The sequence below is a fragment of the Bacillus rossius genome, chromosome 3 (genome assembly GCF_032445375.1).
Source record: "Bacillus rossius redtenbacheri isolate Brsri chromosome 3, Brsri_v3, whole genome shotgun sequence".
In the NCBI taxonomy this organism is placed as follows: Eukaryota; Metazoa; Arthropoda; class Insecta; order Phasmatodea; family Bacillidae; genus Bacillus; species Bacillus rossius.
This window is the reverse complement of record NC_086332.1, coordinates 67,883,350-68,027,528: the sequence shown is the minus strand read 5'-3', so window position 1 is coordinate 68,027,528 and position 144,179 is coordinate 67,883,350. Positions and strand designations below refer to the sequence as shown.

General features: G+C 38.2%; 1 protein-coding gene across 2 annotated transcripts; it reads right to left on the bottom strand.

Annotated features, from left to right (window-relative positions):
• Positions 1 to 33,843: 33,843 nt before the first annotated feature.
• Positions 33,844 to 139,472, bottom strand: LOC134530841 (DNA polymerase alpha subunit B). 2 transcript variants are annotated; one of them, XM_063366089.1, is made up of 9 exons: positions 138,956 to 139,472; positions 122,162 to 122,387; positions 109,068 to 109,116; positions 84,655 to 84,761; positions 82,806 to 83,091; positions 76,995 to 77,494; positions 49,428 to 49,631; positions 37,617 to 37,803; positions 33,844 to 34,030 (listed from the first exon to the last, which is right to left on the bottom strand). In XM_063366089.1, the coding sequence occupies exons 1-9, from the start codon at positions 139,038 to 139,040 to the stop codon at positions 33,899 to 33,901; spliced, it is 1,776 nt and encodes a 591-aa protein (XP_063222159.1). In that variant the 5' UTR covers positions 139,041 to 139,472; the 3' UTR covers positions 33,844 to 33,898. The 2 variants fall into 2 exon arrangements, with proteins under 2 accessions (XP_063222159.1, XP_063222160.1); XM_063366090.1 differs by having other exon boundaries at positions 139,220 to 139,471.
• Between the last annotated feature and the right edge of the window lie 4,707 nt (positions 139,473 to 144,179).

Genomic DNA, 144,179 nt, shown 5'->3' with positions numbered 1-144,179 from the left:
ATCAAGTAAATGTCGGACTCTGTATCTTCTGTCATAGTGAGCCGCCTGTTTCTCTTTTGCGAGCAATTCTCTAGCGTGTGCCAAACGAGGTTGTACCACCTCCTCCAGCACTGCTGGAAGAACCGGAAGTGTAGATTGCAGGGTACGATTCATCAGCATCTCCGCCGGGCTGAAACCACAATCAAAGGGTGTAGTTCGATTTGACAAACGGCCCAAAGAGATATTCTCGTTCTTCTTCAGTAGACTCTTAATCTTCACAGCTGCCTCCACACAGCCATTAGACTGAGGGTAATGTGGCGAAGATGTAAACACTTGGAACTTGTAGGTGCTTGCAAAGCTTTGAAAGTGTCTTGAAACAAATTGTGTACTATTATCGTACTATTTCCGGTATGCCAAAAGTGCAAAAATTTCTTTTAATCCACTTATCACTGCGACATATGTCAAACGAGACAATGGATATATTTCAAAATATCTTGAGTAATAGTCCGTAACAATAAGGTACCATGTGTCACATTTAAACAGATCTACTGCGACGATTTGTCATGGGCGAGATGGCCTTTCTGCTTGGACAAAGGGTTGCCTGGGGTTTTGTCTCTCTTGCACACAACTTGGGCAGTTCCTAATCAAGTTTTATAGTTGTGAGGATAATACAAATCACCATACAGACATTTTTGCTCTTTCTCTACATCTCACTATGCCCAGATGACCTGCATGAATACATTCCAGACAGTGTAGTTTAAGTGATGCTGGAATGACCAATCTAGTGCCTTTGAGCAAGAAAGAGTCTGCATAGGTTATGTCGTTTTTATTTTGTCAATAAGGTAGCATGTACTCTGGGACCTCATTTTTCTCGGGCCAACCTTGCATGCAATAGGACTGCAATTGTTTGCAAATATTGTCTTTGTCTTGCTCTGCCTGAATAGTAAGCAGGAACTGATCACTTATGGGACAGTTAGAGATGATCTGATGGACAAATGCTTCTACTTCTCTCTCCAGATCTACCTTTGTTACATGTTGGTTGTTCTCACCCAGAGGACCCCTCGACAAACAATCTGCCACTGCATACTGTTTGCCTGGAATGTACCGAACTGTGTAAACATATCTCATCAATCTTAGATGGAATCTCTGCAAACAAGGTGTTAACTCATCTATGTGTTTTGTCTGCAAGATTTGAACAAGTGGTTTGTGGTCAGTTTCGAGTGTTACTCGTAGTACTGCTGAAATCTGTCTGTACACCATGTGACAGCTAATGCATCTTTCTCCACTTGGGAATAACGATGATCTATATCGGAAAGTGTACGAGATGCATATCCTACAACTTCCCATTTCCCCTCTCGTTCCTGCATGAGGCACCCTCCTAAGCCTCTAGAACTAGCATCTGCATGTACAATGATCGAAGCTGTGGCATCAAAATACGCCAGTGTGGGTGCTTGACTTAACAGTCTCTTAGCTTCTGCAAACGCTTCTTGCTGTGGTGTCTCCCATGTGAATGCCACGTTCTCCTTCAGAAGGGCAAACAACGGCATAAGCAATCCAGACTTCTCAGGAAGGAATCTGGATGAAAAATTGGCAAGGCCCAGAAACCTCTGGACCTCTGTTTTGGTTGAGGGCACGGGAAATATTTGAATAGCCTGAATTCTGTCTGGGTCCACTTAAACCCCCGCCGCACTAATGAAATGACCTAGATATTTCACTTGGGTTACTCCAAAAACACACCTACTAGAGTTAAGGGAAATACCTGCAGCTGCAATTTTGTGAAGTACTTGTCTAATATCCTATCATGTTCTTACATACTTGATGCAAAAATCAAAATGTCATCTACATGGAAAGTAGTACCCTCTATACCTTCCAGCAACATAGCTATTCTGCTAGAAAAATATTCAGGTGCACAGGATATGCCAAAGGGTAGCTTCTTGAAATAAAATCTTCCAAATGTAGTTATAAATGTTGTGAGTAATTGACTATGCTTCTCCAATGGAACTTGATAAAAGCCAGAATTAGTGACTAACTTTGAACAGTACTTTGCCCCCGCTAATTGTGACAGTGTAACTTCCACGCTGTGAATGGGGAAATGTGGCCTCTGACCACACTTGTTTAGCTCAGAATAATCACCACAAATATGGACAATGTCTCCTTTAGCAATAACCACAATAGGTGCAACCCATTCTGTGGGCTCCGTGACACGCTCTATGATATTCAACTTCAGCAGGCCTTGAGTTTATGCAATAGAGGTATGGCCACAACTCTAGGAGTTGGTTGAACAAAGGGAGTGCAATTATCCTTCAGTACTATTTTAATATCCCCTGAGAATCTCCCCAACTGTTGAAAAACTTTTGTTGCGGATCTATTTGTGACTTTGAGGGAGATGTTATGTTAAAAATGTGATTATCGCTCCCTTCCACTAGACAATTGATCCCGAGTTCTTGCGTGGATGCATAATGAATACTGTTTGTGACCAAGCCTGGAATAAGTACCTGTTTTTCTTGAAAACCCACAATCTGCAACTTTACAAGCCCTGCTCGACCCAGAAGAGGAGTTTGAAGATTAGACAAAACAAATACTTTGCTGGTGTGTTTAATCCCCCTGTGCTCTAATTGTAGCTGTAAGAAGCCCAAAACCCCCAAATCCTTACCATCCGTTCCCTTCAATCTGTCTTTACAGGGGCCTACAAAGTCTCTGTACGAAACCGGTACCATGCTGCCAGGAATTCATGTAACATCTGCACCCGTATCTATAAGGAAATTAAATTTCCGCACCAAGTTTACAATCTTAATGTTCACTTTCCATGGGCTATGCTCTTGTTTAACATCAACTGAATTGCAGGTTAGTCCCCCTATGAAGTGATCCTGACTGCAAGGACAAACACTGTTACAGTCTGACTCACCTCGATTATCCTGTACACTAAATATCTTGGAAGCACTTGAAGCCTTATACACCACTGCCCAATGCCCCTGTTTGTCACAGCGAAAGCATTTAGCACTTCGTGCAGGGCACTGGGAACGATCATGCTGCCCCTTACCACAAAACCAGCAGAGTGCTTCCTTGTGTGGAACCGATGTGTTTGTGGGCTTGGTGGAACCGGAAAACTTTCCCAAGGCCGCCGGCTGCTGTATTGTAGCATTGGCCACCTTATCCCTGCTGCGAGATGGACCCCAGAGAGTTCTGTTGAGTTCCAAACACTCTGAACCACCTTGTTGCAGAAGCCGTGATTGTTGGCTTTGCATCTCCGCTTGTCTGGCTATCAGCACCGCTTCCTCCAATGACAGAGCAGGTCTCAACTGTAATTGTTCACTAATTTTCCGATCTTTCATCCCTACTACATTTCTGTCCCGAATAAGTTCATTTTTTAACGAACCATATTCACACGAGTCCGCCAAAGTATGCATTGAGGTTATGAATGCATCCACTGTTTCAGACCCTTGCACATGGGAATTAAACTTGAATCTTTCAAAGTTTATATTCTTGCATGGCTGTAAATGATTCTCAAATTCATTTAAAGCCTCTTCGTATCTGGTAGACTGAGGCGAAACATGATTCCTCAATTCTTCTGCTTTCTCGCCTAAGACATACAGAAGAATATTAATCTTCTCCCTATCTGTCCTCTCAATGAAACCAGAGACGGACATGTAACTAGAAAATCATTGTATCCACTGCTTCCACAATAATGGCGATGTAAAGTCAAAAGCTGTTGAAGGTTTAAGATTACTGATACTCTTAGGTGAGTCCCTAATGACAAAACATTAAAGAAAAAGGGGCAAACTACTTTACTTATTACTTTGGCTCCAACCGTCGGTGCTCCTCTGTCGCACAGGCCGTTATGCACCATCGATCTCCGACTGTAACCTTGTAACCTCCATAGCATAAGTTTTTAAATACTTTTGCATTAGCCCCATGATTGGCTCCATTTTAGGTGTGGTTCAATGGAACCTACCACATAACTTAATTCTTTCGTACCAAGTAATGTGTTCTCCTGTTTTACGCTTGCTACCTTCGCATTTAACTGGCCGCGTTCATGTACCTATCCTTAGGAAAGAGGTATTATTTTTGTACTTATCCAACTTAGCCTGCACTGGGCTATACACGAACTAAACATACCAACTTTCTGCGAAGCTAACTAACCATGGGAATCTGCAATAGGCCACGTTCGTCCACATGGAAAATGTGCTTGCGAAGACACTCCGCCCATGCTTAACTCCAAAAACTGACACTTTCTTGTGAAACATTGTCTCCATCTAGACGTTGCACAAACCTGAACTCAAATACTAACGAGACATGTCAAGTTGCCAACATCCGCGTTTCGTAGTTCAACGCACAGATTCTCTAACAGCTGATAGTGTAATATCAGTGTATTTGTGTAATATTTAATGTTACATGGTCTTTCGTTTGTATGGTGTTTGCCATGTTCTATGTTCTAAGTCGTTCACTGTCGAACCCCTGCTCCAGTCGTAACTGTAAAGCTTCCGACACGTTCTGGACTGAGTGATGTGCTAGCACCACGTAAAGAGTTCTCTCTTTTTGTAATAAATCAAAATATATCCAGTTACTTTCAGTAGCAACAAACCATTTCTGTCTCCAACCACGTGGTCGAAAACCCCTGAGAACTCACCGGGAACCACTATCAGTATTCTTCAACCACGAGACAGCCCGTACAACAACAACTTACAAACGAAATACATGACAATATTATAAAAAAAATTATTTATGTGAGAAACAAATAGCCGAAGTATTAACAGTGATATTGTTACTTATAACGTAAATACTTTGTTTAGACACATGAGTGAAAATGGAGACTGTTTCTTGCATAGAGTATTCCATTTAAATATTAAAAGGTTGCCTTAAAAATCAGTAAAGCATTCAGTCGTCAGTACAGATTATTTTAGGCCCTAGGCCACAAAGAGAATACAGAATGTTCACTAATTATGGTGCCCTAAGGGGACCAACACACGATTTTTGTCGCCATCTCTCTATGGTATCACTGGAGTGAGATTACTGTTTAAAAAAATTAAATGATAATTATTTCTGACCACTCCCTACAGCACTTATCTGCATTTGCACAGTTGTCCCAATGACTCAGGAGGACTGGCAGGGAGGGTGCATTCCGCCAGCGGTGACTCTGGTACTGGTGGGGTGGAGACAAGGCGTAGCTGCTGCAGGAGGTACGCTGTTAGTGTGATCTGTAGCATCACTTATAAGTTTAGCATTATATATGAAAGGTTTTGCTATGCCATGAGGATCTGATGTCCCTTTCTCTCTCCCAAACAGGAAAATTATTTTTATCAGTAGCCAAATGGTTACCTTTGAAGTTCACACAATATGGTTGATTAGGTGTGGGGCAGATTTTCTCACGGGTAGCCAGACAGCTGGGACATCGAGGAAATTTGGCCCGGCGTTTTTTTTAGCCATATGTCCGAACCTTAGGTGCTTGTAACACTTGATAATAATAATAACTTTGGTTTTAGCATGAAACATTTCCTTAAAGATTACAACATGATTAGGAAAAGTGTGACCTTCAAAGGTAAGGGAAATAAATTTGACAGGTATTCTCTAGGGTTTACCCTCTACCACTTCATGCTTGGTCAACCTCTCGACCTCTACTAATTTGTGGAGAGCTTTCTTAGCCCTGAAATATCTCCTTCTCACTAATGTCCAAGGGTATACTAGAGATAAGATTTTGTTTGTGTATAATTCCCATGGGAATACTAGGAGTAACCTTCATACGGGTAGGTATTTCTGAAGCAAGAAATTGGTTAGCTGAAAGAGCTGATGGAAAATATATATATATTTTTTTAACAAGATGGTCCTGCTCATGTAATGTGAGTAATGTCCAGGTTTGGATGCAATTTCTTCCTTATCATGAGTGGTTACAGATAACTAACATTTCCCTAATATGATTAAATCGTCACAATAAATGGACCTTAACATGAGTCGGGATATGTTGTACTCTGCTCATGCACATACAGTGTTTCTGATAGAGTTGAGACTGAGTGAAAAGATGCGCGACTTGGCATATCGACTGGTGTATTGAGAATGAGTCTTTCCTCATTCCATGATGCTTTATTCCATCTTATTTCTGTGTCAGTCATTTCACTGTCCATCTTTCTCTTGGCCACCATACATTTATATTTTTCCATAACACGAGAACTAACATGACTTGATCTATCACTAAGTTAAATGGGTTCGCCAATTTGACCGAGGTACGACTTGACACACATCTTGTTAGCCTCGTGGTCACATTTGAACTCGAGTCTCGTCACACAATACTCACCTTTCGCACCGGCGGAATCATCGCCTCCCCTCCCCAACAACAAAATCACCCGGGCAGTTGTGCAGTCAACTACCTTCTCCGGGGCACTTGATGTATTTATTTCACTCGTTAAGTTCAAAACTTCTTAAAAATTATTGTACAGTCTATTATTTAATTACATTATTAAAACTGAATATAAATTTAAACTTACCAAAATAATTATACAATAATATAGATGTCTTAAAAACTATTAGGAACTGTGACTTAAACTCTCAGAGTTCAACATTAAGGCTGTGAAAAGAAATATGATCAAACAAAACTCAATTTAAATTTCTTATTAAAAATCACAAAATACAATATTAAACTTGTCTAAAGTTTAACAGTAAAAATAAAAGGTACAACTTATTGATTGTTCACTGTCCATGACACAGTGTGCCTCATTTTTCATCTTTTTCCATTCTCCTCTCGTTAAAAACTTTCCTAGAGTTCTCCCTCCTCCTTCTAGGCTTCCCCCTCGCAACAGGTTGCTACCAAGCATGTTTTTAGTGGACTATCATATGCCAATTTTTGGCCGAGACAATCAACCGAAACGGCATGGCCCTAAATTCACCTCCCTTCCGGGATGGTGAATGCTAATTTTTTTAAGTCATCAGACCATACAGGGAAATACCAGTATTTTGATTTCAAATTGAGAGACGAGAACACTCCCAAGTTGGCCAGAGCTTCTTGAATGTTCATCAGGGGAGGGGATGCAGCCATCGTTACATGATTTATTGGCTTGAAATTAATACAGAACCGAAGCGAGCTGTCTTTTTCTGCTGTGAGAATTCCGAAGTTGCAAGGACTCTCACTCGGCTCTATGATGGTATACTTCAGCATATCGACCACCTGTGCGCATTTCTCCCCCTTCTCCCTTGGGCCAAATGCATTTTTTTTTTGTATTTGGGTTCTATGGGAATAGAAGAAATGCTATTCTCTGCCATCGTGGTATGGTGCAACAAGTCCGCCACCTGCAAACACTGGAGGTTGCTGCTGTAGCACCGACTCAATTTCCGCCTGATGTGGCTGTAGAAAATCGTGTTTGAACTGGTCTTATTCTACCCTGATGTTCAGAACTTAAATTCGTGGGTAGTCCAAACTATACACAATTCGTCTGCCATTGGGTACCAATGTGAATCTTTCTTCCCTGTACTTCAATGGTGACATCTTTCTGGGACAGCTATTGCAGTACAAGAATAATTTACTCTCTCAGCCTTTGTACAAGTGTAATGGTAGTACTCAAGTCCTCGATCTGTATCAACAACTTGGACTGACCTCTATTAATGCCGATTTTTTCAATCGTGACTAGCTGCAAATGTTAATTTTCAACACAAATTGCACATATTTTTCTGATAGAAAGCAAGAAAAATAATAGGCAATAAACAATTTTTTTCACAAACCTCATATATTGCCTTGATATATAACGAAGGTACTAGTTATTCAATTCTTTCAATCTCTCTTCTATTTTGATGCGGTGAAGCGGGACACTTGCCAAAGGGGGGGGGGGAGGTCGATCGGTCGGCTTTACGGTGGATTGTTAGTGGGCGCCACCACGTGGTACGGCACGTGGACCCGGTGAGACTCCTAACTCAGGGCGTGACGTCGCCCATGTGAGACGTGATATCCCCCCTTGAAAACATCTAGCACTAATTCCTGCCCGCTCTCAGCGTCGGGCACGCTTTTCCCTACGAAGTGGGCTCTCAGGCGTCCCACACGCCGTCACTCTCCACGTGGTCACACAGATTGAAAATAAAAGAATAATACGTGAAATTCACACACCTGATTTATTCCGCTAATTCCGCTCACACAAGTACACGGTTGAAGCTATGCAAAACGCCCGCGGCACGAATCGTTTTATAGGTGATGAGCCACCACGTGGTCACATATTGAATTACGTAGTACAAGATAAAAGACCGAGACTGGCCGTAAATTAATTAATAAAGCAGTCCCCCGACCGAGAGCTGCTCCGAGGACTAAAAGAAAGCGATTGAGATGAAATTAAAGTTAACAGAATTACTTGGCAGAGAATACAAGCGGTGAGGTCCCCGGAGTGCTGATGCGTCTGCTCTCGGTCGTTGATGGCGGAAGACTGGGCTGAGATCATGGCTCGCTCGACTAACATGGCGTCCTCCCGCCGAAACAATTACCGTTAAAAGATATTAGCGTATTCGTGCCACGGGAAATTAAATTAACATGACGAGAAAGCATTGAAAATTATGTAACAATTTTTGGATGAATTGAAAAGATTGTACAAATTATAATTATTAAGATTTAAATTTAATTATTGTCTGGCTTCAGGTTTCCTCGGGAATGTCCGGAAACGCTATGATATTTTAATATATAAGTTAAAAAATAAAAGTACATAAAACCCTCCCGGCCGATCTGCCGTCACGTTGCACTTAGGGAATATAAAAACAAATAACACAATTACATATACTTATGTTTTTAGGGGTATGGCGCACTGGCTCGACAGCGCCCTCTTGCCGGGCGAGCACACACGCACGCACACGTACGCACGGGTAGGCGGGAGGTTTGAATGGAGGGTGGATGGTGTTTGGGCGGTGGCATATCGGACTTACAGGGGGCCGTAGGCCCGGACGATGTCAATTTATTGCACCAGAGATTCAACTGGCAATTTTTTTATCTTTTGCAGTTTTTCTTAAACTATTAGACTTGCAGCACAGTGTGATTGATCTTGTAAGTTATGCTGCTTCGCTCAACTCTTGAGCTATTTGATAAGTTCATTAATGCCTGCTTCTAAATAAATCTCTTTTTTAGACTTCCAAGTCATCTTGTAATTTTCTCTTTCGCTCACAAATTACTTTTTTTTTTTTTGCATTTCCTTCTCGCTGGCAAGATGAGTAATGTACTTTAGTCTAGCACTACTTCAGACGGAGTCAATTCATTTGAAATTAAAACCTTCGACAGGCCTCCACAAAACTTTATATGGTCCTTAACAATCCTTAATGAAACATTTGAACTTGTCGCCTTCTGCCTTCTGCCGAGGTGATATTAAGGGTGTGGTGTTGCTTTTGGGCGCCAACTAGCAATATTAACTACTTGCTAGTGCGTAGCCGAGACTCTTCGCTCAGGGCGTGACGTCGCCACGTGGCCGGCAGGCAAAAGGGGTCATTCCGCCAGAGTTACCCCCGGCTGTTTTAGCCACCAGGGACGCTATGCTACGGGCGTTGTAACAGATACGCGGAGGCTCAATTTAGAGTGTTTTATTACAAGGTAAGCTATACATGCGCTGCGTCGTGCATGGCCCGCTTACTGCGAGTGGGGCTCTACAGGCCACGTTTCTGATGGACTTGTGCCGCGCTACCCTAATGTTCCATGCACACTTCACACTACAGTAACCTTAAACAGTTCCGGAATTTAAGTAACACTACATGGAAGTTACACACAGTTCAGGGATCCACGTAACACAGGGAGTTCCGGTGAGGAGCACAAATTAGGTAAGGTTATCGGTGAACTCGGGTCGACTATCCGGGCTGTCCGTGAGGCTCGGAGCTGACGGGTTTAAAAACTCACGCAATTCCGGTAGAAACGGCAAGGGCGGAGGTCGAGAGGCTCCGCGGGCGACCCGCGACTAGTCTCCTTGGAGGACGATGATCAACTGGCGATGTCTGTGGCGTCCGCACGACTCCCCAGCCTCGCTCCCGCGAAAACGTGTAGTGTGCAAAAGTAATCCCGGGCCATGCGCGCCGCCTGATCGCGCTAAAGTCCAGAATTACAAATAACATTTAACCATAGCCGTTACTCAATTAAGATTGTTTTCAAGAGAGCTGAAAGTTAATTACAAAGTCCAGATAATGAGGTCACCTCACGGTACCCCCCGTGGTCGACAATCGCGCGGGCGACTGTCGATTAGGTGGGGCAGCTTATGTTCGAGGTGTTACACCACCCTGCACCCAGGTGCGTTCACGTCGCACACGCTCGGGGCGAGGCGGCGACGTGCCATAGCGGTCTGTGCGGATTCGAGGAGCACTAATGGTTGGCGTCAAACTCTTTGAGATGCTCCACTTACACATTTTTATTAACAGAAAATCCTCTTTCTACGGTAGCCTGCCCACGAGATATCAGCAGCATTTTCACTATGTTCCAAATATCTTCATAAGGCTTTAACAAGCATCTGTAATAAAATTCATCAAGGTTACTGCTATTATTTTCAACACAAAAGTTCTGGAAAAGTGTGTCACAGTCCTCTACTTTTACAAGATTGCAATCAGCCATGTGAGAAAGTACACTCTTCATTTTTCTTAAGCAAGCACTTTTGCCAGATGTTATTTTTTTCGGAACCAAGCATGAGAGATTCCGTACAATTGAATATTTCAGTGGTGATTTCTCCAAAATTTTATTTACAAGGGCAAAAATGAAAGACATGGCTTCATACTTCAATTGAAGTAATTCATTTCTTGGATGGCTTTGGTTTACACTAATTCTTTTAAGCATTCTGTCTGCAGCGAAACCTAAACTAAATTTGGAAAGATCATTCTTGACATCATTGCCAAATTCAAATTCTGCTAACTTTACACCAGTGCTGATACAACTCATTTTTTCTTCCTCTAAGGCATTGAAAGTTGACAACATTATGAACCAATTGTCAGATCTGTAGGAATGAAAGGCACTAATGGTTCATCAGTCTGATAAAAAGTAAAAAAAAAAAAAAAAAGCTGAATGATTTTTGCAACACAAAGAAAGAAATTCAATTTCACTGGCACCAAATGGTCTTCAAGAGCAGAACACACAATTTTATATGAACTACAGTTTGGCTTTGCAATTTCTTCTCAGAAACATTCAAAGAGAACAGTTTCAAACTATCCCATAATTCTAGAGCTCTTTCAGCAGCTGGAACATTATCCAACCACCTATGATTGCAAAAATTCTTACCTACATTTATCAGTATTCGTTGTGGTTGCAAAATCTTCAAGCCTAGCAGGACAGTCCTTGAAGAGGTAATACAAATTGGTCAAAAAAGTGTCTACAATCCAACCAGATGCAGCAACTCCGTGTTTGAAAACATTGTTCAAAATATGTATGCCACATGTACCCAAATTTAAAGGTTGGTAGTTATAATCATTCTTCAATTCTTCTTGCATTATGTTCGTAGAATTTACAGTTAAATTTTGAAATTACAATAATATCAGCTTCTGTAAAGTGACCAATGAAAACAGATGTTAAGATATCTTATGCTAACTGTAGTTTTGGATGCCAAAATCTCACCCAATTATCCATTTGCTTAGAATATGTAGTAGAATTTAATGTTTCATCAAACATGACAACATAATGGCTTGTATACTTCAGACAGTCAAACATCATCTGATTAAAGTGTGGCGCAGAAACAAAACAACTGAGATAAACACATTTTTTCTCACCACATTTTGCAATCTCACTATCTGGAAACATGTTCACAAAAAAGTAGGTAGTTTGAATCAACACATTTTCTAACCCCACAATATTTCTACTTTAATGGCCCCCTCCCTTGCTTACACAAATGTAGAAGTGTGTTACTTTGAGAAGCACAACTTATTTCAAACAATACTGCTGATGTTCCTGGTAGAAGTATTTCTCCTGTTGCAACAGGCGGTGCACCATGTTCATTGTGTTTGTTAAAATCCGTCGTCAAAACATGGTTCATTGTATAGTTTTTATTAGTAACACATGATAAATGCTTCTTCCCTGAAAAATAAAAAAGTACAAATTATATAACTATATGTAGCTAGTCTGTATTTTCTTCCCCTAAATAATTTGAAGCTTAAAAGAATATTATTTTTTGGAATGATCATCAAAAATGACAATAAAAAAAAGGTATATAATACAGCTAAACTTAGTAGCCCATTTAAAAAATATCTTGCACAATTTACACTAAAATTAACTTACAACTACTACACCTAGCCTATAAGATAAGTAAATGATACGAAGGCTCAAGTTAATGTAATGTGAATTGGGTGAAGTTAGGTTAGTTGCATTAAAAAAGGTACGGCAAAATCTTTTTAAAATTTATTTCTCACAAAAGTTTGATCATAACTAAGGTGAAGGGTTGGATTGGTAAGCTACATTAAAACTACATATAATCGAAAAAAATTTCAATTCTTAAACAACAGAGTTTGGAAAACACTTTTCTACCTCAAAATTAATGAATTTTTGTATTCTGTTTTGTTTTTAATGAATTTCACTCCACACAATCCCCATACTTTGCCTTAACCAATACCGAGGGGTAGAAAACTATTTGTAATATCTCAAAATCCCACAAGAAAATAACATTAATATAGTGACGTCGTCCCAAGTGCTTCTCTGGCTCGCTGAGGCCATTATTGCCCGTTGCTGCTTCAGACTTGCGTGTGCTCCGAATGCACCCGTGCACGAAAGAGTAACAAACGGCCTTGTCGAGAGGGGAACGCCCTGCACAGGCGCCACCATAACAGTGATGTGTCTTTTCATAAGGGGTTTGTATATGTAATTATGTGAGAGTGTAAATATATATTTGTGTTGGTGTGTACCTGTAGATGTGTTTCCCGGGCGACTGAGTCCGGACATTCCCGAGGAAATCCGAAGCCAGACAATAATTAAATTTAAATCTTAATAATTATAATTTGTACAATCTTTTCAATTCATCCAAAAATTGTTACATCATTTTCAATGCTTTCTCGTCATGTTAATTTAATTTCCCGTGGCACGAATACGCTAATATCTTTTAACGGTAATTGTTTCGGCGGGAGGACGCCATGTTAGTCGAGCGAGCCATGATCTCAGCCCAGTCTTCCGCCATCAACGACCGAGAGCAGACGCATCAGCACTCCGGGGACCTCACCGCTTGTATTCTCTGCCAAGTAATTCTGTTAACTTTAATTTCATCTCAATCGCTTTCTTTTAGTCCTCGGAGCAGCTCTCGGTCGGGGGACTGCTTTATTAATTAATTTACGGCCAGTCTCGGTCTTTTATCTTGTACTACGTAATTCAATATGTGACCACGTGGTGGCTCATCACCTATAAACCGATTCGTGCCGCGGGCGTTTTGCATAGCTTCAACCGTGTACTTGTGTGAGCGGAATTAGCGGAATAAATCAGGTGTGTGAATTTCACGTATTATTCTTTTATTTTCAATCTGTGTGACCACGTGGAGAGTGACGGCGTGTGGGACGCCTGAGAGCCCACTTCGTAGGGAAAAGCGTGCCCGACGCTGAGAGCGGGCAGGAATTAGTGCTAGATGTTTTCAAGGGGGGATATCACGTCTCACATGGGCGACGTCACGCCCTGAGTTAGGAGTCTCACCGGGTCCACGTGCCGTACCACGTGGTGGCGCCCACTAACAATCCACCGTAAAGCCGACCGATCGACCCCCCTCCCCCCCCCCCCCCCCCTTTGGCAAGTGTCCCGCTTCACCGCATCAAAATAGAAGAGAGATTGAAAGAATTGAATAACTAGTACCTTCGTTATATATCAAGGCAATATATGAGGTTTGTGAAAAAAATTGTTTATTGCCTATTATTTTTCTTGCTTTCTATCAGAAAAATATGTGCAATTTGTGTTGAAAATGAACATCATAATATGATAGCTGTGTATTACTTACTATATTTTAATTTTATTTATCGGCTATCTTCCAATACAAGATGTAGTTTAAAATGCGTTTGTGTTCCTAAAATTGTAATTCGTAATTTTACTTACATATTTTTAGGTATTCATGTATATCTTAAATCCTTAATGGGGTCCTTAAATACTCCTTAATTTTTGATTGCCCAAGAAGGTACGAATCCTATAGTTAGCAGTAGGAACAGGGGTAACAGACACACATCACGTGTGACACAACAGGCTGGTGCTAGGCACAGCTGCATAATCTTAGGTTCAAGGCACAGGCAACACGAAATGTTAATGCGCGCTGAACGAAATCGAGAAAAGGAGATTTGATACGATCTCTCGTGTCGATGGTGGTGGAGATAACAGTGCAGTAACATTACTTTATATAACGTCACTTCCGGTGCATGTAGCCCCTGAGTTGCTACCACCTAGTTTTAAAGGACTGATGCCCAATAATCCAGTTTTCGTACAAGTGTGGAGTGACAGGTTGTGTTGGACGAAATTATTGGCTGAGAATTACAAATTTTACACGGAATTGCTTTGTTATACTGGGAAAGGTTAGAAGTTATGGTCATGGACTAGGAGAATTTTGCTGTATTGTCGCAAGCAGGCACACGAAACTGTTGAGTGCTTAGAACACATCAGAGCAGCCTATGTAGGTTCCGCAAGGGTTGATGACGTTGCCGGCTCTACGTCCCCTGTCGAGCCCAGATGGGATGGCAGCTGTGGAGCTTTCAGTGAGGCACCTAGGCCGAATGGGTATAAAGACATGGGGACCTCAATGCATCCCATTGCTGCTCGGAGGGAGGTCCACAAATTAGCTGGTCAAAACTGCCGCCAGTTATTCAATCCCATGTCATGGAGTACATGGTGCCAGCCAGGGTCCTGGTGCATGAGGGGCACTTGCAGCTAGTCACGATTGAAAAAATCGGCATTAATAGAGGTCAGTCCAAGTTGTTGATACAGATCGAGGACTTGAGTACTACCATTACACTTGTACAAAGGCTGAGAGAGTAAATTATTCTTGTACTGCAATAGCTGTCCCAGAAAGATGTCACCATTGAAGTACAGGGAAGAAAGATTCACATTGGTACCCAATGGCAGACGAATTGTGTATAGTTTGGACTACCCACGAATTTAAGTTCTGAACATCAGGGTAGAATAAGACCAGTTCAAACACGATTTTCTACAGCCACATCAGGCGGAAATTGAGTCGGTGCTACAGCAGCAACCTCCAGTGTTTGCAGGTGGCGGACTTGTTGCACCATACCACGATGGCAGAGCATAGCATTTCTTCTATTCCCATAGAACCCAAATACAAAAAAAAAAAATGCATTTGGCCCAAGGGAGAAGGGGGAGAAATGCGCACAGGTGGTCGATATGCTGAAGTATACCATCATAGAGCCGAGTGAGAGTCCTTGCAACTTCGGAATTCTCACAGCAGAAAAAGACAGCTCGCTTCGGTTCTGTATTAATTTCAAGCCAATAAATCATGTAACGATGGCTGCATCCCCTCCCCTGATGAACATTCAAGAAGCTCTGGCCAACTTGGGAGTGTTCTCGTCTCTCAATTTGAAATCAAAATACTGGTATTTCCATGTATGGTCTGATGACTTAAAAAAATTAGCATTCACCATCCCGGAAGGGAGGTGAATTTAGGGCCATGCCGTTTCGGTTGATTGTCTCGGCCAAAAATTGGCATATGTTAGTCCACTAAAAACATGCTTGGTAGCAACCTGTTGCGAGGGGGAAGCCTAGAAGGAGGAGGGAGAACTCTAGGAAAGTTTTTAACGAGAGGAGAATGGAAAAAGATGAAAAATGAGGCACACTGTGTCATGGACAGTGAACAATCAATAAGTTGTACCTTTTATTTTTACTGTTAAACTTTAGACAAGTTTAATATTGTATTTTGTGATTTTTAATAAGAAATTTAAATTGAGTTTTGTTTGATCATATTTCTTTTCACAGCCTTAATGTTGAACTCTGAGAGTTTAAGTCACAGTTCCTAATAGTTTTTAAGACATCTATATTATTGTATAATTATTTTGGTAAGTTTAAATTTATATTCAGTTTTAATAATGTAATTAAATAATAGACTGTACAATAATTTTTAAGAAGTTTTGAACTTAACGAGTGAAATAAATACATCAAGTGCCCCGGAGAAGGTAGTTGACTGCACAACTGCCCGGGTGATTTTGTTGTTGGGGAGGGGAGGCGATGATTCCGCCGGTGCGAAAGGTGAGTATTGTGTGACGAGACTCGAGTTCAAATGTGACCACGAGGCTAACAAGATGTGTGTCAAGTCGTACCTCGGTCAAATTGGCGAACCCATTTAACTTAGTGATAGATCAAGTCATGTTAGTTCTCGTGTTATGGAAAAATATAAATGTATGGTGGCCAAGAGAAAGATGGACAGTGAAATGACTGACACAGAAATAAGATGGAATAAAGCATCATGGAATGAGGAAAGACTCATTCTCAATACACCAGTCGATATGCCAAGTCGCGCATCTTTTCACTCAGTCTCAACTCTATCAGAAACACTGTATGTGCATGAGCAGAGTACAACATATCCCGACTCATGTTAAGGTCCATTTATTGTGACGATTTAATCATATTAGGGAAATGTTAGTTATCTGTAACCACTCATGATAAGGAAGAAATTGCATCCAAACCTGGACATTACTCACATTACATGAGCAGGACCATCTTGTTAAAAAAATATATATATATTTTCCATCAGCTCTTTCAGCTAACCAATTTCTTGCTTCAGAAATACCTACCCGTATGAAGGTTACTCCTAGTATTCCCATGGGCATTATACACAAACAAAATCTTATCTCTAGTATACCCTTGGACATTAGTGAGAAGGAGATATTTCAGGGCTAAGAAAGCTCTCCACAAATTAGTAGAGGTCGAGAGGTTGACCAAGCATGAAGTGGTAGAGGGTAAACCCTAGAGAATACCTGTCAAATTTATTTCCCTTACCTTTGAAGGTCACACTTTTCCTAATCATGTTGTAATCTTTAAGGAAATGTTTCATGCTAAAACCAAAGTTATTATTATTATCAAGTGTTACAAGCACCTAAGGTTCGGACATATGGCTAAAAAAAACGCCGGGCCAAATTTCCTCGATGTCCCAGCTGTCTGGCTACCCGTGAGAAAATCTGCCCCACACCTAATCAACCATATTGTGTGAACTTCAAAGGTAACCATTTGGCTACTGATAAAAATAATTTTCCTGTTTGGGAGAGAGAAAGGGACATCAGATCCTCATGGCATAACAAAACCTTTCATATATAATGCTAAACTTATAAGTGATGCTACAGATCACACTAACAGCGTACCTCCTGCAGCAGCTACGCCTTGTCTCCACCCCACCAGTACCAGAGTCACCGCTGGCGGAATGCACCCTCCCTGCCAGTCCTCCTGAGTCATTGGGACAACTGTGCAAATGCAGATAAGTGCTGTAGGGAGTGGTCAGAAATAATTATCATTTAATTTTTTTAACATTTTGTGATGCAAGTTTGAAAATGATAGTGTCAAGGTTGCTTTCATTACCAGTACTCCAGGGAGATTCTACTGGAAGTTAACTAATATCAGTGTATATTGTAACAAAGGTACACTCTGTTGATTTGTAGGGTACCACAAGGAACAAAGTTTTTTCTTTGATGTGATACTAAGCAAAAATGTTTCCATAATGGTAAATAATGAGAATGATTGTTGGTCTACAATGTTAATGTATGTTAAAACGATTACATAATTTCGATTACTAGAAAAAATGTGATATCATGAAAGTTTATTAATTTTTCAATTCCCGCGAGCAGTTTAAGCGTGTTATATTATTTTTTATGTATTTTACTAATTGAGGGTTTCAAAAGTTGACAAGTCTGCTGATGACGCGACACATCGGGGGGTGAAACCATTCGAGATCGATGGCTGAGTGCTATAAAAGCAGTGACACCAGCCTCGGGGTGAGTGAAGTGGGAGTGCAGTGAAGAGGGCAAATGACCCTTTGTAAGCGAATGAGTGATGGGTGTATTGGGACTGCGTGTGCGAAGAACAATTAATGGGTCCCAAATATGAAGTTGGTATTCTTTCAATTATTGTGCAGCACAGGTGAATGAAATGATTCCTGAATTTTTCAGACAATAGTTCAGGGTTTGTACGCCTCCTTAAAATCCTTAAAAAAAACTTAATTTTTCATTTATTGAGTAAGGGTCCTTAAATTTTACCAAGAGTCCTTAAGAACTCCTTAAAAAACATTGTTAAACGTAATGCATTACGTTCAACCAGTACCAATACCGTACCGTACCGTACCGTACCGTACCGTTCAATACCAGTAGCCATGGCTACTGGTATTTTCGTTTCTTTTCCGTTTACGATTTTGACATTAAACAACGCTTGACACATGCGCCGTGCATGTTTACAGCGCTGGGTGTATGATGCATGAAATAATACTGTCCAGAATTCAGTGCTGCATGTATTTGGTTATTTTGTTAATGGCGGACCATATAATGTTCAGTATGACGTAGTTTGTGATATGATTTCTTTAAAATGCCTGTAGGAAAGGGTGTTTTAAAGCTAATTGCTTTTGAAGAAAAAAAAGTACAATGAGTGGTTGCTTGAATATGAAAAGTGTAACCACAAAGCCATGTGTGTACAGTGTAATAAAGAGTTGAATGTTGATGTAATGGGTGAAAGTGCCTTGAAAGTACATACACAAGGTACCTACGTAATTTTATTTGTAGTTAGCTTGTTATTGACTTTATATTTGTTTTACGTCTGTGAAATTCTATATTTAAACTTGCATTGTGGTCGTTGTAGTTTATTCAACTAGCGTGTTTAAATGATGCTACGTTTTCCAATATCATCGTGGAGTAGTATTATTTCATTTTATTGTGGTCACACGATCACACATGATTTTTAAAATTTCTCTGGACTGGCTACATATGTATTTTCTACCAAGGTATACGACTTAGTTAAACTTGCTAGGCCCATTTATGTAGGGTAGATATTGGTCACAAAACACTCGTTTTTACTGTGCCATGTACGAAATGACTAATTTCGAGCCACGTGACCAAATTTTGTTTATAATAGCATATTTAATATTTTTCGAACTTGGTATCTTACATTTAAACTTAAATGTTTGTTTCAACATTTTAATTTTAACTGTTAAATTAGCTGTTATTAGGTATCAAATTAAATTTTAGGATTGCAAATTACATGTGGACAATATACTTAGCTATAAGATGGTGAATCGCACAACAACAAAAAATGTATTTTTGGGCATATACTATTGTCGACGTTAGGGCCGTTCCCTTGGTTCGGAGTCGCTGCCCAGCTGCTCCGGCAGAGAAGGTTCATGCCACGTGGCAAGGGAATAAAAGATAATAAAAGTGGCTCAGGTGAAATAAAAGAGTTTATGACGTTAAGTTGTGTTTACTGCACACGTCACACACTGCACATGGGCTGTCACGGCCCCCATCTGTGACAGTCCATCAGGGCGAGGCCCGGCTCCACGCACTTTGAGCGCGACACGACACTAGCAGTGACCTGACTGGCGGTGACACGACAGTGCCGCGACTGACAGTGGTGTGAATGACGGTGGCGTGATTGGCAGTGATGTGAATGACGATGACACGAAAGACTGTGACGTGACTGTCGACGCGAACGACGGTGACGTGACTGACAGTGATGTGACTGAAAAAGACACAAATGACGGTGACGTGACCGACGAAGACGCGAATGACGGGGATGTGACAACGGTGATGCGACTGACAGTGTCCGTTCTGCTCTCACTCACAACTCCGCGACAGCACTCTCTCATCCCACTCCGGCGAATGACTCGACCCGCGCTCCGCGACGTCTCAGCGGCCTCCCCCCTTGCCGCGCGCACATGAATCCCCTCCTTCCCTTCGTGGGCGAGTGTGTGGAGCCCATGTTTTAATAAACGTCTCGTACTTAAAATTCGTAAAAAATGCAGACATCCTCGTACAATCGTAAAACGGACGTGATTTTCGTACATTTTACGAAAAAATCGTAAAGGTTAGCAAGTCTGCATCAGGGCCAACCCGATGCCCTAAGCTCCCAAAACAATGGCATCCCAGCCACATCACTCCACAGAGCAGCCTCGGGAAGCCCACAGAATTCCCAGGTGACTTGAGGGATTAATAACAAGCACCTAAAGAGGGTACACGTTGAGAAAAGGGGGGTTGGGTGAGTGTTTCGTGAGGACCCATCTAATCCGAAGACGTACACATGTTGTCAATGGGCTGCGCATCACCCCACTGTAACACCAATTAGCATTTTTCGGCACAATTCTAAATTTGAATTTTGAAAAATAATTTTGCCAGTCAGTTTTTGCTGCTAAAACTTAAACTTTTTCCACTTTCTGTACACTCCCATTTAATCTTTGTCAGGCTAGTTCCCCAATCCCTTCCCAATGCTGTATCTAATTTTTGCCAACCATCTAATGACCCAGCAGGCGCGCTCGTCTTATTCTCGCTTTGATGCACATCCGTCGCCTGTAATTCTCCACCGAGCTGTGATCAAGACTGCATATCTCGGCATTCTCCTAGGGCACTGTTTTTCTAGGAGCTCTCCTGACGCAAGCAGCCGAGAGGCACACACACGAGTCATTTAACTCAAGCTACCGGCACGTCTCGGGCTTAACTTCCCATAGTAGCGCAGTATCCACCCCACCCCCTCTCTCCAGCCTTTCCAGGGAACCAGGCCCAGTTCACTGAACGGTCACCAACCCCGGCCTAACCTCAAGGACATCCATCAGTCTTTGAATGTACCACCTCTGCCCTCTCGTGGCGGAGTTGCGAGTTATTTCCCCTGGGTGTTTGAACGCCCGCTAAACGCCTGCCCCCTGGCACCTCAAGCAACAAACAGTGCCCCGTAGTGCATTTACAAGCCACCAGAGCACTGCACTAGTCCCCTCCATAAGCTCAATGCTTTAGCAGTCGCCTCGTGCGAGTCAATCTTTTCTCTTTTCAGACACCCCTCATTAGGTCATGCTGACATCGGCCAGTACCAACAACTTCGAGATATCGAAGTCACTATTTTTCGACCACCCCTTCGGAAATCTTCATAACCTTTCGGTCCAAAAGCCGAAGTCTCCCCCCTTTATTTTGATTGACTTCTCCTTTTTAATTACGAGTCGTTGCCGCCCCGAAAATACTTCGCGCCGCGAGAGCAGACTGACAACATCGCATCGTCGGCGAGTCGCACAAGACTTCAGTCCGGTCATCGTGCAAATATGTAGTCAACTAGGCAAGGGATGTTCTTCCTATAACTCATTTTTAATCATTAATTAGTCAGTCTGCGTGCCTATTAGAGGTAGTTAAACTTTGCTAAATATAATAATGATTTTAAATCCTGGAAACGCCCGTGACAACCACGCGTGTTCGAGAAGATCACACCCTGGAGGGTTACCCTGCTGACGCTAGAAGCCACCTCCCTGTACGACAGGGTCCAAGAGCCGGATGTGAACTTGACCACACCACCCTCGACTCCTTCCTCTGGGAAGATTCACGACTAAGGTACCCCGGTACCATGTAACATGTCACCTTCGTCCAGCTAACATCAAATCTCCAGTCCTCCAGATTTTAGTGATGTCTTAAGTGTGTCCAGCAGACAACTACGTTAAAGAGACTGGAACATCCAAATTATTTATTGCAGAACTTTGATAACTCTAAATACTAGGGATTATTTATGTTAACTGATGGCTTTTGATTCCGTTCTAATTATGCCAAATGTAAACTTAATGGTAATATTCTAATTCGAGCTAACCCATATGTTAAATGTTGTAATTTTAATATTTTTATTCATATAATTTAATAAGTTTAATATATTTGTCAAACAACTCATAGAATGTTAAAATTTAATATAGGTACTTTTGTCAATACATATACAGTAGAATTTCAGTACTAAGTACTTACAGGGACCTCAAGTTTTTGTACTTAGTAATAAAAGTACTTAGTACTGAAACATACATACATATCATCTTTACAAAGAAAAAAAATATATTAAAAAAATAACGATATTATAAGACACATTATTTTTTGGCCAACATCTGACTTCAGTTTAGTTATTTTTTAAAAAATCTGTTATTTCAGTTTGTTTTTTTAGCTTGAATGATGCTCTGTTGAACAAAATGTTCTATCTCATTGAAATAATTCCTGATCCCTTCTGGAACCTTTTCGTGTTTAGAGATAAATTTTTTCAGTTTTTCTAAGCTCTGAATAGCTTCTGTAGCTGTCACATGCGGCTCCTCAGAGTCAGAATCATCATCTGTATGGCCTGTCCTCTTCGTGGATCAATATTTGCCAGTACATTTGTCGTATGTCACAGGAAAAGGCCACAATGTACAGCCTGAATCTTAAAATAACCTCGCATATATAATTTTGTAACTTTGGTCCAGTAAGCAATATGTCATTCAATGACACTCCATTTGAAGATTTAGAGCTCCCATCGAAAACCACCCGTAATTTAGTAGTAGAGCTGGACATTTTTAACACTCCATGATGAGGGATGACACAACTGGAATTTCTTTGATCCTCCCGACCCTGGGTTGAATAGCGAGAAGGTTCCATATGCCCAGAAGCAATGTAATCGTCCATGAACTCTTGGTACATACTCTTAATAGCGGGTTGGGCTTCTAATTTTCTTTCTAAAGCATAGAATCTGTTTTCAGCATTAACACGAGAATTACCAAGAGGTTGTGCTTGAGGGTTTAAAGGAAGCCGGACCTTGTATCTACCAGACTCATCTCGTGAGTGTGTGGTTGCAAAGTGGGTTTCACAATAATCATCAGTTGGTTGTTTTGACGTCACACTAGATGGTTCCTCCATTTACCAGAATTGCTTCAGGGTGAGCTCAAGAGAACTGTCTAATCCTACAAACATGGATACAAGCCCCACATCCGGAGTCACATGTAGTTCAGGGTACTCACCCAGAAGCATCCATCCAAGTTTGGACTCAAGTACAACAGGCACGTGGTCACCTAAATCCACGCGCCCACTCATGCAGACCTGCGCATATAAATCGGCACCCAGTAGTATATCAACAGGACCAGACTTATCAAAATGAGGATCTGCCAATGCTAGGGAACCTAACCGAGAACGAACGCATGGATCAAACGTCGTTCGTGGTAGGTTATTTGTGATCTTGGATACAACATACAGTGAGTGGTTGAATGTACAGTTTGATTTTACTGATGACTGAAGTCAATAATTCCAGTCAATTGGACTGCTCTTTGAGATAATCCAAACACCCTTTCTTTGACCTTCTGGGTAGGCACCGACAGAATCTTAGCAGCTGGCTCAGTAATGAATGATGCTTTGGCAGCATTGTCCATAAGACAACGCATCACATGGGGACGATTATCTGAATCATAAACAATAACCAAGGCAGTGGACAGTAAAACGGAAGTGCGACCTTGAGCTGACGAGACACCGACAAATTGTTCAGAGGCCTTGTGAATACCATCTGAACTCTGGTTTTGACCTTCAACATCAGTCTGACCATCAATATGAAGCAATGTATGATGCTTCTGTTTACATCGGAAACAAGTTTGTGTTGACAAGCAAGAGGCTACCGCATGAGATGTTCCAAGACAATTAAAACAGAGTATCTTGTGTCGTGCAATCGCACGTCTGTCTGATAGTGAAGAATTGACAATATCAGAACATCGATAAATAGAATCACATGTTTGCTGGCAAACCACACAAGGCCTTGGCATTTGGGGTTCAGAACTGGCAACAAATACAGATTTAGGTGGGTGGGAAGAGTAGGATGGTTTGAACTGGTTTGTTCGATGTGTTGTTTGACAGGTACCAGGCCGGGTCCCTGCATCACCTGCACAGTCCATGGTGGAGACTCTTGCTTGAAGAAAATCTATCACTTCCGATACCTTGGGTATTGTGTCGTTACAACCTGCATGAGAAGTTTCAAACTTTGTGCGAATTTCCAAATCTAACTTTCTCATGAGGATAATAGCAAGCAGTGGATTATCTGTAGTGATGTCACAGTCAAAGCCCTTCAAGGCTCGAGCATTTTCATTGAAGGTATTTACGAAATGCCGCAACGATTTCAGATTAGCTGTGTTCATAGGAAGTCAAGGATCCTGTTTATGTATAATGTTGTTAATTTTCTGAGATTATGATACTGATTGGTCAGCAGTTCCCAAGCTACAGAATAGTTTTCTGACATAATAGGGAGATTTCTCACAACTTGCAATGCTTCTCCTTTGAGACAGCCCACCAAATACTGAAATTTCTCAACATCTGCCAATGAGTTGTTACCGTGAATGGAAGCCTGATAGAGTTGAGAAAACATGGGCCATTCCTCCCACTGTCCCGAAAATACGGGCATATCAATTTTTGGAAGTCTTACTTTCACAGGACTATCAGCTCCAGGTGGACTAGGTTCACTTTGCACAACATGTCGAGTGAGGAAGGAATTAACAAGGCAACGTGTTTCAGACAACAAGGTGAAACAACTATCATGTTTAGCAGAAAGGACGTGACGCCGCCGCCAGTGCTCCCTCTGAGAGCACAGGCCGTTATGTGTCCTCAACACCTGATAAGTGCCGCGCCCCGAACGCGCCCGCGCGCGCAACGTAGTGCAGTGCCCCGAACGGCGTGACGTCAGTCACAGCCTCCTACGTGTGCAAAGCGCCCGGCCGGGTGTGGCACTGCGCAAGGGTATTGTTTCTTAGGCATTTTATAATATAAACAAAAACTAAGAAATCTAAACCATTCAATAATTAATGTTAGTTAAATGATCATATGTTACAAGGGTATAATTCACAAAACTGGCCGAAGTCATCTTCCCGCGCTCCGCAGTTTTCCCGCGGAATTTCCCCCCTCCCTGGCCCCGGCGGCCAGGGAGGTTAGTCAGTCGCCATCCAGCACTCGCCCGGGCCGGCAGCCCACGCACGGGGAGCCTTCAATTTTCGCGCCAACACCATGTAACTGCAATAGGTAAATATAGTCCAAACGTTTTATATCAGCTCCCCGGTCGGCCCAAATCGGCCGTTAGCAACCTCGCGCGGTCTTTTAATAACATGTGTATCCCATCAGGGATTTTTATATTTTACGTAAGCAATTAGGTGACCCGTCGTGGCACCTGCGCCTCACGCTATTACGTCCCACCTCGGGACATAGGTTTTGGCCCACGCAGGGCGGCACCGCGCCAAACGCGACCACAAACATTCGGACGAGTCATCAACTGGGACTTGCCGCGGCCACGTGTACGATATCGTCCCAGATTCTCACGTGTCCGTACCCAGCTTAACGTGGCCTTCGCCACCCCGCGGACTATCCGCTCATGCATATTCTCCTGTGCGGAACTAATCGCAGTAATTCAGTGTAACGTGTTTTAATAAGTAATTATTCTCCTGTGCGGGACTAATCGCAGTAATTCAGTGTAACGTGTTTTAATAAGTAATTATTCTCCTGTGCGGGACTAATCGCAGTAATTCAGTGTAACGTGTTTTAATAAGTAATCATTCTCCTGTGCGGGACTAATCGCAATCACTCAGTGTCATATGTTTTCTTAATTAATCTGCGGGACCGATCGTCCGCACGCTTCACGCCACGTCCGTATACTCTCGCAGAGACCCTAGCAGGTTCAGGTGCGCGGAGCTTAGGTCGACGATGAAGCGGCCAGTCACGTGAAGGTGTGACCTGTAGAGTGTGCGACGTAATAAATAACCAAAAGAACTCGTGTGTTTCATTAATAAGGCGTCCTGGGAGGCCATAACAGCCCGGGGAGTCCTTTGTCGCCGCATCCCTGCCTACCGCCACGAGGCCAGGAACCCCCCCCCCCCCCCCTTTTGAGATTCAAAATTAACCTACCAGCTTAAATTTACGTAAACTCAGATTAGGCAACGGGGACGGCGTCAGACGCTTTCATCAAACTCCTCGGGAAAAGGATCTTACTGTAAGAATTTGTTGCATAGAGCATTGACGGCCGCTTCAACGGTGTCTAGTTGAAGACCCAAAGCGTTAATTATGCACAGCCTCAATAGTGACATCAGGAGATGCTTATTATTGCCCGTATCCTTTCACTTATGCGCTTTAACTGTGTTTCCTGAAGATTGAACCTGAGCACAAATGCTTTGAAACCCATTTCAAAGAGAGAAATACGAGGATGCCAAACGTAATACCGTATGCCTAACAGCCGCAACGAAACAAGGACCGAGATCGACACCAGCACAAAATTACACACAAGGTTAGGTTACATCTGCACGTCTTGGATACATAAAATATGGCACCGTTAATCTGCTTTTCACAAAAATACCTTGATGAAGACTTCAACAAAAAAAATCCAAAGTACTCACCCACGTGTCCGATATTACAATGCGTGAAATATGCACTCAACCAATTTAGCCCCAAACCAAAAAACATGTCATCTCCACATCATATTTTTGTTTTTGTTTTGAAGAAGATATTTTAGATCTTCTGGCGTACTGATCCCTCTCTTCCACTATCGGTTTTTCAGGTTAACACTGTAACATATGGGTTATCGCCTTCACCGTTCCTCGCCATTCGGACCCTACACCAGCTGGCAGCTGATGAGGGTAATAAGTTTCCTCTAGCTCAAAATGCTCTCTTGAATCACATTTTTTCGTTGTTGATATCGTCACAGGTGCTCCTTCACTGGAGGTAGCCCGCTTGTTAAAGGCTCAGTTGATTGAACTCCCAAGTTTAGGTGGTTTAGAACTCAGAAAATGGTGTAGCAACCAGCCTCATCTTTTGGATGATGTTCCTGAACTACATCGCGAAACTCCAAAATTGTTGGATTTGTCATCTGAACCAGTTGTCAACATTCTTGGTTTACAGTGGAATCCTGAAAAGGATGTTTTCTCCTATTGCCTTTCTGTTACCACTGGTGTTGCAACAAAACGATTTGTCTTATCACAGATAGCTCGGATATATGACCCTATGGGCTGGTTGTCACCTGTCGTAGTGTGGGCAAAAATCCTGTTCCAGTAGCTGTGGACCCAAGGGTTGGATTGGGATGAAGTGCTACCATCACCGAGCAAGGAGAAATGGGATCAATTTCGTGATAGTTTGTCCATATTGGAAACCCTTACTATACCTCGGTTCATAGGTCCTTGTGAGAGTACAGTCAGTTGCATGCCTTTTCAGATGCTTCAGAACGAGCATACACTGCAGCTGTCTATCTGCGGAGTAGCAATACTCAAGGGGAGGTATGTGTTCATCTTCTGTTGGCTAAATCACGCGTGGCTCCACTAAAACAAGTCTCACTTCCTCGTCTCGAATTGTGTGGTGGCCATTTTTTAGCCAAATTATTACACTATTGTCGGGCATTCCTAGTCCAACACTTAAACATTGCTGATATTTATGCTTGGACTGATTCCACCATTGTTCTTTCGTGGATAAGAACCCAACCCTATCTTTTGAAGACCTATGTTGCCAATCGAGTTGCTCAAATTCAGGAGTATGTCCCCCCTCAGTGTTGGAAACATGTGGCGTCCTGTGAAAACCCAGCCGATTGTGCTACGTGTGGGTTATTGCCTTCAGAGTTTGTGGCTCATGACTTGTGGTGGCATGGACCTGAATGGTTGGTTGACCCTCATGATCATTGGCCTGTGTCTGCTATGACCCATGATGCCAATGAAATTCCAAAACTAAAGGCATCATCATTTGTTTTGGTGAACACCAATGAACCTCCTGAAGAATTTGCAGTGTTCTGGAAACTGCAGTCTTGGCCCCAACTGGTTCGAGTTATTGCCTATGTACTTTGGTTTATCAACAACTGTCGCAAACATCATCGTAACTCAGGAAATTTAACCACAGCAGAATTGAAACTAGCAACACTTCACATATGTAAGTGTATTCAACGTGAATGTTTTCATAAAGAGTTGAGACAGCTACGGGGACAAGAAAATTGTTCCAATCGACTACAGCGTCTGGCCCCCTTTTTGGATGAACAGGGTGTTGTCAGGGCGGGCGGACGGTTGTCTAATGCAGATATTGGATTTTCAGCTAAACACCCTATTATCTTGCCTAAGGACCATCCTGCTGTTGAAGCCTTGGTGGAATATTACCATCTGAAGCATTTGCATGCCCCAACGCAACTCCTTCAGTCCCTGTTATCGCAACAGTTCTGGGTTTTGTCAGCCTGGTCTCTGATTCGATCGAGTGTTCAAATGTAATCGCTGTTTTCGATGTCGGCCTGTCAATAAATCCCCCCTGATGGCTGATTTACCTGCTGCACGTGTCACACCAGCTGGCACATTTCAGCGGGCTGGGATGGACTATGCTGGTCCACTCCATATCCGAACCAACAAGCTGCGGAAGTGTGCTGCCCAGAAGGCCTATCTCTGCATTTTCATATGTTTTATCACAAAAGCTGTGCACTTAAAGGTGGTTACCGACCTGACTTCAGAAAGTTTTGTTGCTGCTCTCACTCGATTTGTGTCAAGACGAGGTCCATGCCCTCATTTGTACTCTGATTGTGGCACTAATTTTATCGGTGCTTCGAGACAGCTGGGCCAGGTTTTTAAACAGCTTCTTAAATCCCCCTTAGTGGAAAGCTTTGCTATGTCGCATGAGATCACCTTTCATTTTTTGCCTCCTGCCTCTCCTCACCAAGGAGGACTCTAGGAAGCTGCGGTGAAATCAGCAAAATACCATCTAAGGCGAATCACTGGCAGCCAAGTGTTGACTCTTGAGGAATTGATGACGCTCACTACTCGAGTGGAGGCTGTTCTGAATTCTAGGCCTCTCACTCCCGTTTCTTCTGACCCGCATGACATGGCTGCCCTTACCCCGGGTCACTTTCTAATTGGTCGGCCTCTGGTCTCGCTGCCCGAGCCTTACGAGAAGAATAGATATAGCGATCTTTGTTTATCTCGGAGATGGAAAATGGTATGTGCACTTGCCAACCAGTTTTGGACACGGTGGTATCAAAAGTACTTACATCAGCTGCAGCCTCGGGGTAAATGGCACACGACACAGCCTGGTCTTCAGGTGAGAGAGCTAGTCCTGGTGGGAGAAGAGCGTGTCCCACCCCTGTCATGGTGTCTAGCGAGAGTCGTCAAACTCCACCCTGGGAATGATGGCATCACAAGAGTGGTAGACGTACGCACACAGAAAGGAGAACTGCGGCGTCCAGTACATAAGTTGTATCATCTCCCACAACAATAGTGTTGGTGCATCAAGTGACATACCATACTGTATATAGTGTAAATTGTGTTATGATTATGCTGGAGACCTCAGCCGGTCTCGGCGGGCGTTAATGTTCGGTAAAATAATAAAGGTGTTGTGCTTATCGTTGGATTCGGCGGATGGATACTACTCCTGCAAGTAGTCATGTGGCAACACTGTCCGTTGGTAGAGCAGTGGACTTCAAGATATAGCCGCGGTAAGCTGCTTGGTAACTTTGTCGGTGATCCGGCACAGTTTTTAAGTATATACACAACTTCACTAACGATGTCACCGTCAGTCAACACTGGTGTTGTTTCTGTTTCATTATCCACAGAGACATAGTCTGTGAATGAAACAGCATCACACTGCATGGAGGTTGACACTTCTTCAGGGTCAATGTCATTGCTTTCATATGTTTGTGCTGTAGTATGGCTTGCATCCTGGTCTGATGAAGTTGCAGTGAGCTCGTCAGTGTTACAGTTCACAATGCAAGACTTTCTCCAGCAGTTGGCAATAGTTTCTACGTCTCTAGCTGAACATTCCACCATCCACCAGTAATCATCTCAATTGCCTGACGAACATTGATGTTGGTGGGCACTTTCAACCTAATATTGATGAGCAACCTCTCAACATGACGTTTTCGAAAATGTACTTTGGCATTCTGAATAATGCCTTGGTCAAGGGGCTGTAACTGAGATGTGCAGTTCGATGGCAGAAACATCAGTTTGATGTTTTCCAGTCGAAGATCAACAGTGTGTGCTGCACAGTTGTCTACTAACAAAATAATTTTTCTTCCCTTTTTCTTCATGTCCTTATCAGTTTTCATGAGCCAGTTTGAAAACAGTTCTCTTATCATCCATGCACGGGTGTTGCTTACATAATCATCAGGAAGACAAGAAACTCCTTTGAAACACCTGGGAGACTTGTGTTTACCAATAATAAATGTTCTCAATTTTTTTTGTACCTGTGGCGTTGCAACAAAACAACACTGACAACCTTTCCTTTGCTTTTTTCCTTCCAGTGCATTTTACACCCCTACATGCCATTGTCCTGTTCGGCAAAAGCTTGTACAAAAATGCAGTTTCATCAGCATTGAAAATATTGTCTACTGAGTATGATTTATAAATACTCTCCAACTTTTCTTCTTACCTCTGGTTTGCTGCCTCTGAGTCTGCATCTTTGTCCTCCCCACAAACAACCTTCCATGATATACCATGTCGTTTCCAGAACCGGTGCAACCACCCCGAACTGGCTTGGAAGTCTTGAATGTCCATAAGCAATGCAAATTGTTTTGCTTTAGCTTGCAACATTGGGCCAGTTACTGGAACATTATTTGATCATACTTCCCTCAAAGTTTTGTTCAAGGCATCTACAAAACCTTGATAATCGCCAGAACGAAGGCTTTTGCGGTCACAACCAAGCAAAGATTCTTCATACATCTTTTCAAATTTTGCCCGGTCTTTTACAATGGTATTAACAGTCGTCGCTGCAATGCCATATGTCTTCGCAACTGCGACTTGCTTTTTCCCCTTGTCTAGTTCTCTGAGTATTTCCACTTTTTCCTTAAGCGTGAATTGCTTTCGTTTCTTTTTATCTCCAGGATCACTCATTATGTAGCACAAATACAATGCGGTGTCTAAATAACGTAACCTGAAAATAAACTCAACAATAACAATAACCAAATACGGGACAGATGTCAAACAATATTATTAGCGTAGCGTAACACTTTTGTCTAAATAATTAATACTTCTCTCAAACTTCCGTGTTTTGATGTATGGAATGGTGTGTTGCTCACGTCGCATACTACGTACGGTATAATCTATGTTAGTGCACACAACTGTTTGTAACTAGTGATGGGCAGAACAATTCTTTTTACCGTATCAATTCATTTGAATCAGTTCCGTGTAATGATTCGTTCAAAAGATTAGGTCTTTTCGTTCTTATACGGGATGTGACTTATCAAGAATCATAACTTGTTTACTATTTGTAGTACAGTAGAACCCTGTTATAATGTTCCTGCATATAATGTTTTCCTGCTTATAACGTCATATTTTTAAAGTCCCAATATTTCCCCCATAAGGACAATGCATTTATTTCCTGCATATAACGTTCATAAATAGTGTAATTTCCTGCTTATAATGTTTGCTTTCTAACATTCAATAAATGGGGAAAAAATGTTTTAAAACCAAATTATTCCAACACTTATGATAAAAAGTTTCCTTTATGTATGTTTATGTTTACAATCACTGCCATACAATACATGAAGTTTGTTAAAATACAATTTTATGCAATATACTGAAGGTACACAATGTTCATAGTTACGTGTCAGTTGGCACCCTTAGCCAACTCTTCTCTTCCTTGCCATTCCAGTGGGTATTCAGATGCACGTACATAGTCCTACGATATTTAAGTTGCCAACCATTGAGCGAGGGCATAACTAAAAGTGTTTTCTATTGCTTACAAATAATTTTTTTTTCCATTCATACATAGGAATCCCAAAATTAAACATTTTCAGGTGGCGAAGGAGTAGACGTTCTCACTCTTAATGTTGTCATCATGAATCGTGAGACAATTTTACAAAAAAATGTGGCAGTGTATCTTTAAAGACAAACAAAATTTAACCAGGGAACAAGACGAAGTTGAAAATTTGTTGGCTTGTTTCAGAAAATTTATATATCAAGAATACTATCTTTGGTTTTAACATTAAAGTTGTTTAAATAGCTTGGTGAGTCCATTGGTACAATGCTCGAACATTGTTAAGTGCTAAATTGAGATTTCCTGCTTACGTTTTTTTCTTGTGCTCCCTTGAAAAACATTATAACAGGGTTCTACTGTATTCGTTATATATCTGCAACGTCTAGCTTTATACTGACTGTTAGCTGATTTAATATTATAATTTTGTCTAAAATAAAAAGAACCTATAATTAAACTTTTTCCATGTATTATTTTTCTTTATATGATATTTACAACAACCTGGTTTTAGGACTGCTCTAAAAAGCTAGTAAACTGAAACCATTTTGCATGATGATACGATTTTTGGCGGGGACTTTAATGGTCAAATAAATATAGAGGCACTTGTATTAAGACCAAATTACCCCTCTTTTTTTTTATTGTTTTACCTTTAAAACTAAAAGATCCACCAGTCTCCCAAAGTAATTCTAAGGGGACATTTAAGTTACACTAGTGCAAAAGAGAGTACAGTCAAACCTCTATCTATTGTTTTTCTGGGGACCAAAAAAAAAATTCAGTAGATGCGGACTTCACTCGAGAATTGTTAAAAACTAATATTTGAACCTCAAAATTAGTGTCAGAAAAATATCAGTTACTTGTCATTAAAGTTAAATCATTTGAAAAATAAATAAAAATGGAAGTATTTTACTTAATTCAATTTACACTTGCAAAAAAAAAACATACGCACAATAAATCTACATGGAAATTAAAGTTATTTTCAATGTCCTGTAGTCTGAAATATGTTTACTCATGTCATCAAATGTAGAGCTGTACTGAAGAAGCCGATTTTGCCAATATTTAGTTGAATCGGCATTTCTGCCGACTTCCGATAAGCTTGTTAATTTTCGGCCGATATTACTGAAAAACGAGACTGCCATAACCTAAAAATCCACGAGTAACCTTTTTACTTTTCGTAGTAGTACTGCATTCTTTCAGATCACATTATTTCTTCGCAACATGTGCCAAACGTACATATAAAAATTTAACATCCTTTTTTTCAATAATGTTCTGTAATTTTAATATGTCATAAATAAATACATTACTGTCACGGTAAATATGCATCTCGGTTGTTACGGTAACTGTAGTGCAAATGTGGTAGCTATCGTGCTTCTGTAGTAATTATGGTATCGACAAAGAATCTGTAGTTGTTTTTATGATAATTATCTTAGGATAACAATTGGGTTTGTACTGTAGTTATGGTACATCATCCATATTTCTTCGTAAGTTGTTGTTAATTTGTCTTTTCTTCATATTTACATGCTCCATTACTTGGCTGCAGATTTAAGGTGATTTTTACTACTGTATACTATCGTTACTGTTTTTATGAAGGTTTATTTCTAAGAAATGGTTATTTCTGCAAAATCTTTATGGTTAAACGATCATCTATTATAATTTATAGTGACGGGACCACATATTTTGTACGATCAATGCGGACAAAAAGATAACGAGAACATCGGTACAAGCGGACTTTTTTTAACCTTAGTTGTATGGCAATTTTGCCGGGACCGTAGAAAGTATACGATAAACACGGACACTCGATACATGGGAGTTCGATAGATTGAGGTTTGACTGTATATGTATCAAATGCCCTATTGTGGCATATGTGTAACACCACCCCACCTGGAGGCAAACGGCCTAGGTGACTGGCTCGCTTCTGGCCTTGTCTCTAGTACATTTGTAACAATATTCCCCACTTACTTTTAGTTATGATATGAAAAGATTAAAATTAATTTAATAACATTTTTTATGTATGTAGAACAGAGAATTTTTCTTTTGCAGCTAAGAAGTTTTTTGTACACATATTCATTGAAAAATGTTTTAATAATGTTTCACGCTAGGATTAGTTTATCTACCCTCAAAACAAGTTCAAAGCAATTAAAAGTTCCTAAATGAAGACTAAATGTTGCTAATATATATAAAAAAAACTACACAATGAGAAAAATAACAATTCAGTCTCAGAAGCAAATTGGATTATGATACAGGACACAGAAATTAAAATTTTTTAAGATCATACTAAAGGTAAAAAACTGAAATAAAAATAATACCAGAATAAAGAAGACCTTTGAGTGGTAAGTTAACAGTTTATTGAACAGACTTGGGCAGGAACATGGTATTATTAGATCTTAACAATTTCACCGGAGACGCTTGTGTGATCCTCAACCACACTGACGACCAGTCGAGCGAAGCTGCCGCCCACAACGCCTTTAGCCAGGCGTTCCGGGTTTACCACAACACAGCCACTTAGCTCCTGCAATCACCATAACATGCAGTGTCAACACCACAATCACACACAGCTTATGCATAGACGTTCAGGTATTGCATCGCTTTCCCAAACAGCCTGACAAGGAGTTACTTCCTTTATTGTGCAGATTTGATTGCATAACTATACATGTCCCATGTGCCAATATTGTTTGTTTTTAAGAAACTATTACCCAGTAAAACCACTGCACCAAACACAAAAATTACAGAAGTACGAACTGAAAAATATTAACAGTTGTACAGTGAAATTCCGTTACAACGTACTTCAGAATAACGTATCTTTCAGTTCAACATATGATTTTAAATTCCCGCTCAAAACACTGATGTAAACAATGTAAAAATATTTCACTTTAACATTAAAAACGTATCCTACCTTTCATTACAACTACCATTCTTTCCAGTTATCAGGAAAATTTTACATAATTGTTACTGTGTTTGCGACGGGGTTCATTAATATAAATGTACATTATGATTAATTTTTATCGCTTTCAAGAATCGTTAACAAGTATAAAACGTAAACAAACAATGTCTCAATGATTCATAGAATCATAGTACAGTATAACGCGCAATTCTTCCTCCTCCATGGATCACACACTTTAGTGCACGAGACTATCTAAACAATCGATTGCTGTCTCGCCTCTCTTCAAAACAATTGTTTTTAGCTGCGCAGCTTTTGGTTATTTGTAGAGCACGTTCTAAAAGTTTTTATTAACGCATATACAAACGTTAAATAAAAATTATATTTTAACATATATCCAATGTTAATTTATGCAGGTTAAGTTTTGAACTGTTTGGTGTCACAACATGGCCGACAAGCTTTATTTGTGTTGCCATGAAGATAGGAATGTCGCCTGGCATAGCCATGCTCGCGACGCGCGCTACTAGTGTGGTGCTATCGTTATCTATGGATGCAAGGTTTGTTTACGTTTGACGTGGCGCGAGGCAAACAATATTTTTGATATTTTAATCAGGATGGATGGCCAAAAAGATAAAAAGAAACGCAAGCAGTTTACTTTGAAAGAAAAAGGTGGAAATTTTAAAAGAAGTTGACAAAGGCAGGATAAATGCAGATGTGGCACGGTCGTTTGGTTTGGTGCCCACTGTACTGTCAACAATAATAAAAGATCGCGAAAAAATTATTAAACTGTATGAACAGTCATCTGTATCTGCTGGTCACAAGAGACTTTGCCTATGAGATGATGAGGGAATTCTATCCCAATAAATGTACAGATCTGCAAAATAGTTTAACCCATATAAATTTTGTATATGGAGGCCTAGAATTCAGGCTACTGAATTAGGTTCAGTATTTTTTTTTTTTTTAAATTCTTGTTGTTTTACAAATATTTGCTTCCAAGCTAATGTAACATTTAATCCCCTAATACTTTATTTTTAAAAATTCAAAAATACTACGTTTTAAAGGTAACTTTCAAAATAAAGTACTTACATTACTAAGTATAAAAGTTGAGGCTTTATTGATGTACTTTATAACGAGATTCTACTGTATATATATATATATAAAAAAAAATTGGTTTTCTGTAAAGTCGGTTTACGGACGATAGTTTAACGTGACGTCATAACAAAAATTGATAAAATGATTGATCCAGACGAAAATGAAATATCCAATTCGGCCTGTGACTCAGCCGTAATAGGTTTTTGCAACCAAACTATTTAGACATTAAAATTATGTTATTCTTTGAAGAAGTAATTTTTTTTAATTTTTCTATCCTTTTTATGATAATATCTACTTCTGCATACTTTTATGAATAAAATTGAATCATTTTTATTGAATTATCACTATTTTGTATGGATACAAACAAGGAGTGAAATGAAATCTACAATTTATTTGATATATTTACTTTTATTTGCACTCATTAATTCAAATATGTTTATTACTTTTGTAGTGTCGTGCACTCCGTATTTATTTTTACAAGTACGAAAATGAAAGTATCGCGGCGGCTGGGATTCCATCCGTCAACCTTTGGATTGGTAGTCAGAGATGCTAACTGCACGGCCACGAGGCCATATTGGAAATAATAGTTTCAGATGTTGTATATATATTTATAAAAATTTTGTTTTGTGTTGTGGAAGTTTTAAAAACGTATGCAGTCGCCATGTTTATTTCTTATAGTGGTAGGCGGGAAATTAAAAATATATTGTCGGCTGCTAGTCGGCCGCCATGTTTATACCAACTTTAAGATCGTCGAGAATGTTTTACGCTTTTTCGCAATTACACATTTAACGACGAAGTTTGATCGTCGTGAAATTAAACGTAGAATTTAATAAAAATGCCCTTGCAGCTAATAAAAAAGTATTAGTAAGTTTAAGAAAGAATTTCGGCTTTAATCTCCAACCCAGAAGGTTGTGATGTGCTGGGGCCGAGATTAAAATTAATCAAGAATATTTTACGTTTGTATGTCTTCCAGTGCTCAAAATGATATACAATTGTGACCCCGGGCACAAAATTTTATTTATAATTCATTAATAATAACGCCCCTCGTGATAAACAAAGGAAAATATGTATTAATGAGTGCCTGGTTTCCGCGGAAGACAATGAGCGTAATGCGACACATCGTAGTGGGACATGTGCATAACGGGACACTTTTTTGTGTGTGCAGCCGGCGTTCATCGATTTATTAGACGTTGTTACGTCAAAAAGTTAACTCACAACTAGTGATGGGTCAATTCCTGTTTTTTCCCGGTTCTCGGTTCGGTACCGGTTCTTAAAAATCAGTTCTCGGTTCTCGGTTCTGACTTAAACAATAAAATAAATATTATTCACACATTATTTATGACATGAGGTGTTTTAAGTAATAAACTATTTATTGTTTTGGCTACAAAAAAAGCACTGAAAGCACTGTTTCAAGCTAAAGTAAACACATCAACCTATTACTAAATGTAATATGTATTAATAAAAAAATTAGTTCAAAATAATATAGAGAACACTTAATAAAACTAAAATTTACTATATCAATCTAGTAATTACCTCAAGAAATCTACATACACCCTCCTTTAAAACATAGGAATAAAAAAAAATGTTACAATAATGGAAATAAATACAATGATGGTGAACTTTCAAAGAATTAAAATATTAAATTGTCCATCAAACTTATTGCCTACATTGAATTCAGTTTGTTTGCAGTCAACAGTAAATTACTGCCACACTTCTGATGCCATTTCCTTCACAATTTGCTCTATTTGGCCAGAATAATTATACTTTAGAAGTGTCAACAAGCATATGTGTATGTATGTGTGTATACACACACACACACACACACACAGTAAAGTGGTGAATGGATGTGTAGATGTATTTTACTATTGGCTGGTCAAACGAAATGCTTGTTGACACTTCCAAAGTATAATTATTCTGGCCAGCATAACTAGCTATTGTAGCCAGCATATTTTCACAGATATAAAATTCTTTCTGCTCCGTTTTGTTAGTTTCCAGGTTTCACTTGGGCTGGAGAAACATTATTAACTTTCCACACTGGTTACCAGTTGTGTCTGTCACAATCGTACAAGATGTCATGGAATAATGTCAAACAGTAGCCGAGACAGCCTACAGAAAGTGCAGGCACCTTGATAAAGAAGCGCAGGTCTGAAGGCAGCAGCAGGAGGTGCGGAGACACAGGCAAACGTGCGTGCTGCTCCCACAACTCTGCGTCCACGCTCAGTGACTCGTCTGAAGGGTACAGGGGGTAGAAGCTTTGCTGGGCCAACACGTGGGATGCCAGACGCCCCAGGCGATCCCCGCTTTGTGCCGGCCTGCAACAACCAGCACTTGGTCATATTACCAGCCCACACATCCTAATACAATTGAAGAACATAGGATTGCAGCACCACTCACACCTCGAAGTAATATTGTTCAATCTGTGCAGTTCTGAAGTAGGTAACGACAACAATAAACTACAGCATGATTTGAAGTAGTGTAGTCATGGATTCAAAGTAACACTTGGGTAAATTTTTATTAGTTATTTTTATTTTTGCCACAATGTATGCATCTCTATCAACACCTCCCAGCCCCTCTGTCACCCATCACTGGCTCTCCAGAACATCCTAGTGCGAACCAATCCACCTCAACCAAGGAACTGCAAGCGACTTTTTCCGATCCAGTACCAGCCCGGAGACAGAAGCTCCCGCAACCCCTGCGTCGCCCTGCCAGAAGACTGCCCAGCCACAGGAGAGGGGAACCTAAGACAGACAACCACACCAAGGTGAGACTCCTCGTCCCCCTTGCCAACATACCAGCCGACTGTGAATCCTGCCGCAAGACCAGCTCGATCATCTATACCCCTGTACACCCCTGGAAACAGGAAACGGGCATCGAGCCCAAGAAGACTCGGTGCAAGATACCTAACAAAATACAGTAGAATACCGGTACAACGTACCTCACTATAACGTAAATTTCACTTTTTTTTAAGTCCCTGCCAAAAATCGTATCTTCACCATGCAAAACGGTTTCAGTTTAAAGTATCATATTTTCACTATAATGTATAAATTCTACTAGTAGCGTGGCATTACTACACCAAATTTTACTTAAACTGGTGAATAAATTTCCAGCTAAATGATTAATGTTGTAGAACAATAGGGGTGTGCGAATATTCGTAAACACGAATAGTTGTGAATAGTAACTGACGAACTATTCGCATTCGTAAGTCAAATAGCAAAATTTAAAATTGCGAATACGAAATACCGTATTGGCCCGAATATAAGGCGACCTGCATTTTCAGGAGACAAACAAATGTAAAAATTCATTAGACATACATATTATGTTGATAAATCCTGTTTGCATTTATGTATACCGCATTTAACTTTCCGTTTCACTTAAGCTATGTATTACTATTTAGTAGTGTGTTAAACGTAACAAAGCAAACAAAAACAAAGAATGCAGCTTGCCGGAACAAAACAAGTGGCTAGCTGCCATGGTAAAGCATACGGCCATGAATAACTTCGGTGACGTGACCGCGAATATTTGTCCATATTACTCTCTGACAAAGAGTCTCTGTCCTATGAATTTTAAAGAATAATCTATAATAATTATTTTGTTTGAAAGGTTTTTACATAAATAAAGAGTGGATTACTGTGAAATTATTAAAATAGCTTTTGAAGCAACGTAACAAATTCCTGTAAATATGGCATCTTCGTATGTGTTCGGCAATGTTCGTTTTACAACAAAGAAATATTGTGGAAAGACAGTTGGCAGCCCTGAATTTCCAAACATTACATCCAAAATGTTCTTTTTGTAAACGTAAACAATCGTTCTGAAAATAGCTGTGATATTTTAGTACAAATATTTCAGTTAAAAATCTGAAATTAAATTACCGTAAATGTTAACACGCGATTGTATACAAAGTTTAATATGAATCTTGTAATAAAAGGTTGCCATTTTGAGATGCTTCAACATTCACATTTTTACTCAAGAACAAATATTTTAATTTTCAACTTTAAACAATTGTGAATTACTGCAATATTGGGTTGATTTATCGTTTTCCCCGTGTGAGGTAACAAAGTTTTAGTTAATATAAAAAATCGTGATCATTTTAACAATGTTTCTACTGTAGCTTTCAGCTTGGAACTAATGTTTGCGGTGCTGACGTCTTGGGTGCGAAAATAAGGCGACATCCAATTTTTTCACCTCTTTTTTATGTAAAAATAGTCGCCTTATATTCGGGCCAATACGGTATTTACATGGCTGTGTTTTATTTCTCGTGGTGGTTCCAATAGCTTCGGTTTTCACCAGCTTCTAATGTATTTATACATTCTTACTAACATAACCGCAATGTATTTTTAAAAAGGTTCATTTCAAGAAAAAAACCAAACCAAAATCATCCTACATTAAACCAACTTGTTTCAAAAGCCAGTCGGTAAACGTAAACATGAAGCCATTTCCAAACGAATATAGTTAGCAGGAATGCCAACGACTACCGTATTTTTTATGAACGGTTGCAATTGTTTACAAAACCGTTAAAATTAACTGTTTCAAATATTTTATTCAATGATAACCTTTTTATATACTAGTTTTGAGTATTTAAGTTAATCACAGAGTTTTTCCGGTCATATATGTTTAAAGTACAATGAAATTAATTTGTAAACACATTTTTTTTTATCCAAATTTTTCCATTGTGGTAACCGAAAGGAAAAAACAATAGATAACAATTATTAAATATTATTATATATGAAATAAAAATTTATGTCCTCAATAACTCTTAAAAGTACTGTGAACTTATTTTTGTGGTTTCATTCACAGAAAATATCTTGTATAAACTAAATATATGAAAACCCGCCATTGTTCAGTGTGGTAACATATAAAAAATATATATATTACAACTATTCGATTCGAAAATATTCGACCATCAAAATCCACTATTCGCACACCCCTATAGAACAAACATACACAAATACCACAGCACCATATTATCTAACCTCTAAACCCTCAAAACAAAGTTACAAACACATTCGATACATCGAAACACGGAAGTTTGAGAGAAGTTTCAATTATTTAGACAAAAGTGTGACGCTACGCTAATATACTGTTTGACGTCTGTGCCGGAATTGTTTATTGTTATTGTTGAGTTTATTTTCAGGTTACGTTATTTAGACACCGCATTGTATTTGTGCTACAAAATGAGTGATCCTGGAGATAAAAAGTAACGAAAGCAATTCACGCTTAAGGAAAAAGTGGAAATACTCAGAGAACTAGACAAGGGGAAAAAGCAAGTTGCAGTTGCGAAAACATACGGCATTGCGGCGACGACAGTTAGTACCATTGTAAAAGACCGGGCAAAGATTGAAAAGATGTATGAAGAACCTTTGCTTGGTTGTGACCGCAAAAGGCTTCGTTCTGACGATCATCAAAGTTTGGAAGATGCCTTGAACAAATGGTTGAGGGAAGTATGATCAAATAATGTTCCAGTAACTGGCCCAAAGTTGCAAGCTAAAGCAAAACAGTTTGCATTGCTTATGAGTTATGAGCATTCAAGACTTCCAATCCAGTTTGGGGTGGTTGCAACGGTTCCGGGAACGACATGTTATATCATGGAAGGTTGTTTGTGGGGAGGACAAAGATGCAGACTAAGAGGCAGCAAACCAGTGGAAAGAAGTTAGGGATGGGTTGAGTACACATTTTTATCGATTCCGATACCAGTACCGATTCCTAAATTTCGATTCTCGATTCCGAGTCATTCCAGTTTTCGATTCCTGGTAATTCTGGTCACATAATTAAAACTACTTAAGAATTGAATGCATTACATAATGATAATAACATGTATAAAGGATAATTATAGACTTAGGATTAAATGTTGAGGTTTTTTTTTTTTCAATTACCAGTGAAGAAGCATTTTCACATAAAGTTTGTTTGCTAGTAAGTACTAGGCTGTGCACAAAGAAGTTCAACATTTAGACAAGGTTCTTTAACAGGCGATAACGCCGATAACATAACATCTTTGTTCAAAATGGGTTCAAAGGTAGCACTACTTTTTTCTGTGGTACCTTTTGACTTAGTTGGTGACAGTGCTGTAAACAAAAGTTTGTTTTTCTTCAAAGACTATTTTTTCTGGTAGTAATGTGTGCCGGGATTTCAAATGCTTCATTAAATTGGTTGTAGATTTATAAGTACCGCTCCGTGAAATTTGCGCACTACCATTATTACAAATTGCATATTTGTCATTTTCACTATTGATGCGAAAATGTTCCCAAACTTTAGACATGTTAATACAATATCAGAACATTCGCATCGTAATTTGAAACGACAGTCGGCGAACATTTTTTTACTAACAAACTAGCAAAACACTTGAAAATAGTTTTAGCAAAACAATATTTGTGCCAAATAAATAGCATAAATGCGAAACAATTCACAGTAACCTCAATAGCACGACGGTGAATTACGGCGTAATTCACCGTCGTGCTATTGAGGTTACTGTGAATTGTTTCGCATTTATGCTATTTATTTGGCACAAATATTGTTTTGCTAAAACTATTTTCAAGTGTTTTTCTAGTAATTATTACGGTTTTCCTTTGCAAGAAATAAACACGAGCCTCTGTTGGCGGTATGGCCAGAGAATTCTTTATTATCGATTGTTGCTTTCATTATACAATTTGTCCCGTACGCAACGAATCGATACGTTTCGACTTGACTTTATATTTTATGGCCACCAGAGATTTTGTGGAGGCCATCATCCTTGAATGGCTCACAACTAAACTGGTGACGACACGTGATGTGATCTCGTTTCATAACCGTCACTTTCTTCACAAAAAACAATGGACTTTTCTTAACTGCAAATAAAATTAATAACTCTTTTTACAATTTATTTACGTCTAATACATGAGTGAGGAATAATGTTCTTCGATCGTGGAGTTTTAATTAGAGGTTAAACATGCCCGGTAACATTGTTTTTATTTATTTTTATTCGTATAAAATTAATATTTAATAATAATGAGCATTATTAGGAATTTTATGCGCATACGGCAGGTAAGATATATTAAAATAAGTAAGTAAAGTTCAGACGAAAATATATTACTACTGTATTTTCTTAACTTAACCGATTCCTAACCTACCTTGCCCTTTTTTAGTACCCGATACTGAGTACCCAAATTTTTTAATAATCGGTGGTATCGAGGAATCGGAGAATCGAATCGACCCATCCCTAGAAAGAAGAAAAGTTGGAGAGTATTTATAAATCATACTCAGTAGACAATATTTTCAATGCTGATGAATAGAGACCCCGAAAAATGGTGAAGCGCAAAATTCACGAAATAACGCGAAAATTTAATACTTTAAACGAATTTTGCGACTTTCCTTTGATTTCGACGTAGTCGCGAAATTCACGAATTTCCGCACGAAATTCACGCATTTTCGCGCGAAATTCACGCTTTTTCGCACAAAATAATGCCCTTATGACTCAAGTTATAATTATTTACGCCATCATAAACATAGGCGTGAAATAAACATAGACTGAAAGACTAGTGCCGTGATATTATCTTTGTTTCGACAGGTTACTGGGTTCCACGTATTTTTATTACTCTGTTTACAAGCAGTAAATATTGCCAACGCAAATGAAAACAAAATGTAACAAATGTCAACAATCGATATTATAACGGTTCGTTATATACAAAAAATAAACAGATGTTCCGCCAATTTTAGTTTTTGTTTTATTTTTTCACAATAGAATCCACCGACGATTCCAAACACTTCAAAAAGAGGTTGCTCACTCATTCCACATACATATGCCCGTCGAAAAAATGCTCGTAGTTCGCGTGATGAGAATTAACGAAAAAAATAGCGTCCTTCAGTAATGTTTTTACTAGTACACAAAATTAGTGCGGCCTTAAACATGGCAGCACCCAGCGAAAACGAATTTCGCTACGAGCCGAATGCCGACGAAGGTGGCCGCAATTTATAATTTAGTACTGTTCGAAAGAAAATAAAACAAATTAGGTTGACTTAATACTCGGCCTGGCTCTGACCACCAACGTGAAATTATCCATTAGCAAATTACTTCATAATTTGGCGAGAAGCCACAGAACGCGACCTACTTGTGCAGCGTTCGACGGACGACTGGTGAAGTCCTGCCACACTCTCCTCCACGCAAGGAGTAGACGTCACATGACCTCACTGACCAATCACACGCACGCTTTATTCACGCTTACAGATACAAGCCAATCACAGAACAAGTTACAATACATAGAAAAACCTTGTACACACAGAACTCTGGGCTTCCCCTGATCTGTCTCTTTTCAATTTCACCTCGAAATCGGGGACTCCCATTCTCGTTCTCTCCCCCACACCGTGAGACAGCAGTTATCACTCAGTTCCCACACAGGGGGGAAATTACCGTCTTTATCTCAGTTGGCTGGGAAGCACTGTTTCTTTCTCACTCCCACTTACAGGCCTCTCATGCCTCTCTTTCTAACCATCACACCAGACACAGTCCCGTGTTCTAGAATCATTCCACACGTTAATTAACATTACAAACAGCAATTATAATACAAATTACTTTACAAAATTAAACTCATTGAGAAAAACCTGAAAAAGTAGGCCCAAAAGGCAAAAATCTAGTAGAGCGGCTCATTTGTGAATAATTACATAAAAATAGTAATGATTAAAAATGTCTAATAAAATACAAAATACCTTCTTAAAACACATAGCACGTGCAAATAACATATATTAATAGCCATAACGTCTGATTATACTGTCTCATAATATACACACCACTCAAAAAACATTGACTTATTACTGCTTACATATACAAAAAAAGAAGTTTAAAAGAAAATTATTTATTTAGGAGGGCAGGGTCTTGCAATGTTACAATATGTGCGCACTACCAACATAACAAAATTGACTGTCCACAGTTTTCGTGTTGAATAATGGTCGTTTCTGCCGCAAGGCGCACTGGTTTCGATTTTTCTAACATAATTTAATCCCATGGAGCTAAGATGGCAGTCATTTTTACGTGCACATATCTATGAGTGTTTACAAATACCGTCCACATTTTGTAAGTTTTGTGATACAATTGAATTTATGACTAAGATGCCGAAAACTTCGACGCGAAAGAGAGATGAAATCGGATGATTTTATATTTTTGATCAGCGGGACAAAATATGATGTGGAAGTTCTGCAACGTGCGGGTTTATTGGACACACAAAGACACGTGCAAAAAGCATGTGGCAAATGACACACACAAAACAAAACAAAAAAGACAATTATTTTGTCAAGCAATTTCTACCGTGTCTAAACAAATCTCGATAGGCGACAGCGTGAATAAAGCAAACAAGCTTGAAAGTGCAGAAAACAAGAATTTGTTTCTGATTTTGTTAATATGATGCTGTAAGTTAACATTCCTTTGGAAAAAGCTGATCATTGAGCTATGAGGGAATGGTTTAACACCCATGTAGAAGAAGGTTAGCCTTATTTATTTAGAAATGTTTTCCCCCTTTAATAAAAGTTCATAAGCATATGTAGGCCTACAATATTATCGATTAACTTACCTTTAGGGCCAACTTACCTTTACTTCAAATAAATATGCAAGTACCTCAGATTAACAAACACATAAATAGGATGGATTGCATTGTGAAAGGGTTAGCACACCACAAGATATGTTTGACTGATTGATTGATGATTTGACTCTGTAATCCAGCAGTAATCTTGAAAAGGTTACGTTAGGATTGGCTTAGAATTGTTTTGAGTAAATTAGCCCATTAAAATTTTCAGCGATAACCTTATAAATGCTACCCATTTATAAGTAGTGATGTGCGAGTCTCGGCATCATCGAGAACGAGTCGAGACAGAAATTTTCTCGATCTCGTCTCGAGATAATTTTTTTGGCTCAGAATTTTCGAGAATTTTATAAACAAGAAATAGGTTAGGTAATATAATATATTGAGGCAGCATTTTGCGTTGCGTGTTGAAATAATTAACATATCTTCAACGTAACGTAGATCGAATACAATAAAATATACTTGTTACGATAGTATACATGATAAATTATTAAAAAGTTAAAAACGAACAACTTCCGTTCACAAGTCACTACATGAAACGGTAAACGTAAACAATGAATTGTGCTGTGGTTATCACATTAAATTACAGAAGAAAATGATTATTTTCCGTTAATAAAACCAACATTAAAGTTAAAAATAAATCATTTTCGGTATCAATATCAAGTATCAACGTAAAACGGTACGGTAAAAAATAAAAATATAAACATGACTGCAGAATTCTTCCGCGATTGCATTTTGTTTTATGGCCTTAGGTTATACACACGGCCAGCAGTATATACCAAGCAACATGATGTTTAAATTGCGGTCCGTATCGATAGTGGTGAATGTTCAGACTTTCATGATCAAGTACCGTCCATGGCTCAAGGAAACTGTATAGACTATGGAGTCAATAACGTATGTTTACATACGACAGTAGGCAAATAAACTGTTGAGTGTAAAGGTAAAGTTGTAATTGCAATTGCAATTGTGGATACTTGATAAAATTATTGAATAATTATGTATGTTTGTCAGATTATTGAGTTTTACTTTTTTGGATCATATTATCCTGTTAACTAAAGTACAGATTTCTCGATCTCGACTCGATTCTCGAGAATTTTTAAATTGCTTTCTCGATCTCGTCTCGAATTCAAAAAAGTCTTTCTCGCACATGCCTATTTATAAGTATATTGTAAGTTATGTATACATTTTAGGTGCAGGGGATTTGCCATCTGCCAACACTCTTGGAGAAACTTATGTCCCAATAATTGGCCAGGCAAATAAGGAAGCAGTAAGGCACGCTGTAGAAGACAAACAGATTGTATTCTTGTGTGATGAAACGACAGACAAAGTGGGACGATGTAAGGCAGAGTCTGCTACTTTGTAGTGCCTATCCGCTATGAGGTTTTTTTACACCGCCAATGGCATAATTTTTTAACTATTTTTTGGGGTCTCTACCGATTGCTTATTTTTACACCGATTTTTTGCACCACTTGCTTTTTTTTACACCAATTTTTTGCACCGCTTTTGTCATTTTTTTACACCGAAATGAGCCAGTTATATTTACCATTTTCTGGGGTCCCTACTGATGAAACTGCATTTTTTACATGCTTTTGCCGAACAGGACAATGGAATATAGGGGTGAAATATGCACTGGAGGGAAAAAAGCAAAGGAAAGGTTGTCAGTGTTGTTTTGTTGCAACGCCACAGGAACAGTAAAATTGAGGCCATTTATTATTTGTAAACACAAGTCTCCCAGGTGTTTCAAGGGAGTTTCTTGTCTTCCTGCTGATTATGTAAGCAACACCCGTGCATGGATGACAAGAGAACTTTACCAAGGCACGGATCTCATATTTTGTGCATTCATTAATCTTTGAACTGAATATACCCGTTTGTTATTGTTTTCTTACGATCGGATTGTTTTGTATTTTACGTTTCTCAAGTTAAAATTTTATTGAAAATAGTTCTGTTGCATAAAGTTGTTTGTAAAATGAAACAAACAAGCAAAAATTTCTGATTTTCTATTTACAATAGCCTAATTTTTTTATTTCTAATTTAGGCTTGGTGACTTATCCCTCCCTCCAAGAAAGGACTTCAAACATTTTGTAAGGCCACTGTTTCTCATGTCAGCTTTACTTGATTATGGACTGTATTTTACATTTCTAGTGGTTTTATTATATGTATATATAATGATGAATTCATATCTTTCATTATTATAATGCAAATATTTACTAATTATGTATTTAAGTTTAATCTGACGTGCTGGTATGATAGATTGAATTTATATAGGTTAAAACTAATTTATGTTATTTGTAATAATTGTTACTTAATGGGAAAATATTTTTCCCTGGAGTATCGAAAGTATCGAACTGAAAAAACAATACAGAATCAAGTATCGAAAGTGTGGTATCGTCCCACCTCTAAATCACAGTTATCAAAAGTCGAATCAGATGATGATTCTGACTCTGAGGAGCCACCTGTGGCAGCTACAGAAGCTATTCAGAGCTTAGAAAAACTGCACATATTTATTTCTAAACACGAAAAGGTTCCAGAAGGGATCAGGAAATATTTCTATGAGATAGAACATTTTGTTCAAAAGAGCATCATTCAAGCACAAAAACAAACTGAAATAACAGATTTTTTTAAAAATATCTTAACTTAAGTTATACATACACACCAATGTTTAAACTGAAGTCAGATGTTGGCCAAAAAATAATGTATCTTATAATATTGCTATTATTTTAATTTTTTTTTCTTTGTAAAAATGATATGTATGTATGTTTCTGTACTAAGTACAAAAACTTGAGGTCCCTGTAAGTACTTAGTACTGAAATTCTACAATCTTTTGTTTTGAATTTTTTAAACTTATAGAAAGTGATCAGCTACAATAAATTGGATAAATCCTTTCATAAAATAGCCCTTGGCAGGGTTAGTATACATTTTTTTGGTCCATTTGTGTACTTTATAAAGAGAATGCACTGTATTACTTCAAGAAGTATGATATCTTAATATTGCTACACATTTATAAATTTGACGTAGGATCATCACTTGCCACCCAAGTTACTTTTAATGTACGATATCTTCTCTAGCAGACAGTACAGTGAAACCTCTATTTAACAAATCTCAAGGGACCAAAATTTGTTGTGTTTGTTGTAAAGGAGTTTGTTAAATGGAGGTTTCGCACGATATATTTCTAGTCATTATAAAGCTTCACATAAATGGCTAGAACTGTCTTTTTGACTGTTTAATACGATATGAGGAATTAAACATGAAAAAGTACATAGAATACACTTGTTTACTGGCCAACCATTTGATGCTTGGAAATGATCAATTTCCATCCCCAGTGCTTCCTGGCGTGCCTTTTCTTGTAAAAACGGCCTAGAGACGTTGATGTTAGATGCCCTAGCCTCTATTAGCCAGTCAAAAAGTATCTTGTCCAAATCATAATTTTTACATACCTTCACACGTATTTGATTTGTTCCTACCAGAGAAGCGTTGTTTTCGATCTGTTCCCGTTTGGATAATATGGTCGAAAGTGTAGACGCCGGGATATCGAAACGTTTATATCACTTTTTTTTCCACATTCATCAACTGCATTTAAAATTTCTAATTTTATTTTAACGTCTATCTGTCGCCGCTTTTTAGGATTAGAATTCATTTTACAGTAGTACCGTGCTGATTTTCCGTAACTACGTGTGGAAATAAATAAACAACAGTGAAAACTGAAAAAACGGAAATCGTACTCCACCATAGATAAAAATATTTGTGTGTGCGCATCTTTAACCATAGAAATGCAAAATATACTAGTTCGTCTTGCCAGAGCGATGGTACGAGAGGTTTCCGTCACTAGCGCTAAATGTACTCGCCATTTTGAACAGTGTGGCATGTGTACACGACGTGTGTTATCCATGATGCTTTGTTTATTTATTGTCTTCCGCGATGGTGCATATTATTTTACGGTTATACGCACGTAGTTTTTAAGCAGTGAATGTAAAAAAAATTAGTGGATGTCTTGTAGGAGATGATTATTTTTGCATGTTTTTGAAAAGCAGCAGTTCGTTGTAAAGGGAATTTCACTATTTCGTAACAAATAAAATTCAGTATTTAGAGGTTAAAACAGCATTGATTTTATGGCGGTTCGGCGGGACCAAAATTTTATTTCGTTGCATGGGTTTTTTTCGTTAAATAGAATATTCGTTAATGGAGGTTTTACTGTATTTGGAAAAATTCTGAGTGCTGCTAATAATAATAATAATAATAATAATAATAATAAAATTAATTTATCTGTACAGTAATATGCAATAATTTTCTTAGCCAGAGTGGGTAAATACAGAAATACATTAACCTAAAGATGCTATGGATGCTCACATCGAGGGCTATTATTAATGGGGATAAACCAGAAGAAAGTTGCAAGTGCTCACATGGAGATCTCCTCTTTGCCCAGATGCAGCAGCGTGTCGACGGAGGTGGCCGCCACAACAACGCCCTGCACGTCCAGCACGCACGGGTCTGACGCCAGGTGCACGCCTGCGTACTGCCGTCGCAAGGAGTATGGAGGGCAGGGGTAGACTGCGTGGTGGTGTGCGTCCCTAGGAGACGGCACCAGCACCACCTGCGTCCCACTCCTGCAAGCCAGACACTGTCGCTACAGTCTGTCTCCCACAAAATAGGAATTTAACTATTTAATACATTTAATTTTTAGAGGATTATTTAGCTGCGTATGATTTACAACTTATTCAGATAATTTAAATAAAAAGATCTTGATTAGTATATATATATTTTTTACCAGTAAATCTCTAGAAACATTTATGACCAAACTTGTTATTAGGGTGGAATTAGACCTCCTAATTAAAAAAATTAACAAATTCTATTTAAAACTACAACTAAAAACAAACCCACGTGTTTTAAACCATATTTTAAAAAAATTGATATATTTTTAAATTTACAATTTCTCATATTTTCTAAGATAGTATTATAACACTTGTATACATTCTTAATTGAAAAAATATTAATTCTAAACACCAATAATTATTTTACTAAAGAAACTATAATATATTATGTTGTAGTCTGTCACTATTAATAACAAGGGATTCCATTAATTATGACATTTATGGTCAAAGCCAAAATATTTAAATAAAAAGATAAATTTGATGACAAATATGGTTGAACCACAACAGCGATTTCAGTTACTTTTGCTTTTAAAAACCAAATCTTTTCAGATATGCTCTTGATGAAATACAAGAGAATGTATTTATAAAATTCTCATTCCAAATTTCTGTACATTGGAAAAAGAGAGTAAATACCCATTAAATCACAAATAGATTTTATTGTTCTTGTTGCTGTTGGTATGTACCAGTATTTGTTTAATTGTGTCACAATTTTGATGTTCCTGTGGTAGAAGAGTAAATAAAGCATACTACAGTAAATAACCCTACGGAAAAATTGCTGTTTTTACTAATTGTTTGCTGTAAATACCACATTTTACAAGCAAATAAAATTACCGCAGCCTGTTAAATACAGTTCAAAAATAACCAGACCGAGCTTTTAAAAGCTATGTGCTACAAGTGACCACATCTGAGTACTTAACTTAAAATATGATACGTTATTGGGGTTAAGTGTGTTTACTGAGTTTCTAAGTTGGAAAAATTACTAATTCCACGTAAGTACGGCGTAATTTTAGGTCAATGAATTGTATATCTGATAACATTTTTATGCCATAAGTGATTCTCCTTGAAATGTATGTGTTTAATTATACTATTTTGGCTAGTGCCCCATTATAGGCCGACTCTAGATTTCAAGGTTGACAAAACTGGCAAAAAAGGTCGGCCTATTTTCGGACCAATACGGTATATTTTTGAGTAGCAACATCCGTTTCGTCATACAGCAAGTAAACTGCTACTGTCTCTCATGGTGTTAGATTGATTGTGACTATTGATTTAGATGTCATTGAAACTATGACATTTACTTCTTTTGATAGCAATCACAATGGAGTATCCATGTGTTTTGTGGTGTTGTAGTCCATAGTTGTTGATTTTTTTATACATTTTTTCTTCCCACTTCTGGAAAGTGTGATGAAATGATTACAAAATATATTAGGTTTTCAAGTTAGAAAAGACAAATGTCATGTTTTGAATTGTTCACGCGATATTTCTATTACTGTTTAGTGAGACAGTAGCCTGACTTAACTTTTGTTTTTGTATAAGTCCCATTAAAACATCAATAAAGGGTATTTATATAACAGAAATGACAAAATCAATAGTGAACGGTATATGACAAACTCACGAGGTATGTTATGTCAAATATTTGTAAGGAAACAATTATTCGTTATTTCGAAGTGTTAGTATTTAAGGTTGAATTGAATATGAATAGTTTATTCTTAAAATTCAAAAATTTTAACATTTGCACAGGTCTAGTTTTTATACATTAACTAGATCTTCATTATCTCACATGGTAAAAATAATAAATAAATCCATTCTCACAGTTTTTCAAATTTGTTTTAAGTTGAACATAAAATTATTGGTTATTTGAGTAAAAGATATGAACATTGAAGCATCTCAAAATGCTCACTTTATATTACGAGACTTTCTCACAAAATTCATATTTGGTTTTTGAGTATAATCACATGTTAATATTTAATTAATTTCAAATTTTTATTGGAAATAATTCTATTAATAAACACAACTAAATTCAAAACTTTTGTTTATGTTTAGGAACAGGACAAGTTAAAAAAGTTTCTTTTGCAAGTTTGGAAATTCAGAGCTGCATTTCCAAAATATTTCTAATGAAGTAAAATGAACATTGCCAACATGCACTATGATATTTAAAGGAATTGGGTACATTGCTTTAGAACTTTTTTTAGTTAGGGCACAGTCATTCACTGTTTTTTCATATCAAAACCACATTTACAACTTTATTTTCATGCATAAGACATTCAAGTTTAAAAGGGGAGAGATTTAAAAATTAACTTAAATTTTACATTCATGTCACCAAAGTCTTGTTTCATGGTAATATGAATTACCATAGCACATGGCCATTGTTTACAATAGCAAAAGAAAGTTGCTATGAACACACGCACGTGTAATAACATAATATATTATATTAAACAATCTACACACTATTCACTTTCAACTTTTATTGTTAAATCTTAACTTTTGAGATAGTTTGTTATTAAATGCAGCACTGCTGTAACATAAATTTAGGGACATACTTTTGCATAAAGTTGGAAAGTAATGCATTATGAGGGAAAAAGAGGGAGCAAGTAAAACAAAAATGTTAATAAAGGCAGTTGTGTAACATTAAAAGCAATGCAATTAATAAACAAAGACTAATCAGAATGGGTAGCCTACCCTTTCTTTAATAGCTACCGTGATTTATCGCGTAATAGTAGCAAACTGTAAGCTAAAATCAAGTTTGAAAAGTAAGTGTGCGACTTCTATGAGAGAAAAGTATTCTTGTTTGGATTAAGTTTTTCATGACAACAAAACATGTTTAAAAAAACATAAGTTTATTTTCTTTAATATAAATAAACTTGAAACAGGCCTTCTATATTAATAACATATTATTTTGTCTAAGAAAAGCTATCATCCCCTACATAGTAAGGGATTGCCTTTAAACTTAGCATATAAAAAATTACAGTGCGCGACTTTTTTTTATGTAGTAATCCTAAGGAATAAAACCTCATTTCTCAGTTTTTCAGAAACGAATCAGGATGTTACTTCAAAGGGCAGGTGTACAATGAAATTTCACTGCAACATACCCAGGAAAACCCTGTTTTGAAACTTAATAATATTAATTGCATAATTGCATGTTACTAAATTGCAAAACATCTTGCCGGAACCTGAAAATACACAATTTTAATATACTTGTACTATCACAAAAACCAAATGGCATAAAATCAGTCAATACTAGGCCTAAAAAGTAACTGTAAATTGTGTGAACTATTAAAAACATGGCACAAATGTCATTTAAAACTTGAAAACAAAATATTATTTGTATTCACTTCGTCATACGCACCAGACATGGGCAAAAAAATTAAAAAAATCACAACCATACAACAACTCAAAAAAAATTGGTTGTCTGTAAAGTCGGTTTACGGACGATAGTTTAACGTGACAACGGCATAACAAAACATTGATGAAATGATTGATCCAGAAGAAAAGGAAATATCATATTCGGCCTGAGACTGAGCCGTAATAGGTTTTTGCAACCAAACCATTTAGGCATTAAAAATATTATATTCTTTGAGGAAGAATTTTTTTTTAATTTTTCTATCTTTTGTATGATAAAATCTACCTCTGCATACTTTTATGAATAATATTGAATCATTTTTATTGAATTATCACTATTTTGTATGGATACAAAGGAGTGAAATGAAATGTACAATTTAATTAATAAATTTACTTTTATTTGCATTCATTATTCAAATATATTTATTACTTTTGAAATGTTACGTGCGCTGTATTTAATTTTACAAGTACAAAAAAAATTTCGCACTTGCCGGGATTCGAACCGACATCCTTACAAATAGAAGATAGCGCCGCTGAACGCTCACCCACGCTGCCATATTCAATTATTTATAGTTTCAAATATTATATATACATTTATAAAAATTTTGTTCACGGTAGGGGAATAATATTATTTCGTTTTTTAACTCGATTTTATAATAAATACGCATCCCAAATACACCAAACTTATTTATAATGTGTTACAATATTTTTTAAAACATTGTGCATAAGATCCCGGTTGTAATTTGAATTATTATGTGTTACTGAAAAAAACCATTGTTGGTTCAAAACGTATTTGAATATTCAACATTACTTTTAAATAACTGTACCGATTGTGCTGAAAATCGGTGGACAATCGTTTAATTACATAATATTAATAATTCAAACGACGAAAATATAATTGAAAATTCAAATCGATGGTCGTTCCAATCGAGTGGAAGAGAGATGCCACGCATGCGTAGGCCCTACAATGAGCATGAAGAGAGATGCCACGCATGCGTACAATGAGCAAATAGGACACATCTTGAGGGCTGATCGCGCATTGCCGGTGATTTCGAGATGTTAACTATGGGCGCCACCACGTGGAAGGGCACGTGGACCCGGCGGAGTCTCTCACTCAGGGCGTGACGTAGCCCAAGTGGGGACGAGTTACCAGCCCTTTCTATCCTAGCTACCCAGACCTGGCCCGCTCTAGGCGTCGGGCACGCCACACTCCTAGACTCACTCACCACGTGATTAAATAAGTACTCACTTTATATTTATTCTCCAGATTTAATTTCACTAACACGTCTCTCTACACGCCCGTTACACGTTACACATTACACGGTTAAAAAGCCTGAGGCACGAATCGGTTTAGGTGAGGGCATGGTCCACACACGTGGCCATGCTGCAAAGTATACTTATTACACGGTGATGAAAAAAAACTCGACTGAGACAATTAATCAATTAAACAGCCCGCTGACCGAGAGCTGCCCCGAGGATGACGAACGAAAGCGATTTAAAAAGAATTAACGATACAGAAATTACTTGGTCAGTGATGAACAAAGGTTGAGGTCCCCGGGGTGCTGGCGCGTCTGCTCTCGGTCAGTGATGAAGATGGACTGGGCTGAGCTCATCGCTCGCAGGTGGCAACATGGCGCCCTTCGCGCCAACACAATTACCGTTACTGTATTCTACGACTCCGTGCCCCGGCGAAAGTTGAGTAAATTACAGATAAACATTAAAAATATATAAAAATTACTGACAATGGAAAGTTTGTTACTATTTACTTATTTAATGATAATTCATATAAAAGCATTCCTATCCTCGTCCAAGTCCGTGCCTGTTCGGGTCCGCCCGGGCAACGTCTATAGTTATTTAAGGTAACTTATTTAAATTAAAGAAACACAAGTAAACTACACAGCACTGGGGCGAAGATGGATGAAAACAACAAAAAGGCTTACAATTAATATTAACATAGCAATTTTAGGGATCGCCGCACTGCTTCTAAGCGCCCTCTTGTGGTAGTTCGTGGCGCGCAATTCAAACACACGACTACGTACATGGCGGTACAAATGCCGGGGAAGGGGAGAGGAATGTTGAGGAAACGGAGACTGACTAGGCTCATGGGGCGTAGCCCCGGCTGACGTCAATTGCCCCCCCCTCGAATAGCCGGTCATGTCGACGTTTCCGCTGGGTCGCCTGTGGGCGTGGTCGCCCCCTTATCAACAACAGCTGTGCTTCCTCGCGATCCCTCGGGGTCGTAGCGTGTATCGCGGAGCCGGAACTGGGTCTTGTGACGCCCGGTCTCCCCTCTCTTCCCGCGGTGTTTCGTCTTCCTGCGGTTCGGTTACTGTCACCCTGAACGTGGAGTCTGCCAACGAGTAATGCAGCGGCCATAATGGCTCGTCCGGCGAACCCGGCCTACTCTCTACTTCCTCCGGCCACCTTATCAGTGGTTGGGATGTCGACTGGCCCTCCGTCACTCCGGGCGTGTCCCTGAGAAATCCCCTGAAAGGCGAGACGTCACTCCCCGAGTCTTCGAACAGCCGCCTCGGCCGGACATCTGTGACTGCGAGGGGCGTCGCCTGTCCCGCCCCCAGGTCCGGGAAGCCTCTGAACCCGTCCCCGTCTGTTGGGGTGGACGTGACCAGCTGTGCGGCCGCCCTCCCGTCTGTCTCGTCCGCCGCCTCCGTCTCTCTCTGCCGCGTCCCTGCTCCGTCACGTCTCGTTCCCGTCTCTTCCGCCCCGCCCGCCGCCTCCGTCTCTTCCTGCCCCGTCTCCGCCTCGTCCGCCGCCTCCGTCTCTTCCTGCCGCGTCCCTGCTCCGTCACGTCTCGTTTCCGTCTCTTCCGCCCCGTCCGCCGCCTCCGTCTCTTCCTGCCCCGTCTCCGCCTCGTCCGCCGCCTCCGTCTCTTCCTGCCCCGTCTCCGCCTCGTCCGCCGCCTCCGTCTCTTCCTGCCCCGTCTCCGCCTCGTCCGCCGCCTCCGTCTCTTCCTGTGCCAAGCGCACATCGTCCCGGTGATATTTCGCGGCCCGGCCTGAGGGTAACTTTATCACGACCGCCGTGGGCCCCGCCTTGACCACCGCCACCGGGCCAAACCACTTTGGCGCCAGGCCGGCGCAGAAGTTGCGTCGGCCGGAGGAGAGGGGGTGGAGCCTCGCGTAAACCAGCTGGCCTGGTTTCAGTTCAGGGGGCGGGCGGGTCGTCTCGGGTGTGCGTTGTGCTTGGTAAGCTGCCTGGTTACGTCGCGCCCTATCGTGCGTCTCGGCCAATCGCCTCAGGCGTCCTTCGGGGCTCTCTACGTCCGGGTCCGTTTGTTGTTGCCGCACGTGATACTCCCCGGGGAGGGTGAGGTTCCGCCCCTGGACCATGGTGGCTGGTGTTTCGCCGGTTGCCGCGTTCACCCGTCGCCGGATGCAGTACAGAACGTCCGGGATGTGCGTGTCCCATTGGGCGTGGTCATCCGCGAGCCTCAACCGCAGTTGAACCTTCACCTCTTGGTTGCGTCGTTCCGTGGGGTTCGCGCGGGGGTGGTACACGGGGGTGGTGTGTAGGATTACCCGCCATTTTCTCCCCAGCTGCGCCCACCGGCGCCCGACAAATTGGGTGGCATTGTCCGACAACAGGACCCGGGGGTACCCCCACCTAGGAAAAAACTCCGTTTCCAGGCTGCGTGCAATGGTGCCGGCGCGGATGTTCGCCAGGGGGTAGGCCTCCACCCAACGCGTGTAGCAGTCTGTCACCACCAACAAAAATCTTTTCCCTCGGGGCGTGCGGGGATATGGTCCCATTAGGTCTATGGCGACTGTATGGAATGGCTCGGTGGGCTGCCTGGGTACCTGCTGGGCTGTCCCGTCGGTGCGGCGCGCCTTGTGCCTCTGGCAATGTTTACATCTCCTCACGCAGTCCCGTACAAACTTGTTTACCCCTGGCCAGTAGAACTGTTCCCGCAGATCGCGTCGCGTCTGGTCTGCGCCGGGGTGTCCGGCTAGCCTGTTCACGTGATACATGTCAAACACCTCCCGGCGGGTGGCGGCTGGCGCGAACGTCCGCCATTGGCCAGCTGTCCCCTTAGGTCGCGCCTGCAGTGTCCCGTCCAATACACGGTAGCCTTCACATTCTCCGCTCCCGCAACGGCGCACGATCTCCTGTGTGTCTGTGTCCGTGAGTTGGGCCGCTCGCACGTAGGCGTCTAAGTCATCAAGCTCCGCGCCTGGCGGTAATGTCGGTGTGACGTTAAGGTTTAGGGCACACAATGCGGCTTGGGTTGTCGGGGTGCGCGGGGTCCTGGGTATGCGCCCGCTGGGTGGTGGCAAAAGCTCCTCCCACTCCGCATCGTCACAGGCTGTGACGGTGACGTCCGGATCTCGCGACAGCTCGTCCGCTAGTTCGTTCTGTTTTCCCGGTACATGCTCGACTTCGAAATCTAAGGCCTGTAGAAGCATGGCCCAACGCGTCAGCTTCGAACGTCGCCCCTGCATCGTGGCCAGCCATTTGAGACATTGGCTGTCAGTTCTCAGTACGAATTTCTGCCCCTCCAGGTGTGGGCGGTAGCGTCTGAGGGCCCAAACTACGCCTAGACACTCACGCTCGTTCACGCTATACCGCTGCTCGACGTCGCCGAACTTGGCGCTTGCATATTCAATCACCCGAGGCTCGCCGTCGTCGCCGAGTTGTAACAGGATGGCCCCGATGCCCTTCTCGCTCGCGTCTGTTTGTACGATCAGGGGTCTGCCTGGGTCCAGCCGCGCGAGTAAGTGGCACTGTTGAAATCTGCGTTTTAGCTCGTCAAAAGCGTTCTGGGCTTCCACGGTCCACCTGAACGGACGTTTGGGTGACAGCTGTTCTGTCATCGGCGCCGCTACTACCGAGAACTCTGGGACGAAGGCTCGCAGCCAGTTAGCTAGCCCCAAGAACTTTTGCAGTTGCTTGCGCGTGCGTGGGGGCTCCTTGTTGATAATTACACTCAGCTGTTTTTCCGTGGGTCGGTTTCCGTCCGCGTTAACCACTAAGCCCAGGAAATCTAGTTCTGTGGTCCCCAGGTGGCATTTTTCGCGATTGCATGTCAGACCATGGCTCGCCAGGCGTTCCAAGACTAATGCTAAATGATGCGCATGTTCTTCCCACGTCTGAGACCAAACAATTATGTCGTCCAGATACGCGGCCGCAAACTTGCCCGAGTAGTTGTCTAAGACCCGTGTCATCATCCCTTGGAAGGTAGCGGGGGCGTCCTGTAGGCCGAATGGCATCGCGCAAAACTGAAATCTCCGCCCGTCTGGGGCTGTGAACGCCGTCTTGGGTCGGTCCGCCGGACGTATCGGCACCTGCCAATACCCAGATTTTAGGTCGAGGGAAGAAAATATCTTGGCGTTACCCAGGCCTGAAAGTGTGTCGGCCATGTTCAGCAGGGGGGGTGGGGCATTAATTGTCACTCTATTGATAGGTTTGAAATTGACACAGAAGCGTAGTTTCCCGTCTTTTTTTTCTGCCAACACGACCTGGAAATTATACGGACTTTCGCTAGGCTCAATTATCCCGTCATGCAACATGTCCTGAACCTGGTCTAGGATGGTCTGTTTACCAACGTGGCCGTAGCTACCGGGTGGGATAAACATTGGCTCGTGAGGATGGGTCGGGATGGCATGCTCAGCTATGGTGGTACGTTTCAGCGGGTCCGCGGACGCAAACACATTACACTGATGATCGAGGACCTGCTGGATGGTAGCACGAAACTCGGGGGGAACTCCGTGCTGGAACTCGTCGAGACTGACCTGGTTTACTGCTGGTGGAGTAGGCTTACCCAGCCCGTGGATGGTCCGCCGCCCCTGGGTGCCGACGTGGACGCAGCCGGCCCGGATGTCGATGGCTGCGTGCTGCTCGTAGAGCCAGGGTAGCCCCAGAATGACGTCATCACGTAACTGCTCCACCACCAGCGCCGTCGTGACGGACCGTTGGTCCCGCACGTCCACCTCCAGCGTCGCGACGCCCTGGGTGTAGCAGGCGTCCCCCGTGGTAGCCAGCTGGAGTTGGCCCGGGTGGTACTCGAAGTTGTCACGGCCAATCACGCGTGCCGCCACACAGTTGTGGCTGGCGGCGGTGTCAACAAGCGCGTGGACTGCGCGCCCGTTGACAACCACCGGAATGCGCAACAGGTCGGCCTCCGCCGCTCCCACGTGACCCAGGAGAGGCCCCGCCGCCGTAGGTCTGTTGTTGTTAGGTGAGGCGGGGGAGGTGGGCTGTCTTAGCGCGCCGCCCCCTGCCGTCCGTTTCCCGACGGCTGCTGCGCCGCGAAGTCAGGCCGGAACTTGTTCCTCACCGGGCAGTTCTCGTGCCAATGGAACGTGCCTGGTGGACACGTGTGGCACTGAGGTGGTGGGCTGCCGCCGGTAGTCCGTCTCCGCCATGTCAGCTGCGCGTGGCCGCTCGGTCCGGGTTCGTCGCGCCTAGCTTGGTCTCGGGTGGGCGCCGTGTAGGGCACCAGCGCCTTGGTGTCGGCGGCCGTCGTGTCTTCCTGCTTGGTGCTCAGGGTGGCGTGGATCCTGGTCGGTCTGACAGCTCGTAGGTCCTGCTCTAAGACGCGCGCCTGTTGGACGAACTCCTCTGCCGGACGCCGCGTCATCGGGCGTAAATACGGGCGAAATTCCGGGCGCATCAGCTCAACTACCCGCTCCAGCACTCCGGTAGGTTCTTCTCCGGGAAACAGCCGCTTGTACAGACGTATTTTTTTCATGATAAACGCCTCCGCCGCCTCCGTCGCGCCTTGCTCGAGACAATACAGCTCCGTCCGCACTCTCATCTCTGTCTTCACGTCCGCGAATCTGGCCTCGAACAATCTCGCGAACTCGGTCCACGGCATGTCATACTCCTGGACGATCTGCCACCACGTCTTGGCGTCGCCTTTGAGCGCGGTGCTCACCCTGTTCGCCCACTCACACTCCGGCACTCCGTAGCGATTCAGGCGTTCCCGACACGCGTGTACAAATCTCCGCGGATCGTCGCTGGTTCTGCCCGCAAATTCCGGTAGCTCCACGTGTCCTATGAGAGGTACCCTGCTCCGTGGTGTGTCGGCGGCGTCTCTCACCGGGCTGCGGCCTGAGGGGCCCGCTATTCTCACGTGGTGGCACCACTGGCACGTGTACCACCCGTCTTGAAAGGAGATTATTTCGGACTTCGCGAGACACGCCGTGTGCTTGAACGCGCGACAGTTCCGGCACCAGCCTCCCTCCCGCGTCTTGCCCTCACACTCCGCATCCGTGCACTTCCCGTGTCCCGCCTCAAACTGATCCGCCCGTTCTGCCTGCTCGTGGTTCGGCTGCGCTTCATACTGTCCTACGCACACGCACGTGTCCGTCCACGAAGAAATCGCCGTCCCGCTCACCTGGCGCGGTCGCGCGCACATAACACAATATAAGCTATTCTTTTGAAACAACTCACTTGCCTTAATCGCGCCCGGATTTTTGTCAAGTCCGTGGTTGTCCGACATGGTCGTGTGGTGGTGAGGCCGGTCGATTGCCCCTCTTCCCTTCGCTACGCGACGCGACGCGGATGGCGGTACACACACACACTGACCTGGCCCGGCTGCTGTTGTCGCGAGGAATGCGGCCACCTGGCTGCTCGCAGCGAATTCCTGGAAGCGCGCGCCCGGCTGGTCACGTGGCCGGCGCGCCAGAGTCCCGCTATGCGCTCCGCGCGAACAATAGTTCCAGCGCGAACTTTAGTTCCGCGCGCTCCGCGTAACAACCGCCTATCTCACACGCTCGTACAGGTCTGGTTTTCGCGGAAGATGTAACTCGCCCCACGCTCTTGGGCGCCATTTGAGGGCTGATCGCGCATTGCCGGTGATTTCGAGATGTTAACTATGGGCGCCACCACGTGGAAGGGCACGTGGACCCGGCGGAGTCTCTCACTCAGGGCGTGACGTAGCCCAAGTGGGGACGAGTTACCAGCCCTTTCTATCCTAGCTACCCAGACCTGGCCCGCTCTAGGCGTCGGGCACGCCACACTCCTAGACTCACTCACCACGTGATTAAATAAGTACTCACTTTATATTTATTCTCCAGATTTAATTTCACTAACACGTCTCTCTACACGCCCGTTACACGTTACACATTACACGGTTAAAAAGCCTGAGGCACGAATCGGTTTAGGTGAGGGCATGGTCCACACACGTGGCCATGCTGCAAAGTATACTTATTACACGGTGATGAAAAAAAACTCGACTGAGACAATTAATCAATTAAACAGCCCGCTGACCGAGAGCTGCCCCGAGGATGACGAACGAAAGCGATTTAAAAAGAATTAACGATACAGAAATTACTTGGTCAGTGATGAACAAAGGTTGAGGTCCCCGGGGTGCTGGCGCGTCTGCTCTCGGTCAGTGATGAAGATGGACTGGGCTGAGCTCATCGCTCGCAGGTGGCAACATGGCGCCCTTCGCGCCAACACAATTACCGTTACTGTATTCTACGACTCCGTGCCCCGGCGAAAGTTGAGTAAATTACAGATAAACATTAAAAATATATAAAAATTACTGACAATGGAAAGTTTGTTACTATTTACTTATTTAATGATAATTCATATAAAAGCATTCCTATCCTCGTCCAAGTCCGTGCCTGTTCGGGTCCGCCCGGGCAACGTCTATAGTTATTTAAGGTAACTTATTTAAATTAAAGAAACACAAGTAAACTACACAGCACTGGGGCGAAGATGGATGAAAACAACAAAAAGGCTTACAATTAATATTAACATAGCAATTTTAGGGATCGCCGCACTGCTTCTAAGCGCCCTCTTGTGGTAGTTCGTGGCGCGCAATTCAAACACACGACTACGTACATGGCGGTACAAATGCCGGGGAAGGGGAGAGGAATGTTGAGGAAACGGAGACTGACTAGGCTCATGGGGCGTAGCCCCGGCTGACGTCAATCTGTAGTGGGACACTTTTTCGTGCGTGCAGCCGGCGTTCATCGATTTATTAGACGTTGTCACGTCAAAAACATGGTAACTCCATTGAAATGGGCATTAAAAAAAGTATCGTCACAACATTTTATACTAAAATCAAGTTTGAAAAGTAGGGGTGTGACTATGCAAAAAAAAGCATCTTTTGCTATGTAAAGTTATTCATAAAAACAAAACCTTTTTATGGAAAGAATGTTTATTTAAAAAGTAGAGTATACAAATGCATGCAAAACAACTTAAATTAATGAGTTGTGCAAAAAAAAACATTTTGTTCAACTTGAAATAGAAAAATGAAAATCATGACCCAAACGTGAGCCGGATAACTATTGTCATAGTACACACACCGAAAGAGTGAGGATATCAAATGTAGTTAACTTGGCACTAGACAGAGCGCGTGTGTAGCATGCAATCGGCAAGCTATCAATATTGATACAGTAAAACCTCACTCGTACGGCCCCGGTTCGTACGTACACCTCGGTCGTACGTACAGATTTTCGAAAAATAAATAAAAAATAAAAAAAAATGAACAATTGTAAGAAATACATTAAAGTTAATTAAAATACAGTCACATCCTGCAGCGTTCAGAACAAATACGGGCTACATTACACATAGGCATTGCGCCACAGTAAAAAAATTAAAAAAAAAACAACCACAAATTGATGTAAATTTACCGTCAATAGCGCGCCGTGCGGGGAGAAAGGTCATTGTACTCGATCAGCTGTTGTTACGGCGCGGCGTAGCCGCCGGCTGGCTCTCTCTGTTCTCTGAGCTGCGTATGCGCAGTTTAACACACTCAACGCTCCGCCCAGACTCGTGACCTTCCATCAGCAGCCAGCCAATAGATGCGAGCTTAGCGAAAAAAATATATGCTCCACCTCCTGTGTACCAGTTTTGTCCAGTTCTAATACCAGTTTATTGGTATACACACCAGTTTTCTCGCTGCCGTGACATGTTCAAGTTTACGTTCATCTTGATGTCTTGATACCAATAATTAATTATTTATGATCCCCAGAAATAAATGGTTAGTTTAAAAAATATACGTCAACTGTACAATACTTCCGAAATTATAAAACACGTATAAAACAGTTACCAAGACTCCGCTCATTTTATCTTGTGAAGTTTATGTCTCGTACCAGTATTTCGGCTAAGTTGTGACATAAATACAGTATCAGAACTTACAAGCAGCCACGTAATATTCCCGACATTTCCGTTACGTTTATACATTTGTTAGTTTACGTTTTCCCCTCGTTCATTTTAGATTGTCTCCTGCTATAATTACTCAGACTTTTACATGCCCAGGCTTAAATTATTACATGATTAGAAATAAAAGCAACTTTTCATTTTATAAAATATGTATATTTTGTAATTTAAAATGTTCATTGCCATCTATAAATGTTACGTTTTTCATGATTATTTAGGCCTACTAGCTAATCTTATCTACACCTAAAGTATCCACGGTATTTTTTTATTTGAGCAAATATATTGTGTGTTAATTATTATTTTATTGATATAAATTACAAAATAATGTAAACACCGGGCTTACGACACTGCCTTCAGTGTGGAGTTTTTTTTTATTTTTACGTTTGATTAGCTCAAGTGTTGTTTCTGCATGAATAGGATATAATATCATTGAAAATACATCAGCATAATTAGAGGCACTGGAAAATAGAGTTTATAATGGCTGTTCGTAGCATTTATATTTTTCCATATAGCATTTATATAGCTTAAATTTTAATTCTTCTCCCAGTATTTTAACGGATGTTGCAAGCTTTGCACATAAGTATGTTAGTGTCACTAACATAGAAATGGTGCGACTTGTATTGCTCTGCACACTGCACGTGAATGCAAGGTGTAACAGATTTTGTCCGTCCCAAAAAAAAAAAAAAAAAAAAGTTCTAACTGCATTGCACGCGAACGCGATACAGAAAACCAACTTTAATAACCTTAATTTTATTGTGAATAGCAGCGCAATATTTTAGTTTCACAGATTACCGTTTGTTTTTCGGATTAGGAAATTAGAAAAACAATGTCACTAGGTACGTTCAACAAATGAGCGACTAAAGCAGAGAGCTACATTGCTGCCATCTTTTTTTTCTCGTTAAAGTGCTAACGAATTTTACTGAAGTAGATTTTCATAATTTTTTTTTGTAGTTGCCAAATATAAGCTGCGTGTGTTGTAAACTTAAATTATTGCATTTTTATCTTTTAGTTGTCATTTAACAGTAAATAATTTGATTGCTTGTGTTAATATCACGCACGCGTTGGCAAACATGGCTGCTTCAATGTTTTCACCTTTTGTCTATGAATGTTTTCTTCACTTTCTTTCCTGTGAAAATATTCATGCACGTAAATAAACGTCTCTTAATCGTTTAAATTTGTTTGGGTCGTACGTTACGTTTGCCGTTAACCAAGTTTCTACGCGAGCCTATGCGTATTTAAATTGTGTTTAGTGTTATTTACAAGATTCATAGATCGTGTTGATTGTTTACATGGCTGGGCATCATCACCGTTTATTAGGTAATCTTCAAACGCGGTAAGAAGATGCATAAAATAAAGCATGTTCTTAATTGTATGAGGTTAGGCCGTTATTAATAAGAAATGTTTTATTTAAAAATATTAGGTAAACCTAAAATTTACTGGAAATTTTAATATTACTTGAAATTTTAATAATTGCTTCTAAAAAGGGGATTGTAGCGTTTATTCGTTGGTAAACCATTTTGTCGCTTTTATTCGCGCCTATATGGTTTTTACGATTTTCCAGTGCCTCTAAGCTTAATATATAGACACAGTAGGTCATTTCCTGTGGCAGCAGGACACTGCAACTGCAATTCATTTCCCGTGGCAGCGGTGGGGAAAATGTTGAGGGGGGGAGGAGGGGATAGCCACAAATGGACGTAATTTAGCCTCGCTGGTTCGTACGTACAACTCGGTCGTAAGGACAAATTTTGGAGAACCATAAGTGTACGTAGAATCGAGGTTTCACTGTATTTGACTAAAAACACTCTATATGGGAATCAACATAACTAAACATGAATGCTGCCAACTACCGTATTTACCCGAATATAATGCTATGATTTTTACCAAAATTGCTGGAACTGAAAGTGAGTCTCGCAGTATAATCGCAAACGTACGTCTTGCCGCCGGAGGAATGTTTTGAAACGGAGTGGCGAGACAAGTGTCAAGGTCACAGCAGGCGCCAGCGATGCGGCTAAAACGTGAAGTAACAGCGCTGCTAGTCTCAGCTTGGGTCAGTATTAGGTAGAAGCGATTGTCGTTTGTTTGGTCGCTTGTGCTGTGTTACTGTGACATAAGTTATGTTTTGCATCGTAAGAAAGTGAGAGATTTTTTATAACATGGATACTGTAAAGAAGCATGGGAGTACACGATTAAATATGCCTAAAGGGCTGAGAAGTTACGATGCTAACTTTAAGATTATTGTAGCAAATTATGCCATACAAATGAACAACTGCCAAGCTGCTCATAAATACGACGCCAGTGAAAGTAACGTGCGTAACTGGAGGAAAGATTTGCGTTGTCTAAAGAAAGCAAGTAGTACCAGGAAAGCATTCAGAGGGCCAAAAAAAGGACGGTTCTCGGATATTGAAACCTGCGTTGTGAATTTTATCAAAGAAAAGAGACGGGATGCCTATTTCGCGAGAAGTTATAAGTTTAAAAGCTCTAGAAATTGCCCGGGAGTTTAATATTACGCGGACTAGCTTCAAGGCTAGTACTGGCTGGTGCGTGAGAATGATGCGCCGTTGCGGTTTTTGTTTGCGGCGCAGAACATCATTAGCACAAAAGCTGCAAAAAGATTTCCAAGAGAAATTGACTAGATTTCAGCGTTTCGTGATTGGTTTGCGTAAACACAACTATTTGTACGGCCAAATTGGGAACGCAGACGAAACGGCAGTTTATTTTGACATGCCCCGCAACACTACCGTTGATACTAAAGGCGTCAAGACTGTTACCGTGCGCACGACTGGTAATGAAAAGCTGCGAGTCAAGGTGATGTTATCTGTTTTGGCATACGGCAGGAAACTGCCACCGTTCGTCATATTAAAAAGAAAAACACTTCCCAAAGAAGCATTTCCACCAGACGTATTCATTCGTTGTCAAAAAAAAGGCTGGATGACGAGTGATTTGATGCAAGAATGGTTGCGATTTGTGTGAAATCGGCACTCTGGTGCACTGCTGAAGAAAAGGGGCATGTTGGTTCTTGATGTGTTTCGGAGACATCTGACACCTGAGGTTAAAGCTGCGGTATGTAATTTTAACACAGACTTGGTTGTTATTCCAGCTGGCATGACAAGCCAGCTACAAGTCCTCGATGTTGTGGTAAACAAGCCATTCAAGGACCACCTTCGCCAACAATATAGAGATTGGCTGCTTGCAGGTGACCATGCTCTCACACCGACTGGGAAAATGAAGAAACCATCAATTCTGCAGCTAGCAAGATGGATTTCCACTGCATGGAAAAGGATAACTCTAGAGTCCATCGTCCGTGGTTTTAAGAAGTGCTGCATTTCAAATGCCATGGATGGCACTGAAGATGATCTGTTGTGGCAAAATGAAGATCAAGGCAGTAGCAGTAGCAGTAGCAGCAGCAGCAGCACAGACACTGATAGTGAATGATTTTGCCTTACTAGCATCATAACAAATTCTGTTAATGTTAATTTTAATTTTGTTAGTGTTGTGACAAACTCAAATTTATTTGCCTGAGTAAGTTTATATATTTAATTTTTATTTCAAATTTAATTAAAAATTAAAAAAAAATAAGTGCTGTGTTTTTTTACTATGATTTCCTCTCTATAACTTTGTATTTGAACTGTGGTTTCCTCTCCATGAATCTATTTTTCTAGACACTCAATCAGAAAGTTTGGGGTCGCATTATATTCGGTTAAATACAGTAGCATTGACTACATTTTTATAAGCAGTACACAGCGGCGATGACGAACAGATAAAGGTTATAAAATTTGAAAAAGTTGTTAAAAGAAAATTTACAGATCACACAACCTCGTACTGCTATTAATTAAATAAGTAAATAGTAATATTGAATTAACATTAGATTCAATCTTTAAAATACATTGTTTTATATGGGAAAACTACGCTTAGAATCTAACAACTGGACTAAAAACAACACGCAATGTTTATGCAAGAATTTTTTTCCTCCAAATTTTGACGCCCTAAAATAATGGTACGACTATTATGCGTAATGGTCATAGTTTCAATGCCGTATAAATTGTTAATTTACATTCAATCTAACACCTTGTAATACAGTAGCAGCTAAGTTCATGCATATATCTATGATGAAACAGATATTGCAACTCATATATAAATATACGTAAATAATAGTTTACGATTACAGATGAAACTAGCAAAAATCATCTTTATAATATTGCTGAACTAAAATATAATTTACCTGGTGGCCATTAACAATGAAAACTCGTGAATGTCTAGGGCTTAAATATGTAAATATGAGCTCATTCAAACACTAATTTGATAATATTAAAAAATTTAACATTTTTCGTAAAATAGATTGCAATGGATTTCACAATATTTTTTGATTTGCAAAAATTTTCAGAATAAAATTATAGGTAGAGTAGCAGGTTGTGAAAAATAAGGCGAATAAAAACTGACACGAAAGTTTGGTTGTTTGGTTAGGTTAAGTAGGTTAGCTGCATAATTAAAAAAAATTATTTCATAATTTAAATATTTTAACAAACATTTTCCTTATGATTATTGTAGCTGACCTAACCAACTTTTCACTTTAGTATTTTTTGTCTAATTTTTCAGAAGGCGTTGCAAAATGTTAAAATTTTTTTCATGGGATTCTAATTGTCATTCTTACTATTCTAATTTGATATTCGTATTCAGTTCAAACTAAAAAAAAACTGATATTTGCACAGGCCTAGTCAATACTAATAAGGACTAAAAAGATACAACTGGCACTAGTCATGCGAGTATAGCTTTTTAGGTCGAGTCGAGTTCGAGCGAGTATTCAAGAAATGTTTCAAGTTCGAGTTAAATTCGAGTCGAGTAGTAAAATCCATAAATATCCATTATTTATATATAACTGTCATGTTTAAGGACCAGCAAATATCAAGGCCCTATACAAATCTCGGGTGTGAGGATTCTCATTGCTGCAAATATTTTCATGGTCTTTAATAATTTTGTTTCTTTTGAAAATGCAGAGTACAGTAGAATCCCGCCGATGCGACCCCCCTCTGATGCGTCCATTCCGTTTATACGACCGTTTGTTGAGAAACTGTGAAAAAATTAAGCAGAGAAAGTCGAAAGTTTGAGTAAAATCGGCTGAAAAACAAGTCTGTTACACTTTGTTGGGCACTATGTGTTCACGTTTATCTTGGCGGGAGCTGTACTGTAAGCAGGCAGGCATGCAAAAGACGGCTAAAAATAGATACCACCCCTCTAGACTGTCCACGCGGCAGTGTCTAGCCGAGCTCGGCGCTCCACTATCGCACGAAAAGTCGTCTCCGCTGTCATGTTATCTTACCCGCCCGCCCCACAAACCATGTAAAAACACACACACACACACCCCCTTTACCAAATAACATTTCAACACATTCCCTCCCTTATTTCAACCTTCTGCGTGAGAAACTATCAGCATCCTCCTCCCCTCCCACACCGCGTGCGGCAAAAGCCAGGTTGTATAGTCCATTCTCAGTAAAATATTTTTATGGGCTTATACGACTGTCCTTCGCCGTTAATAAATACTTTATAAGTTTAAGTTATCATGATACAATTTGTTTATTAATCACACAGCAGTTTCTGCTGAAAAATCACTAATACCTCAAATTTTATTGAATAGAAAAATTTAGGAGGGCCGTGTTTTTTTTTCTTTTCTTTTTTTTTTACGCTGTGAAGGGACGTGGAAAAGATAATTAATTGCTTGAGCTGTCGAAATAAACATCGCTGACGGCAAGGGCGGGAGCGCATCCTGTCGGTTTGTCGCTGTGATTATCTACTCCAAAAACATGTCACAGCATTTCAGGATAGCATTGTTCTTATATCTTCCATTTATAGCCGAATGTTTTCTACCTGATCCACACAAGTTCCTTCGCCACATTTTGAATGAAAATAACAACCAGCCGGCTAGCATAGCCAAACTCGCGTGACGCGAATTAATTTAGCGTGAGTATTTTATGTATGTGTGTGTGTGTGTGTGTGTGTGTGTGTGTGTGTGGGGGGGGGGGGGGGGGGGACGTAAAAATTGGCCCGAATTCCCTATTGCGACCATTCCGTTTATAAGTCCGTTTTTCCGGAAACCATGAGGGGTCGCATCAGCGGGATTCTACTGTATTATTAAAATTTACTTGTTAACCAATAAAAAAAAAAGGTATAAAGGCATGTTTGAATCACCGACACCGAACAAAATTTTATTCAAAACTAAAGCATAAGTGGAAAAGTATTTGTCAACATTCTTACCAGTCACCTAGCTGCAGGATTTCCACTGTTCCAGGAAACTTTTGTAGGCATACAATAAATATCATCAACTTTTTTTTTAGAATAGTTATACTGTATATATTTTAATATACATGCCTAAGCCTGAACATAACTCAATATTAAAAAAAAAAAAAAAAAGAAGACAGCAACATTTTACTTTAGGAATGATCATAATCAACATTTTTGTAAAAGTCTTTCATGGAGAAACACCAGCTGTTCAATGTGCTCTGGAGCAAGATTTTCTCGGCGTGTGGATACAGTGTTTCCAGAACATGAAAACAGTCTTTCACTGGCCACTTGTGAGGCAGGTATAGCCAGATAATTCTTTGCTACACCTTTCAATATATGAAATCGTTGCTGGATGCTATGTCACCATTGACAGACATTGTCAGTTCGGTCAATTACTGGTTCAGAAATAAAGTTTTTGAGCTGATGTGCTTCATCATAATGTGTCCCTGTAAAAGAAACAAAATATCAAATAAAATTTCTCTTATTTTAGTTCTTTTGGATTTATGCTGCTATACATAAAACATTTCCACTTTTTAAAGTGGTATGAAATATGGGTTAAATTTTGACAAAAGGTAATTTAAAATAAGATAATTATCTTGAGTCAGATTTTTTTGTTGGCAATTCATTGAATTTTACGTGAACAATATTTAAACTAAGATAGTGTGACGAAATGTATAGGACTTTTAATGCACATTTAGTACCTGCTGAAGCAAATGAATGTATGTGCTTCATCGTGTCAAATGCAGACCAAAGATTGTGATTGTCTTTGTCGATGGTAGATGAAGAACTAGGCTGCTGTTCACTGACGGACTGCGTTGTATGAGCAGAACTAGTATTATTCAATTCTTGAATTTCTTTGAAATCTCATGCAGTCCAAGAGTAACTTCATGGCTCTGGAGCAACACCGACTTAAACCTAGGGTCTAGCAGACCAACATTTCTAGACAGCTTACAGCATTTGTAGTCTGGAAATCTTGACATGATACTGTTTTTCAGATGTTTTGCAAACATAAGGCCTTCTCCACTTTCTCCTGCTGCAATATGCTTGTTGATTACATTCAATATTCCATGCAGGACTGGAATTCTCAGAGACATTGTAGGTTGTTTGTTGACACACATTTCATTGGTAGCATGGTTTATAGGCTGTAGTACTGTTAGGATACCAGCAACCATTTTCCACTGTTTAGCAGACAAACCATATCTTCCATGTTGTATCAAATCTGCCATTACAGGTTCTTTCTGTTCTAACAGTCTTGACAGCATTATAAACTCACTATTCCACCTTGTATCAACCATTTTAAGAAAAGTATGTCCTGGGAACCCCATTTGCCTTTGCTTGCTGTGCAATCGCTCTCTTGCAGCATTGCTGTGGTTGTAATATGACACAATACCACGAGTTGATGCTAAGAGTTCCACCACACCTAGTCCTTTCTTAGCATCTTGAATGGCCAGTTGGAGGGTATGTGCGAAACAAAAGATGTGGTTAAACTGTCAATTTGATAGAGCATTAATAATGTTTCGAGCATTGTTGGACACTACATACAGAGGAACACACAAGTTGTCGAGTCCCCATGTCTCCAGAAGTAGTGTAAGTTTCTCCTTGATTGCACTTCCTGTGTGGCTGCCTGGGAAGTGTGATATATTCAAAATATGTTTCTTCATTTCAAATGACTCTGATATATAGTGACAAGTGAGGGAAATATACCCATCACCAGCTCGAGATGACCACATGTCAGTGGTGAAAGAAACTGAATGTAAGCCACACTGTTTGTCATTAGAAAGTTCAGTTTGCAAACTGCTTATCTCCTCGTTATACAAGGCAGGTATCATCGACCTAGAAAATGTCGAGGCATGTGGTAGCTGATACTTAGGTTCCAGTATTGAGCACAGTTTCGTAAACCCTCAATCTTGGACAATTGAGTAGGGTTGGAAGTCCATAGCAATCATTTTCCCTACACATTTCGTAATTTCTTGTGCACGAGGGTGATCCTTCGGGAAAACTAATGGCTTAGAAAAGAAATCACCTAAAGTCAACTGCTTCAGTCCACTTCCTGTTTTCCTCTTAACACCTCAATTTTGTTCACTTCGTTGTTTTTCTTTTTCGTGACTCAACTTTTTGTACAAAGCTAATTCGGTTTCGTGCAAACTGAGATGACGAATTAAAGTACTGGTTGATGATGGTGTCTTCAAATCCTTTCCACAATGTTTGCATGTGGCATTTAAACTGTCCACTTTGTCATAAAAACTCCACATGACAGTCTTTAAAGACCCACCTGGCAGTGGTTCCACTGCTTGCAAACTGCTCATTAAGTAAGAAATTAAGAACCCATAAAATTAAAAAACTAACGTATTTTATGCTGTTGAACTGGGTTCCAAACTTTGTAAACTATACGTGCTATGGTCACAAACCAGCGTGACCAACATACCGTATTTACCGATGTACCAATCGGCGAGCTATCGATATTGAAATTCAACTACGTGCACGCACTCTATGCTGTCATCAACGTAACCAAACAGTAAACACGAATGGTGCCGAGTGCCAACTAGCGCTGAATACCGGGAAGATTTTGTATCGGCAAATTTATGCATAAAGTGGTTCAACAGTTTTCAAATATTTAAAAAAGTGGACGTTCCAGTTGTAGATTGAATCATTGGGTGAGTTTAAAGTGTAGTACAGTATTATGACATGATTGCATGTAACAAAATCATACTTGAAACAGAACAAACAAATCGTTACACGTTATTCTCCGTTGTGCACAAACTTCAACTAATGGGTTTCTTTTAATTACATGCGCAAACAAGGTTAGTTAACATGTAATTTTAAATATTTTTATACTTAGGCCTAACCAAAAAAGTCTGAAAAGGACTCGAACTCGACTCGTGAGTCGTGAACGGCCGTGCCGAGTCCAAGCACTAATTAAAAACTCGACTCGAAATTCGAGTACTCGCAGGTCTCTAACTGGCCCTATTGAATTTTAAAACTTGGCCCTCTCAATTATAGATAGGCAACTCAGCCGTAGACCATACATTATACAGTACAACCCGGTTATAACATTCCCGTTTTTAACATTTTCCCGCCTATAACACCATAATTTCATGGTCCCGTCATTTCTCCATTTATCACAATGCTTTAATTTCCCGCCTGTAACAATATTAAAATTTCTACATTCCCGCCTTTAACGTTCAAATTTTCTTTGAAAACTGCCACAATTTGCAGTATCCCTTCCTTCAAAGTCATAATTTAGAGCGAAACCATAGCTAGAAAATACAGCACGCATATACAAACATCAGATGTTTACATTTGAGTAGTTCACCATAGACGTGGTACACACGCACTCCACAACTTGCACCGGATCGACTATCAATATGGCGTCCTGTTCACGCTTGTTAGCCTACTTGTTCCTTTATACTTATGATGCGCATTTTGTGCACTGATACATGGTCGGAAACAGTGCTACTGTAGTCTATGGTGCTGGTTTTTGTTTCAAAGGTTTAACACCTTGAAATGGTTAACTGTTCTATGGATATATTCACGGCTTTTGTTTGTGGTTAACCTTTACCGTAGTTTTTTTTTTTTTACTTATTGTAGTCACGGTCGTATTTAATTAAAATACGCCGTATTGAAATGTTATTCAGGTTTTTGTATGGTTATGATGGCCGATAAATATAAGCGAAAATATATTCTGTAGCTGAAAAAATTCAGTTTATTAACCAAGTGGACAGGAACCCCAACAAAACGCGTGTTGTGATTGCAAAAGAGTTGAATATTTCTGTTTCGACTCTGAACTGTATCGTACAAAACATTTTTTTTTCTTTAGCATATTATTAGGTATTAGTAGAGACATGCATATTTCGCGATTGCGATAAAACGAATTTTTACGCGAATTTGAGTACATTTTTAAGAATAACGCGAATTTCTCACATTTTGGATAATAACGCGAAATCCTTGAATTTTCGGCGAACAGTCAGAACATTTTCCTCATTCGAACACGGCAATTCAATTTGTAAATACAGTAACAAACGTGAAACAACAAAAAACCAAAGATAACTACCCACACAGTGTATTTTATAACATGAAAAGTTGCTTTTATTTCTAAACATGTAACAATTTAAGCCTAGGCGTGTAAAAGTCCGAGTAATTACAGCAGGAGACAATCTAAAATGTACTAGGGAAAAACGTAAACTCACGAATATAGAAACGTAACGGAAATGTCGGAAATGTCGGAAATATTACGTGGCTGATCGTAACATTGTAAGTGCTGATACTGTATTTATGTCACAACTTAGCCGAAATACTGGTACGAGACATGAACTTCACAAGATAAAATGAGTGGAATCTTGGTAACTGTTTTATACGTATTATATAATTTCGGAAGTATTATACTGTTGACGCATATTTTTTAAACTAACCATTTATTTGTGGGGATCGTAAATTATTAATTATTGGTATCAAGACATCAAGATGAACGTAAACTTGAACATGTCACGGCAGCGAGTAAGCGGGTGCGTATACCAATAAACTGGTATTAGAACTGGACAAAACTGGTACACGGGAGGTGGAGCTTATATTTTTTTCCGCTAGGCTCGCTTCTATTGGCTGGCTGCTGATGGAAGGTCACGAGTCTGGGCGGAGCATTGAATGAGTTATACTGCGCATGCGCAGCTCAGAGAACAGACGCCGCACTGGGCCGCACTGTAACAACAGATGATCGAGTACAATGACCTTTCTCCGCGCAAGGCGCGCAATTGACGGTAAATTTTCATCAATTTGCGCCCCTTTTTTATTTATTTTTACTGTGTAATGTAGCCCGTTCTGAACGCGGCAGGATGCGACTGTATTTTAATTAACTTTAACGTATTTCTTACTTTTACCTTTATTTACACTTTCCCGCTTTTTACACTTTTTTACTTTGTCCCCATGAAAAGTGCAAATAAGGGGTTTTGCTGTATTTTGATATTCGGCTCGCCTGGACAGTCGATTATCACGGTGTTTACAGCAGGTTGTTTCTCGAAGCGTTGTTCTCTTATATAGTCTTTAGCGTTGTTTGTCCATTGCGTCCATTTTTATTAACCAAATACCAAATTTAAAATGCAAACACGGTGACGATTCGTAACATTCTGTTGTGCGCAAGTTAAAGTTTAACGGGTCGAATTTTGTTACAGATAGTTTTCAACGTCTGTGAAATAAATTAAAGGTGTACAATTTAAAGGTCGGCTAAAACATTAGGCCTATTAAAATGCCTAAAGTGCCGGTAACTGCAAAACAGCGAGCCTCTGAATTTTCTTAACACGGACTTTATGCTAGTGATTCAACCACACTTTTTTGTCGTCACTGTAATGTCACCGTCTCTTGGGATAGGAAAGACTCATGTGAAAAACATGTAGGCAGTGAAAAACACAAGAAGCGTCTCTCTTCATTGCAAGGCTCATCTAGTGCGTCTGAACGCCAGTCGTCAATATCTTCAGCGTTTCAGACAGCAAAAAATAATGTCCAAAAAGACAAAAAGTTGGAATTTATAAAGGAAACAGCAGAGACCTTTATAAAGGCAAATATACCCCTTGAAAAGCTTGATGATCCTAATATCAGGGCATGGCTGAACAAATACATCGAAGGTGCTGGAGACATGCCACTTGCGAGAACAGTCCGTGAGAAATATGTAGGGGACATAGCCAAATGCAGAATTGAAGATGCCAAAACTGCATTAAAGGACAAAAAAATTGACATACTGTGCGACGAAACAACAGATAAAATGGGTAGGTGTGTATTTGTTGTTTTATTTAGAATTCTGAATCTTCAACAGGATAAACCAGAAATATTTGTTGCAGGAGTTCACTTTCTTGAAGCTGCTAATGCCACAAACTGTGTGAGGGCAATTTTAGATTCACTCAAAATGTACAATGTACAGTATGGTGATGTGCTCTCAGTAGTAACCGATGCTGCTCGTTATATGACCAAGGCTGTTAGTACTCTCGAAGTAATCCTTGGAGACCAGTTAACGCATGTCCAGTGCTGGGCACATAAGTTAAATCTAGTTGGCAATGTCTGGGTGAAAGAGTTGCCTGAGTTGAACAATGCTATGAGCAAAATAAAAAATGTGTTCAACAACACCAGGAAAAGAAGGCACCTGTATGCTAGCTTTCTTGAAGAAAAGCATGGAGAGAAACGTCCATTGTTCCCACTTCCTGTTGTTACTAGATGGAATTCCTGGTTCAACAGCGTTTTTTATGTAGCAGACTACATACATGACATTGTTGATTTCTGCAAAACAGATGAACTAAAGGCAACACAAAATTCAGGGGTTGAGTTTCTGTGTTCACTCACAGAAAATGACATTTCTCTCATTCTTTGTCAAGCTGTCTTTGTGAAAGAGCATGCCAAGAGCCTTGTAGAGCTAATACAGAAACTTGAAGGTTCTTTGTATCCAACTGCCCATTCACTATATGGGGACTTGCAAGGTATAAAAAAAAAATTTGAAAACATCACTCGTGGCATTTATTTTGAGGCAACCAGTAGAGCTTTGTCTAACATGCCCCCCGCTAAAGCTGCTGAAGCTAAAGTGTCCATCACAAGAACAGCAACACAAGCCCTTTCCAAACTGAACTCTCTCATGACAACTGACCCAAGTAGAAAGAGATTTGAAGCAATTCAAATTTTTAGTCAGGAAAGTTTGTTGCTTGCTAAATTAAACCCAGAAATGGTGCAGAAACTGAAAACTGTCCATAGTCTCTACTCCATAAGCACTGAAGAATTAACAGCTGGTTTTGGTCAGCTTCAGGACATTGTTACAAAACAAATGGAAACAGACAATTCAGTGGACGTAGTGAAGTCATTGAATGTAGTAAAGCTGTCACAGCCATTGTTTGCTTCCAGCTGCCTTGAAGCCATCTGGATGCCTTCTGCAAACGTTGACTGTGAACGATTTTTGTCCTCATATAACACAGTCTTAACAGACCGCAGGACAAATTTAAGTGAGGCTAATTTGTGTATCATGGCTACTTTTGCTTTCGAGAGCTAAAGTTTGAGGATTTTGTTCCATGTGTTTATGTCACTATTTTAGAGACTTCATATTTATTCTTGCTGGTTTAGGTACTAAAATATTTTCAATTACTGTATGTAAAAAGTGATGTGTAAATTCGATTGTAAATTACTGCTGCTAGTGCAACTGTACAATGCAAGAATGTGTCCAAAATTTCAAGGTATGCTTAGCTTAATTTTTTTAATTTATAGTGCTAAAACTATTTAAAAAATAACACCGCTTTTGATGTATGATAACACCACTTTTAAGGGTAAATAACAACGAATTTTGCTATAAAATAAACCCCAAAACTGCATGTCTCTAGGTATTAGGTATTACCTATAAATAAAATTAACCAATTTTCCACTCTATTGCTGTACTTAGTGTAATACTCCTGTATTTTGTGTTGTTTTACCTAAACTTTTTAATTTAATCAATCCACGCGTAATTTTTACAAAGTGAAGATGATTTCCTGCTTATAACATTTTTTTATGTTGGTCCCTTGGAGAATGTTATAACAGGGTTGTACTGTAACTGTGAAGGTGAAATGATCAGCTCACTCTGCCAGGGGCTCCAGGATGCCGTCCAGCAACTTGTCGAAGAAGGATTGGAAGGTCTGTGCAAGAGAGCCGTCTGCCACAAGGCCGTGGTTGCAGTCGATGAAGGGTCCGATCAGCAGCAACACATGGGGGCGGTGCAGGCGGACGTAGGCGACCAAATCCTCCAGGGGCTGATAGCCGAGGGTGTCCATCTGCGTGAAGGGGCCGGCTGCGACCACCAGCTCCAGCTCCTCTGCGGGGCCGAGACGGGGCGGGATGGTGGGGAGGGGGAGCGTCACGTCGGTGTGGAGGGCGTGGGCTAGGAGCTGCTCCCCACTGTGGTTAGTGGCCTGCAGGGCGACCACCTGGCCCGGGAACAGCGAGTAGCGGGTCAGCAGGCGCAGGTTGCAGGGCGTGGCCACGCCGGAGCTGAGGGAGCGCAAGCCCTCCAGCATCACGGAGCAGGGGTTGAGTCGGCCGGTGCCATCACAGCACACTCGCCCCACCACCCACACTTGCTCCTGGGCACAGCCCCCGTCTCCGTCACTCTCCCCGTGCAGCAACATTCTTCATACATCAAAATTTTTTACAGCTGCTAGCTTTACGTTTCTTACTCAGTTAGTACACCACCTTTTGTAATCCCACATAATAATGGGAATCTCACCAGATAAGTATTTTTTGGGTCCCTCCCCTATGGAAACATTGTAATAAAAACGATACGTTTCTTTTTTAAATTTTAAAACTGTAACATAGTGGGGTTTTCCTCAGGGTGCTCCCATCACCAATTCATTCATTGCTGCTCCTCACCCCATCTCAACCCACCTCACTCATTCTTCAGGCTGGCCAGAACGCCTGTCTGTCCCTCGGGTCGGGCAGCTGGCACCTACGAATGTCAGCCTCATAGACCCTGCCTCAGGCAGACAACTACGTACATAGCTTTAATTTTTCAGATGTCATGTAAATTTTTTTTTTTTAAATATTTAGAATAGAATACTAATACCAAATTATTTTCAAATATGAATATTGAATTTGAAAAGAAATAATAAGTATTGGAATCTTACAAAAATCAATTTTATTACATCATGTAACAAATATGAAGAGAAAGAAAATGGTAAATATGTACAGTAGTTGCTTCCAAGAAATTATAGAAATAATAACTAGACGTGAAATGCTAGTTAAGTCGGCTAGAATATTAATACAGTGGAACCTCTGAATTACACTTTTCAAGGGGAAAACTGAAAATTATGTTATTAGGGGGAAAGTGTAATTGAGGGGAAAGTAAAATTTTACTAAAAACTTCATGAAGATATGTATAATTCTTCGAGTAACCACTTGCTTTAATAAAGTTTTACAACAATAACTATAGGTATTACTTTTGTTTGCAATTAACTTGAGTAGTTAATGGCAATCTCAAAACTTAAGTAAAATATGTTATATGCCCAACATTTAACAACTTGACCGGTCTCATCGGCATTAAATATGTCCTTAGGGTGATAACCCTTCAACACATCTGGCAAAGTGTTTTTCCAGTGTTCAACTGTTTCCAGATGAACACTTTTGATTTCACCGCAAACAGTATGGTACACAACATTATATCTCTTTTTGAACCGATCAATCCAACCATTTGAGGGGGTAAACTCAATGCCTAAGCGATCCGCAATCTGCATTGCTTTCTCGCGATTCAACCTGTCGTCCACTGGAATGTTTGCTGCCCGTGTAGCATCAAACCACTCCTTAACTAAGCCGTCCAGTTCTTGGTATTTGGACACCTTCACAGTTTTGATTTTTTTTTTTTTGCAATTGGTCCACTTTGTTCTGCGGCATTATCGATGGATGTTCGATTACGAACAATTGTGTTTAATGTAGACACTGGAATATCCAATGCCTTGGCTAAGGCCACACGTGATCTACCTTGCTTGTCAAACTGCCTCAAAATATTACATTTTTGCTCAACTGTTAAAGTGTTTCTTTCACGACCACTCGCCATTGCACGAATATTGTGAAAATTTAATCACAAACGTGAATAAATTATATGTAGAACGTGTCAATAAAGCACGAAAATTTATGTCAAGGTAAACAAAAATAAAGCCCAGAATCACTGGTACCAAACCAACACACGAACACAGCGGTTCGCAGTAGTGTTGCCTACATTTGCCAAGGAGTGAGAAACTGTACATGTATGTGCTACGCGGACGTGTTCCTTTCACTACATGGAACGATCTGAAGAACGAAAAATATTTTGTAACAATAAAAGCACCATAATTTCCATTTGCGACGTAGTGCACAACATGCATGTACGTAATGGAACGATACTCTGTTCGAGGAATCGATAGAATCAAAATGGAATATGTATTCTTACTACAGCTGCGGTTGGCAACACATAACAACAAGCGCTTTATTCGATGACAACAAAGGTGTATATCACGGAAAGGCATTTGATTTTACCGTGTGATTAGCGGGAATGTAATGTATTGTAAACATAGTACAAATGGCAGGACCAGCAAAAAATGGTTTAATTGACAGGAAAACGCTATTCGCGGGAACGTAATTGCCGGGTTCCACTGTATGTCAAATTATTAAAATTTTTTAATTATCTAAAAATGTGTTTTCATGCAGCTAATGTAACCTAACAAACTTTGTACTTCAATTATTATTTGTAATATTAGCCAGAAGCTACTACATTTTGATACGGGAAATTTTTGCAAACTGAAAATACAGTGAAAGGCGTACTGCAAAATACTGTGAAATCCAATTCCATTAAAATTATTATAAATAAATAAATCTACAAACACAAAACAGCTTTATTTGATAAATATTTACAAAAAGAACTCACATTTACATGTTAAACCCCTAGTTATTATCCTGTTTTGGTTGCTAATGGCAGCCAGATATTATGGTTTTAGTACAGAAATATCAAATATCACAAATACATTTTCTGCAAATTTCCCCTGGATCAGAATCTATTATTTACTTTAGTTTTAATCTGAGTCACAATGTCCATTTCATCATTGGTAAATACATCAAGTGAACTACTATGGTGATGGTAGAATGATGACTACTGAATTATAAACCATTGCATCTCCCGTGTTTATTCATGTTTTGTGTTGTAGTCCATGGTCATAGTGTTGAGTTTTCTTACCCCCCCCCCCCACCCCCATTTATTGATACACATCACAAAAACAATACAAATAATTATTTTTCGGTTTAATGCCAAAACTATTCTGTGTTTTCAATTGTCAAATTGTCCAGGCTATTTTGTTCTGCTACTATTTTGTGAGACAATAGTTAAATAACTCTGAATACTTGTTGAGTGTTAAAACTGCTAGATATATTTCAGGCTTTTGATAGTACGCTTCCATTGTAAAATAGATAAATAAAACACTAATTTCCAAAACATATAGGTAACACCATTTTTATTACATTGTACAGTAATGTAGATATGCTTGAGAAAAACAAATATAAATACTGGACCTTTGAACACACTTCTTTAATAGTTAAAGTTCATAAACTGGAGTGTGAAGTAGTGATAGGTGATATTAATAAAATCTGATACCAATTAAATTACTGATACCTTTACTTAACAAATTCATTAACAAAAGAAAACAGATTAAAATTTTTTTTTAAATAATCACAGTACAAGTGTCCATTAATTCAGTACCTTAATAGAATAAATTATTATAAGGATTTTTGCTAAATGCAGGGTGTCTACCAGATCTAGTAAATGAAATTCCCTGATTTTTCCAGGTTTTCCAGGTCTAAAACTGAACTTTTCCAGGTTTTCTGTAACACAATTACGACATTCCACGAAACTGAAAAAACTGCATAACAGTACATTGACGGGTTTCAAAGTATTTCAACTCACTTAAATTAGTACAAAAAAAATTCCTTCTTCCAGACGTGGCCAAAGTGATTCAATTGATGGCAAATAAAACATGCTGCTACAAATATTTCACACACTTTTGCAAAAACATAAGTAAAAGGAAGCTCCCATCAATTTCGCAGTGACTCAACTTTTGCGTCTATTGCACTTGCTTCAGAACAAGCCAAATCCAACACTCGAGCCTTCTTCAACTGCAATGCCTTGATCTCCTCTTCAACTCTTCTTTTTCTGCCTTCTTCTTGTCTGGCCTACAACTAGCAATGTGCCTTAAGAATGAGCATCCACAAGTGATCAAGGCGCCAGTCTTCTCGAGAAAAAGACGAGAACAGTGCTTCATAATCTTGCGAGGAACATACCAACTGATATGATCACTCAACGTTATCAGCTTCTTGTCCTTATAACCACTTGTTTTGAAGACAACATTCTAAACTGTAATTCACACACTGTTTCCTCACACCTGAATTTAAAGCCACAGACGGACATAAGCAGGAAATTCCCTTGGTAAGTTTGTACTTCAGGGGACTTTTGTCTTGAAGTTTTTTTACCATAACCTTTAGACAAGTCCTAACATCATTATTCAGTAACAGCACAGACTTTACTGGTACTTTCTCTTTCTTGATGGCATGGCGTACTGCATAACCCAACTTGATATTGTTAGCAGTCAATAGATTTTCCTGGTTATCTACATCCAATCGAGATACATTGCATTTCTCCCTAAAGCTCTTCAGTACCTCTGGTTTCAAAAACTTTCCTGCCAAAGCTAATAAAATGTCTACCAGTGAATCATAGAGAAAAGGTGCCATGAGTGCTTCACTTTGGAACATTGTGAGAAACAATTCCAGCTCTGATGCCAAAGAGTAGAAGAATGTCAATTTTACTTCTAGAAGATTATCTTCAAGAGCACTTTTCAATACACTGAAAGACACAGATGAAATAGAAACTTCATTAACAAATTTCTTTAGGTGGGGTAACGTTTTCATGGCACACTCAGCAACTGCAGTATTCCATCTCATTGCACAAAATTTATTGGAAAAAAGCTGTAATCCAGTTATTCTAATGTAATCTGCCCTCCTTGCAGGTACATGCATAAACAAATAGTAACTGTGCCTGAAAATACTAACAACGTCCAATTAAATAGCAGAAATTCCAGTTTTGAAAGCACCATGGACCGTATGAAGCCCACAGCTACCAATTTCTAGCAACAATGGCGAATTTTCACCAAAAGTGTCTGTGATATGTATTTTCAAAGCTAACAAAAATGCCCAGTTTACGTTGAGGGCATCCATAGATACTTAAAATTAAATGCACCTGTCGGTATAATCAGAACATGGGAAGCACATGCTGCAGTACGTACATCAGCAGGATAACAGACCAGCTTGAACCAGTTTGTATCACGTGATTTAACGCCACTTCCAAATCCGATGGTAAATAAAAGAAAATGGACGTGGGAACTGTTCGTTATTTTCCATTCAAAAATAAAAAAATGGGACGCGATACACTTGATGCTACGTCAATGCAAGCAGATCAATAAACAAAAAACGTATTGCCAACTACAACCTACCAAACTAAAATTCCCTGATTTTTCCCTGATTACAATATTCCCTGATTTTTCCAGGTTTTCCAGGTTTTCCAGGGTCAGTAGACACCCTGTAAATGGGAAAAGTATTTTACAGCATAAAATTTATGCATAGCACAACACACATTATGCCTTTGACTAATTAATGAGCACAACATTCAAATATAGCCTTCAATTACAGAAAAATTTGAAGTAAAAAATGCCTACGGGAACTATAAACAGGTAAATAGAAAATACGGAAGATCCCTGAACGGATGAAATATTGTACATTTTTGATGGGTATCGGTTCATAAATACTGGTTGGAAAGATGTCAGGAATATAGAAAATTGGGAATATCAGCCAATACAGATACTAAAAGGATTACAAAGTCCTCACCGGTGACGCGGAGTCGAGGCGGGTGGGGTGGCCCAGGTCGTGCTTGGTGACGAGTTGTGACCCCAGCCAGTCCACGGAGTAGTCCAGCACTGCGGCCCCGTCCCTCATCTGCTGGAACATGTACCGGGCGTCGGCGGGGACAGGAGGGGCGCCGGCGAGCGGCTGGATGGCCGGGCGCAGCCGGCAGTCGTCGGCCGGCCGCCAGCTTCTGCCCTTGGTGTCCCCGTGCGAGAACACCACATCCCCGGCATTCGTGCGTTGCAGGTACTTGGCAGACACATTCCCACTGCAGGAACACACAGAACACACACACACATTACCGAGACTTGTACACTCAAAAACAATCACATAAAATACAGAGATGGGCCGAACCTAAAAGTTTAAGCTCGACTCCACAGTCTAATTCTTTGTACTAGAATTTTTTTAAACTTGAAACATATTTTATGTGCAATGAGTATGAAAACAAACTACCACTATTTAGCAAGAACTTACAGTGAAACCTTGTATGTACATTTCTCCACATTGCAGTTTTCTTCAAGTATAAATATTTTAAATAATTTCACTACCCAGGAAATGTACAGCGCACTATTATCATTTCAAATCACTGGCACAAAAATATCAAAAGGAATGGGATACATCTTGCACCTTTAATCTGCAACTATCTGGTCATAATAAAGGACAGCTTTGTTTGGTTTATAAAAGATGCTACATGTATTCAAAATTAGTTTCATGCTCTTTTTTAAAAAAATGTGTGAGATAATGTTTGAAAATGCCATAGTGTCATTTTGGAAGTGGGGTAAATAGTTGTTTTTTTATTCACTACTATTATGTATATCCCACAAAACTAACATAATAATTATCACACATATCTAACCTAATCAACTTACTTATAATTTTTTTTTACAGTATATCACTGTATCCAACCTAACCTAAACAACCATTCAAACAATTGTAAATGATTTATAATGTTAAAGTAATCAAATGTCCATTTCAGTTGCCGGTAATAAATTTCAAATATTGAAATTTTGCACTTACATAATAATCACAGTAATTAGAAAAACCAAAAACCACAATTTTTAATTTTCAAATAATTTTTTTGTATAAGTTACAAAACTACAATTATTTCAGATCAACTCAATTTTTCAGGATACTACTAAATGGACTCGAAGCTATTAACATCGAACGCGCCTTGACTAGAATCAAACATTTGCTGAATTGCCCAACTCAAATAAAATACTATGCTCATACATGGAAATACATGTTTGTAAACCCTGGATATAAGCCTATTTCCACAAAAAAAATCTAGTCCAAGTAAAATAAACAAAAAAAGTTGCAATGATTTTGTTTTAACTTTGGAATGATTAAAAATAAATGGTAAGGCTGTTCACTAATAAGAGTTTTCATTACAAAATAAACTCAACCATATGTGCATAAACATGTATCAATTTGGCTATCAAATTTAAATAGTGGTGACTTGATGAATTTACGACAATTCTGCTCATGACACGTGAACGCAACAGTAATGTAGTTAAGGTATTGACAGGCACAACAGAGCACAAGTGCATTAATTTATAACATTACATTTTTTTTGGTAAACTACTAACCTATGTAGAACAGGAGGAACATAGATAAATATTATACTTTGTACGTAAATAGTTAAAAACTCTAATGAATTAAAAATGGAGGAGATGGAAAGAGAGAGAGAGAGAGAGAGAGAGAGAGAGAGAGAGAGGAATGTTTTGGGGGTAGCAGAAATAACTGAAACAAGTCATTCTCATGCTTGTTCCCTCACTAGAAACTAATTTATAGGAAAAAAAAAAAAAAAAAAAGATATTGATTATGTACTCACGCTGATGGGGAGAAACTGGCTGGAGAGAAAGTGGCCCGGGGGCTGCGAGACGTGTTAGTCACCTTCACATTGTCCGGGGTGCGAACGGTGCTTCCCGCGAACTTACCCTGTAACATCGCCTTATTCTCAGTTCACGTCCAGAAACACTTCCACATGTTCTTCCAGAGTTCTTAAGGTAGTCTCACCAACCATGTTACGGTGCTGGGTATTCTCATATAAAATACAGTACTAATGGTGGTGTAACATACCAATGGGGCCTTCCCTAGCAAAATACAGCAAAAGCTCTTTAATTAGGTGCGTTCGGGACCACAGCTGTGCGGGGTTAGCAGTTTTGCTGAGTAAGCAGTTGTGCCAGATTAGTGAATGAGGAATTTACTAATCAATTCATGATCTGAAATGGCAGAGATTAAGCTGGAACTTTTTTAAATCAGCAATGTTTGCATTCTAATAATGAATTCAAAAAATCATACCATCATGTGCTCAAGAATTATATTATACCACAATAAAAAGGAACACGTGGAAACTCCGGGTGGGTTTGGTAAATGTGGTTCGGCCAGAGACCCACTTCCGATGTTGTGGGAATCCCACCATCATCAGTGACTAGAAAAAAGGCTTCCCTTTGGTGCAACAAGCATGCAAGTCCAAAACCAACGGGAACTCCAACATGAAATCATTTCCGCAAAAACGAAAGAAAGCGCCTATGCAAGTGGGCATTCAAAATATTTCAACTCTTTTGAACGGTCGTCAAACCTGCCTTCAGGTTGTTACTCAATTTGAACCCTTGGTCCAAGAATAGGATATTGTAGACTATATCACTAAAAAACTCAATTTATTTCAAATAAAATTTGCTAAACTTAAAGCCAAATTTAAAAATTAAATTTACAAATCAGTTCTGGAAGAAGACTTTAATAGAATCAACAATATAATATTCTGGGCCAATGGGTGTTTAATTAGCCCCTTCTATGGGAAACTCCATCCCGAACAAATTGCCAGCAACATTTGTACCACTGATGATCTTGACAACGCTTGGCCAACGGTGTCGCTGAATCTATTCTAATCCAGGTGCCTGGAGAAGCATTGTAACTTAGTTCCCACGCATGCCTAATCCCAAGGAAAGGGAAATTGCATATCAAAATGTCAAGAGGATTGAAAATAAAATCTATTGAATTTTTTTGAAAATCTTGTCACCTACAACTATTTTATTATCTGTCTCATGGGAAACTTGGTTTAATGTTTGTAGTATCAATCCTCACTATTTCACAGACCAATGTTTTCTCTCTACAACTGATAGGAATGCTATATTTACAATGAAGGAAAGGGATGGTGGTGTTTTGATAGTGGTTAGTAAAAAAAAATTACTTCAGTTCAACCAACACACAACTATGAATACCTGAAAATAGAAGCTGTTTGGAAAACATTAAAACATTGCCAACCAATTTTTTTAACTCCTGGTAACATCTATTTAGCCCCACAAACAACTCGAAAATATATTTCTTATCTTGAGTTATTAGAAGAAAAACTCACCACCTGTCTAGATGATTTATTGATACTTGGCGACTTCAAAGTTCCCAATTTGATTGGTCCACTAAACATACTATTAACATCTCGTATACAAACATCAGAAGCAAGGCACAGCATCTACTTAATCTCATGTCAAGTGCTGGGACTCATATAATGCAAAAAAAATTCCATTATCTAACAATTTATATATATATATATATATATATATATTTTATTTTCGTCCATAGGAACATGAAAATTATGAAAATGGTGATTATTTTGGTGAGGGCAAACCTATAAAACTCATGTTTGGTCAAATTTTTATAAATCCTCTAAATTTATTGATCTTGTTGAACAATTAAATATTTGTATTGTAATAAAATTAATTCCTTCATCCCTATGACTTCTAACCAGGGTTCTAAATAACTACCTTGGTTTAAAAGAACTAATCCAGGCCCTGAAATCTAAAAAAAATATATTTGTATACTGTACAATTCATATTTTCAACAATACCAAAAACAAGTCTAATTCTCATTCAGCTTCACTGGAACTGAACAATTAACAATATAAAAAATAAAGCTAAAAATATTTGGTGTTATGTCAAAGTAATGAAAGATTGCTTTTATGAAAAATCGCTAAAAATCTCAAGTTTTTCCATTTAAATAGAAAATAGCTACGGTAATTCAGATTCATAAAAGTGGTACAAAATTAAATGTCTCAAATTATAAACTAACATCACTACTTAATGGCTTCTTTAAAATATTTGGAAAAAATAATTGACACAAACTGAATCTTGTTACACCAAAGATAAATATAAAATCATATTTTTATCAGAAAATATCACAAAATTATATGAATTTAAATTGGATAACACTCCATTTCAAAGATTTCTATTATAAAATTTTAGATTCTAAATTACAGTATCATTAACATGGAAATTACTTAAATCTACCTAGTTCTGTAAAAGCCTAGCCTTAATAAAATATTTAATTTCCCATGCTACGAATTCAAATGTTTACTTTATTTAGCATTAATTATATCTAGATTAGAATACTGTTCAGTTATTTGGAACAATATCAAGATATCTGATAGTTGCAAAATTAAAAGCATACAAACCGAAATAATCATACTTATTGGACATTGTCTATGCCTATACCCATTCAAAATTATGACATTTTGACCCTAATCACATGGGTGTCCTTTTCCCTATGTAAACAAAGCGAATTTCATCCAGATTGTAACAAATTATCTTTTTTTTAACGAAACCAATAAAAAAAATTTAACAATCATTTGTGTTAGCTGCAAAAGTTTTTAGCATATAAATTATTTATTGAAAAATGTAATAAAGGGATTAACTGTTTGTATAAAATAAAACACAATTTGGAGATGTTTGAATTAATTCAATATGAAATCAGAACAGTTAATATTGTTTTGATTCATAAACAATTCTACAGTAAATAACTATAAAAACAGGAATAAGTTTATTCAACACAAGTTTGTTAAGAATGATAAATGTACTAAATGTAAAACGGATATATTTCTTGAATCAAACTTATCTTTAATCATTTATATTATTTAAGTGTTTGTATGTATAAATCAGAATACCATAAATTCATCAATGTACCTAAATGCTGTATTCAGAGTAAAGGCCACATGATTAAGTAACACAAAAAATCCCACTTTACTTTTTAGTATGCACCGTTAAGTTGCATAAAACATTATCTTATATAAATCAGCTAATTCAAAAATATCCAAGACCCAAACATTACAAATGTAAAACTAGGTATCTACAAAAACATAAATTCTCTTATTAAATAATATTACAAACATAAGACGACAAAGCAAAACTATTGAATGTTAATCCTAAGCATGACTCACAAGAAGGATGGATCGCAGGCGGCGGTAGACGAGTATGGATCTAGTCACGGCTCTTATCACGCGTGCACCAGACACACACTCGCCTGCCACCAGCACGCTCAGGTCGCTCTCGCTGCCGACACAGCACCGCCGCGCGGTGTCCCTGCTCTTGTTGAGTGTGGATCTAGTCACAGCTAGTGACAGCACGTGCAAACCAGACGCCCACCCAACTAGAGCAGGGACAACCTCTTGCTGCTACCGTCAGTGATACTGCTCTGAGCTCGTGGCCCATCGTTACCTGCACTTAACGGCATGTCTACACATACACTGCTCATCAACACTTTTTTTTTGGGACCAGAAAACATTAAGAACAGTAAAATGAGATGTACATAAGTACAAGGTTGTACTACGACTGAGTCAAAAATCTAATGTATTGTCACAACACACATGCACAGTAGAAAAACATTTTACTATAAATTTTTCATAAACTAGTAGCAAAAAATTTTGCCACACTATAAAGCAAAAATCTGTTATCTTGTAACATTCTTCTTTAATTTAAAAAATATTACTGATATTTTTGATATACATATCAGGAAATAACACTATGGTTCCTGAATTTTCACTAATACTGTATAATGAAGTAGATGATGATAAAGGGCTGGACCAGCTCAAGAGCAACTCAGCATTGGACTTCACTAATTCCAGTCAAGTATATATTTTGAAATAATAATTTTTTATCAGAATGAATCCACACCATGTTTTTCACATTAAAGTACCACAGTGTTATCAAATGCTGTTAAAATTATGTAGTTTTGTCACAATTTACATACAAAATAATTACACTTACAGATACAAAATTTCTAAATATACTTTTGAATAAGGACCTCTAAAAGGCCATTTGAAACAAATATTTTATATTTTCACCCTTTTCATCCCATAAAAACAAAGGAGTAACTCAGATTAATAAATTCTACATTAAGCTATTTTTTTATAATACACGTTTGTAGGCTTGAAAGTAATTACAGTATCATTTATACATAACATTTTTACATCATTTAAGTGCAGATAGAACCTGAGGATCCATCTAATGAGAGTACAGTTTTGTAATTGATTTATGCTCTTGACATCAGATGTTTAAATGTAGGTATAATGGAGAAGTTAGTTGTTTGACAAATAAATCAATTTAATGATGTTATTTAGAAGGTGAAATAACTATGATGCAGAAGTATTAAACAGGTACACATGCCGTCGAGAGAGGGGCAGGCTGTGGAAAATGTGAAAGGGAAGGGGAGTACGGGAAAGAGGCAATAGGCAATAACAGGGGCCCGGCTCAGTTTTAATACTTTTATAATGCTTAAGTTTACCATGGTAGTAGGACTAAAATCACATGTCGGGAAACCTTCAAGTTATATGATATGCACAGATCACATTTTCAGATAAAGCCATAGTATCTTTATTACAAGCAAGTACACCGGGAGATAAGTTACCATAACAGACTGCAAGGAGAGACATGAAAATTATATCTACAAGATATTTAGTTTCACCTTAAATGAGAAGAAACAGCTTGGTTATTGCCTTGCTGCAGAATTTCAAAGGCTGATAAGCAATAAAGAAGCTGCAGTTGTGATGGGTGGTGGGATGTGAGGGTATGTCAATGCATCTTTACGATAATGGAGAAATAATTTTCAGCCAGTTAATGCCCAATTATTTACGCTTTGTGGTCTGTCTATTTCATAATTTAGTTTTAGTGTTTTACATAAACAGTTGGTAAAGATTAATTGTTTTATATATATATTTTTTTGATCCTGTAATGCTTGGAATATAAATTTACAAAGATTCAAATCTCATGCAAGATAACATTTATGTGTATAGCGCAAACATAAAGATAATGATTGAATTAGCTTAAATAATTTGATATGTGATATTAAATATACAATGAATCTAATTTTTTTGGACTTAAATATATAACAGACTAAGTTCATATCTACATGACACTTTTATTTCATTTTGTTATTAAAACATGCTAGTCAATAAGATATAATGTACTAAATTTTTTCCAGGAAATTATGTAATAGACAAAAATAAGGTGTTCAAAAGTGGAGAGGAAGTATCAACAAAAAAGACATGACTAACAAATGTCTGACGAATTTATTTAATATTGACCCTGCGTCATCTAAGAATAAATTTGGAGATATAAAAACGGAAAATATGCAAATAATTTGTTAGAATATCTGAACTGTTTTCAAGATTTGAACATATCACTACACTGTTCAAACTCAAACATTAAGTGCAGAGTTGGCTACAACTGTTATAGACTTGTCAGATAAGTCATCACCACTGTATCAAAATGACTAATTAAGGGTACTATGGCAGTTACCCACTGAAGTGGTTTAAAGGAGTGTAAACTGGCCAGTTTGACATTGAAGTTCTTACATCCATGACACTGACCAAAAAAGATGTACAACAGGCTGTGCAACCCAGTTGCATAGTTATATTTAAAATTGTTCAGTACTGAGTACATAGTTAAATTTTAAACAGAGTAATGGAAGGGGCCCCACAAATATATTTGCCCCTGGGCTCTTAATTTCTCTCCACGGCTCTGCTGGTACGTTGTACCATTTGTGCAAAACTGGTACAAAAATACTTCTACAATCCAACACACATGGAGACAACTACAGGTTCATCTTACTACCCAATGAAAATTACATATATAATTAATTCACATGTGAAAAGATATTTAGTAGTTTTAAGTAAAATTTATGGCATTGTAAACTCACTATTATATTTGTGTAAGCTGTATTGTCTACAGTTACACTGTTAAATATACTTTTACATATGCTTGCTACTAACGTGCATCTGCTGGCTCTTCATAATAGTACAATAAATATAACTTTAAAGAAAAAGTACACAAAATTAAAAATTAGTTTCAATTGGTAAAAAAACACACACAAATTTTAATCTTCTAAAACATATAAAAATTTATTTACTCATGAAAAAGTCTGATGACAAGTAACCTTCAGTATTTGTTGAATATGTATGAAGACATGTATAGGAACACCCAGATTAGCCGTGTAATCCTTGTTAACTTTAATGTATTATTTTAAAATATTACTTCAGCTGCGAACAAACAAAAATTTTGCTTATAGTTTTTAACAAAAATCTCAGTGTCAAATTCCTTAGGTATAAACATGAACCATTATTTCAAAGTTTAAATTTTTTACAAAAGTTGTATAGGACGACTTTACAAGGTAAACAGTCAAATCACAATTAAATTATTTACCAGACCTACAATAATAACAGAAACATATAAGGACAAAATGTTCATGGTATAACATTATGACTGCACTATCAATACATAAACGAAAATAATTATGATGTGGTTACGTGCTTTCAAAAATTGTCCTTAAAAAAGTTATTTATTTACTAAGTGGTGGTTGTAAATCCACCTTCGTTCATAAAGTGTGAAATCAATATTTATGCACATAACAGCAATTAAAAATCTGTGAGACCTACTACCACATTTTCAATTATATTGAAAAGCTATTGTAAACTTGATATAATATTTAACAGACCTATGACAAGTGCCTCAAGGTATACCTCTGGAGAAATTTGTATACAATCACTACACAACCTGTAGTTTACCTACATTCAATCAAAAAATAGCTTCAATTCAATTCAAATAGCCTGGGCAATGAATGATTTTCTAGGCAGAAAATCCAGCAGTAAGAATATACTATGATCATTCATGATAATGAACGATACATTAAGGACTACCTAATTTCAAAGCTTTAAAACTAAAAAAGCAGAATGTGGTAACAAAAAAAAAAAAGATTCTAATAAGGGTCTTATTGTGCTCCGTTTTCATTACTTATCTAGAACTTTTCAAACCCCGAAGTTAAAAGAAAAAAATTCTAAACACTGAACGTTACCATGGCCTTTATTGTAAACATGATTTGCACATATCGCATAACTTGTAAATTCTACCTGCAATAGATTTGCAATTTTTGTCTACTATCAGGGTAAACATAGACATAAATAAAAATCTCGGATCAGGCCCCTATGATTTTGCGTCTAGCAAATCCCGTTAGGGACGGAGTAGAAATCTTCAGCACAAAATTTAAAAAAATAAATAAATAAAAAAGACATTCCAGTTGCCTGACTCACGAATGTTTAGCACAAAAAAAAAGCCAGCCGGGCACACGTGACACGGACTGGGGCAGAATGCACTGACCTTCGAGCTAGCGACCACCTGTCGCTTTGTTTACCAGCGGAGCTACGGGCGGAGCGACGCGCACGCCAGCATTTCGGCGGACGAACGGCGCGGGAGAGGTCGACCTGGCAACAGCGCGCGCAATGACCCGCCGGCGACAATGGCTGACCCGTGACGTCGCGTCGGCACCGCGCGCCTTCTACCTGCGGCGCGCGCGGCGCGAATTCCCCAGCCGGAGCGCTGGCAGCGGAAATAATGCTGCCGCTGGCGTTCACAACGTCGTGGGGCAGTGGTACTGGATGCACAACCTCCTTTTACCGTGTGAGTGTAGCGCTTTTTGCCGCCTCCATGCAGGCGCGTAACAAGTAAACAGTATTTAAAAATCTCAACAAACATAGTGATTTTAAAATAATATTAATGCCCGGCTACGCGCGCGAAGTCCAAGAAATTATATATAACTCAAGAAGCAAAAAGTTTAATAACGACTTTTTTTTTTAAATGTCAGTTGGACGCGCAAACGCAACGGAAAACTTTCAAGTTCTTGCGTTTCAGCTTGAGTTTCCGCCTACATTACAATTTAGAGTTTAATGATAACGCGACGATAGCCTTTGCATTCACTTGCTCAATCAAGGTAAGAAAGTGTTCCGATAACTTTGAATAAAGCAGAAACCACAGTAAAGAAGGCTACGACTTTATTTTGTATAACACGCATTACGTTTTCGCGTTTTAAACCATCGCAAAGTGGAAGAAAATCCCATTAAGATAACAGCTTTCACCCGGAAGATTATAAAGCAGCTCTTATCTCGATGCTTATAAAACAGTTCTTACCCGGACGCTAATAAAACAACTCTTACCCTGACAATAAAAAACCACTTACCCAAAAGATAAAAAAAAAATATTTTACCTAAACGCTTAGAATACAGCACTTGGATGCTAATAAAACAAAATTTTATACGTTATAGTAAAACAAATAGTTGTGAACATAAGCCCGACGAAGAACATTTTCTTCAGTTTTAGGGTTGATGATTTCTTACGACTTGCGTGTGTAATAAACTAACGTAGTTTAGTTGCATGTTGCGTCCTTGCGCTCTTGCGTTTCCTGCTAAGTTTATAAACTTGGCATTGAGTTTTTTTTCTACTTTCCGAAGAAAACATGTTCAAAATGAAACTATAAAACGACGCCGCGCCGTTCAGAAATCATAAGCGGTCTGTAAATGGAGCTCCACACGCAGTCTGGCGGCCACGTTAATCGCATTACCTACTGTAATTTAAATACGTATTACGTAATGAGGAAAGACAAATATTGAAGTTTCGCAAAACAAATATTCTTTATGTAAAATTATAAATGATACATGCCAACAGTCAAACCTACAAGCACGTGCTTTTAAAACAAACAAAAAAAATATATTTACGCTAATGAAAAACAATCAGAATATTTTGTAGGTAGCTGACTCAAAATATTCGGATCATTTTTTATTTTGGTTTATTTGTGAAAGCCCATGCGAAATATCAGCACAAAGGAACGAGCAGTGGTGGATACAGGAATTAATTTCAGAAAGGGATTTGGAATATATATTCAGTACTTGCGAGAGCTGTGTAACATCTAACTTGGTTGGGTAACGAGGAAATTCGTGAGTTCTTATGTTGCAATACACTTCTAATACGAAACTCGGACACGAAAGTTAACGTAGAATTCTTTAAAATAATGCCGAGAGTGATAAACATACACAAATTGTGTTTTCAAATACATTTCTTGACGCAAATCACACACGTAGTTCCGCTAGAATTCGCTGTCGAAGCAGCTGCGTAGACTATTGAACTAATTTGATCAGCAGGCAGAAATTATAAAACTTCATAATAAACTGCTCCGATAAAGACGAAAAAGACTTGAAAAATTCTAAACCCCTGCTTTGGACCTGATTTCAACAAGGAAATGTATTACAGTACTGTCCATATTGTTAAAATCCATTACAGTTAATACTATAGTTTATTTTGCTTTGTGAACTTTGGTCTACGCCATCCGACCCAGATGGCAGCACCGTGGTTACATATTTCCGTTCCATGTGACTTCCGCTGCACTAACGAAATTACTCCTACTAAATCCCATATACCAAGAGCTAACATGTTACTCATCAAAAATATAATTTTTGTATTCAAAACACTTACGGCACCTAAGGGGGTTTCGACAGTTACATTATTATCATTATCATCATGCATCACTGCCTTTGAAGTTTATGATGCCAAAAGGGAATGAAAGACAGGGGGGTGGGGGGGGGGGGGGGGGCACGTTGGAACGAAGGTACATTACATGGAAGATGAGTTTAGCCACTATAGCATGTTTGAACGCAAGCTACGCGAGGGTGGGAATGAGAGCATACAAAATTTGATTAAAATATAATGTGTCTAAGTCTGCTACGGGTTTTGAGAAGGTATCGCAAGAGAACTAACTGAGTTAGCTACATGCTGTTTGAAGCAAATTTAAGTAAAGATCTGGATTATTTTCCTACCAACAGACGACACAAGTTGCAGATTTTGTTTGTTTCGGTGTAGTCAATTGTTTAAGAAATTGCGACTATTCAAGAACGTGCGTTGTGTGTCGTGACGTACTGAAATGAAATCAGTCATCCAGACTCAATTGCCGCAAACAGTTTAATAAGAAAGGACTTCCTAGAACCAGGTAGCGTCTATGAGGCCAAATAAGTGATAGACTGGTTGTGTGATGAATGTGTGTCGAAAGAATTCGTGAGACATTTACACAGTCCTACAAAATCCACACATAGAACTTCACAAGAACTGGCGATTCCACGTGCTACGGTCCACAAGAGTTTTGTATAACAAGTTGAGGTTATTTCCATACAAGTGAAGCCTGGTGACCACATAGCTCGCCCACAATTTGCAAAAACAAGGCTGGATCGCATTAATTTTGATGAAGAGTTCTTTGAAAAAAAATCATTTTCACAGATGAAACAAAATTTAATTTATTAGGTAAAGTCCACATTCAAGTGAATGATAGTGAATATGCGGTGTGGGGTTATTTATGACCATGTTATTGGACTTTTTTTTTTTTCAAAAGCAGACAGTGAACATGGATAACTATCTAGAAATGCTGCAACTGTATGCTATACCACCAATTTATCACTTTCAGCCTAACATCATAGTGCAACAAGATGGCAGACCTGCCAACATTCAAATTTAAAAAATCATGAGGTACTCGATAAAAACTTTCAGGCACATAAATACAGGTTAGATATAAAAAAACAACAAATGAGAATCTTTAAATTTAAGTGACATACCTGTAGGCACATATGTTTTGTTACATGGTCTCTGCTTCAAAATTTATTTCAACAAATTATAGGTTGCAGATTTAATTTAGTTGAACATAATTTAGCGCTGTCGTGTAGTGATCATGCAGGGCCGCAACTAAAAAAGATGTAAAATAACATTCTGCTCGTGTAACACTATTATCACTGTTCACAGAAAAATTAATTTTTTTTTATTGGAAGCAATACACTTCACGTGTTAGTTGTGTTTTTTTTTGTAGTGACATGTTTCACAATGTCTCCTCTTCCACTATGCGAGATAGAAAAAGCACGGCACACGCTACAAAACGCAAAATTGCTTCCTTTACGTGACTCGAGTATTGATTGAAACTCGTTACTGTAAGATTTCGTAAAACTTGTTTTGTAACTTTTACAAACAAAATCTTGGGGCCCCGAAAAATCGTGAGGAAACACTATTTTGGCGTGAGGGCGTGAGATGGACCTTAAAATCGTGAGCCTCACACCAAAATCGTGAGAGTTGGCAGGTCTGAGATGGTAAACCTCTCCCCCCCCCCCCCCAGATCTGCTGGTACGCACGTACCTAGACTGCAAAAATCCAGAATATGGATTGGCAGAGATGTTCGTTCCCATACATTGACCTCCACGTTCGCCTGACATCACACCTCTGGAATTATTCTTGTGGGATTATGTCAAGAGAAACGTGTACAAAACAACGATTAACGGACTTGATGCCCTGAAGACCCGTATTAGGGATATAAGCTCGAATATTCCAGCAGACATGGTTTGCAGAACATGGCAAGAGCTAGAATATCGACTCTCCGTGTTACCAAGGGGGCTCACATTGAGGTGTACTTCAGTGGTCGAAAAACTTCAGTTTTTTTCTTTCATCTACCAAAGACAGCAGTAACTAGCTCAATTAATATTCAAGCTACAATTATTCAAAACCCCTGGCGGACTTTAGAGCTATATTGTACTTTCGTAAATTCGCGTAACTTAGGACAATTAGCAGTAAAATGACCATGTTTTAATGTAGTAAAAATTAGGAAAACCAACCGACTAACAAAAATTAATCTTTCAGACATAAAATACGCCATTGGCTATTGACATTTATTTCCTCTTAAAGGTATTATAAACGTTCCATATGTGGTGAAAAATTATGAAATATTAATCGTCACGAACGGCAATAATAAATATCTTGTCCAATTAAATATCCAGAAATCACGAATTTTACTGATAATTATGCACCAAAAGTTCAAATTTGTAATAAAAATTCACTCCAAAAAAACTCCAAGAATTTTTATGTAGTTCTAAGCTACTTTGCCAAAATTATTTCTCATTGTTTCTATATTCCATGCAAGTATTTTTTTCATATTATTGTGTATTTAGCATAAAAAAGGAGATATCACTCAAAATTTTATGTCAATTTTCGTGAAATAAAATCTACGCATGAATATGAATTTTGTGTGTGTAAAAGCGAAATATGTTTGTGACTGGTCATGCAAATTATTATAAACTTGCAAACAAAAAACAAATTGCTGATAATAATCATCATTAACTTCTGGTTTATAATATTTAATTAAGTGCCCATGAAGTGGAGGTTTCTTTGTGGTGAAGCCTTTGCTAATTTAATTTGGTGTCTACCAAAGGTGTGCTAGGTTACAGAAAATGCCTTTAATATCTTATTAATTCGTTCTACATTTCGATGTACAGTATGGGGCAAAAAATGTGCATCGAATTTGAAAGGTTATTAAAAAAAGCAACTCATAGAAATGAGGTTTATTTTATTGGAATCAGTATATATCCCCATTAAAGTTCTAAAGATCACATCAGGAGGATGGTGGGCATCAGAGCGATACATCGATGAAGATGATTCCTCCTGAATTTGCATCTTCACTTCTTCCAAGGTGTAAGGACGATGTTTGAAAACCTTTTCCTTGAGGTTACCCCACAGGAACAAGTCACAAACGCTTAAATCCGGGGCCCGCGCTAACTGGATTTATTGTTTGTGACTTGTTCATGTGGGGTAACCTCAAGGAATAGGTTTTCAAACATCGTCTTCACACCTTGGAAGAGCTGAAGGTGCAAATTTGGGAGGAAATCGCCGCTACACTCCTCGAAATGCGCCGAAAAGCAGTCGAAGAGTTCCAAAATCGCCTTCATCGGTGCATCGCTGTTGATGGCCACCATCTTTCCTGATGTGATCGATCCTTCAGAATTTGATAGTAAAAAAAAGGGGGGGGGGATGTATACTGATTGCAATAAAATAAACCTAATTTCTGCAAGTTGCTCCATTTTTTAATAGCCTTTCAATACCGATACACATCTTTTGCCCCACCCGTCTTACCGCCCCTACACGAGTTTTTAACTCTTTTAAATGCATATTAGGTCAATTAAAAATGGATAAATCTAGCGTTTTCGCACATGATAAATCTATTAGTACGGAGGAAGTCGCAAATTATTATTTATTAATTCCAAAATATTACAAGGGCATCCATTGGAAGATACAGAGGGAAGCGTTCGAGAAAATTATGCACGCCAATTTGAAGTATTGCGTGTGCGTGTAAGCGAAGAGACTTGTGATTGCGAAGCTCAACACAGGGACTTACGGCCGAGCGTTACGGCCGAGCGCCACCGCTCCATCCTCAAGCTTGAACTCCAATGCGATGTGCAGTTCTGCCAATAGCGACCTTTCCACGCCATTTAGTGCAGTGTGTTTCTTGTTTCTTTACACGTTCATTTAAATCTATTTGAAAAATTACGAGTCTAACTTAGAATTATTTAGTCTATTACTAATTATGTACTGTAGGCTCCTTTCACTCAAAAATGTTTTAATCTTTCGTCATAAATATGAATCAATACACTTCGCGATAGAAAAATGTAGAAACCTTTTTTCTGGTGTTGAAATGTCAAAATAATTTTTTTTTTGCTACACAATTAGAACAAACTTAATGATTTAATTTAAAACATTCTTGAGGAAAATGAACCATAACCTATAGGCCATCTTCCCTAGAACTAGTCAATTGTTATCAGGGTTCATTTGTTCGAATAGTTAAGAATTTGTATGTAATTTCGATGCCAACTGTTCAAGGTCAAAACGTTATCGTTTATGTGCATGAAATGGCGACCAGTTCTCTTGCTAACTAGCAACTTGGGAGGTTTAAGTTGGCGCACATTGGGAAATAGGGCCAGAGACGTGAGAGCGCGAGACACACGAGGGACACGGGCACCAATCAGCGCTGTTTCCTCGTGGGCTAGGTCATGGACACTGCGACGCGCTCAAGGCAAACTGGTCGGGGCGAATGCAGTATGAAAATGCAGGTGCAGCATGAAACCCTGTAGTAAACGCCTGCAGCAAAATGTTCAAGAACAGTGGAAATCATCCGTCAAAACTAACTAATCGCTAGACAAAACAAGCTGCGACAATTCCCTTGAACCTTTTACTGCACTAGTCTGTTTAGAGTGATTTAATTATTAACGCACTACCATTTCCTTCCTCATAAGTGCTTGTCGTGGTTGCATTGACAGAAACAGAACTAGAAGGCTTATCGCAACTTACAAGGGAGACAGGATACGCTGCCACGTTGAATCCGTTTCTCAACGAGGACGGACACATAACTGAAGTCATTGCATGAGTAGTTTTCGGTGCGGGGGGGAGGGGGGGGGGGGGGAAACCAAACAAATGCCCTAAAATTAATTTTTTTTAGTTCGGTTCGCGTGGAATGAACGCCATCGGATCTTTTTGAAAAAGTGAAAGTACGGGTACAAGTTACGGCTAGCCTGTAGATTTTTAATCATATTATTTTCATATATAACTGTGCACGCCTATTGAGTTTTTTTTATTGCCATATGAAATAAAAAAAAATTAAATTTGCATCAATATAAAAATCTTATATAACGACAAGGCTTGGGCGAAATGAGACTAGTCAAGATTATTTCGCGGATTCATGGGGTAGCAAAGTAGACTTGACGCACATACATCTGCTTCACACTGATGCTCTTGACGATCCTGTAGCCGGTTACAAACAAGAAGTGGTTACCTAATCAAGTGTAACCCGCCAAAACACGTGATCTTGTTTTCGACCAATGAACACTCATTCCGTCTACGCAAGTAGTGTCTAGCCTGGAGTGAAATGAATCCACAATACAGTCGTGGTTCTAGTTACAACTCAAATGCAGGTTATAAAAAAATAGCCAAGTTCAGTTACCGAGTTGCGTAACCAGTTAATTAATATTAGGAGTAAGACACATCTGATAGCATAAGTAGTTTAGCAAAATGTTTGCAGAAAATTAAATTAAAACTAATTAAAACTTTATTCTTTAATTTTGACAATTAAATATTTACATCATATACGATTTATAAGACGTACTTTTAATTTTAAAATTTATCTACGTAATGGTTTTACACACCACTGTGACTTCGGAAGAAGAATTTCACATTTAATTTACCAGTCGATGTTAGTGCCTGTCACGCCGAGAAGCTCGCAGCGGCCTCGCTGCAGGCTGCACGCGGCTCGGCGTGCACCGACGTGGCAACACCGCGGCCGGCCACAAAACTGGTTTTCCCACTGCTGCGATCATGCAGCAGGGTGGCTGGCGCTGGCGGGACGGAACTAGACCGGGGGTGCGTTCACCCCGCCCCCCCTTACCATCAGCACAAATCATGAGCAGCCCTAACACTTACTCATACCTCCCCCCTCCCATGGGCATCCAGATTCTGGCCTCGAACAATTAAAATTTACCTCTCGGCACCAAGACAAGTATACTGCGGTTTCTGTTCATGCAAATATTTCACTGTCTTCATGGGATTCATTCTCACAAAAATAATACAAATTCAAAACACTATTCCAGCGAAAGACACGTCAAGACATGGCACTAAGTACGATACTTAGGTGGAAATTATATTATTTAAAAAAATTCCCGTTAATGTATGTATCTTACATCTTCCCGCCATCGTTAGTAAAATAAAATGGCTGAACCGGAATCCCAAGGTGTATTTACAAGGGGGGCATATGTGACCTACTTCAACAACGAATATTAGTATTACATAGTACTAAAAGAGAAAATTATGAACATAGCGACTTTGCTAACACAGTAACAAAAATAAGTATATATTTTCATTTATGTAATAATGCAAAGAGGTTGCTATAATTAGTTTCACCTAAGCCTAAAAAGAACTCTCACCTAAAAAAAACAACTACATACGCCCCGGTGAAATGCGAACCCGAAACCTCTACTAGTGTCCATTTTATTACCACTGGTTATACCATCTAGTTCTATTTAAAGCACTAGCGATTAACTGGTAATAGAACTGAGTTTTTTAAAATGCTCTGTGCGGCCTCATAATTAACACGCTAAATACAGAAACACAAGTGGCGTAACTCGAAATAGTATTTCGATGTCTAAGGTGTGAGGCACAGTCATGCTGGTAAAACTTATAAAAAAACGTTGTCCAGAAAAAAGTTGAGCTTAGCAGACCTAAATTCAAGCCATTAATATTGGTAACTATGAGTAGGCAACCTATAAGTTCCAATGACTTGACTTTTGAAACATCCCTGATTCTTCAGCACGCTCCACTTGAAATGCAAAAACTAGCAAGCTTCTAGTTTGTCGTGAGTGGACTGCACTGCTACAATTCGTGTTCCACGTTGCGTGCTCGCCAGTTGGCCGGCGGCTACTGCTCGGCTCAAGGGCACGGGGTTCTTAACCCGGTATAAAAAGACATGTCTGGTGCACATCCGACACACGTTGTTGAACACACAACGAGAGGTTTCTGAGAACGTTTTATTGCCTCCCTCGAACCGACTATTCACAAGACCTCGCACATTGGACATTATCGAGACGAAAACACGGAACATGAAATGGCCTGTGCCGTTAAAACGTTTAACGCCTAAAATAAAATAGCTCGTACATCTCAAGAAGACGAATCATAACTTAAAAATGGTCTGCCGTGCGCAGAAAAGGGAGCAGGGAGACCCCGGAAACCTGTTGCCACCCAACAGCGGCGCAAGCACTCATCGGCAGCAGAGTTGTCACATCCTCAGTGCATGGACCGCGTCTCAATAGTGTTCGTAATCTCACTAGTCTGCTGGAAATCCAAGGTTTGTGAATTCCAATAGCAGTAATTAGCGAAAGGGGTACTATAGTCCCTATCAAATTCGAAATTCCTTTGAAACACGGGAAACGGGAAATTTTTTGAAGTCTCGGTAATTATGGCCTTGCATCCAAATAAAAATGGGAAAGGGGGGAGGGGAGCGTTTACGACGGAACGATATGTAAGTAAATAGTCTTTTAAAATCGGCGCGCTCAGAAATCACAAGATATTTCGTGTTAGATCATTGGCTAAATCCCCTGAGAGAATTTATATGCCCAAAACCAGCAGGACAGCAAGGATATCTGCATGTGGTTGTGACAATACACGTGGCCATGACATGAGAAACGGTGAAGGACCCTTAGGAAAAAACGCGCCAAATTTTGAATGGAGGATCACAGAGCAATACACAGAAGGATACGCGGTCGTGCGACGCTGGACTGAGAGCCGTCCGCGTGAACCCGCCAGGAGGCTCACAACAACTTCCAACACACAAACACAATATACGTACACGGCACGGCGAGCGAGCGCCATCTTGCGGCGGTGACGACCATCTTACACGACACGCAGTGCGCACAGCGAGGCAAAGACGCACGGCATCGACGCGACAATATTACCGGTCGCATCGCGCGCGCAGACTGCAACTGGCGGCTCCAGATCCAGTTTCGACATTCCTCCCCCTCGCCTGCCCCAAGGTCACGCCAACTACTAGCGCGGCGCGCTGAACCCTAGAGAGGGGGGACGCGAGGAGGGAAGAGACATTCCTTTCCTGGGCAACCTGTGGCGCGCGCCCCCTCCACTGGCACTCGCGGAACTACGTGTGGCCAAGCGCGGCTCGTAAAACCCCTCCGGAGCTGTATGTTAAAACTTTTCTTTCAACAAAAGTTGTATTTAAGTTCATTATTAGTAAACAAAAATTTGTTAATAAATATTTCAAGGCCAACCTCTTAATAATTTAATGTTTTGCAACTCCACACGATAGCCCCTCTCGAAGTCTTTCTGGAGTCGCTCTTAGGAAGGGTCGTAGCCAAAATGTTGTGGGTCCATTACATAATTTAGTTTTGAGAAAAATTTCTTTATAATTGAATTTTAAAAGAAAAATTATTATTACCTTAAAATTCAGAAACTATGAGTCTTTTAGAGCCCCGAGATTTACACACGAAATTTAAGTACTAATGATTTTGCTTAACGATGGTAAACTGAACGTTTTATACATAGTTTTTATTTAATGGTTTTTAATACTTTGTTCATAAGTAAATTGTTTGATTCATTTGTTTATACAAGTCATAATATCCTACTAATATTATAAACGCGAAAGTTTGTAAGGATGGATGGAAGGATGGATGGATGGAAGGATGGATGGATGGAAGGAAGGATGGATGGATGGAAGGATGGATGGATGGAAGGATGGATGGATGGAAGGATGGATGGATGGAAGGATGGATGGATGGAAGGATGGATGGATGGATGGATGGATGGATGGATGGATGGATGGATGGAAGGATGGATGGATGGAAGGATGGAAGGATGGAAGGATGGAAGGATGGATGGATGGATGGATGGATGGATGGATGGATGGATGGATGGATGGATGGATGGATGGATGGATGGATGGATGGATGGGATGGATGGGATGGATGGGATGGATGGGATGGGATGGGATTGGATGGGATGGATGGGATGGATGGGATGGATGGGATGGATGGGATGGATGGGATGGATGGGATGGATGGGATGGATTGGATGGATTGGATGGATTGGATGGATTGGATGGATTGGATGGATTGGATGGATTGGATTGGATGGATGGATGGATGGATGGATGGATGGATGGATGGATGGATGGATGGATGTTTGTTACTCTTTCACGTAAAAACTACTGAATGGATTTGAATGAAATTTGGCCTACATCTAGCTTATAACCTGGGCCCTATTTCATAAAACTCGAAAGGCATGACATATGCGACAATTATGTCAAAATTTACAAATATGTCAATTTGTAATCACAAGTTTACGTTTCATATAAAAAGAGGTTGACAGGCAAAGAATCTTAAATAGCTACAATTAAAAACAACTAAACACGACCGTATGTGACAATTAATCATTGCAGGTCAAATTTTTTTTTGAGTGATGTGGCCAAAATCAATCGCCCGCGGCCAAGTGTATGTCAAAACATTAGTTGGCTTTCATGTGGTGCGTGCGATAATCTTGCGTTTCAAGAACAATCGATTTGTACCACAACAAAGTAAGCGACATACATAACCTTCACACATACAGTACAATGAACAGTGTGGATAAGATAAGTATTTTAAAACTCATTCCTGAGGAAAATGAGGCGTTTGGAAGATTTTCATGCAGTTTGACACATGAACAGAAAATGAACACATGGAAACGCGTAACTGAAAAAGCGAAAGCCATTGGAGCCTTTACAAGGGATTGGAAATATCTTAGGGATACTACATGCCAAATCTGGCGCAAGAGAACGATTGTAAGTACAAATATTGTATGTGTATCAGATTATTAATAGGTTAGGCATGGACACAGGCATGTTATTCATGTGAATAATTTTTAGGTATAGCTACTCATTGTATACCGACTAAACTATTGATAGTAGAAGCAAGGTGTATTAATGAAATTGCTTCTTTTGTTACGAAAAGTTGTCGCGAAAGACAAAAAAGCATGTTACAAGATGTTTATTTTTTCGATTTTCGGAGATTTTCTAAATCCCACAAGCAAAAGAAATGTATGGACTTGTAACATAACATAACCTAAACCAAACTAACGTCACATAATGTAACCTAACCAAAAGTAACCAAACCTTAGCAAACCTAACGTAAGCATACATAATCTAATGTAAATAAACCTATGTTAGGCTGGGTTAAGTTAGGTTATGTTTGGTGATGTTATGTTAGGTTAGTCTCTGTGTACAAATTACATGTAACATTTAGCTTGTTTTAATTGTGGAACAGAAAATCTATGAAAATCTGAAAAAAATAAACATGTGCCACATGCACGTTTTTACAGGCGACTCATTTTCGTAACAAAAGAGGCATTTTTCTTTAATAAATCTTGCTTATATTATCAAAAGTTTAGCCGATATTCGATGAGTAGGTAGACTTAACAATTACCTTCATGTGTTTGCAACAAGTAGCCGCTAATATAGTATGACACTTCATATTTAGCCTCAGTAGTCTAATTAATATGGTTTAAGAAATAAAAAAAATAAAAATTGAGCTTTTGTATCTGCCTGTGCTAGTAATGGGACACGTCTTAGTGATATAGGATGTATATTCTAATTCAATTACTAAAACCTACATCTTTTTCATGCCCAGGAGAACAAAGACGGGAAGTGCAGGTGGGAAGAAATATTTATGACGAGGCAGATCATATTATCATGGACATTATTGGAAAAGAATCACCTGTTCTTGAAGGAATAATGGCTCCTGAATCTTCTGGGACTGACATTGCTACAATTACATTCGCATACCACGAGGATTTAGGAAATCAGACTGCAGAAGTTATTGTAAATAATGTAGATGGTGTTGCTGAACCAACGTGTTCAAATGCATCTGACAATTTGAGCGGTACTCATCAAACACCATCTGCAAGCACAGGTGGCAACACAAGGAAAAGAAACAAACTCTGCAAAGAAGGAATATGAATTGTTAAGAACAAAAAAATTAAACTGCAAACGTTATTACTGGTACAGAAACTCGAATCAGCAAAACGAGAAACATATAAAATGGATCTAGAGTTACTGAAAATGGAGAAAGAAGCAGGCCTTCCGCCATCTGAATTTACAGCTCATTTGACAAATTCAACAATATTTCCTGTTAACACCGAAATGTTGCAATTTGGTGCTTCAAACAGTGTAATTGAAGATGCTATTGTCATTGTAAACAATACATGTTCTAAACATTAACATCTGATGTATATAATTTTGTGTAATGAAACCAAAATAATTAAACGGACATTTCAAGACAAGCTTATGTTAATTTTCAGTAGTTATGTATATTTTGTACCTAATTATTCGTTTCAGTTTTTGCAATAGTGGATAAATATTTGTTGATTTAATTATAATGGAAATGTCAGTGCATGATACAAAGCAAACTCATTGATATGTATATGGCTAGAAACAAAGAAACCACTTAATGTTCAAACACATGTATCAGTTCTTGCAATACTGCAATAGCCTCTGGATCAGCTGCGTCAACATCCTCACGAGCTTCCCCATCCTAGACTTCTACATTTTCATCGTTTTCATATGGTTCATACACCTCTGATCCTAGGCGTTTCTCAAAGTTATGCACAATTATACAAGACAAGATAATGTTACATGCTGACACTAGCTGCATTCTCAGATGATTAAGGCATGGGAACTTCTCTTTTAAAATACCAAGCACATTTTCCACCAGTCGTCAGGTAGATTTAAAGGCTCGAAGAAAACTTGTAAGAACATTTGTCCGAGGTATTTGTACTGGGATATTTGGAATAATAAGCCACTTTTTTAATCCATATCCACTGTCTCCCAGTAATATTGCATGTGGAAATGGTCTTCATCCATTTTACCACTGTTGTGACAACGATGAACATTGTAGTACTCATGCATCATGTACTGAACCGGGCCACTGAGCACTGGCATACAATAATTCTAGGTTAGGTCCACACACTACCATTATATTGATTGAATGGTTGCCATTCCTGTCTACAAATGAGACTTCATTATCATTTGGGGCATCTATCTTGATCAATGACCCATCTACAACTCCAGCAACCCTTGGAATGTTTGCTACACACATGAAAAGCTGTGGAATTGCTTGGACAGATTCAGTTGGCCAGCGAACCTCTTCTCCAAAAAAGGTGTGGACCAGTAAGTGACATAACTTATTTACACATCGGTGGATAGTGGCTTTTGATAAGCCATGTGCATCTGCATTTACATGATATTGTGCTCCTGTGCCCAGCCAATGCAATGCGCACAAAAGTTGTTCTTGAACAGTAAGAGCATGATTTATTTTTGTTTCTGTCCGCAACTGTTGCCCTAACCTATTTATAATGTATTCAGCTGTTACCTTGCTAATGCGGAATTTCTCTTTGAAGACGAAGTCACTGAAATTGAAGGTTAGGTTAATCCGTGGCCTAAAAACTCTACGAACTCTTCTTTCTCTTTCTTCATCACTCCCGCTACTGATAATGCTGCTACTACTGTCCATTATGTCCAATCACATCAAATTAACTCAATATTTTAACACACTATTGCACTGCTATTACCAATCATTAAGTGACACTAAATGGTTTACCTGTCACTTCCACTCTGACAATTCTACAAATTTGTAAAATTGTTAAATACAATTTACATATCGGTGTTTCATAAAACAGGATTACCTGTCAGATGTGACACATCTGTCACATTTTTACCTGTCAGCTTTAAACTTTTATGAAACAGCTTTATGTCAAATTGTCACACATTTATACATATTTGTCATAACATATTGTAGACTTGTCAAATTTTATGAAACGAACATATGTCAAATTTTAAATATGTCTGACAATTCATTGTCACCTGTCACCTGTAGAATTGTAACGATTATGAAATAGGGCCCTGGATTAACACATAGACCCCATATTAATATGAAATTCCATCCCTAAGGGAGTGAAAAAGTGATAATTTCATTTTATAACAAAAAAAAATTCATAGCTCATAGACATACAAATAGTGAGTGAGTGTCATTTCTCTATGTCTAACACACAATCATACACATAGTAAGGTCTGGCAAATTAATATTTTTCTCCTTGGTGAGACCAGTCCGTTTTTTAGTGGAGCTCGCAGCGGCTAGCAAAGTAAAGACGCTAATAACAGTTTTGTTCTTAACTTCGTCAATAGATAGAGTTGCTTTGAATTTTAAACGTACCATCGTTTGATGCGTTTGTCATGTCTTTAATTTTAGTTTGTTTGTGCCGTATGCGTTCCTATACCATTCATCCGATTGCGATGAAATTTTGGTGATTTGTTAGGCGCATGCCCATGAAGGTTACTGAGATGGTATAACTATTTTTCAATAGTTGGAGCACGAATCGTGTCAAAAAAAATGTGTTTATTTCATTTTATATAGCGGCACTTTGTTTTTGTTGTATAAGTGCGCACGCATGACACAATTTTTTTAAATATAAAAGAGAGACAGAGAGAGAGAGTGATATATATATATATATATATATATATATATATATATATATATATATATATATATATATATAGTGAGATAGAGACGGAGAGATAAGTTGAGATAGAGCTCAGTATAGAGAATGAAATGGGTTAGATAAAGAGATATACCTATAGATGTACAGAGCTATATAGACATATATAGAAGATATAGAGATAGTGGGAAGTATATTATGTAGATATAAAGAGATAAATAGAGATAGAGATACATAGATGTATATAGATGTAGATAGAGATAAATATATATAGAGATGGATAGATGATTTGTATATGTGGAACTACTTCAAACATATTACAAAACAAAACTGAATGAGGCATTGCAATGCAGGCCGAGCATTAGCTAGATAATGGAATCTTTTCAATATTAGTAATCTCTTATTTTTCAGCTTTTTTCTATATTGCTTTATAAAGTCTAAATTACATACAGACCAGGTAAATAACTATAAACTGGCAGAACGTCCGTCGGGATCTGAGAGTGATATAAATTAATTTTCACACTTGACATTCAAATTAAGAAGACAATTACAAACTACATCTGATTTCGAAAAAGGTCTCCCCTTCACCCTGTGTTCAGCCCGGGCAACGCCGGGTATTGCAGCCTACTAAGGATTACAATAATTCTTTGTAAACTTATGTAGCTAAGTCATTATTTTTTTCTCTCTTAGCTTGTTATTTTATTCTTTTCAATCCTGGAAGGGAGGGTCCGGACCCCATGGACATCCCCCTTGGCTACGTTCCCGTCCTAGGGGTGGCAGAGGAACAGGGTAAGAGATGTAGACTTGTCCCTAGATTTACGTACAACGAATGATTTAGTATTTAACGTCTCGGCGACATCTGGGTCATATTACATGAAAGACGAAGATCAGAGAATGGGGCATCAACGAAATGCATTGGGGTAGGTACCGAGACAAAACACACGGGGAGGCTAACGGTGTCATCTACATTTTCCAGCTGCAAAAAAAATGCAAATTCGACCAAACGTGGACCACTTTAGCGGGAGGCAAGTGATCCGGCCACTCACTCATCCACCGTGGCCCCAACAAAGCCCAAAGGTGTTTATGCTATACTTAGCGTGATGTGATCACAAAGGGTTTCAGTGCGGCAGAGTAGTAGTTATTCAAGAATACATTCTCAACATTTCACACAACTGAAAAAAATAAAAACCCACACACTACTCCGGATAAAAAAATTCAGAAATGAAATAATCTTTATATTCTAAAAAAAAAAAAAAAAAAAAAAAAAAACTTGATTGCTCACCTTTGTCTTTGGAGTGGTGTCATATGCACTTAAAATATCATCATCCATTCTGAGAAAAATTGTTAAGGTTCAACTGACACAATAAATTTAAATAAAACATATACAACAAATCATCGGAAATAATGTAAACCACACTCTTTAACCATTTATATTTCAAATGGGAAAAAATATACTCTGGCGCACACATTTTTTAATACAAGGATAAAAAGTTAAACTATCTTTACTAACAAATTCAAATACAAGACCAAATATAAACTAGTTAAATTATACACCAATTTGGTATGCCTGTAAAAACTATAATTTAATAGAAAATGATTTAACAGAAAGTGATTTTATAGTTAATGTACTATCATGGTCTCAATTTAATGGAATGTCAAGCAAAAGTCTCACTCTTAAGTTTGTAGTACAGGATAAATGTAGTGTGATTTAACACAATAGACACTGTGTTGATATTTACTTAGTTGAATGATTGGGTGCATAAGTACAGTATTATTAATACAAAAACACATTAATTCTGAGCATTATTTTAAACACTTTAAATGAATAATCACAATAATATGTGCATAAAGCTATGTGTTCTATATACTCAAGTTTTAATTTATGGATATACACATTAAAAGTAACTTAAAATAAAATTAAGTAATAAGACTTGTGAGCAATGAAATCATAAAATAAATAAGCAGTAGAAGATTTTTAATAAAATAGATGGAAAAGGGTGACACTTCTTCCATATACAAATCTGGCACAGATTAGCATCTATTCTAATATTAACAAACGACCATATACTTTTGGAAATTTTTCATTTCCATTCCACTTTTATATATCTTTTCATAGTATGTAACCTGTATTTTTGTGCCCCTTAAAAATGTTAGGATTCCAACAGATGAATATTTCAGAAGGTTCTCATGTTTCTTTAAAAATACTCCTATTGTTTTAACATTATTAATCATTCCTTTCCAGTCTATCAATACAGTTTGTTCTGCATACTTCACTTTCTGTGCTTAATTGTGATGCAATATTAAACTATACTTTTATTCCAGAAGGCCAACTGAGGAGTTGGCAGGCAAGCTTGATTAAAATGTAACTACAGTTAGGACTCTCATCCATGTTTTACCCAGAATTCAAACAGAGAAACACCTCAAACCAAAGTTGGCTGGCACTGCAACCCAACTTTGCCCAAAATTTAAAAAAAAAAAAGTCAATGTTAAAAAGTAGTAATCAAACACAAATAATATATCACTTCTGGTTTTTATCCAACACTACAGATTATCATTATATTGCTGTACAATACTGTATGCCTACATCTCCACGTTTAGGAACTATGGCAAAAAATGCTTAGTTAAATTAAAAACCTCATGTGAAGAAATTTGCCTAATTTTAAATGTTTTTATATGTCACAACTTCTAGAAGAAAAGAACTGCATATCAGCAAAGATAAACTGGCCTATTTTTTGTAATAAAAACCTTCGGCAGATTTTATGACAGCACACAGTGCACTCCGGACAAGTCGTAAATTTAATGGCCACAGACAGATGATTACATATTATCTGTTGTAAGGTGGCAGCTGAGTTTAACACTGCCCGTCAATAATTCAGTCACTGGCAGACTAATCAGTTCACATTATTATTGTGGTAGAAAATAGTTCAAATTGCATTTCATACACCTGTATGATAAAATTTGCATATTTTATACATATAACTTATTCATTGAATTCTCTGAAATATTGCAATACCCTCGGAGCATCTAGGCACTTACTTGAATTTCATTTAATTTTGCAAACATCTCTCCTGATATTTAATATGCAATGGAACACTGTATGAAAAACCGAGAGAGAATAATAAGATTATATTTATTTACCTAAAATATCACCTTAGAATTCATGGCTTGCAACAATCATGTGTTAAACACTTAAATTACTATTGGCACTAACATAATGACATATGGGCCTACACAAGTAGCTGTAGGCGATGCTGCTTCTCACACAGTTGAAATTGCAAGTGTTGTAACAGCTCACCTTGCATCATCCAAAATAACACACTGCCTTCACTGATATCTTGCCATTTATCCTTCCAAAATCTGTGTTTTTTTTAATATCACCCTATCCCCGCCCCTCTCCATGTGTCCAACCACTGGTGCAGTTATTACCATTTCTTACGATATTGCATTGATGATTTTGTTATCTTGAGCACACTTATTCTTATTTTCTTTACTTTCAAGTTTACATTGAACCTAGTCTATGTTGCTAATTTCGAGCCTGGTATCTTAAGGGATCCACTTACCTGGATACATAGAGTCTGCAGAGCTTCTGAAGAAACCACGTGATTTGAAAACTGCTCAATATATCTGGTGTCTGTTTACGAAAAGCATTTAAGAATGCGCTGGGGAGAATGGGAAATTCTCTTTCCTTATTTCATTTTTAAACTGCATTTTTAAAAGTGTGAAAAGGGCTAAAATGCAAATTTTTAGGATAAATTTTAGACTTGAAACGGCTGGTAAAGATTCTTGAAAGTACACAAGGGCCTTGCATTACTACTTTATCTTCATTTCTCCGCCATCTAATGTTATGGTTACTGCTCAAATTTTATAGTTGTTCTATGCACTAGAAGACTGTACACCAGTTCAGAGCCTTGCGCTTAGAGAAGATTCTGCGCTATAAACACCCGCGAGAGTCACACTTAACATCCTGCCTCACTAACAAAGATACACCCCTGACTAGGCAGACTCCGAAAGTCCAACATTTGGCTGAGAAAATATTATTTTGGTTTGGTAATGCATGATTATAGTTTTCAAAGTTAGCGCAAACATGTTTCAATATTTCACTGAATCCATAATGCATTGCTAATAAGAATCTGTAGCTGAGATAGTTTGTGTGCTTGTTGCCTTTGCATTCAGGTTTATTTTAATGTTATTTTACATTGCAGTTAATAGTGTGATTATTCCTCCAATACTAGGTTAGGTAAATGCAGGCCTACATATTTCACACAGTTGTTCATTTACCTGAAAGTTTCTGATAAGTGCAATCTTAATCCTGACTGAATTATGAAAAACTCTTTGATTATGAAATATGTCTATAAAATGTATACCTTTAAATCCTTCTACGATATATTATGCAAGAGAAAAGTATTAAAAAACTTACTTAAAAGAGGAAAATAAAGTACTTTACTTAAGGTGTTTTCACCAATTAGCATCATTTGGTTTTCGGGAATGTACGGAGAAACTGCGGCAGCCATTTTACACCTATCTGGAGCAGCATTAACTCTGCAATTATTTTTTTCCAGTTCCCCAACATAACCTAACTTGCACTGTTGTGTAAATTGATAGTAAATTTACTACCATACAACACACAAAAATAGCTTACTTGCTGCATCAATTGATGAGAAAACATTGTACGACTCTCAAATAAAAAAACAAACTGGTATGATTAAAATACAGTTTATATAGCCACCATGAATTACCAAAATGGATAAATAACTAGGGTGTTATGTATAAATATGAGCTCATTCCATTACAATTTACAGATAATTAAAAAAAAAATGTCATGTATATTGTGAAATTGAATTTACTTTTTGTAACTAACTTAAATATGAAATTACTTTCAGTGTAATATTACCTCAAATATAAGTAGGTATCTTAAGTTCTCAATAGCAGATTACTAAGTAAAAGATGGTATCACACAAAAGCAATAGTACTGTAACTCCAAAAAAAAAAAAAGTCTTTCCAAGAAAACTGTTGCATTAAACTGCAGACTAGAACACACTATCTACAGTCAAAAAACAGTTTTAAACTATACTATTACCATCAAACAGGGAAAATTACAGATGTTTTTTCACATTAAAAAAATTATGACAAATTCCTTAATTAAGGGAATATGTATGATGAAAAAAGGTGTGTACTAACAGGGTTTCTTTTTTCATCACTTTAAAGACAATCAAAATTAGGTAACAATTAAAGACAAAGTTTTTAAATCAACCACTTTAAACAAACTGAAAAGAAAAATGGATGGGTACACAATTCATAGAAATACTTAAAAAAGGTCATACTTAGGTAATAAAATAAATTAAAAACTAACTAAACCAATCATCCACATAGCAATGATCAATTACATGTGTGAAAAGCTGCCCTCTTGGAAATAAAAATTAATAACATTTTACTTATTATTCATGTTGTAACGTTGCAAGACCCCTGCCCTCCTAGCTAAATATTTTTCTTTTAAACTATTTATATGCATATAAATATTTCTTAAAAAATCTCAATAAGAATATTTTACTGTTTTTATGTATTTTAGGGTTAATATTTCACTTGCTGTATGCTTTAAGAATGTACCTGGTATTTTAACAGACATTTTCAATCATTAGTATTTTTATGTAATTATTCACAAAGAAGTAGCTGTACTGAATTTTTGCCTGTTTTGGCCTACCTTTTCAAGTTTTTTTAAATAAGTTTAATTTTGTAAAGTAATTTGGATCATGATTGCTGATACATAAGGTTCTAGAACAATAAATTTGGTGTGGGATTTATTAGAGAAAGGCATAAGAGGCCTGTAAGTGCGAGGGAGAACGAAACAGTAATTCCCCTCAGAGATAGATAAAGACGGGGATTCCCCCACTGCGTGGGAACTGAGTGATAACTGCTGTCTCATGGTGTGGGAGAGAGAACAAGAATGGGAAGTCCCTGTTTCTATGTACGAAAATCATTTTCATTGTATCTTTGCTGTGTTCTTATTGGAGTGTGATATGTAGTGTGAATACAGCGTGCGTGTGATTGGTCGGTGAGGTCATGTGACTGCTCTCCCTGCGTGGAGAAACCAGTGCCATGACTTCATCAGTCTTTCGTCAATTGCTGCACCAGTAGGTCGCGTTCGGTGGCTTCTCGCCAAAAATGAAGTAAATTGCGGATAGATAATTTAACGTTGGTGGTCAGAGCCATGCCGAGTATTAAGTTAACATAATTTTTTTTTTTCATTCGGACAGTAATTAGAAATTGTGATCAACTTCGTTGGCGTCTGGCTCGTAGCGAAATTCATTTTCGCTGGGTGCGGTCACGTTAGAGGCCGCACTAATTTCGTGTACTTACAGTAAGATTTTACTGAAGGACTTACACTACGTTTATTTTTTTTCGTTAATTCTCATCGCCAGGGCTGCGAGCATTTCTCGACAGGCGAATGTATGTGTTGAGTGAATGAACAAAATTATCGAAAGTGATTGGATTAGTAAGTACGACATTCTAAATTGAAAATAAAACAAAACTACAATCGGCGCTTAACATCTTTTTATTTTTGTATGTAAAGAACCGTTATAATGTAACTGACCTAACATAACAGGTACCTTTCTTTTTAGTTTTAAGCATTTAAACATGGAAACACCTTGTCTCCTGAAAAAACCCAATGTTCTTTACACACACACACACATACATACACACACACACACACACACAACCAACAGCAAAACTCAAAACTTACAGCAATGTAAATTAACATGAAAATACACAACACAAAAATTCACAGAGACATAAAAAATTTATCGAGATAAACATGTGTATGCACCGTAATTCTGTGAAATCTGCACTAACAATAAAATTGTTCAGGTTCTAAAGTCTGTACATTGCATGGATTTATATAAATAAAAAAAAATTAAATGAATATTAGCATTATTTGGAACTCAGATGCCGTAAACTCTCTCTAGGCTTGTACCAGTGAATCTGTGGCACTAAAAATTTTTTGTAGTATTTTTTATAAATTATTCTTTTTTTTAACATCACCTTGGACTGAACTTTAGTGTGTTTATATGTTAACAGTTTCAAAGTTCATTGTGCAATGCGCCTTAGCTGTGCGGGCGGTTGGGCTGCCGGCCTCTCTCAAGGTCGGAGGGGGAACATTGCCACAGCAACTGCTATTTGGTCCAGCCCCCACTGCGCCCTGGTGTTGTTCATTCGGTCATTTGGTTTTCTCTACGAGCGTTGCACAATAGCGCCAGTAACAAAGAAGCGTAAGACCTTAACACTTAAACGGAAGCTTGAGATTTGCAGAATGATTGAGCAAGATGTGTAGGTTTCAACTATCAAACACAACGTGAAACTACAGTGTATGATACCAAGAAAACAAAGCGCTAAGCTAAAATCTTTATGACAGCCAACGAGTCTGAAAAACACATTAGTGATCATAAAACTCTCCACATGGCCAAACTTCAGGACTTTGATTGTGCATTAAATAATATTCTGTAAAAAGACCTGAAGTTGTGGCAACATCACGACTTAATTTTTTGAAAAGTGCAAAGAATTTTATAATAAAATGTGATTTATGGATACGTGTTCATTCTCAAATGGTTGGCCTATAAAGTTTAAAGATCCACACAGGATCAGAAAGCTTGATGTGTCTGGTTAACGGAAATCAGCTATTGTGGAAGTTGCGGAAAAATCTCAAGCTTTCTTTGCAAGGATTGAAAGTGAAAATAAATTAACTATTGACCAAGTTTACAATGCAGATGAGATTGGTTTGGTATGGAAATGTCTACTCCGCACTACTTAAGCTGGGGGTAGTGAAAAAACTGCAGCTGGGTTCAAGCAAACCAAGAAACAATTAACCGTTCTTGTTTGCGCGAATGCTGCCGACACACACTGAGTGAAACTAAAAGTTATACGAAAATATGCCAAACCAGTTGTTAGAAAATCTAAATCGTCTTCCTTAAGATTACAGATCTCAAAGCAATGTGATATAATTATTTCAAGGTACGATACAATTTTCATGCCTAGAGTGAAAGAAAAATTAGTATGAAAAAGGGGTTAGCGCTTACATAGGAATATTATGTGCAAGCCTTATTGTGTAAACAATGCAGTACATGAATAATTTAATTTAATTTTAGGTGGTTAATCTCAAAATGTTATTTAATATTTATTTAAATGAATGGCTAATGTATTTAGACATAAGTATATTAGTATTGTATAATAATTTTAATGGGAGTAGTGTCTTGATCAAAATGGTAATCAGCAAGCACACTACCTGATTGGAAAACCAATAATTTTGATTAAAATAATGTCTTATTGAAAAAATGCATTTTAATAGCGCTGTTTTGATTAGCGCTCTGTTTTACTGGAATGAATTAGGGTGTTACTTCGAGGGGCATCTGTTACAATGTTTGTCTAGATAGTCGAGATAAAAAAAAAAATTGAGAAATTTTTTTTACTTTGCTTTAACCATGTTTACAATTATTTGTGAACCTCTTGCCAGTCATTACCCTGAATAATCAGGGGTCAACTGTAGTTTCATACAACCAATGGCCCAAGGTGTAGTTATGAATTTGAAAATGTACAGGTGTGACTTCATATAGCAGCTAACATGAGTAGGGAAAAATGACATTTCCAGAAAAAATACATCAAAGTACCATGTTTGATGTGGCATGTGCATGGAGAGCTATGAAAAGCAAAATTTATCATAAAGCTTGGTGAGAATCGTGGCCAGAAACCCAACTTAAAATGTGTTGGGCAATAATTTTCTGGGATTTGAAAAGCTTTCAAAAATCAAGATTTCAGAAACTGTCAGTACATGAAATAGTAAAAAAATAGCTTGATGTCGGTCAGTATAAACCAGTTGTTATGACAGAAGAGATCATCGTCACAGCTCAAAAATGTAATGCTTCCAAAAACAAAAATGACTTGGGGAGAAGAATCAGAGGAAATTACAGACATCACTTGGAATGTAGCTGCAAGTACATGACGCACGTTTGTAAAATTTGCTGAGAATAATAAAGACGGTTACTTTCTGTCTGAGGTAATGCAATGCCACATACAACCTTCAACATCTTTGCATTAGAGAAGAGAAACCAGAAAACAGTTGGACATCTGCACACATTTAACAAAGAAAACGCACAACCTTCTGCACCATTTCTATCATCGTTTCATTCCTACGACAAATGAATGACATACTGGTTGGTAAAGTTTACACAGTGTTTTTTCATAAATCATTAACTTTTTTAATAATTGGAGGTATTTAAGATACATTTCTGCACACATTATAGTACTATGACAGTACATTATAAACAGTATATTATAGTACTATCTGTGACAGTACAGTATTTTATTTCTGCTCGTGAATCTGAGGTTTTCAAAAATTTGAAGGTTGCAATTCCCCAAGAACCTTGTACTGGGGAGAGAGTTTACTATAGTTAAGATTGAAATTTTTTTGTCTGCCTGTACCAATGTAACCCAAAAACTACAAAACAGATACTGATGAAACCTTTTTGTTAGTAAAATCTTTAGTTACACTTTTTTGTTAACATTTTTTGAAACATTTTTGTTAATAAGATGTTTTGTTGAAACGTTTTTGCTAGGAAAGTCTTTAGCCAACTCAAACACTGGGCAATATCTTATATATAAAATTCTTGTGTCACAGTTTTCGTTGCCATACTCCTCCGAAACGGCTTGACCGATTTTGATGAAATTTTTTGTGCTTATCCGGTATCTATGAGAATCGGCCAACATCTATTTTTCATCCCCCTAAATGTTAGGGGTAGTCCACCCCTAAATTTTTTTTTTTTAATTTTTGGAGAAAATTTTTTATTTTTTTTATAATGTGGCATTAAAAAATACACACAACCCTAAATTTTCACCCTTCTACCCCCAACACCTAATTTTTAATAGAATTTTATATTTTTCAACCCCGGTCGATAGCTGATCAATTAATACTTGATCAACCTTCCCCGCCTACAGCGAGCTCATTACCTGGATTAACACATAGACCACATATTAATATGAAATTCCATCCCTAAGGGAGTGAAAAAGTGATAATTTCATTTTATAACAGAAAAAATCATAGGTCATAGACATACAAATAGTGAGGGAGTGTCATTTCTTTATGTCTGCCACACGATCATACACATAGTAAGGTCTGGCAAATTCATATTTTTCTCCTTGGTGAGACCAGCCCGCTTAGTGGAGCTCGCAGCGGCTAGCAAAATAAAGGCGCTCATAACCGTTTTGTTCTTAACTTCGTCAATAGATAGAGTTAGTTGACTTGAATTTTAAACACACCATCGTTTGATGCGTTTGTCATGTCTTTAATTTTCGTTTGTTTGTGCCGTATGCGTTACTATACCATTCATCCAATTGCGATGCAATTTTGGTGAGTTGTAATGCGCATGCCCGTGAAGGTTTCTGAGACGGTATAACTATTTTGCAATAGTTGGAGCACAAATCGTTTCAAAAATGTGTTTATTTCATATTATATAGCGGTAATTTGTCTGTTTTTGTTGTATAAGTGCACACTAATGACATAATTTATTTAAATATAAAAGAGAGTCAGAGATAGAGTGATATATATAGAGTGAGATAGAGAGAGACAGAGAGATAAGTTGAGATAGAGCGAGGTATAGAGAATGAAATGGGTTAGATAAAGAGATATATAGATGTATATAGCTATATAGAGATTTATATATAGAAGAGATAGAGATAGTGTGAGGTATATATGTAAATATGTAGATATAATGAGATAAATAGCGATAGAGAGATGCATAGATATATAAAGATGTAGATAGAGATAAATATATGTTTAGAGAGATGGATAGATGATTTGTATATGTGTAACTACTTCAAACATATTACAAAACATAGCTGAATGAGGCATTGCAATGCATGTCGAGCATTAGCTAGATAATTGAATTTTTTCTATATTTGTAATCTCTTATTTTTAAGCTTTTTTCTATATTACTTTATAGAGTCTAGATTACATACAGACCAGGTAAATAACTATAAACTGGCAGAGCAACGTCTGTCGGGATCTGAAAGTGATATAAATTATTTTGCACACTTGACATTCAAATTAAGAAGACAATTACTAACTACATCTGATTTCGAAAAAGGTACCCTTCATCATGTATTCAGCCCGGGCAACGCCGGGTACTGCAGCTATAAATTCCCTAGAAATAATTTATATGGCAAAACAACGTTTGCCGGGTCAGCTAGTATATTAATAAAAATTACCCCTAAGAGAGTGTAAAGGAGTTAATATGGTTTCAAAAAAATCTAAGTTTGTCAAACGAAAGTAACAATATTGGGTATGAATTGTAAACAAACAAAAATCTATTAGATAGCTATATGGTAAGTTCAGTTTTATAGTAAAAGTCATATCTCCGAAGCAAATCAAACAGGATGTATGAAACAGAGCAAAAATGACAAGATCCTTTTTTTTTGTAAAGGTTTAAATAGTAGGTTAATTTATATATATAAAAAATATTTATGAAGCAAATCAAGCAGAAGTAAATAAAACAATTATCACTAAGAAAAATAAAGTAAAAGTTTTTTTAATTTTTTTGTTTTTAATAATAAACTAGCTGCCCGACCCGGCTTCGCACGGCTATACTAATGGAAAAAAATTAAGCCACATCTCCCATTTACAGTAATGGTAAATAAAAAAAAATTCAGTGAAAATTTATTACAATGCTGTATAATGTACCAGAGAGAAAATGAATAGCACCGATGGTTTCCCGACTCGTGCATGCAACGTACAACTGATGTACCCGTACTTCGCTACGGCAGTCTACAGGCAGATCACTCTTGCGCCGCTCATTATACATGATCCTCCTTGTGGGTACGCCACTGCCGTGCGATGCCCGTTGCCATGGAGACGCAGAAGGCATGAACAATGCAAAATCCTGTTCTCATGCAGACAAAGTACCCCCTGTTGCCTGGTTTTAACCACCCATGGGATCTAATTTTCGGAAAATGTCATCCTGCGTAACATAAGGAACATTACTGTGAAGTTTCAAGTCTGTAAAATATATATACTTGAAAAAAAGGGTAATTTTTGATATTTAAAGTACCCGCAAAATTTCAACGGTGATGAGGACTGCACTAACAATGAAATAGTCGTTGCCATAGAGACGAATGAAGCATCAACAGAGCAACAGCCATTGCCATGGTGATTTCCTACCAAAAACTGGAAATTTTGATATATTACGCCCCCGAAACTCCCCTTGGGATCGGATTTCCGCATAATCCGTTCTTAGTGAGCGTCTACATCACAAAATAAGTAACTATGCTAAATTTCAAGTCAATCAGGTGTATAGTTTTAGAGATCTCGTGATGAGTGAGTCAGTGTGTGGTATTTCGCTTATATATGTGTATATATATGTGTGTGTGTATATATATGTATATACATATATATATATATATATATATATACACACATACATATACAAGTCCTTGTCAGAATTGTAACGGGAGAGGAAAATGGGGCTGTTTGTATCTGATTCAATTCAATTCTGTAATGTGTGCGCACTCATACACCAAAAACTCACGAACTGCCACTAAATTTTATGAAATACACACCTTTGTTGAAAAGATTCACACGCCACCTATTATAAAATTGTTGTATTAATTGCGGGTATACGCATAACAACTCACAAAAGTTTCATTGTAATTGGATGAATGGTATAGGAACGCACACATAACAAACATTAATTTTTATATGCATAACTTAGCCTTTATACAGCTACGATTTGTTTTGCTATCCAATTGCTAACCAGTTGACTTCAACTTCAGAACAGATACACTCCATAGACTACTACCTCCATGGATACGACTCGCGCACCACCATTTTTATTTGGACCGTAGAAAAGAGGAACTGTCACAAAATATATATTTACTGGTAATTATCCAATACGACTCGCGCTCCACCTATTATATGCTACCTCACCTAGACAGTAGCCTTCCTCGTGTTTCAAAGGTCAAGGGTGCAAATTTTCATTGTAATCAGGTGAACGGTTTAGGAACACATAAGGGACAAACAACCATTTACTTCTATATTTATAGATACACAACCAAATTATTTAAAATATTGAAGCGCCTAATCTATGTACAGTTTGCAGATGTATTACTTTTTCCAAGCGTTTATATTTTGTTAATTTTTTTTACATACCGTGTTTTCTCGTATAAACGTCACACATTTTATTCTAAAATAAATTTTGAAAAGTAGGGGTGCGACGATTATGCGGAAAAAAAAAATTTGTTAGGTAAAGTTATTCATAAAAACAAAACCCGTTCATGGAAAGTACGTTTATTTAAAAAAAGGTGGAATATACAATAGCACGCCAAACAATCTATATTAATAATTCCTTAAACAAAAACCTTTCTTCAACTTTAAATAGAAAAACCAAAACTCTAACGCGAACGCAAGCCACTTGAATCTGACGTGAACGAACATGTCGTAGTACACACTTGCCACGAAAGAATGCGGGCTATCAAATGTAGTTAACTCGGCACCTGACAGAGAGAATGCGTTGCATCCAATTGGCGAGATATCGATATTCGACTTGCGCGCGCTCTATACGGGAAGCAACATAACCAAACATGAGATGCGCTGACTACATTTTTATAAGCGGTACGCCGCGGTAACGCAGACAATCAGATAAAGGAAATACAGTTTAAAAAGTCTTTAAAATAAAATTTACACGTCAGACAACTTTGTATTTCCGATAATTAAATAAATAAGTGGTAATGACCGAAATTAAATTTTAGATTATACCTACACCGCGGCGATGCAGACGATCAGATAAAGGAAATAACGCTTAAAAACGTCTTTATAAGAAAATTTACATGTCAAACAACTTCGTATTTTTCCGTTATATTTATTAAGTAAGTGGTAATGACCGAATAAATATTAGATTTCTACTTTAAAATACATTCTTTTATACGGAAAAGATACCTGCACAAAGCGCTCGGCATCTACTAGCGGGACCAAAAACATCATGCAACGTTTACGCGAGAAGTTTTTTTATCCCAATTTTGACAGCCTAAAATATGGTTGCGACGATTACGCGCGTGCGACCATTTATGCGATAAAACACTGTATATATTTTATTTGGAAATGGTGCAATCTAAAAGTGTCTTTTGTCTTACTATACATTTTAAAACCACTTGAAAATGTTCTTGTGCAAAGTTAGATTTTTGTCAGTGTCTAACAGTTGGTTTAAAATCACATTTTGACCTGGAAAATTTAATTATGATTACATTATTTTAATTCTGGCTATACATTTTTTTATATTAAAAAAAAGATGTTGGTTTAAGCATAGGAATGGGAAGAGCATGCACACTGGCAGTAAAGGATACGTCGGGGCAGAGGAGACGGCGTTGTAGATGACCAGTGGCGATGCGGTGGCGGTGGCAGGGGGCCGGGAGGAGGTGGGAAGCGCCACTGCCTTGAAGCATGCGCGGGCCATCTGCCGCAGGCTGTCCAGGGTGGGGTCTGCCCCAGAGAGCTTCGACAGACTGTAGGCCATCCATGTCTCCACCAGCTCCTCCTCGTCCACACCATGGGCTTCGCACAGCTCCGCACCTACGACAGGCACCGGTCTCGCTCAGAAAACGTGAGTGATGCTTGCCGATGTTCTTCACAGCTTGTTCAATTCAAAAGGTGAAAAAATTACTGACATGCACAATTGCAGAGCATTTGTCCATCGCAGAAAACCAAAACTAACATTTGAAAAATTCCACAGTTTGCTATTGTTTAAAAGAAATACAGTGGAACCTGTTTATAATGACATCGAAGGGAATTGACAAACACATTATAATAAGCGGACGTCATACAAAGCGTTTTGTGAAAGAAAAAAAAAAACTTCTTTTAGGTGAATACTTATGTATTTTAATAGAGAAACTTAGCATATAAACACGTGTACGAACATGATACATATATGTAGGCCTACATATTTTTCATTTTTAAATTAAGAAATCTGTAATTTTTGTCTGCTTTTGTTTTTTTTTTCATTGTCTTATAATTCTCTAATACTATTGTGTATAGAAGACATTGCCATGGTCAAATTACTATCATTTTCAATAATGCTATGAACAAATCGTGATAATAATTCTGCAGCCTTTAATGCCTCTTCTGCGGTAGGTAATGGTGCTTCCTCGACTTCCTCTTCCCTTTAGAGGTGTTCCCTAGCATTAATGTTCTGTACGATATTTTCATCTGTGGGTTATTCGGATGTGAGAAGAGCACTATCGATGTCAACATAATCTTCTCACATTTCCAGTGCTGCTAAAGAATCTGAATTTAGGTTTCGTGACCACAAAGATAAAGGGACGTCATCTTCTTCATCAAATTCATGTTTTGCAGTTTGAACAGGTAAACCGTTGTGGTTTCCAATGAATCCAGCATGTTCGAAACAGTTGTGAATGGTACTTTGTGACCTTTTATTCCAGGCATCACTACCATCAGAATTGCATCTAGCACCGTTATTTTCATAAAAGAGTTGTTTCCATTAGCATCAAGACAATTAATCATTTTGAGCACAAGGTTTTTTCTAAAACTAATTTTGAGTGACCGTATTATTCCCTGATCCATTGGCTGTAGTACTGATGATGTATTCGGCGGAAGGAAAGCAAGTGTTATAGACTTTAAATCATTTAACTTTTGGATGCGCCGGGCTATTATCAACCAGCAATAAAATCTTTTTCTTCTTCTTCACCAAATCACGAACCCAATTTCGAAGCCATTTTTCAAAAAGCTCTGACGTCATCCAAGCTCTACGATTGTTAGCATAATCGACAGGTAACGATTTGACACTGCTAAAACATCTTTCCAATAACGAGCAATTTCCTTTTTCTGTGCCACTCATATTTGCTGCTACCATGACAGTTATTCTGTCTTTCCACAACTTGCCTCCACTACAATTCTCACCTTTAAATTTCAAAGTTTTGTCCGGCATTAATTTGTAAAACAGTCCAGTTTCATCAGCATTAAAAATCTCATCATCAGAAAATTGTCTTCGTAGATTCTGCCACACAGACGTCAACCAGTTTGTTGTTGAATTTTGATAAACAGACGAAGATTCACCGACAATTTTTCCCGCCACAATGTTATGTCGAACTTTAAAATGACTGATCCAGCTTGCAAAACAATTGAAGTCGAGAATACCAAAACACGTGGCAAAAATATTTGCCTTTTCCTGTAGCATAGGGCCGCTGACAGGTATTCCCTTGTTTCTCGTGATTTTAAACCACTGAATTAATGCTTGATCAACATTTTCTTGTCGCGTTTTTCGAAGCCTCTTAAGTTTCAAAACATTTGAATTGAACGATTGCTTAATCCGGTTCTTGTTTTTGAATATAATTGAGATTGTCGAATGACCCATGCCAAATTCCTTTGCGAGAGAAGAGTTTGATTCTCCATTTTCTAATCTGCATATAATTGCACCTTTCTCCTCAATCATAAATGCTTTACGGCATTGAGATTACATTTTTTCCACAGGATATCACAAACAACAATGCGTGACCTTCAACTGTCTATTACTCACTGAGGTTCAAAACAAAAACGAGCCACGTGCCACGTCATCGGGAATTAACGAACATTGCAGAAGGTGTAAAGAATCATGTCGGTCATTATAACCGGACATAATTTATTAAAAATGGGTCACAATAAGCGACATGTCACTTTAAGCAAAGTCATTATATCCTACTTATTTACAAAGAATTTTATATGAAAACCAAATTTTGTTGTGTTATTACGTCATAATAGGCGGTTCGTCAATATAGGCGGAGTCATAATAAACTGATTCTACTGTAAGTAAACTCAAATGGAATTCTGAATAAGAAAATAGGTTAGTGAAACCATACAAAAAATATCCAAAAGAACTAAACAAGAGATAAAATGAACAAAACTAAGAATGGGATAAATTTACTGACAACAGACAGTCAGCCCTGGGTGATGCAACAAAGACATTGACAGCATGCATAAATGAGGCTAAGAAACCAAGACAACAGAGGTGAAACCCTGTCACCAGGCCACATCTTTGATTGGTAATTCATAACCAACCATTAAAATGATTTTGCAGTATTTTTAATGTAGCTATCCTAACCTAACCAACCATCCACTATTTAAAAATATTTTCAAAGTAACTAACATAACCTAACCAACCAACTACAATAATAAAAGGATTTTTAATGCAGCTAACCTAACAGACCATTCTAACGATATCATATATGTATTTGTAACATTTACACCAAACCTTAGATTGATAAACTACTGACATTTTGAAGTTTGTATTTTTAATTTTCGGAAATGCTGCTTTCCTTCAGAATTACTAATGTTTTAACCAATCACTGTAAGACTTCTTACCAAATACCCTATAAATGGAATATAAAATTTTAATCCTCAACATGATTATTTTATGTAGGGTTGGCTGATTTAAACCACAATGGTTTAAAATACTGTTTAAACTATGTGATTTTATAAAAAAAATATATTTTTAAATAATGTATTTTTAAATAGAATACCTTAATTATTCTAATGAAAGGTCCAATTGCACTATAATAACGTACATTTGGTCATTTAATGTTTCTTGTAATTTACAGGAGTATTATTTACTAATCAAGATTTTATCATTTAAATTATCCAAATAAGTTATAAATCATACCTAGTTTAGTACTCCTCTAAACTTAAATTAGTTAATTGCAGTTAAAAGAGTAAAAAAAGAGGAAATACACAACTTTGTTATTTAAAAAAAAAATTCCTATTTTGAGGGAAACCCCTGACTACTGTATATCCCGTTTCTGTGGGAAACACCCATTCTATGGAAAATCCTTCTCCTGTGAGAAAATACCCTTTCTGTGGTTAAGTCCCAGTCAGATGCGCAGATTTGCTCGACTTCAATTCTTTTCTGGTTCAACATGAGTGGCAGAAAGCAGGATGTTGTATGACTTACATTTGAACATGGTTAGAACCAAAATAGCTAATGTAATACAAAACACCTAATTTAAATAAAAAAACATGTTTTTTCCAACCCTGATTTTAGGTAAACAGAGATAAAAAACTGAGGGGGGGGGGGGGGGGACCAAACATATACTAATGCAGCCTCAGAATGGACTGGTGTGAACCTAAGTTTCCCTTTTATGGAGTGGGTGTAAGATAAAAACAAATATCACATGGTACATGCCAAAAAAAATTTAATTTGTGCTCATATGTTTTTTTTTTTTGCAGGTCTATGAGATCCTAACTAAACAAAGTGATAGGTTGATTGGATTACATGAGCCACATGAGTCTAAGGTAGTTAGACTCCACTTATTGTCGAAACTATTGTTTTCTCTGCAAAACTTAAAATAATTTTCATGAGCTGTAGTTACTAATTCTAGCATGTCACCCAACAAATTAAACTCTTCTGACAAAATGGACACTTTAAAACTAATTACAATTACATATTCACTGTCTTGATGATTAAACAGAATTCCTAAACTTATAATGACTTAATCAGATTTCTGAAGCTACAATAAACGCAAAACTCCGCAACCATTTTTCTCTCTTCTAAGGAATGAAATGGGAGGACTCATGGCTGATGATGGTGAAAAGGGTGAACATTTGCTCTTCTTCATTGACCTGTTTGGGACTACGGTGACTGGATCCTAAGTTAATCCAGATATTTTAGCTTTTCTCAACTGGCTTCCTGCCACGTACTTACTAGCTTTTACAATCTTTCAATCACATACAATTAATCTTTACTTCTGGACATCATTTTCTAGAGTTTCTTCTAAACTATTTTTTACTCTTGTACTTAATTTCTTCAATTCCTGGCTGTTATTTTAACAGTTTTGGTTTATAGTTAGACTATACTTTGTTTATTTTGTTTACTTCATGTACTAACTATGTATTAACTTAACTTACTTAAAGAATCAATCTTTGTTTTCTTTACTTCTACTTGTTCAACCACACTGATTCATGAACTGCCCAAAAGATAACAAAATTCTGAATTTATCTGGCAACCAATTCATACAATGTCAAAATCAAAAGGAGTCTTTTTTTTTTCTAGCAGCTCTAACTCTTTCTATACACTGACATCTCGGAGGACAATGACACGATTATTTTTCCTGTACATGACCGTAATTTTTGTCCTCTATGTATTGGGGGCTGAATTTGATGAGATGGCTTACGTAATACCAAACTACAATCCTTTACTCATTTTGTCTGCCAATCAATGCTCGGTTCTACGAAGAACAAATGTACAGGCTCTATTTCCTACTGCAGTACAATAAGGTCAATATTCAGGCATTCTGGAACTGTTATTCCACAGCATTGCTTCAAATATACAAATACACACTTCCTGGGATTTGTGACTTGTAACTTTAACTTTATTTCCTGTACATCTTTCACTTTTTGTTGACACATATAACATACCATGACACATTCTTGCCTAGTCTTGGTGAGACACAGTATTTTATGACTCTGGCGACATGATGTACCTACATGACTCACTTGCTAACAAAGACTGTTGACACCAAATTCAGACTTCAACAAGACTAGTCCCACAAGCGAAACTTTTAACTTACTTATGTGTTTGCTTCTACTTATTCCAAAATAACATCAGAGGTATCTCTATTTTCTTCTTCTTTGAATTCATTCCAGTCATTGTCAGATGCTAACTAAGGCATGCCTCTTACTTGAGACTTAGATTACTTTCTGGCATAATTTCTTTCAAAGTCAAATTTAGAGTCAAGTTTTCTTATCTTAAACTTCTGCATCTTGATCTGCTTCAAACTTCTAGATAATAGCAATCAACTTTTACTATCTCACGTTAACTTTCCGGATGCAGCCTTGCAGATTGCAAGTAGACAACCAGTAGACATGACATGAGGAAATGAGGAGTGTCATTGAACACTACTACTCAACATGATGCGGACAAAACACGTAGCAATCACGTACAGAACACGCAAACGGAACATGACATGGTCAAAATACCGACCAAATGTGATGGACAGTACATAAAATAAACTCTGTAGACTCTTAAGACATGGAAGAACCCGACGCGGCAACACAGGATACGATGCGGCTGGCTGGACAAGACAAAAAAACAAGCTAATAGGATACGGAAACATTAAAACTTACAGGCTGACAACAAATGAGACATGACTAAATGTGAACAAATTTCAAGGTTCCTTTGCAGACGAGACAACTCACGATTTCACAAACATGGTTACAGAGTTCAAAACACTTGGGCACCGTTCTACAGTTCTAAGAGTTCAAAGCATGGACACAAAATTCTTACACAATGTCTTCTCTTGCATTTTCAGGCTTTACAAGGTGATATACAATCTATTTTGACATTACTAAATGACAATGAGGAGAAAAACTCACTTTTGAACACCAAATTTAACAGCACCAAATGTAAGGTGGCCATTCTTCATTATCTGATATCAGTGTTTCCAATGGAAGGAAAGGGATATTGTAGGAGTTGGAATTTGGTAGTAGAGGGTTCGGGATTAGATTGATGCGTGAGTTCGTGATTCTTGCACTAATCATTCAAGTAATGCCATTTATTTACTAACACTGTTCTGTTCTGTACATGGACTAGTCACTGTGTACTCCTACTCTAGCAGAGACTCGAACACAGGACCTCAGTAACGAGTACCCGCCGCCTGACACTTGACTAGTGATGGGTAGTGGAAAAATTCCAGTCGGAAATTTTCAAAAATGGAAAATTTACAGACCTCATGGAAACTTTGAAAAAAAGTGGAAACTTTGGGAAACATTGAATTTTTTTAGCTGTAATTAAATATTCTTACATTTGTTATGCAATCATTGCAGACTTAATAAGAGCTTAGTTAGCATATTAATTTATCCATATCAACCATATCAGTAAAGAGTTTAATATTCTCCCTCAATGCTTTTATTATGGGAAACCATGCTGGTAAAATTTGTTAAAATTTTCTTGTGTGTTTACCTTGTAATTTTGTGCGAGATAAATGTGGGATAGAATTTCACTTTCGGGTACTTCAAACTTTATATCAATTTCAAATCACACATAGTTCTCATGTTTCCACTCTTCTTCCAGGAAGATAAGATAAAGTGTTTTGAGCATTTGCCATATGGTGGTATATTGTTTCTGTTCTTAAACATCTAGTCTTCTCACAACTTAACCCATTTTGTACATATTACTGCTAGACAGTCAGTCCTGTTGTGCTTGCTAAACGAGACGCATTTGTGCTAGTATAGCTGGTTTTGAGGTTGAATTTTATAAGTGTTAACTGGTTAATGAAAAATGTGCAAGATTGAAGGTGATATTTGGAGTTATTTTTACGAAAAATCAGTTCAAGGAAAAATCAAAGTGTTCTGTGTATTTTGTGATGTGTCATACTTCAGAAACAGTACAAGAATGGTAAGGCACATTAAAAAGTGTCCAAAATGTCCATTGACTATCAAATCCAAGTTTCTGGGAAGTGAAAAACAAGAAAAAGAACTTTCAAATGGAACAACATGTCCTGAAGTGTGCAATACTGTTGGTCCAAGTTCATCAGTAAACTTAAGTGAAAATATGGCTCAGATTTACAGTGAAACACAAAATTCACCATCATCTTTACAACTTGCAGTCTCAAGTGCTTCAGAATTTGCAGGAACTAGTGCCAGTACTAATACAACTAGGCCAATATGGTCTAACTCACACAGTGTAAATTCAACAATGTTTTCTTTTCTCGACCATATGACTCCAACAGCTAAGATAAGTGTCACTTTAATACAGGCTTGTCTTGTGCCTAGTCGTTATGCTTGATTGACTAATGTTTTTAACATAATCTTAACTTGATATGTTTAAGAGGCATCATTTGTAATGCAGAACTAATTTTAAAAAAATAGTATTTTATGTTTATTTTAGCTTGTGAACCAGTTAGGTTTAATATAAATTAAAAATTAAATCAGTGATAGGTATATAAGTGACTGAAAAATTCCATTAAAAGAAAAGGAAACTGTAAAATGTCTTTCATATAATCCTTCAAAATTTTTTAAATAGTACAAGGAATTCAAGTAATGGAATCTTTTGTTTTGCAGGACAAAGCCAATGAGTTGCTGGCTAAAGCTATCTATGTTAGTGGAGCACCTTTATCAATGGTTGAGCATCCACTGTGGCAAGAATTCTTTAAGTTAATTCACCCCGCATACAGTCTGCCAACACGAAAATCAGTTTCAACAACCCTTCTTGATGCAGAGTTTGCAAAAACTCAAAATATAATTAAAGGAATAATAGCTGATGCAAGAAACCTTGCTCTGCAGTGCGATGACTGGAGCAATCTTAGGTAAGGCAGAGTTCACAGAACCAAAAAACATATCTAAAGAAAAATTTATGTAACCATGATCTTGAGCATTAACATATTTTCCTTGACTCAATGTCTACTTAATCAGAGAAATCTGTGTATATTACAAAGCTAATGGTCACTTTCAGTCTTTAATCAATTTTTTAACCAAATATTAACACATTTAACTTTGTTTTATAAAAGGCACCAACTTGTTTATATAAATCTGCACTTTCTGTTTTTGTCTAAGGCAGTAGATTCAAAATTGAGAATTTTAAAATTTTGGTTACATAAGATATTCACTTTCATAAGTCTTCTTAAAATATGTCCAAATCAGTGTGCCATGCCACACACAAAGTACATTATTGTAACATGTTATGAATTTTATAGGAAGGTGTTGCAGTAGTGTATCAAACCATGCCACAAGTAACCAAACTTCACAATAAAACTGTTTTATAGTAAAAAAAAACCTCTTGTAAAAATTGAATTAGGGACAAAAATTATGTTAAAGAAAATGAAAATATAGAGAGGTTTATGATATTATACATAACATAATTAAAATATTATTACACAAACAACACAAAACTCTTTTAAATCTAACAGTGTATTTGGCAACGAAATAAAAATGGTGTGAGTTTACAGGAAAAGCGTACTGTTATTGTTCATGCAGGTAGTATGGCTGTCTGTCTAGAGCAGGGGTCGGCAACCTGCGGCTCGCGAGCCACATGCGGCTCTTTGGATGTGAGGCTGCGGCTCTTTAGTTCCGTACCAGAAATACTGCATCACCAGGTCATTTATACAGAAAATACTTTTTTTATTAAAAACCAGTAGTAAGCCTGGTTTTTTTCCACGCTTGTTATATTTTACTAAACAATATGTCATCAAGCAGTTAAATTATCAATTTAGTAAAGCTATCCATCCGCCCGAGGTTTTCGTTTTACTAGTACTTACGGGCCCACCCAACAGATAGCGCCCCTTGACGCGCAAACATGTTTTCAGTTTCCAACATATCAGTCGCACTTCTATATCTCCCCCCTTGTTCTGTGGTCCGTCGGAAGCTCTCGAATGACGCCGTCGTTGGATGTTTCTATGTAGGATTTAATTCGTTTAGACGCAAGACAGTTTGGCGTCTTCACCAGTGCTTTGGCTGTGACGTATAGTTTGTTGCTTCAAGTAGAAGAGTTAGAAGCGAATTATCTTCTCAGAGGTATGTATGTAGGCCTACATATATAATAATAATAAAACCGAAGTAAAGCTAGGTAACATAATAAGTATTATATTTTAATATACATATTATACATTTTTTTAAAATAAGATACCTAACTCCTTTTTTAAAGTCAATAAGAAGTGTCAAAAAAGAAACAAAGTACACTTTTTGATATTACCGCGAAAGTGTTTTTATTAAAATAGTAAATAATTGCAAAACTTGTGATCTGCTGTTTTGGATACCTAAATAATAATTTTAAAAATTCTTTATTACAGCCTCACCGCAAGCATGGCATCTACAAAAAAAAAAGAGAACAACTGAAGAAGAGCATCGAGAATTCAATCGGGATTGAACGGAGTCGTTCGCTTTCATATGCAACTCAGATGGCCTTCCGACCTGTCTCATTTGCCACGAAAAACTCGCTCACAATAAGAAATCAAATTTAGAGAGACACTTCACTACAAAACATACTCAGTTTTCTAGTAAATATCCAGCTGGTGAATAACGAAAAAAAGCTGTCGACGAGCTCCAAAAACAAAAACAGCAATCAAGTTCCATGTTAAGTAACTGGACGCAATCTACAAGTAACTTAATGTTAATCTGGCAAGCTTTGCGGTATCACTAGAAATCGCAAAAAAAGGCAAACCATTCACAGATGGTGAGTATATCAAAGATTGCTTCATACGTGCATCTGAAGAACTGTTTCGTGATTTCAAAAACAAACCAGAAATCTTGAAAAAAAATCAAAGATTTGCCACTATCCGCTAAAACAATACAAGACAGGATAGCAAAAATGTCTTCAAACAGTGGCGGATCCAGGATTTTGGTTTGGGAGGGGCTTGACCCAGCTGAGGCTAGGCTTTATCAAGGCAAACACTCAACCAATAGTGGACCCAGATGCTTTTGAAGGGGGCTACTGTCTTCAAATGTAACATATTTGCAGGTGGAAGACATTCAACTGGCTTCTGCCTTATCACTTGCTATAGATGAGTCTTGCGACATAAAAGACACGGCATAAATTGCTCTTTTTGTTAGGTATATGTCTTCCCAAGGTCCAAAATAAGAACTTCTAGGACTGCTACCACTCTCGGGACAAACTAGAGGGGAAGATATAGCGAATGCCGAGCAAAAATGCCTCGAAAATAATAAGATCGATTTAAATAAAATCGTTTCAATAGCAACTGATGGAGCCAGAAGTATGACAGGAAAAAATAAAGGGAGAACAACGATTCTTCAGAGCAAAATAAACCACGAAATTCTTACGTTTCACTGCATAATACACCAAGATGCACTTTGTGCCCAAACATTTCCGGCCGAAATATTTGAGGTCATGAATTTGGTAATCAAGATTGTTAACAGCGTCTTGTCAAAAGCACTCTACCATCGTCAGTTTAAAGAATTCTTAAACGAAATGGAGACTCAGTATTCCGACCTCCTTCTTCACAATAAAGTGCGATGGCTTTCCAAAGGTAAGGTGTTGAAACATTTTGCTTTGTGCTTGAATGAAATAAATACATTCCTCAATGAAAAAGGCATTAAACACCCTGAATTAGAGGACGGCATTTGGTTGCAAAAATTTTACTTTATGGTGGATATCACAGCGAAATTAAATGAGCTGAATCTAAAACTGCAAGGAAAGGGAAACCCAGCCTATGTTTTGGTAGAAGAATTGGTTAGTTTCGAAGAAATATTAATAATTTTTGCAGAAGATATTCCGAGCGGCAAATTACTTCATTTTCAATTTATAAAGCAATAACGCGATAAAACCAGTGCAACTGTTGACACGAAATACTTCAGCACAGTTATAAAAAAAATTAAAGATGAATTTGCTGACAGATTTCAACAATTCAAAACCAACAAAACCACTCTAGCATTCATAGTAAATACTCTCAACACAAATGGTAACGAAATCCACATTGAGCCATTTGGAGTTGATACTAGATCTCTAGAAATGCAATTGATCGATTTAAAAGGAAAGCTTTGTGGAGTGGAAAATTTACAGAGTTGAAAAGCAAGTTGGAAGAGTTGGAGGTCCATAAATGTATGTACGTAACGCAACAAAAGTGGACAGCTTTAAAAGAAATGCCGCGAGTTTAGGCACTTATATTCGACGCACTTAAAAGTAAAGTAAGAAGTCAACTAACAAATGAAAGTTTAGAGTCGTGTTTGAAACTTAAAACAACAAGTTATGAGCCAAATTTATCCAAACTTTCTAAAACCACGCAAAGCCAACGCTCCCATTGAATGTGTTTGCGCAATTAATTGTTATTGAAGTACAAGTTAGTGCTGTAAGTAAGTGTTTAATTGTTTTAATTTTTTACTAATATAATAAGTGATCATCTAATAAGACCATATATATTATCTATTTTGTTGTGAAAAAACACTACTTATATATGAATAAATTTTTCTTATGAATAAATAGATTAGTTTTTTTAATCAAAAAACTTTATTTCTGCAAGTAATATTTATTGTTGGCAAGAAAATTTTTTGTGGCTCTTTAAAAACTTTGAAATTTTGTAAATTTTAATTTTTGGCTCTTCCGACTCAAAAGGTTGCCGACCCCTGGTCTAGAGTAAAGTTTGCAGTTTTTGGCAGTTACACCACATGCCAATATGCCATCAATGATGTATTTAAAGTAATTAACACATTTGTAATAAGATTACTTTTTTTTTTTTAGCTTGTCTTGATAGTCAACTGCAAAACACTTGTTTATAGTGGCTATATATTGACACAATCTGCCTAAAACTGGGAACATTACAACAGACATACTGCAATAATGTGAATGTGTTAAGAAGGACTATGTGGCCTTAATATTAACTGCTTTTGAATTACAATAATTTTAACACTAATTCAATTATAATTATTTTCAGGAATGAAAGCATTTTGAATTTCATCAACACACCACAGCCAGTGTTTGTAGACTATTAATACCAAAGACAACTGTCATACTGGAGAATACATCGCTGGTGAAATGAAAACAATTTTGATGAAATATGATCCAAGAAAGTTATTGGTGATAATGCTTCCAACATGAAGAAAGCAGGTGAACTGGTAGAAAATGAATTTCCACTTATTGTGTCTATTGGATGTATAGCACATACACTACATCTTTTATGCAATGATATTGTGAAGTATGAGTCAATTTCTAATTGTTTCAAAAGAGTTGTTGACATCATTAAAACAATCAAACAGTCTCATATTTTAACTTCAGTACTTTCTGAAATTAATGAGACAAAAGGTAACATAACAACTCTTCACTTGCCTGTTGTAACCCATTGGGGAAGTTTCTTACATTGCTTAGACAGTATGATGAACAACAGAGTAAGTTTACAGACCTTAGAAGTAAGCGAAAAAGTTGGTATCAGATAAACTCAATATTCATAACACACATGGAGCTTTAGCTGAAATTGAAGATGCTTTAAAAGTGTCACTTCCAGAATCACCACTTTCAAAGAGCGACGAGATAATTGTACTAATGAAAATGGAAACCAGGAAAGAATTTGCTTTGAAACCTATCCATCTGGCTGCATGCATGTTAGACCCCTCTTCACAAGGCCATACACTTAAACCTGATGAACAGTTGAGTGCTGTTGAGTATATATGCAAAATTTCAACCGATATGGAAAACATTGAAGAAGGTATAGTTTTAAGAGTTATTTCAGTACCGAAGTAGAGAAGATATGTGGGCCAAAGAATTTCTTTGGATGGCGCTTGAAAAAGGTAAAATTGAACCCTGTACTTGGTGAAAAGGTTTGTGTGGTCATACACAGCTGTCAAAAATTGCAAACAGAATCTTAGGTATGTCAGTAACCTCTGCTGCTACAGAGAGGTCTTTCAGTATACATGGTAGTATACATACAAAACTAAGAAACCGCTTGACCACTGAAAGAGCAGGTAAAATATCATTCATTGCCCACAACTGGAAATTGTGTCACCACATCCTGGAGGACATTGAAAAATTGGAAAGGAAAGATTCTATTACTGTCATTGTGGAAGACGAATGTGAGAAAGTACAGCAGAAGAAAAAACTACCACAGTGTAAGAAAAAAGTGATTTCATTTATGAGGACAATGATGATTTCAATGGTTTCAAAGACCCAATATGACTTCATATGTAAATAAGGACATGTTTGTTTCCAGTTCAGTTAAAAATGTAACATGTATGATTTCTTATTATGCATGCAACTAATTGTTGATCAATATATTTTTTAGTGTTCTATTTGTTACAACTTATTTGTCTTTATTTCCAATCCGTTGATAAATTGTAATAATATAGTGTTAATATTTTCAAATCTATGTAGTCAAATATTTTAACTGTGATTGACCAGGTAATTGTTTTTTCAGAAGGAATCATTTCTGTTAAATCTGCAGTTAAGTAACTTTACCTTAATTTTTCTTCCACTACATTAGTTTTTTGTAACGTTGAAAGCAGCTGATTAAATAATTTTCAGAATTAAAAACTGATTAGGCCTACTTGAAATGAATTTGTGAACTATATTTGTAAAAAGAATAATTCCACCTAATGTTGAAATTAAATTAGAACAGCACCCACAGTAAATTCTACATCGCTAACGAAAGATATTTAAACATCCTCTTAATACTGCAACTATGAATATTGTATTTTACAGTATAAAAATTTCATACAGTAGAGACAGTCACATGTCTAAATCTCTGAAATGGTTATTTATAAACCAACATCAAAGTTTCCTAAAGTTTCCTATATTTTTCGGTTTTTGGAAAGTTTCCATAAAAATTTTCCAGGAAAATTTCTGATAGATAAAATTTTGGACATTTACCCATCCCTACACTTTACTAATTGAGGTTCGTGGCCTGCTGGACTTTACTCCCACTAATATTTTAGCGACATAACATTATCTCTGCATAACTACCAATTACTGGCCTAAAATCTCCCGAAAACAACGATTACTGGAGCTTGCTAAACACACACTGTGAACTTTACTACCAAACCTGCTGCACCAAAACTAATTGTCAGCAAACATCTTGGCAAATGGCAATGCACTGCAAGGCAGCGGTTCTCTGAAGCAGAAGGGGAAGCGGAGGGGGGGAGAAAGTGACCTGGATGCTGCGTCAACAATTGCACACACTTGACGCCTTTATAGACTTATTGCTAAATAAATCCTCAAAATTCCTCTCATCTTAAGTTCTATTACAGTAACAACAATTTTATGATATTATTTATTTAACACACCCAAAACATTATGCGCAAAATACTCACAAACAGAGACCAATATGAAATACTATTAAAAATACCTACCCAATGCATAGAAAATTCACCTTTTTTTTGCTATACACTAAAATAAGTTAGCATATATGTGCACACATTAACATGCCTAAAAAATGATAAAAAATATCTATTACATTTAAAAAATACATAACAGCAAAAGTAAAATCTTTTTTAACATCAAAATATATTAAAAAATTCATAACAGCATAAGGAAACCTTTTTAAAGAACTTCTCATGAGCAACATTTTTCTAACATGTTCATTAACTACACAATCGATAAATTTGCATAGTACATTTTCCAACACAATTATCAATCACATGAACATCATTTTCTGATGTAGAACATGGTACAAATCAAATAACAAAAAATGACATGTAAAAAAATTGTTGTCAGATAATTGCAAAATTACAATGATGTAATACAAAATTACAAAGGATAATTATAGGCATTGAAACTAGCATTTATAAAATTTGTTTTATGCAAAAGCAGTACATATTGCAAATGTTAGCAACACAACAGATAGGAATTAGCCTTAAACTTCATAATATATAACAATAAATATTTTACTACCCAACAGGGAAATGGGAGATGGTCATTCTCATTCAGACTTGCTGACAATGTTTGCGAAACTCACCTACACTAATAATACAAAAGACATGGTACATTATTTGAAGGTTAGATCACATCTGCATTCACCTGTATTTATCTGTAACACTCTAATAACCAAAGTTAGATTTCTGTACTAGCGGAGAAAATATTTGTAAACTCATTTCAATACAATAACTTTATTTTATAAATACAATGTTAACATAACTTTTCTCATCACTCGTAAACATATTATCTGAAATATCCAATAATGACAAGCAATTGACGCAATGTTAAGTAAATTATTTAAAGCAGGCTGGCCAACCATGTTGTACATAAACATTTTAGTTTTTTTCAAGGCTTTTGTTTACTAAAACAGCTAATTTTTTGTTATATTTTCGATACTTTTATGTAAATATTTTTTGCTTAAAGGAGGTTAATTTAAAATTAGATTTTACGCATATATAAAGTCATTAAATTAAATGCTTAAGATTTATTGTTTGTGCAAAACATGTTGCTGCCTGTATGTAAACAAATTTTTGTACAATGCACTGTTTTTACATTCATGTTTGTGTTTCATTTGCTGCGACCCCGATAGTTTGCATTATTAAATCTATTATAAATTTAAATCACGATAAACAGAAAAATATTTCATCATCATTTAAAGTTTAAGGTCAATGTAAACATTCACAGGTATAAATCATATGAAACACAACAAATAAGACTTTTAAAGAGCATGGCTGAATAGAGGAATTTCACTAAAACACAAAATCATTAATTTATAAAATTGAGAATTAATATCTGAATCAAGCCTGAATCAAAGGGGTATTGTGGAATCGAAATTGGAATCAACCCATCCCTAATTAAGACTTACGTATGTTCTTTTCAAGAAAGGTTTTTATCAATTACATTTTAAGGAAATAGATATGCTCAAATTTAATTAAATTACATAGTTAGATTAACTTATTATCTTAGTTTTAAAAAAACACCTTACGAATTTACAATCCAAACACTTAAAAACTTATTGCCTTTAGATGGTCTTATTAAAATATTATAATATATTTAGCAAATAAATCTACACACACACTTGGTAATTGCAAGCTTAGATCATTCATGTAGAAAACTTTTATTATTATTTCATCACCTTGTAGTGACAATCGTTTATTTGACAAGTTTAAACATAAAAGATTATTATATATAAATCCTTGAACTGATCAAAGAATATTCAAGTGTTCTAACTTATGATTGCTGTAAAAATATACTGACCACAATTAAGTAATTCTTTCAAAAATTTCACTTGCCTCAGTTTAACTAATGAACAGTAATAATTAAGTTACAGAATTTAAATACAAAATCTGAAAATTGGGAAAGAGAAAATTTTAATTAAAAGTTTGGCATATCAATGCAACAGCCATGCTTCACCCAACATAAACAAGCCTTTCATCTGAATCCCCAAAATTGGTTCCTAATCCATAATATGGCTACTTAACTGCTGAATCTTACAATGAATAGCTATTTTGAATCTATTTAAAATAATCAAACAGCAGACCGTCAAAAGAGGGAAGAGGTCTTTCCAAAATCCCAAACTGGTCCAGAACAAAATAAACATGAAAATTGTGTATAAAGAACACAGAGTTTAATTTTTTTTACAAAGTAATAATAAAATTAATTAATTTCAATGTATGCTATATGAGTTAAAGCCTTTTATTTAGGGTTTTAATACTATGCATAAACTATTATTAGTATCTTCAAATGTCCTTGCTAATTTTTAATACTATTCACACTTAATTAAATTTTCTAAAATACACGAACTTACATTTCTCTAAAACGGCGTCCCCAACATTTACGCCAAGTAAATTAAACTGTTCTCTTAAATTATCTTTACTAATATCACGAGACATTACTAAACATAAAACTTACAAGCCTCTACTTGCCGAGAAAAACCAGTTAACGAAAAACCGCGAAGAAATGTACACAGACGCGCTAGACTTGACCTTGACATATGATTGGTTAAATTACTAGCAGTCAACTTAATTTCAAAACAATAATTACATGGATTTCAAATTCCACACTGTCTTACTCCAATAGTAGGTCCGCTAATCCTCTTCTTTATAACTTGCAGGGTTCTTACAACAAAACCAAAAATTACTTTACCAAATAATACCACAAAGCAACGACATTCTACTATTTCCTCACTTTTTTTAACCATTAGTTGTAGTCATGGCTTAAGTAATATACAGGCTTGCCAGATCCGCGGACATTTTTTTCTCGTTCCGCGCATTTATGTCACGTTGGAGATACTGCAGACGATATTGGCGCTGGATTAGCATGGTATAATATTATATTATAACGGAAATTAGAAGTTTTGAAAAGTAAAAATGACAAATTGTGAGGTATATGGTTGCCAGAATCACAATAGAAAATCAGAAGGGAACGAAATAAAGTATTAGGCCTCGCGCACACTGTATGCGTATTCGTACGAAATTCAGCCGTCCGAATACGCACGACTACGTACGAACGATCTCAACTGTTGAAAGACAATGAACGCTCTCACACTGCGTACAAGTTAGTCGTGCGTATACGTACGTGTACATCAGACGTCCGACACGATCCCATCTTGTTGGGATTTGAACGTACGACTAGGAAACATGGATGTTGAAATATTTATTAATATGATACATGAAAGAACTTGTTTATGGGATCAAAGCGATTGTAATTATCATTTACGTGATTACCAACGCACTGCATGGAAAGAAGTGGCAGAGCAACTGAAAATACCAGGTAAGTTAACATTACAACATGTACACATAGTTAAACAGTTTCATATGGTGAATACAATATTAGTGAGTTCTGTCGCGAGAAAAATATGTTTTTAAAGTGTCTCTGATTGCATGAGCTCGTACTGCACTTCGGTTTTCACCTAAAGTAGCGAACCTTCTGTTTGCGCCAACAATGTTCGTGGTTACTGCTTGTTGTGTCACCTCTGTAACACCTTCTTTATCAATTATAATATTATGAAGCAAACACGCACACTTCACTATATCATCTGCTCGGTCGGGTTTGACCTCAATCGTTTTCAACAATAACCGCCACTTCCCGCATAGTATACCAAAAGCACATTCCACGACTTGTCTTGCTCGAGTGAGGCGTTGATTGAAAATCTCTTCTTCAGGGCCCAAGTTCCTTTGTGGATAAGGACGCATGAGGTATGTCTTCAAAGGGTATGCCTCATCACCTACTAAGAAGTGAGGCAAGACTATATCACTATCTGGTAACTGTTTCTCAACTGTGACATTAAGCGCTCCGTTATCCAATTGCCTTGAGAGATTGGAATTTGAAAAAATACCCCCATCACTCTCCTTGCCGTAAGCCCCAACATCTATAGCAATAAACTTGTAGTTCGCATCGACAACAGCTTGCAGTACAATGGAAAAGTACTGCTTGTAGTTACGGTACATACTACCTGAACATGCGGGTGCTTTAATTCGTATGTGTTTTCCGTCGAGACTCCTGCAACAATTAGGAAACCGCCATTTTGTCCAAAAATCATTAATGATAGATGTTACATCTCTTCCCGATGGAAACTGCATATGCATGTCGTGAAGACTGTCCCAAAGCACTTTGCATGTCTCATGTACAATGTAACCAACAGTGTTGTTGGAAATTCGGAATGAATATCCAAGTGTCTTGAATGATGAGCCAGTTGCTAGGTACCTGAAACAAAATTCCTCATTTGTTTCAGTTGAAGAGCTCAAAAAGAAGTGGAGAGGAATGAGGGATACATTTGGGCGAGAGCTGAAGAAAGTGACAACGACAAAGTCCGGTCAAGAAGCCAACTCAGACCATTTAAGTAAGTGGCCATATTTTAAGATGCTACTGTTCCTGAAACCCACAATGTCTCGAAGAGATTTAAAAGGTAACATTCCACCAACTCTTGACGACGCAGATAGCGAGGGCGACAGTGCAAATACAGGTACGTTGGCAAAATCTCCAGATTCACCTGTGGCAAGCAATAGCAATATGTCACCTTCATCACTGACTACAGTCAAAACCCCTAACAAATCATTTAAACTACCATTGAAAAAACATAAAAAAAGGAATAGGGCAGATGAAATCAACGAAATCTTTTGCAGAGAAAAGAAACTTCATTGTTTTCAAGAAACCTTAAACGATTCCGATTCGCAATTTCTAATGAGTCTTGCACCTTATCTAAAAGAATTACCAAAACATCGTAAATTAGTTGCGCGAGCAAAGTTACAACAGGTTTTAATTGACGAACAAAACTTGCTTTTATCCAAAGCCAAGCCATCTGATTATTCGTCCGATTGTAGTGTGCATGTATCAACAGTTTCAAGTGATCAATCTAGTGATTCGTTGCAGTGCAGCGTGCAACAGTTTTCGCCTGCAATGCGTATTGACAATCGTAGCGACGTGTCTACATTAATAAGTGTGGAACAATCAAGCATTTTGCAACAGGACGTACAAGAAGAATATGTGCAACAAACCGCTACACCGCAAGAGCAGTTGTCATCAGGCGGAGTTATGTCACTCACGGATTTTATTCTTCATTATAACCCGCAGAAATGAATGTGTCTTGTATGTGCTCACAGTTGGAAAGTTACGTTTTCACGTACACAAATAGCCAGCCGACAAAAGCCCACTCAATTGTTGTAGTGTATTATTATTATGTAAAATGTTGATTAAAATATGTATAATATAATTAATTAATTATATATATACTCTTATTCACTCACCTCAGTGTTACCACTAATCGTTCTTCAGGTGTTATGGTCATGCGAAAGTTGTTGTATTTTGTCAATGCAGGTCTCACTTTACTTAACATATATTCAAATGTCTCTTGTGTCATACGTAAATATCCATAGAACCGATTAGGATCACTTTTTAAATAGTCCCAGATGTGATGAAATTCACCTAATTCTTCTCTTCTCATGTGTATTACATTCACCCACTCTTTTCTTTGGCGGTGCCGACGTATTCTACGTCTCACAAGATAATTATCTAAAAGCAATATGTTACTCATGTTTCCTGCCTTCCTACAGCTACAAACTATGCACGTTCGTGTCTTACAAAACCGCAATCAGTGTGCGCGCTCTTTAACGCACGATATGTGTCGTACGTATACGGACGACGTTCATACGCATCCAGTGTGCGCGAAGCCTTATAGTTCCCACAAAAATGAGGATCTATTTGGGTACATGCATGTAAACACAAATACAAATTTTTTTTTTAACAATTATAAACGACAGCACATATAACTACTCGAGAAATAACTTGTGAATAGACTTTACAAATAAACACAATAAATTTATTTTGAAGATAACTCTTTTAATGCTAAGTAGTTTATAAACAATAGAGTCTTTACCTTTAGTTAGGAATTGATATATGCCTAACCAATCATTATTATTGATGTTTGCAACATATTACTTAACGAATATAGCTTCTTTAAAATTATCATAACATATTTACAATCATACTGCACCTTTTAGGTTAAAAACGTGCATCCCACTGGCCTATGGTTGGCTTTATTTCAGATTAATTTTTCTTCCCCTCATTTCCCAAACAAGGGTTTGTGGGCGGAGCCAAAGCATGCCTTACTATCCATAAAAGAAACGGCTCAAGCCAAAAGGTAAAATAATGGGGATGAAAACGGTACAGTTCTCGCCATAAAAAATGGTAAAACTCTGGCCATAAAAATGGCACAAACAAAACACTTGTAGTAAAAAAAAGTTACAAATTGTAGAAAACGTACAGCACTTGCCAAAAAATTGTGGTCAAAAATTGTAAAGTACTGGCCAAAAATTGTGGTAAAAAGTATACAGCACTGGCCATACAAATGCATGATAGAAGTGGTACAGCACTGGATGTATAAATGGTGGAAAGCAAACAGAACTGGTCATTATAAATGCTGACGCCGACCGCCAATGCTCCTCTGTCGCATAGATCGCTATGCCTCATCAACGTCTCGTAAAAACGTGTGCACCGAACGCGCTCGTGCGCGCAGCAAAGTGCAGTGCGTGCGACGAGGCGGACACCATGCAACGAGTGCTGCGCCGACGGAAGGATCCGGCTGGGTGTGGCATGTCCCTCCGCCGCACTACAACAAGTTATTTTAATTATGTTTTCCACAGGTTTTATTAAACATTATTTTCCATTAATTAATAATTAAGTCTTTGCAAAATCATGTTTCACTGTGCGATTTGTCCCGAACCTGGCCAGTTCAGTTTCCCGCGAAATTCACACGTTTCCGCGGGAGGGCTGGCGGGGGAGGGGGGTCGTGCGCGGCGACACCGTCAGTGTCCTTCGAGAGCTCACCCAGGCCGGCAGCCTGCGCGCAACGCGGAACCTTCAACCTTTGCATTCACGGACATGTAGTATTCAATAGTGTAATTTATTTTCAACCTTTTTGTACAGTTCCGCGGTCGGCCTAAATTTACCATGAGGTACTTAACTTAATTCAATCAGTGCTCCGAGATGAGTGTTCTACGTCATACGTAAGTACTGTGGGGAGATTATGTGGTTTTACGTCGGCGCTTCACGCCCAACCTAGCCTACCGGCTACTTAGTTTTGGCCCGCACGGGGCAGCCAGCAGACGACACGTGCCATCAAACTTAATAACGATTCAGTCCCTGGGACACACCTAGACACCACGTAGAGTCGCCGGGGACACGGGCCTACGTGCTGCTAGCCCAGTTTATGTAGAGTTAGGGAATAGTGTAGTGTATTGTACGTCAAGAAATCATGTGCCATACCAGAGTGTGTTTTGTAATTATCGCATCACGTGTACGAGTCTGTCCCCCACGTGCATAAAAGTCGTGAGCCGCCACTGAGGAAGTGAGCTGCGCGTGTGACTAGTCGCGTCGGGCAAACCGTTACAGCCAGAACGGGCAGCACCATGTATTGGGCTGTGCTGTATTAAATTCACCAACTATCTTCAGAAACTTTGTGTTGTTATTCAGGCGTCCCGAGTGGCCTTAACAACTCGGGGGGCCCTACTGCGTTGACCCCTACCTCTAGCCAC

Bases quoted from the DNA above. Each gene is read 5' to 3' on its own strand.
- LOC134530841 (XM_063366089.1), bottom strand. From the start codon at position 139,040: ATGTCTCGTGATATTAGTAAAGATAATTTAAGAGAACAGTTTAATTTA. The intron at 84,762-109,067 runs GTGAGCAATCAA...GCGATGTTACAG, and splicing joins ACACCACTCCAAAGACAAAG to GGTAAGTTCGCGGGAAGCAC. The intron at 83,092-84,654 runs GTGAGTACATAA...GTGTTCCTGCAG, and splicing joins GCCAGTTTCTCCCCATCAGC to TGGGAATGTGTCTGCCAAGT.